The sequence below is a fragment of the Hordeum vulgare genome, chromosome 4H (genome assembly GCF_904849725.1).
Source record: "Hordeum vulgare subsp. vulgare chromosome 4H, MorexV3_pseudomolecules_assembly, whole genome shotgun sequence".
Lineage (NCBI taxonomy): Eukaryota > Viridiplantae > Streptophyta > Magnoliopsida > Poales > Poaceae > Hordeum > Hordeum vulgare.
Window position 1 is genome coordinate 550,859,452 of NC_058521.1, and position 144,179 is coordinate 551,003,630.

Consider the following 144,179-nt stretch of genomic DNA (forward strand, 5'->3'; position numbering starts at 1 on the left):
ATATATATCAACGTGAATGAGTAGGGATTGCCATACAAATGATGCACTAGAGCTAAGAGTATGTGAAAGCTCTTAAACAAAGCTAGTGGGTGTGCATCCAAGTTGCTTGCTCACGAAGACCTAAGGCAAATTTGAGGAAGACTATCATTGGAATATACAAGCCAAGTTATATAATGAAAATTTCCCACTAGCTATATGGTGGTGACAAAACTAGAGACTCTCAATCATGAAGATCCTAGTGCTTAATATGCACAAGTCTGGAAAGGTGGTAGCATTGTCCCTTCTCTCTTTTTCTCTCATTTTTTGGTGGGCTCTTTGGCCTCTTATTTTTATTTTTATTTTATTTTGGTGGGCATCTTTGGCATCTTTTATTTCCTCACATGGGACAATGCTCCATCAATGATGATCATCACACTTACAACTCAAAACTTAGAGCAATGATGACTCTATATGGAACGCCTTTGGTAGTGTACAGTGACAATGATCTAGCATGGCATAGACATCAATGGAAACATCATGCTAGCTATCTTATGATCATGCAATGGCAATGTAGGAGTGGTGGCACATGTCATGGTGGTAGTTGTATGGCAATATATCTCGGAATAGCTTTGAAAAAGCCATAGTAGGTAGGTATGGTGGCTGTTTTGAGGGAGGCTATATGGTGGGTTTTGTGCACCGGCGAAAGTTGCACGTCACTAAAGAAGATAGTGATGGTGGAAGGTGAAAGTGCATCTAAACCATGGAATCAACATTAGTCATGAAGAACTCATATACTTGTTGCAAAAGTTTTAGTAGTAATCGAAACAAAGTATTCAACACATACTCCTAGGGGAAGGGTTGGTAGGTATGAACCATCGCGCGACCCCGACCGCCACACAAAGGATGACAATCAATATACTAATCATGCTCAGACTTCATCACATAGCGGTTCACCATACGTGCATGCTACGGGAGTCACTAAATTCAACACAAGTATTTCTATATCCACAACACCTTACTAATACAACTTCAATATTACCATAACCACAACTCAAAACTAATTGAGATGAATCAAACTTCTCTAACTAATCAATGCACAAGAAGGTGGAAGTTTTCATATCCCTTTGGATAACTACCCATTTTGAGACTACTTTCGTAGCATAGATCAACTACCAAGCCACGCACCGCCGTTCTCTAAAAGATATAAGTGAAGCACATAGAGCAAAATCAACTAGCTCAAAAGATATAAGTGAAGCACATGTGAGCTGAATTGTCTAACCAAAGGATATAAGTGAAGCTCGACAAAATCACAGTGAGTGCATGTCTCTCCCTCTAGGTGTGCAGCAAGGATGATTGTGACACAACAAAAAATAAAAGACTCCTACGATACAAGACGCTCCAAGCAAAACACATAACATGTGGTGAATAAAAATATAGCCCCAAGTAATGTTACCGATGGATTGAAGATGAAAGAGGGGATGCCTTCCCAGGGCATCCCCAAGCTTAGGCTTTTACGACATCCTTGAATCAACTTGGGGTGACTTGGGCATCCCCAGGCTTGAGATCTTGCCACCCTTTATCTTTTTGTCCATAAGAACTTCACCAAAAACTTGAAAACTTCACAACACGAAACTTAAACAGAAACTCGTGATAACATTAGTATAAGAAAGCAAACCACCACTTCCTTAGGTACTGTAGCAAACTTAAATTCTACTTATGTTGATGTTGGGTTACTGTATTTTCAACATTACATGGCTAATACCCCCCCCCCCCCCCGATACTATCCATAGTTTCATCAAAATAAGCAACCAACTCAACAAAAACAGAATCTGTTAACAGCACACCAGTCTGTAGCAATCTGTATACTTCGTATACTTCTGGTACTTCACAAATTCTGAAAACTTACGACCGTCTGAAGAATTTGCGTAGAAATCAGCAGCAAAAACACTCAACTCAAAAGCTCTTACAGAAAAAAAAATCTTTTCGTGAGCAGAAAGTTTCTGTCTTTTCCAGCATGACCAAACGATCTTCCCCAAGACTAATCATAACGGTTTTGCTTGGCACAAACGCAAAAAGAAACACAAAAAATGTTGGAAATATGCCCTAGAGGCAATAATAAAATGGTTGTTATCATATTTCCTTGTTCATGATAATTGTCTATTGTCGGGACCCCCATCCTGAGTCATAAGAACCCAGGCTGTAACACATCACATCACTTTGCGGCCTCACGCACGGTAAACTCCACGGCTGCCACCTTACCTTGGCCAGGACCGTTTGTGTCTTTTGGCTCACGTATATGAATATGATGCTAGCATTCAAACGACAAAGAACCCGGTCGACATGACTAGTTATTATCCCAAGCGGTACATCCGTACAGGGACAGGCATACATAACCCAGCAAAGCAGGTGTCGATCAACAGCGTGTGTAGACGAGTCGTAGCAAGCTACAAGGACTCCATTACACCGCGTGACATTTCCCCGAGGGGACAGACACAGCAGCAAAGAAGGATACACGCCGGTCAATCAATGTGTCTAGAGCAGTAGCAAGCTACCAAGGCTCGATAGAAGCACAAAGAGGCATTTCCCTGTAAAGAGTACTACTAAAGGCACACAACTAGGTGTCGAATCCCACACATATAATGCATTTCATAACATACACACAATATGCACGATATGTGTAGATACAACATGGCATCACAACATAACTCTATGACTCAAGATTTTATTAAGGACTCATAATAATCAACAAAGTGTGTTATTACAAACAGGGGTCCCGTGACCCGACACTCAAGTCATACAAACAACAAGCGGAAGCAAATCATGTCTGGGTACAGACATCTACTAAAATTGGTTGGAAGAGCCTGAAAAGCTACTACGACCCTACCAAAGGAGCCAGACCTCTGTCTGGGATTCCCAAGCTATTCCGGTCAACATCGAACACATCGCGTAGCACCTTATAATGAGTCTAAAACTTCTCTGCAAAAACATAAATAAAGCAACAATGAGTACAAAGGTACTCAGCAAGACTTACATCAGAACTATCTACATATGCATCATGTTTCAATAGAAGGATTGTGTGGTTTGATTTCAGCAAGCCAGCTTTGACTCTTGGCTAATCTGTACTATGACTACAAGTTCCTTCTTTGAGGTGGGATAGCGCACACGAGTCCACATATTCACCAATGCAATACACCACTATGGATCCACTCTCGTCTCCCTACGAGAAAGCCTTCCATAGCACTCACACTTATCTTGCATGTTTTAGAGTATCCATTTAAGTTGTCTATGTACCACGTAATGCTTCCAAGTAGTCCATATCCGAGGACCCGGCTATTCGAACAGATTAAATCACCCTGCAGGGGTATACTTCTTCACACACGCTCCCACCACTTATCACCATGTGCACGTCATGCATCTCGACAACCTTCAAGCGGAAGCACTGGCGTGGGTGTCGGCCACGACCGTTAACCACACAAGACCCTAGTCCAGGTTTATCGCCTATTTGAGACTGAACCCGCAAGAAAGTCCAGCCGAGGTTTCCTCTACGACCCCAAATGATGTGCGCAGGGTTCCCAAGCCCACCATCCGGGTGCCACTTGGTACACCGTGCCACTGTGTATCTACCGCAGAGAAGCCTACCCCATCGGGCAGAGCTAAACACGGCCGCCAACACTTTTCCTACAAACACCAGAAACTAATTGCAATTCCTGGAAAGGGATCTAGGCAATTAATAAGCCGAGCGGGGTCATATTTTCAGGGCCCAATGCATGGTAGTATCTTGTCTTGGATAACATACACAGAACTCAGTTCTTAAGGACGGTCCCAATGAGACAACCCACCATGTACTCCTACATGGCCTCTCATCGCTACCTTTACCAAATCGAATTCACAATTTTACTCTCACACTGTAGGACATGAACACAACCATTCTGATTCATCATCCAGATGGATCAGACCCAACACGGCTCTAAGCATAGCAGGCATTGTAAGCACGCATGGATGAGTAAGCACAACAAGGCTCAAGCAGTTCTACTCATGCTCAGTGGTTTCAACTATTTACTGTGACAAAATCAGGTCATGCAGAGGAATGGGTTCAACTACCGATAACATGTAGAGTTGAATCATGTTTGTCCTAATGTAGTAAAAGAGAGCAGGAGGGAGAGAGTGGGTTTATATCAATATGCTCAAGGGGGTTTGCTTGCCTGACACGTCTCAAGATAGCAATGAGTCTTCATCAATGTCATCGATCACATCGTCAGAACCATCGTCTACCAAGAGGGAACAACACTGGCAAACAAGAAAGGAACAATAATTACTTCACGAAAATGCAACACTATGATGCATGATCAAGAAATGGAGATGAAATGTGACAGGGCCTATATAGCTACCATTTCTTAGGTTGAAGGTGGATTTGAATCAGGATTCAAACATCACTTCAACAAGGTATTTTTCCGGATACCCTTTTAATTGATTCGACCTGATGCTCACGTATAACTTGTTTTTAACATGCATGAAGATGGCAATTTGCGGTACTGATTTTGCTTGTTCAATGTTTGATCATAGTAATTGAAGTGGAATTCAAATAGGAATCAAATTCCAACTCCAAACTATTTATTAAATTTACGCTATTCATCATTTTGCCTATTTGATGTTGTTAACTTTCTCAAACCAGCATGAAAATGCCATAATCAGATTGTTTGGATTTTTCTGATCCTTTTTCATATATAAATTATTTCCATCCGAGTTATATTTTAATTTCTATGATTTTTACAAGTTTTAGCAATTTCCTGGATTTAAATTAAATCACAAAAGCTATTACAGCGTCACTGTGATATCATCACTGCGTCAGCAGTCAACTGTGCTTGGTCAGAGTCAAACCTGACGTGTGGGGGCCACACGTCAGTGAGCCAGGGCCAATCCCGAGTTGACCCGCACTAAGTGGGGTTTGACCCACGCGTGGGGCCCTCTGTCAGTGGCTCTAGGGGTTAGTTAAGCTAATTAGGCTGGCCACGTCAGGGGCTACCGGAGCCTGGCCAGCGGCGACCACGGGCGCGGCGGAGGCTCGCCAGAGATAAACTAAACGGCGCTACAGAGGCCCATTTTGCACGCGGTTGACGGCTACAGAGAGCTGGCGAAGCACCCGATCTAGCGGGGACAACGACTCGGGCTAGAGTGGACCGGAGCATCGCCGGTGACGAGCGGAGCGGTCGCCAGAGTTCGGCCACGGTGGGGAATGGCCTACGGGGCACGGAAGAAGCAGTTGAAGACGGCTACGGCTTCCGGCGAGCGCGGAGAGCCCAGGGAGGTGCTCGGCAACGGCCCTAGGTGGCACTGGCCACGGCGGCGACATGGCCGGCGGCAATGATCTTCAGACTCCGGTGGCATGGGGTGCTAGGAGAGGGGAACGGCAACGAGGCAAGGGGGAAACGGATCAGGAGCTCACCGCAAGTCTTATGGCATCGACGGCAAGCTCGGGGCTGCTTCATATGCTGTCAATCGACGGAAGAGGTCCGGCGGCCGGAGGTGGAGAAGATGGCGGCGAGGGGATGACAGGGGGCCTCCGGGCTTGATTCCTTCTTCGAGGAGATGAGGAGGAGCACGGCAGGGCTCTGGGGCACATCAGCTGGGCTAGAGGGGGCTGGTGGCCACGGCTACGACGATTGGCGGCAACAAGCAGGCTCGGCCATGGTGGGAGAGGGCGAGAGAGAGATGGAGGGGAGCCAGAGAGGGGTGGAGAAGGAAGAGGCGTGCACGGGGTACTCATCCCTGCCGTCTGCGTGGCTCAGGCAAGCAGGAAGTGGCCAGGGGACGTGGCCACGCTCGCCGGCACGTCGGCACGCAGCCGCTTCTCCTCCTGGCAGGAGGAAGAAGACAGCCGTGCCCCAGGTAGGCTGGGCTGGACCAGGTAGGTGCGAGGTAGCTCTCTCTCTGTCTTCTTTTCTATTTTCTTTTTCTTTCTTTCTGGCAATTAGATTTAGGTTTTGAAATAAATTGTTTGACCAAAATAAAACCCTAAAATGTTATTATGTGACAGAGATAATAATATCCAATGCCACATAAAAGTTTCAACATTTTTGAAACTTTAAAATAGAAGGAATCAAAATAATTCCATTCCAAATAGCTATTTGGTCAAATCAAAAATCCATTTCAAAATGTTTCTGTGACTTAAAATTTTGGTTTGACAAATTTATTTTATGTCACTATTTTGCCAAGTATTTGGAACATTTTCTTGGTCCCTTTTAAGGTATTAATTTTTATTGCCTTGTTGTCAATTTTTCAAATCATTGGGGTTTTGATCACTTCCTATTTCAACATCAAAGTTTTTATAATGCATGCATGAATGCTCGGCAAACAAATGAAAGCTAGGGCTGTGACAACTCACCCCCACTAAACAAGAATCTCGTCCCGAGATTCAAGCGTAGTCGGGAAGAGGAAGAGGGGACACTACACTATCACAATCTTCACGATCCATTTGCTCCTCTCGAGGATATTGATTCATCGCATCATGTTGATCTTGACATCTTTGTCTTTGAGATCTTCATCTAGCTCGACGACAAAAGAACAGGAAGGCTCTACAAGATTCGATCTCCTCAAGATCGAGCAACTCAAGACCAATTTTTATAATTAGACGTGGAAACGTCCCTTGAGCTGAGACACTATACACATAACAGGGATGAGGGAATGGGACATATTACAGAGGTTCAATTGGTAGGCAACAAATCCATGCTTAAGACAGATGGTGACGAGGTTTCAAAGTAGCAAGGATTAGATTGCCCTTCATACCATAACGGGGCACCTTAGAAGATGACTCATAGAGGTATTTCTTTAAGTGGCAAAAAGAATTACTTTTGATCCAAAGATCATTGAAACTCTTCATACCAGAGTAAGGCAATTCACAAATGATTGTTGAACGAATTTGAAAGAATGGCATACTCAGTTGGAAAGAAACTAGAGTTATAGAACAAGTCGGCGAACGGAAGGCACATTCCAAGTATTACCGAGGATATAACCTAGTGTCTGAGCGTGCTCTCAAGAACTTGAGCATTTCCATATTCATCAAAGTTTTACCAATATCTGTGCCAAGATCTTGGTGACACAACATACTACCATGATAAACAGTGATGGAGGATGCAGATGCAAAGGAAGACAACACTTCCTCGGATTTCACCTTAGCTATACCAAGGAAACGAAATCTGGTTGATCGACCAAGAGACATTTAGCACTCCGCTTCTAATGTTCTCCTTGATGTACCAGCACAACCCAATTATAGGTAATGCTTGATATCTAGCACATCAAGTATAGGTCGGACTTCGGGGCTCAAAGGGAGTCCATGAGGAACAACTTCCCAAATTAGTCATACAAAAACCTCATGGAAGATGACTAAGATTGCTGATGCAAGATATTATAATATCAAGTCTTCCGGCTAGGTGTGTTAGCCATTTCACCACTTTACCGGGTTACATAGAGACCAATATTATAATTCTTGGGAAAGTTCCAACCATTATAACAGCCTGAGATTCAGCTCCGGTTGGTGACATGATGCTTCAGACTCAGCACGTCTGAAAAGAAGGTTTGCAACACAAATCGACGAGATAACGTTGCGACATTCTCGGGAAATGAACTACGAAAGCCAACTCCAAAACATGAGCTGGATTGCAAGACACATGTGAACACACTGCCCAAGACAATGATGACCACATGAAAAGTCTTACAACAAAACGCTACCGATTTCTGGACGGGAACCATCATTGCGGATAACGAAGCCATGTGCATGTCTGTCTGGGCCCTTCGGGAATAACACCTAACTTCTTTTCCTTGAACAAATCAATCAGCGGCTTGGTGTGCTAGGAAATACATATGGAGAGAGAGGTTGCAAAGCTATCAAACCACATCATACTTCGCACATGCATGACTGATTTGGGATGATTCCGAAGATAACAAAACAGCTTATCTCGAATTCACGGCGACAACTTACATCAAATGCACGTGAACTAGAGGAAGTCACTCCTTACACCTAACATATACTTCATGAATAGACATGAAGACAATGTCTTAAAAGTTTCCAACACTAACTTAATGTCCAACATAAGTTATGGAGAAGACAAGGTGTTGCTAATGGGCTCAACAACAGTTCATCAAGATACCCATATAAATGGATTTCCGCAACTATGTGAGGAAGATAATAGCATTGGTGAGATCAAAGAATACAATAGTGTAGGCTCAAGGAAAACCCTGAGTAAGACACCGTTACGAAAATCTTTGGTTCTGAGTTTGATTTGACAATAGCCCATACTCAAATCAAGATTGTACAAGATAATATATGCAACAACTGATCACATGGATCAACCGATGAAAATATCATCTTTTTCAGACTCACACAACAAGAAAGATATCCCTTTAAATTGAACTAAGTTTAGGCGAAGCTTTTATCTTCCAACTCTCCAAGTTGTTGTTTAGCTTAACCAACTAGCTCGGGGTATCCAACACGGATTCTTGGAGAAGATGGCTTATAAAGAAACCAACTTGATCACGAGCTCTATCATAACAGTCAGGAAACAACCTGGTAATACTTCCGAGAAGATATTCGGAAAATCACGAACCACCGATATATTATTAAGCTCGGGAACAATCTCGCTTTTCAGGGCAAGATGATGTGATCAATAGAGCAAGGGATTGGCACAATCCTATCCCATCGATCGAAAAGTGCACCATGAAACATGGACTAGGTAGCACGGTCAATCTTAGGATGACGATTCAATCATCATCACCATAAGAGTGAATTTATTGTCCATTAACTACTAAACAATGGCATTGCTAGGAGTATTGATTTCACACATCATGGTTCACTTGTCGATATTCCGGTTACAACCAACACAAAAACCGAGGAATGAACAATGATAGCGAGAAGTATCACTACATCAAGAGTTCCTAAGAGATGGTGCAATTCTCACAACACTCTTGACAAAAAGAGGGTAATGCTCCAAGATAGAACAGAACAAAAGCTGGGTTGGCATTTTGATCTGCAGAGTATAACTACTTTGACCCAATCCAAGAAATGGATGAGGTACTGAAGTTTACTTCTCCCAGTCAATTGGAAATAGCACAACTTGACAGACCACAGGAATAGAAGACATTGATAACAAGAATGCACAACTACTCTTGACTATCCTCTCATGGATGAAGGTCAGAATACAACTAGATAGGGCCAACTCAAGAGCACATGGTTTCTTGAGTTGTGGATACATGGATTAGAATGTCGAACGGGTTCAACATAATTCTTCCAGATAACCCATGCAGAAGGGTGAAGTAGGCAGAATCACGATATGGAGTAGAGAACTCATCACGAGCACTCTTTTTATGATCATTAGTTCACGGAGAACTTCTGCCAAAGATGATTCATGGTGTTGGAAGAATGATATACCATGAACCTTGGGAGCTAAAACAAGGTTACTAATCATTCTAAAGAAACTAGCAACACTATCAACAGAGATGAGCAGAATGATCCTTGGATTCAAAGACCCAGAAATAGAATACCTAAAAACTAAATAACATCACGAGATGTTTCCAAAAATGATGGCCGGAATTATCGCACTAGAATACATAGCACACATCTAGACTATTGGGTGGTTTTCGAGGTGACATGGTTTCCTAATACTTCAACAATAGGTCGAGGTAATAAAGTACCTCATCACAATGATTAGTGTGCTTTATCTGGCCAAAGACATTGGAAATAAGAGGAAGGAATTTGCAATTGCATCAGATTATTTGGGAACTTTGGAAAACTTGACAGCATAACGGCTGTACGGGCATGAAATATGAGGCAACCTGCGAGAAAACTAACAACATAACAATTGAATTCTTATGGAGACACTGATCCAGGAAGACAACAACTTTTCTATAAGTCTCCAGCATCATAACTCGTCATCCTAATGATTAGATGAAAAATCCTAATTCTTAAACCCCGTGGAATAAAGAAGAGGGTGACTCAGAATAAGAATGACACAAGGAAAGGAGTAAAAAGAGCCTTACGTTCCCTTCCACAAACAATTCCCTTAAATAACTAAAGAGTTGCTAGACTCAACATCGACCAGTTTGGCTTGGTTATCCTACAAGCAGTCAAGGTCTGATACCAAAGCTGTCGGGACCCCGATCCTGAGTCATAAGAACCCAGCCTGTAACACATCACATCACTTTGCGGCCTCACGCACGGTAAACTCCACGGCTGCCACCTTACCTTGGCCGGGACCGTTTGCATCTTTTGGCTCACGTATATGAATATGTTGCTAGCGTTCAAACGACAAAGAACCTGGGTCGACATGACTAGTTATAAACCCAAGCGGTACATCCGTACAGGGATAGGCATACATAACCCTGCAAAGCAGGTGTCGATCAACAGCGTGTGTAGACGAGTCGTAGCAAGCTACAAGGACTCCATTACACCGCGTGACATTTCCCCGAGGGGACAGACACAACAGCAAAGAAGGATACACGCCGGTCAATCAATGTGTCTAGAGCAGTAGCAAGCTACCAAGGCTCGATAGAAGCACAAAAAGGCATTTCCCTATAAAGAGTACTACTAAAGGCACACAACTAGGTGTCGAATCCCACACATATAATGCATTTCATAACATACACACAATATGCACGATATGTGTAGATACAACATGGCATCACAACATAACTCTATGACTCGAGCTTTTATTAAGGACTCATAAGAATCAATATAGTGTGTTATTACAAACAGGGGTCCCGTGACCCGACACTCAAGTCATACAAACAACAAGCGGAAGCAAATCATGTCTGGGTACACACATCTACTAAAAGTGGATGGAAGAGCCTGAAAAGCTACTACGACCCTACCAAAGGAGCCAGACCTCTGTCTGGGATTCCCAAGCTATTCCGGTCAACATCGAACACATCGCGTAGCACCTTATAATGAGTCTAAAACTTCTCTGCAAAAACATAAATAAAGAAACAATGAGTACAAAGGTACTCAGCAAGACTTACATCACAACTATCTACATATGCATCATGTTTCAATGGAAGGATTGTGTGGTTTGATTTCAGCAAGCCAGCTTTGACTCTTGGCTAATGTGTACTACGACTACAAGTTCTTTCTTTGAGGTGGGATAGCGCACACGAGTCCACATATTCACCAATGCAATACACCACTATGGATCCACTCTCGTCTCCCTATGAGAAAGCCTTCCATAGCACTCACACTTATCTTGCATGTTTTAGAGTATCCATTTAAGTTGTCTATGTACCACGTAATGCTTCCAAGTAGTCCATATCTGAGGACCCGGCTATTCAAACAGATTAAATCACTCTGCAGGGGTATACTTCTTCACACACGCTCCCACCACTTATCACCATGTGCACGTCATGCATCTCGTCAACCTTCAAGTGGAAGCACTGGCGTGGGTGTCGGCCACGAGCGTTAACCACACAAGACCCTAGTCCAGGTTTATCGCCTATTTGAGACTGAACCTGCAAGGAAGTCCGGCCGAGGTTTCCTCTACGGCCCCAAATGATGTGCGCAGGGTTCCCAAGCCCACCATCCGGGTGCCACTTGGTACACTGTGCCACTGTGTATCTACCGCAGAGAAGCCTACCCCATCGGGCAGAGCTAAACACGGCCGCCAACACTTTTCCTACAAACACCAGAAACTAATTGCAACTCCTGGACAGGGATCTAGGCAATTAATAAGCCGAGCGGGGTCATATTTCAGGGCCCAATGCACGGTAGTATCTTGTCTTGGATAACATACACAGAACTCAGTTCTTAAGGACGGTCCCAATGAGACAACCCACCATATACTCCTACATGGCCTCTCATTGCTACCTTTACCAAATCGAATTCACAATTTTACTCTCACACTGTAGGACATGAACACAACCATTCCGATTCATCAGCCAGATGGATCAGACCCAACACGACTCTAAACATAGCAGACATTGTGAGCAAGCATGGATGAGTAAGAACAACAAGGTTCAAGCAGTTGCTACTCATGCTCAATGGTTTCAACTATATACTGTGACAAAATCAGGTCATGCAGAGGAATGGGTTCAACTACCGATAACATGTACAGTTGAATCGTGTTTGTCCTATTGCAGTAAAAGAGAGCAGGAGCGAGAGAGTGGGTTTATATCAATATGCTCAAGGGGGTTTGCTTGCCTGACACGTATGAGGATAGCAATGAGTCTTCATCAATGTCCTCGATCACATCGTCGGAACCATCGTCTACCGAGAGGGAACAACACCGGCAAACAAGAAAGGAACAACAATTACTTCACGGAAATGCAACACTATGATGCATGATCAAGAAATGGAGATGAAATGTGACAGGGCCAATATAGCTACCATTTCTTAGGTTGAAGCTGGATTTGAATCAGGATTCAAACATCACTTCAACAAGGTATTTTCCGGATACCCTTTTCATTGATTCGACCTGATGCTCACGTATAACTTGTTTTTAACATGCATGAAGATGGCAATTTGAGGTACTGGTTTTGCTAGTTCAATGTTTGATCATATTAATTGAAGTGGAATTCAAATAGGAATCAAATTCCAACTCCAAACTATTTATTAGATTTACCCTATTCATCATTTTCCTATTTGATGTTGTTATCTTTCTCAAACCAGCATGAAAATGCCATAATCAGATTCTTTGGATTTTTCTGATCCTTTTTCATATATAAATTATTTCCATCCGAGTTATATTTTAATTTCTATGATTTTTACAAGTTTTAGCAATTTCCTGGATTTAAATTAAATCACAAAAGCTATTACTGCATCACTGTGATGTCATCACTGCGTCTGCAGTCAACAGCGCCTGGTCAGAGTCAAACCTGATGTGTGGGGGTCACACGTCAGTGAGCCAGGGCTAATCCCGAGTTGACCCGCACTAAGTGGGGTTTGACCCACGCGTGGGGCCCTCTGTCACTGGCTGTAGGGGGTTAGTTAGGCTAATTAGGCTGGCCACGTCAGGGGCTACCGGAGCCTGGCCGGCGGCGACCACGGGCGCAGTGGAGGCTCGCCGGAGATGAACTAAACGGCGCTACAGAGGCCCATTTTGCACGCGGTTGACGGCTACAGAGAGCTGGTGAAGCACCTGATCTAGCGGGGGCAACGGCTCGGGCTAGAGTGGACCGGAGCATAGCCGGCGACGAGCGGAGCGGTCGCCAGAGTTCAGCCACGGTGGGGAACAGCCTACGGGGCACGGAAGAAGGAGTTGAAGACGGCTACGGCTTCCTGCGGGCGCGGAGAGCACAGGGAGGTGCTCGGCAGCGGCCCAAGGTGGCACTGGCCACGGCCGCGCCATGGCCGGCGGCAACGATCTTCGGACTCCGGTGGCACGGGGTGCTAGGAGAGGGGAACGACAGCGAGGCAAGGGGGAAACGTCTCCGGAGCTCACCGCAAGTCTTATGGCGTCGACGGCAAGCTCGGGGTTGCTTCATATGCTGTGAATCGACGGAAGAGGTCCGGCAATCGGAGGTGGAGAAGATGGCGGCAAGGCGATGATAGGGGGCCTCCAGGCTAGATTCCTTTTTCCAGGAGACGAGGAGGAGCACGGCGGGGCTCTGGGGCACAGCAGCTGGGTTAGAGGGGGCTGGTGGCCACGGCTACGACGATCGACGGCGACAAGCAGGCTCGGCCATGGTGGGAGAGGGCGAGAGAGAGATGGAGGGGAGCTAGAGAGGGGTGGAGAAGGTGTTGGAAATATTCCCCAGAGGCAATAATAAATTAGTTATTATTATATTTCTTAGTTCATGATAATCGTTTATTATCCATGCTATAATTGTATTGATTGGAAACACAATACTTGTGTGGATACATAGACAAAACATTGTCCCTAGTAAGCCTCTAGTTGACTAGCTCGATGATCCAAGATGGTCAAGGTTTCCTGGCCATAGGCAAGTGTTGTCACTTGATAACGGGATCACATCATTAGGAGAATCATGTGATGGACTAGACCCAAACTAATAGACGTAGCATGTTGATCGTGTCATTTTGTTGCTACTGTTTTCTGCGTGTCAAGTATTTGTTCCTATGACCATGAGATCATATAACTCACGGACACCGGAGGAATGCTTTGTGTGTATCAAACGTTGCAACGTAACTGGGTGAATATAAAGATGCTCTACAGGTATCTCCGAAGGTGTTCGTTGAGTTAGTATGGATCGAGACTGGGATTTGTCACTCCGTGTGACGGAGAGGTATCTCGGGGCCCACTCGGTAATACAACATCACACACAAGCCTTGCAAGCAATGTGACTTAGTGTAAGTTGCGGGATCTTGTATTACGGAACGAGTAAAGAGACTTGCCGGTAAACGAGATTGAAATAGGTATGCGGATACTGACGATCGAATCTCGGGCAAGTAACATACCGAAGGACAAAGGGAATGACATACGGGATTATATGAATCCTTGGCACTGAGGTTCAAACGATAAGATCTTCGTAGAATATGTAGGATCCAATATGGTCTTCCAGGTCCCGCTATTGGATATTGACCGAGGAGTCTCTCGGGTCATGTCTACATAGTTCTCGAACCCGCAGGGTCTGCACACTTAAGGTTCGACGTTGTTTTATGCGTATTTGAGTTATATGGTTGGTTACTGAATGTTGTTCGGAGTCCCGGATGAGATCACGGACGTCACGAGGGTTTCCGTAATAGTACGGAAACGAAGATTGATATATAGGATGACCTCATTTGATTACCGGAAGGTTTTCGGAGTTACCGGGAATGTACCGGGAATGACGAATGGGTTCCGGGAGTTCACTGGGGGGGGCAACCCACCCCGGGGAAGCCCATAGGCCTTGAGGGTGGCACACCAGCCCTTAGTGGGCTGGTGGGACAGCCCAAAAGGGCTCTATGCGCCAAGACGAGAAAATCAAGAGAAAAGAAAAAAAAAAGGGAGGAGGTGGGAAGGAAGGGGGACTTCCTCCCACCAAACCAAGTCCAACTCGGTTTGGGGGGGGGGGTCTTCCCCCCTTGGACTCGGCCGACCCCCTTGGGGCTCCTTGAGCCCCAAGGCAAGATCCCCTCCCTCCCACCTATATATACGGAGGTTTTAGGGCTGATTTGAGACGACTTTTCCACGGCAGCCCGACCACATACCTCCACGGTTTTTCCTCTAGATCGCGTTTGTGCGGAGCTCGGGAGGAGCCCTGCTGAGACAAGGTCATCACCAACCTCCGGAGCGCCGTCACGCTGCCGGAGAACTCTTCTACCTCTCCGTCTCTCTTGCTGGATAAAGAAGGCCGAGATCATCATCGAGCTGTACGTGTGCTGAACGCGGAGGTGTCGTCCGTTCGGTACTAGATCGTGGGACTGATCGCGGGATTGTTCGCGGGGCGGATCGAGGGACGTGAGGACGTTCCACTACATCAACCGCGTTCACTAACACTTCTGCTGTATGATCTACAAGGGTACGTAGATCACTCATCCCCTCTCGTAGATGGACATCACCATGATAGGTCTTCGTGCGCGTAGGAAAATTCTTGTTTCCCATGCGACGTTCTCCTACAGTGGCATCATGAGCTAGGTTCATGCGTAGATGTCTTCTCGAGTAGAACACAAAAGTTTTTGTGGGCGGTGATGTGCGTTTTGCTGCCCTCCTTAGTCTTTTTCTTGATTCCGCGGTATTGTTGGATCGAAGCGGCTCGGACCGACATTACTCGAACGCCTACGAGAGACTGGTTTCATCGCTACGAGTAACTCCGTTGCTCAAAGATGACTAGCGGGTGTCAGTTTCTCCAACTTTAGTTGAATCGGAATTGACCGAGGAGGTCCTTGGATGAGGTTAAATAGCAATTCATATATCTCCGTTGTGGTGTTTGCGTAAGTAAGATGCGATCCTACTAGATACCCATGGTCACCACGTAAAACATGCAAACAACAAAATTAGAGGACGTCTAACTTGTTTTTGCAGGGTATGCTTGTGATGTGATATGGCCAACGATGTGATGTGATATATTGGATGTATGAGATGATCATGTTGTAATAGTTAATATCGACTTGCACGTCGATGGTACGGCAACCGGCAGGAGCCATAGGGTTGTCTTTATAACTAACGTTTCTGCTCGCAGATGCGTTTACTATTTTGCTAGGACGTAGCTTAAGTAGTAATAGCATGAGTAGCACGACAACCCCGATGGCGACACGTTGATGGAGGTCATGATGATGGAGATCATGGTGTGACGCCGGTGACAAGAAGATCGTGCCGGTGCTTTGGTGATGGAGATCAAGAAGCACGTGATGATGGCCATATCATGTCACTTATGAATTGCATGTGATGTTAATCCTTTTATGCACCTTATTTTGCTTAGAACGACGGTAGCATTATGAGGTGATCTCTCACTAAAATTTCAAGACGAAATTGTGTTCTCCCCGACTGTGCACCGTTGCTACAGTTCGTCGTTTCGAGACACCACGTGATGATCGGGTGTGATAGACTCAACGTTCACATACAACGGGTGCAAAACAGTTGCGCACGCGGAACACTCGGGTTAAGCTTGACGAGCCTAGCATGTGCAGACATGGCCTCGGAACACATGAGACCGAAAGGTCGAGCATGAATCGTATAGATGATATGATTAGCATAGAGATGCTTACCACTGAAACTATTCTCGACTCACGTGATGATCGGACTTGAGATAGTGGATTTGGATCATGTACCACTCAAATGACTAGAGATATGTACTTTTTGAGTGGGAGTTCTTAAGTAATATGATTAATTGAACTAATTGTCATGAACATAATCTAATGGTCTTTGCGAATTACGATGTAGCTTGCGCTATAGCTCTACTGTTTTTATATGTTCCTAGAGAAAATTTAGTTGAAAATTGATAGTATCAAAACTTTGCAGACTGGGTCTGTAAAACCGAGGATTGTCCTCGTTGCTGAGCAGAAGGATTATGTCCTTAATGCACCACTCGGTGTGCTGCACCTCGAGCGTCGTCTGTGGATGCTATGAACATCCGACATACACATTTCTGATGACTACACGATAGTTCAGTGCAAAATACTTAATGGCTTAGAAGCAAGGCGTCGAAAACGTTGTAAAACGTCACAGAACATAAGTGATGTTCTAAAGAGATGAAATTGTGATTTCATGCTTGTGCCCTTGTTAAGAGGTACGAGACCTCCGACAAGATTCTTTGTCCACAAAGTAAAGGAGAAAGGCTCAATCGTTGAGCGTGTGCTCAGATTGTCTGAGTACGACAATCGCTTGAATCAAGTGGGAGTTAATCTTCCAGATGAGATAGTGATAATTCTCCAAAGTCACTGCCACCAAGGTGAGAGAACTTCATGATGAACTATAACATATCAAGGATACATACAATGATCCTTGAGCGATTCGCGATGTTTGACACTACGAAAGTAGAAATCAAGAAGGAGCATCAATAATTGATGGTTTGTAAAACCACTAAGTTTCAAGAAAGGCAAGGGCTAGAAGGGATACTTCGTGAAACGGCAAAACAGTTGCTGCACTAATGAAGAGACCCAAGATTAAACCCAAACCCGAGACTAAGTGCTTCTGTAATGAGGGGAACAGTCACTGAGGCGGAGCAACTCTAGATACTTGGTAGATAAGAAGGCTGGCAAAAGTCAAGAGAAGTATATTAGATATACATGATGTTGATGTGTACTTTACTAGTACTCCTAGTAGCATGAGTGTATTGGATACCGGTTCGGTTGCTAAGTGATTAGTAACACGAAATGAAAGCTACGGCATAAACGGAGACTAGCTAAAGGCGAGGTGACGATACGTGTTGGAAGTGTTTCCAAGGTTGATATGATCAAACGTCGCATGCTCCCTCTACCATCGGGATTGGTGTTAAACCTAAATAATTGTTATTTGGTGCTTGCGTTAAGCATGAACATGATTGGATCGTGTTTATTGCAATATGATTATTCATTTAAAGAGAATAATGGTTACTCTATTTTCTTGAATAATCACCTTCAATGGTTTATTGAATCTCGATCGTAGTGTTACACATGTTCATAATATTGGTGCCAAAAAGATACGAGTTAATGATGATAGTACCACTTACTTGTGGCACTGCCGCTTGAGTCATGTTAGTATAAATTGCATGAAGAGGCTCCATGCTGATGGATCTTTGTACTCACCTGATTTCGAATCACTAGTGACATGCAAACCATACCACATGAGCAAGGCCTTGTTTTCATTGAGATGAAATAAGATAGCAACTTGTTGGAAGTGATACATTTTGATGTATGCAGTCCAATGGGTACTGAGACACGCAGTGGATATCATTATGTTCTTACTTCACTGACGATTTGAGTAGATACAGGAGTATTTACTTAATGAATCACAAGTCTGAAATGTTGAAAAGTTCAAATCCGTTTCAGAGTGAAGTTCGTCGTAACAAGAGGATAAACTGTCTACGATATGATCATAGAAATGAATATCTGAGTTACGAGTTTTGGTACGCAGTTAAGACAATGTGGAAATTGTTTCGCAGTTCATGCCACCTGGAACATCATAGTGTGATGATGTGTCTGAACGTCATAGCCACGCACTATTTGGTATGGTGCATACTATGATGTCTCTTATCGAATTACCACTATCGTTTATGGGTTATGCATTAGAGACAACCGCACTCACTTTAAATAGGGCACCGCGTATTTCCGTTGAGATGACACGGTATAGACTGAGGTTTAGAGAAATCTAAACTGTCGTTTCTTGAAAGTTTGGGGTTTCGACACTTATGTGAAAAAGTTTCAGTCTGATAAGCTCGAACCCAAAGCGGATAAATGCTTCTTCATAGGGTATCCAAAACAGTTGGGTACATCTCCTATCTCAGATCCGAAAGCAAAGTGTTTGTTTCTAGAAACGGATCCTTTCTCGAGGAAAGGTTTCTCTCGAAAGAAATGAGTGGGAGGGTAGTAGAACTTGATGAGGTTATTGAACCATCACTTCAACCAGTGTGTAGCAGGGCGCGGGAAGTTGTTCCTGTGGCGCCTACACCAATTGAAGTGGAAGCTGATGATGGTGATCATTGAGCTTCGAATCAAGTTACTACAAACCTCGTAGGTCGACAAGGTCGCGTACTGCTGCAGAGTAGTATGGTAACCCTGTCTTGGAGGTCATGTTGTTGAGCAACAGTGAACCTACGAGTTATGGAGAAAGCGATGGTGGGCCTAGATTCCGACAAATGGCTGGAAGCCATGAAATCCGAGAGAGGATCCATGGATGAAAACAAAGTGTAGACTTTGGAATAATTACTTGATGGTCATAGGACTATTGAGTAAAGATGGATCTTTAAAGGAAAACATACGATGATGGTGATAAGTCACTATTAAGAAAAGCTCGACTTGTCGCAAAGATGTTTTCGACAAGATCAAACAGTTGACTATGATGAGATTTTCTCACTCGTAGCGATGCTAAAGGTCTGTTAGAATTATGTTAGTTGTTGATGCATTATTTATGAAATATTGCACGTAGGATGTCAAAACATTGTTTCCTCGACGGTTTCCTTGAGCAAACATTGTATGTGATACAACCAGGAGGTTTTGTCGATCCTAAAGATACTAGCAAGTATGCAAGCTCCAGCGATCCTTCAATGGACTGGTGCAAGCATCTCGGAGTTGGAATATATATACTTTGATGAGATGATCAAAGATTTTGGGTTTGTAAAAGGTTTATGAGAAACTTGTATTTCCAAAGAAGTGAGTGGGAGCACTATAGAATTTCTGATAAGTATATGTGGTTGACATATTGTGGATCAGAAGTAATGTAGAATTTCTGTAAAGCATACAAGGTTGTTTGAAAGGAGTTTTTCAAAGGAATACCTAGATTGCGCTACTTGAACGTTGAGCATCAAAGATCTATGGAGATAGATCGAAAGCGCTTAATAGAAGTTTCAACAAGATGCATGCCTTGACAAGTTTTTGAAGGAGTTCAAAATAGATCAGTGAAGAAGGAGTTCTTGGTTGCGTTGTAAGGTGTGAATTTGAGTAAGACTCAAAACCCGACCACGGCAGAATAAAGAGAATAGACGAAGGTCGTCTTCTATGCCTTAGCCGTAGAATCTAAAGTATGCCATGTTGTGTACCACACCTGATGTGTGCCTTGACTCAAAGTCTGTTCAGAGGTACAGAGAGTGATCCATGATTGAATCACTAGCAGCGGTCAAAATTTATCCTTAGTAACAAATGGACTAAGGAATTTTTCTCGATTATGGAGGTGGTTAAAGAGTTCGTCGTAAAGGGTTACGTCGATGCAAGCTTTGACACTAATCCAAATAACTATGAGTAGTGAAACGGATTCATATAGTAGAGTAGATATTTGGAGCATTTCCGAATAGCACGTAGTAGCAGCATCTATAAGATGACATAAAGATTTGTAAAGAACGCACGGATCTGAAAGTTTCAGAACCGTTGACTAAAACCTCTCTCACGAGCAAGACGTGATCAGACCCCATAACTATATGGGTGTTGGATTCGTTGGAATCACATGGTGATGTGAACTAGATTATTGACTCTAGTGCAAGTGGGAGACTGTTGGAAATATGCCCTAGAGGCAATAATAAATTAGTTATTATTATATTTCTTAGTTCATGATAATCGTTTATTATCCATGCTATAATTGTATTGATTGGAAACACAATACTTGTGTGGATACATAGACAAAACACTGTCCCTAGTAAGCCTCTAGTTGACTAGCTCATTGATCAAAGATGGTCAAGGTTTCCTGGCCATAGGCAAGTGTTGTCACTTGATAACGGGATCACATCATTAGGAGAATCATGTGATGGACTAGACCCAAACTAATAGACGTAGCATGTTGATCATGTCATTTTGTTGCTACTGTTTTCTGCGTGTCAAGTATTTGTTCCTATGACCATGAGATCATATAACTCAGGGACACTGGAGGAATGCTTTGTGTGTATCAAACGTTGCAACGTAACTGGGTGACTATAAAGATGCTCTACAGGTATCTCCGAAGGTGTTCGTTGAGTTAGTATGGATCGAGACTGGGATTTGTCACTCCGTGTGACGGAGAGGTATCTCGGGGCCCACTCGGTAATACAACATCACACACAAGCCTTGCAAGCAATGTGACTTAGTGTAAGTTGCGGGATCTTGTATTACGGAACGAGTAAAGAGACTTGCCGGTAAACAAGATTGAAATAGGTATGCGGATACTGACGATCGAATCTCGGGCAAGTAACATACCGAAGGACAAAGGGAATGACATACGGGATTATATGAATCCTTGGCACTGAGGTTCAAACGATAAGATCTTCGTAGAATATGTAGGATCCAATATGGGCTTCCAGGTCCCGCTATTGGATATTGACCGAGGAGTCTCTCGGGTCATGTCTACATAGTTCTCGAACCCGCAGGGTCTGCACACTTAAGGTTCGACGTTGTTTTATGCGTATTTGAGTTATATGGTTGGTTACCGAATGTTGTTCGGAGTCCCGGATGAGATCACGGACGTCACGAGGGTTTCCGGAATAGTCCGGAAACGAAGATTGATATATAGGATGACCTCATTTGATTACCGGAAGGTTTTCGGAGTTACCGGGAATGTACCGGGAATGACGAATGGGTTCCGGGAGTTCACCGGGGGGGCAACCCACCCCGGGGAAGCCCATAGGCCTTGAGGGTGGCACACCAGCCCTTAGTGGGCTGGTGGGACAGCCCAAAAGGGCTCTATGCGCCAAGAAGAGAAAATCAAGAGAAAAGAAAAAAAAAGGGAGGAGGTGGGAAGGAAGGGGGACTCCCTCCCACCAAACCAAGTCCAACTCGGTTTGGGGGGGGGGGGTCCTCCCCCCTTGGACTCGGCCGACCCCCTTGGGGTTCCTTGAGCCCCAAGGCAAGGTCCCCTCCCTCCCACCTATATATACGGAGGTTTTAGGGCTGATTTGAGACGACTTTTCCACGGCAGCCCGACCACATACCTCCACGGTTTTTCCTCTAGATCGCGTTTCTGCGGAGCTCGGGCGGAGCCCTGCTGAGACAAGGTCATCACCAACCTCCGGAGCGCCGTCACGCTGCCGGAGAACTCTTCTACCTCTCCGTCTCTCTTGCTGGATCAAGAAGGCAGAGATCATCGTCGAGCTGTATGTGTGCTGAACGCGGAGGTGTCGTCCGTTCGGTACTAGATCGTGGGACTGATCGCGGGATTGTTCGCGGGGCGGATCGAGGGACGTGAGGATGTTCCACTACATCAACCACGTTCACTAACGCTTCTTCTGTACGATCTACAAGGGTACGTAGATCACTCTTCCCCTCTCGTAGATGGACATCACCATGATAGGTCTTCGTGCGCGTAGGAAATTTATTTTAAAACAAAGAGGTGGGTCGGGCAAGCAGGAGGTGGCCACGGGACGTGGCCGCGCTCGTCGACGCGTTGGCACGTAGCTGCTTCTTCTCCTGGCAGGAGGAAGAAGACAGCCGTGCCCCTAGTGGGCTGGGCTGGACCAGGTAGGTGCCAGGTAGCTCTCTCTCTCTCTCTCTCTTCTTTTCTAATTTATTTTTATTTCTTTCTGGCAATTAGATTTAGGTTTTAAAATAAATTGTTTGACCAAAATAAAACCCTAAAATGTTATTATGTGACAGAGATAATAATATCCAATGCCACATAAAAGTTTTGACATTTTTGAAACTTTAAAATAGAAGGAATCAAAATAATTCCATTCCAAATAGCTATTTCGTCAAATCAAAAATCCATTTCAAAATGTTTCTCTGACTTACAATTTTGGTTTGACAAATTTATTTTATCACTATTTTGCCAAGTATTTGGAACATTTTCTTGGTCCCTTTTAAGGTATTAATTTGTATTGCCTTGTTGTCAATTTTTCAAATCATTGGGGTTTTGATCACTTCCTATTTCAACATCAAAGTTTTTATAATGCATGCATGAATTCTTGGCAAACAAATGAAAGCTAGGGCTGTGACATTTATTGTTCATGCTATAATTGTATTTACAGGAAACAGTAATACATGTGTGGATAAATAGATCACAATGTGTCCCTAGCAAGCCTCTAGTTGGCTAGCTCGTTAGTCAATAGATGATCATGGTTTCCTGGTCATGGGCATTAGATGTCATTGATAACGGGATCACGTCATTGGGAGAATGACGTGATGGACAAGACCCAATCCTAAGCATAGCACTAGATCGTATTGTTCGTATGCTAAAGCTTTTCTAATGTCAAGTGTCTTTTCCTTTGACCGTGAGATTGTGCAACTCCCGGATACCGTAGGAGTGCTTTGGGTGTATCAAACGTCACAACGTAACTGGGTGACTATAAAGGTGCACTACGGGTACCTCTGAAAGTGTCTGTTGGGTTGGTACGAATCGAGATTGGGATTTGTCACTCCGCGTGACGGAGAGGTATCTCTGAGCCCACTCGGTAGAACATCATCATGAGATCAATGTGACTAAGGAGTTAGTCACACGATGACGTGCTACGGAACGAGTAAAGAGACTTACCGGTAATGAGATTGAACAAGGTATAGGTATACCGACGATCGAATCTCGGGCAAGTTCTATACCGACAGACAAAGGGAATTGTATACGAGATTGATTGAATCCTTGACATCGTGGTTCATCCGATGAGATCATCGTGGAGCAAGTGGGAGCCACCATGGGTATCCAGACCCCGCTAATGGTTATTGGCCGGAGAGGTGTCTCGGTCATGTCTGCCTGTCTCCCGAACTCGTAGGCTCTACACACTTAAGGTTCGATGACGCTAAGGTTATAGGGAATTGTTATACGAGGTTATCGAAAGTTGTTCGGAGTCCTGGATGAGATCCCAGACGTCACGAGGAGCTCCGGAATGGTCCGGAGGTAAAGATTGATATATAGGACTGATGGTTTTGGACACCAGAAGTGTTTCGGGCATCGCCGGTAACGTACCGGGACCACTGGGACCACCGCAAGTGGCCCCGGGGGTCCACCGGAAAGGGGCCACCACCCCGGGAGGCTAGATGGGCCAAGTGAGGGAGGGAACCAGCCCCTAGGTGGGCTGGTGCGCCCCCGACACTCAGCCCATGGCGCAAGAAGAGGGCAGAGGGGGAAACCCTAGCGCAGGTGGGCCTAAGGCCCACCAAAAGGGTGCGCCACCCCTCCTCCCTTCCTGGCCGCCGCACCTCCTCCCATCTAGGGCTGCCGCCCCTCCCAGGAGAGGGAAACCCTCGGGAGGGCGCAGCCCCCCCCCCCAATATATAGTGGGCACTTTAGGCTGTTGGAGAGACCAATCTTCCTATCCCTCGGCGCAGCGCTGCTCTTCCTTCTCCTCCTCTGTGTCGATGCTTGGCGAAGCCCTGCCGGGAGACCTCGTCTCTCCATCGACACCACGCCGTCGTGCTGCCGGAGATCTTCCCCAACCTCTCCCTCCTCCTTGCTGGATCATGGTGCGGGAGACGTCACCGGGCTATACGTGTGTTGAACGCGGAGGTGCCGTGGTTCGGCACTAGATCAGAATCACACAGCGATCTGAATCGCCCCGAGTACGACTCCTCCATCAACCGCATTCTATCAACGCTTCCGCTTGGCGATCTTCAAAGGTATGAAGATGCACTCACCCGTCTCTCGTTGCTGGTCTCTCCATAGGAAGATCTGAATATGCGTAGGAATTTTTTTGAATTTATGCTACGTTACCCAACAGTGGCATCCGAGCCAGGTTTTCTATGCGTAGATTCTATGCACGAGTAGAACACAAAAGGTTGTGGGCGATGATTTGTCAATTGCTTGCTGCTACTAGTATTATTCTTTTCCGGCGGTATTGTGGGATGAAGCGGCCCGGACCGACATTACACGTACTCTTACGTGAGACTGGTTCCACTGACAGACATGCACACTGTGCATAAAGGTGGCTAGCGGGTGTCTGTCTCTCCTACTCTAGTCGGATTGGATTTGATGAAAAGGGTCCTTATGAAGGGTAAATAGCTTTGGCATATCATCTTTGTGGCTTTCACGTAGGTAAGAAAGCGTTCTTGCTAGAAACCCAAATCAGCCACGTAAAACTTGCAACAACAATTAGAGGACGTCTAACTTGTTTTTGCATGGTTTGACATGTGATGTGATATGGCCAAAGTTGTGATGTTGCATGTATGATGTATGAGATGATCATGTTATTGTAATAGGTTTCACGACTTGCATGTCGATGAGTATGAAAATCGGCAGGAGCCATAGGAGTTGTCTTAATTTATTGTATGAGATGCAATGCCATGTGCTTACTACTTTTACTTCAATGCTAACGGTTAGCTATAGTAGTAGTTATAGTAGTAGTTGGCGTGACAACTTCACGGAGACACGATGATGCAAATCATGATTATGGAGATCATGGTGTCACGCCGGTGACAATGATGATCATGCGATGCCTGAAGATGGAGATCGAAAGAGCAAAGATGATAATGGCCATATCATGTCACTATATGATTGCATTGTGATGTTTATCATGTTTTTCATCTTATTGCTTAGAACGAGGTAGCATAATAAGATGATCCCTCTTAAAATTTCGAGAACGTATTCCCCTAAGTGTGCACCGTTGCGAAGGATCGTTGTCTCGAAGCACCACGTGATGATCGGGTGTGATAGATTCTAACGTTCGCATACAACGGGTGTAAGCCAGATTTACACACGCGAAACACCTAGGTTGACTCGACGAGCTTAGCATGTACAGACATGACCTCGAATACAAGATACTGAAAGGTCGAACATGAGTCGTATGGTTCAATACGATCAGCATGAAGTTGCTCACCATGGTGACTAGTCCGTCTCACATGATGATCGGACACGGGTTAGTCAACATGGATCATGTATCACTTAGATGACTAGAGGGATGTCAATTTAAGTGGGAGTTCATACTTAATTTGATTAAATGAACTTAATTGTCATGAACTTAGTCTAAAAGTTGTCTTTATAAATATTGTAGATGGCCAACGTCAACCTCAATTTCAACGCATTCCTAGAGAAAAACAAGCTGAAAGATGATGGTAGCAACTATGTGGACTGGGTTCGCAACTTGAACATCATCCTTGAAACAGCTAAAAAGGCTTATGTCCTTGATGCACCACTAGGTGACCCTCCCGCTCCCGCAGCAGCCGAGGACATTCTGAACGTCTGGCAAACGTGGAGTGATGACTACTCTCTGGTTAGGTGTGGCATGTTATACAGTTTGGAAACGGGGCTCCAAAGGCGTTTTGAGCAATACGGTGCATATGAGATGTTCTAAGAGCTTAAGCTAGTTTTTCAAGCTCATGCTCGTGTCGAGAGATATGAAGTCTCCGACAAGTTCTTTAGCTGTAAGATGGAGGAGAACAGTTCTGTCAGTAAGCACATACTCAAAATGTCTAGGTTACACGGTCGTGTGACTTCACTTGGAGTCGAACTTCTGGATGATGCTATAATTGACAGAATCCTCCAGTCTCTCCCACCAAGCTACAAAGGTTTTGTGCTGAACTACAACATGCAAGGGATGGATAAGACCATTCCCGAGTTGTACTCGATGCTCAAGTCTGTAGAAGTAGAAATCAAGAAAGAGCATCAAGTGTTGATGGTCAACAAGACCACTAGTTTCAAGAAGGGCAAGAGTAAGAAGAACTTCAAGAAAGACGGCAAAGCCGTTGCCGCGCCCGGTAAGCCAGATGTCGGGAAGAAGAAAAAGAATGGACCCAATCCTGAGACTGAGTGCTTCTATTGCAAGGGAAAAGGTCACTGGAAGCGGAACTGCCCCAAATACTTAGCGGACAAGAAGGCCGGCAATGTTAAAGGTATATGTGATATACATGTTATTGATGTGTACCTTACGAGCGCTCGTAGTAGCTCCTGGGTATTTGATACTGGTGTTGTTGCTCACATTTGCAACTCAAAGCAGGAACTGCGGAATAAGCGGAGACTTGCCAAGGACGAGGTGACGATGCGCGTCGGGAATGGCTCCAAGGTCGATGTGATCGTCGTCGGCACGCTACCTCTACATCTACCATCGGGATTAGTTTTAAACCTTAATAATTGTTATTTAGTACCAGCTTTGAGCATGAATACTGTATCAGGGTCTTGCTTAATGTGAGATGCTACTCATTTAAGTCAGAGAATAATTGTTGTTCTATTTATATGAGTGATATGTTTTATGGTCATGCTCCGCTTGTGAATGGTTTATTCTTGATGAATCTCGATCGTGATGTTACACATATTCATAGAGTGAGTACCAAAAGATGTAAAGTTGATAATGATAGTCCCACATACTTGTGGCACTGCCGCCTTGGTCATATCGATGCTAAGCGCATGAAGAAGCTCCATACTGATGGACTATTAGAGTCACTTGACTTTGAATCATTTGACACGTGCGAACCGTGCCTCATGGGCAAGATGACTAAGACTCCATTCTCAGAAATAATGGAGAGAGCAACCGATTTATTGGAAATAATACATACTCATGTGTGTGGTCCAATGAACTTTGAAGCTCGCGGTGGCTATCGTTATGTTCTCACTCTCACCGATGATTTGAGTAGGTATGGGTATATCTACTTGATGAAGCACAAATCTGAGACGTTTGAAAAGTTCAAGGAATTTCAGAGTGAGGTCGAGAATCAACGTGACAGAAAAATTAAGTGTCTACGATCTCATCGTGGAGGAGAATATTTGAGTCACGAGTTCGGCACACACCTAAGGAAGTGTGGAATCGTTTCACAACTGACGCTGCCTGGCACACCGCAATGCAACGGAGTGTCTGAACATCGTCATCGCACTTTATTAGGTATGGTACGATCTATGATGTCTCTTACCGACTTACCGCTATCATTTTGGGGATACGCATTAGAAACTGCAACATTCACTTTAAATAGGGCACCGTCTAAATCCGTTGAGACGACACCGTATGAACTATGGTTTGGTAAGAAGCCTAAGTTGTCGTTTCTTAAAGTTTGGGGCTGCGATGCTTATGTGAAGAAACTTCAACCAGAAAAGCTCGAACCCAAAGCGGAGAAATGCGTATTCATAGGGTACCCTAAGGAAACTATTGGGTATACCTTCTATCTTAGATCCGAAGGTGAAACCTTTTATTGTCAAGAACGGATCCTTTCTAGAGAAAGAGTTTCTCTTGAAAGAAGTAAGTGGGAGGAAGGTAGAACTTGATGAGGTAATTACACCCCCTCTCGAACAGGAAAGTAGCGCGTCGCGGGAAATTGTTCCTGTGGCGCTTGCACCAACAGAAGAGGAAGTTAATGATAATGATCATGAAGCTTCGGATCAAGTTACTACTGAACCGCGAAGGTCCACAAGAGCACGCTCCACACCAGAGTGGTACGGCAATCCTGTGATGGAAATCATGTTGTTAGACAACGGTGAACCTTCAAACTATGAAGAAGCGATGGCGGGCCCGGATTCCAACAAATGGCTTGAAGCTATGAAATCTGAGATAGGATCCATGTATGAGAACAAAGTATGGACTTGCTCGATGATCGGCGAGCCATAGAAAATAAATGGATCTTCAAGAAGAAGACTGATGCAAACGGTAATGTAACCGTTTATAAAGCTCGACTTTTCGCAAAGGGTTTTCGACAAATTCAAGGAATTGACTACGAAGAGACTTTCTCTCCCGTAGCGAAGGTGAAATCAGTCCGAATCATGTTAGCAATTGCCGCCTTTTATGATTATGAAATTTGGCAAATGGACGTCAAAACAGCGTTCCTTAACGGGAACCTTAAGGAAGAGTTGTATATGATGCAACCAGAAGGTTTTGTCGACCCTAAGGGTGCTAACAAAGTGTGCAAGCTCCAGCGCTCCATCTATGGGCTGGTGCAAGCATCTCGGAGTTGGAAAATTCCATTTAATGAGGTGATTAAAGCGTTTGGGTTCGTACAGGTTTATGGAGAAGCCTGTCTGTACAAGAAAGTGAGTGGGAGCTCCGTAGCTTTCCTCATACTGTATGTGGATGACATATTATTGATGGGGAACAATATAGAGATGTTGAAGAGCATAAAGGCAATGAGGTGATTAAAGCGTTTGGGTTCGTACAGGTTTATGGAGAAGCATGTCTGTACAAGAAAGTGAGTGGGAGCTCTGTAGCTTTCCTCATACTGTATGTGGATGACATATTATTGATGGGGAATAATATAGAGATGTTGAAGAGCATAAAGGCCCATTTGAACAAGAGTTTTTCAATGAAGGACCTTGGAGAAGCTGCATACATATTAGGCATCAAGATCTATAGAGATAGATCGAGACACCTCATAGGTCTTTCGCAAAGTACATACCTTGACAAGATATTGAAGAAGTTCAATATGGAAAACTCAAAGAAAGGGTTCTTGCCAGTTTTGCAAGGTATGAGATTGAGTAAGACTTAGTCACCGACCACGGCAGCAGATAGAGAGAAGATGAGTACTGTCCCCTACGCTTCAGCCGTGGGCTCTCTCATGTATGCCATGCTATGTACCAGACCTGATATAAACCTTGCCATAAGTTTGGTAGGGAGGTACCAAAGTGATCCTAGTATGGAACACTGGACAGCGGTCAAGAATATCCTTAAGTACCTAAAGAGGACTAAGGAGATGTTTCTCGTTTATGGAGGTAACGAAGAGCTTGTCGTAAAGGTTTACGTCGACGCTAGCTTCGACACAGATCCGGATGACTCTAAGTCACAGACCGGATACATATATGTTTTGAATGGTGGGGCAGTGAGCTGGTGCAGCAGCAAGCAAGAAGTCGTGGCAGCATCTACATGTGAAGCGGAGTACATAGCTGCTTCAGAAACAACTCATGAAGGAATTTGGATGAAGGAGCTCATCACCGACCATGGAGTGGTTCCAAGCGCGTTGGGTCCAATGACACTCTCCTGTGATAACACTGGGGCCATTGCCATAGCCAAGGAGCCTAGGTTTCACCAGAAGACGAAGCACATCAGACGCCAATACAACTCCATCCAGGACCATGTCCAGAGTGGAGTAATAGAGATTTGTAAAGTACATACGGATCTGAATGTTGCAGACCCGTTGACTAAACCTCTTCCACGAGAAAAACATGATCAACACCATAATGCTATGGGTGTTCGATACATCACAATGTAACTACATTATTGACTCTAGTACAAGTGGGAGACTGTTGGAAATATGCCCTAGAGGCAATAATAAAATGGTTATTATCATATTTCCTTGTTCATGATAATCGTCTATTGTTCATGCTATAATTGTATTAACACGAAAAAGTAATACATGTGAGGATAAATAGATCACAATGTGTCCCTAGCAAGCCTCTAGTTGGCTAGCTCGTTAGTCAATAGATGATCATGGTTTCCTGGTCATGGGCATTAGATGTCATTGATAACGGGATCACGTCATTGGGAGAATGATGTGATGGACAAGGCCCAATCCTAAGCATAGCACTAGATCGTATTGTTCGTATGCTAAAGCTTTTCTAATGTCAAGTGTCTTTTCCTTTCACCATGAGATTGTGCAACTCCCGGATACCGTAAGAGTGCTTTGGGTGTATCAAACGTCACAACGTAACTGGGTGACTATAAAGGTGCACTACGGGTACCTCTGAAAGTGTCTGTTCGGTTGGTACGAATCGAGATCGGGATTTGTCACTCCGCGTGACGGAGAGGTATCTCTGGGCCCACTCAGTAGAACATCATCATGAGCTCAATGTGGCTAAGGAGTTAGTCACACGATGACGTGCTACGGAACGAGTAAAGAGACTTACCGGTAACGAGATTGAACAAGGTATAGGTATACCGATGATCGAATCTCGGGCAAGTTCTATACCGACAGACAAAGGGAATTGTATACGGGATTGATTGAATCCTTGACATCGTGGTTCATCCGATGAGATCATCGTGGAGCAAGTTGGGGCCACCATGGGTATCCAGACCCCGCTGATGGTTATTGGCCGGAGAGGTGTCTCGGTCATGTCTGCCTGTCTCCCAAACCCGTAGGGTCTACACACTTAAGGTTCGATGACGCTAGGGTTATAGGGAATTGTTATACGAGGTTATCAAAAGTTGTTCGGAGTCCCGGATGAGATCCCGGACGTCATGAGGACCTCCGGAATGGTCTGGAGGTAAATATTGATATATAGGACGGATGGTTTTGGACAGCGGAAGTGTTTCGGGCGTCGCCAGTAACGTACCGGGACCACCGGAAGTGGCCCCAGGGTCCACCGGAAAGGGGCCACCACCCCGGGAGGCTAGATGGGCCAAGTGAGGGAGGGAACCAGCCCCTAGGTGGGCTGGTGCGTCCCCCACGCTCAGCCCATGGCGCAAGAAGAGGGGAGAGGGGGAAACCCTAGCGCAGGTGGGCCTAAGGCCCACCAGAAGGGTGCGCCACCCCTCCTCCCCTTCTGGCCGCCGCACCTCCTCCCATCTAGGGCTGCCGCCCCTCCCAGGAGAGGTAAACCCTCAGGAGGGCATAGCCCCTCCCTCCCCCTATATATAGTGGGCATTTTGGGCTATTGGAGAGACCAATCTTCCTCTCCCTCGGTGCAGCCCTGCTCTTCCTTCTCCTCCTCTCTGCCAGTGCTTGGCGAAGCCCTGTCGGGAGACCTCGTCTCTCCATCGACACCACGCCGTCGTGCTGCCAGAGATCTTCCCCAACCTCTCCCTCCTCCTTGCTGGATCAAGGTGCAGGAGATCTCACCGGGCTGCACGTGTGTTGAACGAGGAGGTGCCGTGGTTCGGCACTAGATCGGAATCACACCGCAATCTGAATCGCCGCGAGTACGACACCATCAACCGCGTTCTAGCAACGCTTCCGCTTAGCGATCTTCAAAGATATGAAGATGCACTCACCCCTCTCTCGTTGCTGGTCTCTCCATAGGAAGATCTGAATATGCGTAGGAATTTTTTTTGAATTTATGCTATGTTTCCAACAAAAAACACAATCATAACAGAATTATGAAAGTGTGGAAAACACAAAACAGAAAGAAAAAGGATAGATTCGTTGGGTTGCCTCCCAACAAGCGCTATTGTTTAACGCCCTTAGCTAGGCATAAGGTGATGGAATCACATATAGTCATCTTTGGTGCTCAAACCATAAGTAGCCCTCATCATAGATTCATAAGACAATCTTATTTTCTTTAAAGGAAAATGCTCCATGCCCTTCTTTAGGGGAAATTGAAATCTAATATTCCCTTCCTTCATATCGATGATAGCACCAATAGTCCTTAGGAAAGGTCTACCAAGAATAATGGGACATGAAGGATTGCAATCTATGTCAAGTACAATGAAATCCACGGGTACATAGTTCTTATTTGCAACAATAAGAACATCATCGATCCTTCCCATGGGTTTCTTGACAGTAGAATCCGCAAGATGCAAATTAAGAGAACACTCTTCAATCTCATGAAAACCAAAAATATCACATAAAGACTTTGGAATCGTGGAAACACTAGCACCCAAATCACACAAAGCATTGCATTCATAGTTTTTGATTTTGATTTTGATAGTAGGTTCCCACTCATCATGAAGTTTTCTAGGTATAGAGACTTCTAATTCGAGTTTCTCTTCAAGAGATTTCATCATAGCATCTACGATATGAGCTATAAAGGATTTGCTTTGGCTATAAGCATGTGGAGAGTTTGCAATGGATTGCATCAAGGAAATGCATTCAAACAAGGAGCAACTATCATAATTGAATTCCTTGAAATCGAAAGTGGGAGTTTCATTACTACCCAAAATTTTGATTTCTTCTACTCAACTCTCCACACCTTTATCATCAAGATAGGTGGACTCTGAATCATTGGGGCGTTTTTCAACCAAAGTGGATTCATATCCAGCTCCTTCATCAATAGGTTTGACACGCGAAAACAAAGAGTCAAGAGGAGTCACACCAAGCACTTTAAGATCTTCGTGATTTGCATCACTAGAACGCACCCTTTTAAACCATTCCGGCCTAGCGCGAATTTGGGCGGTTCTTTCTTTGCTCTCATTCATGGAGACACACATAGCTTTCAAAGTTTCATCCAAGTTGACCTTGGGAGGAGCACATCTAACTTTCAAAGCATCAATATCACAAGACATCCTATCAACGCTCTTAGCCAAATCGTCTATTTTGAGTAGTTTTTCCTCTATGGACGCATTGAAAATCTTTTGAGAGTTGATGAACTCTTTGATATTACTATCTAAATCAGAGGGTAATTTTTTATGATTTCCATAAGTGTTGTTGTAGGAATTGCCATAATTGTTAGAGGAGTTACTAGGAAAAGGCCTAGGAACATAGTTTCCTCTAAAAGCATTGTTGTTGCCAAAATTATTCCTACCAACAAAATTTACGTCCAAACTAGCATTGCTACTCTCAATCAAGGAAGATAGTGGCATGTCATTAGGATCTAAAGGAGCATTTCTACTAGCAACCAAATTCATTAACTCGTCCATCTTAGCACTAAGCGAGTTAATTTCTTCTATAGCGTGTACCTTTTTGCTAGCAGGTGACCTTTCAGTGTGACACTGAGAGTAGTTGGTCATGATATTGTCTAGGAGTTTTGTAGAGTCTCCTAACGTGATTTCCATAAACGTTCCACCTGAGGCGGAGTCCAAGATATTGCGAGAAGCGAAATTCAAACCAGCGTAAAAGATTTGTATAATCATCCACAAACTCAAGCCATGAGCGGGACAATTTCTAATCATTAACTTCATCTTCTCCCAAGATTGCGCAACGTGTTCATGATCAAGTTGCTTGAAATTCATGATATCATTGCGTAAGAAGATAATCTTAGCCGGCGGAAAATACTTGGATATGTAAGCATTTTTGCACTCATCCCAAGAATCGATACTATTTTTAGGCAAAGAAGAAAACCAAGTTTTTTTGTGATCTTGCAACGAGAAAGGAAAAAGCTTCAACTTAATCACGTCATTATCCACATATCTTCTCTTTTGCATATCGCAAAGCTCAATGAAGGTATTGAGATTGGATGCAGCATCTTCACTAGGAAGGCCAGAGAATTGCTCTTTCATAACAAGATTCAGCAAAGTTGCGTTGATTTCATACGATTCCGCACTAGTGGCGGGAGCACTCGGAGTACTAATAAAATCATTATTATTGGTACTCGAGAAGTCGCAAAGTTTGGTGTTTTCAGCCATGATGACCTCAACAAACAAACAAGCACACAAGCAAGCAAGAAAACCGGCAAAGGAAAATGGCAAAAGGGCAAAAGAAAACGGCAAAAAGGCAAATGAAAACGGCAAATGTGAAGTGGGGGGAGGAAAACGAGAGGCAACTGGCAAAAAAGGTAAATGCAAGAGATGAGTTTGTGACACCTACTTGGATAGATTTCCTCCTCGCGCCAGAAATCGGCACGTTGACGAGAGACTATTCTTGACTTGATCCTCCCTGGCAACGGCGCCAGAAATCCTTCTGCTACTGCGACAACAGACCGTCCCTGGTACGACGCGAGGAATCATGCTGCTACGGCTACACCTTTAGGGACTTCCTTGGCAAATATGCAAAGGATTTCCCCGCGGCCTTGGAGCCTTGCGTTGGTGTTCCCTTGAAGAGGAAAGGGTGATGTAGCACAGCGGCGGTAAGTATTTCCCTCAGTTTTGAGAACCAAGGTATCGAACCAGTGGAAGATCTCATCAAGTCACAAGTACCTACACAAACACAAAGAGCTTGCACCCAACGCTATGAAGGGGTTTTCAAAACCTTATAGATTGTTTGCAAAGTGAGAACTGAAAGAAACAAAGTAAACAAGCAAAGTAAAAGTGAAAGTGGAAATGATAGTTGTGAATAGACCCGGGAGCCGTAGTGTTCACTAGTGGCTTCTCTCATGAAAGCAAGTAGACGGTGGGTGAACGAATTACTGTCGAGCAATTGATAGAACCGCGCAAAGTCGTGACGTTATCTAAGGCAATGATTATATCTATAGGCACCATGTCCAAAACAAGTAGACCGATACTTTCTACATCTACTACTATTAGTCCACACATCGACCGCTATCCAGCATGCATCTAGTGTATTAAGTCCAAAAGAACAGAGTAACTCCTTTAGCAAGATGACATGATGTAGATGGGCAATCTCATATCTACGATAAAAGCCCATCTTCTTACCCTTGATGGCAACAACATGATGCGTTCCTTGCTGCCCCTTCTGTCACTAGGAAAGGTCACCACACGGTATGAACCCAAAACCAAGCACTTCTCCGATTGCAAGAATCATAGATCTAGTTGGCCAAACAAAACCCAAGACTCGGAGAGACTTACAAGGATATCAAATCATGCATATAAGAAATCAGCAAAGACTCAAATATAATTCATAGATAATCTGATCACAAATCCACAATTCATCGGATCTCGACAAATACACCGCCAAAGAGGATTACATCGGATAGATCTCCCTGAAGATCATGGAGAACTTTGTATTGAAGATCCAAGAGAGAGAAGAAGCCATCTAGCTACTAACTACGGACCCATAGGTCTGAAGTGGACTACTCATGAGTCATTGGAGAGGCGATGATGTTGATGTAGAAGCCTCCAACTCCAAAGTCCCCTCCGGCAGGGCACCGGGAAGGGTCTCTAGATGAGATCTCGCGGAAACGGAAGCTTGCAGCGGCGGAAAAGTGTTTTCATGGATGCCCTGATTTTTTCTGGATTTTTAGGGAATTTATAGGCCAAAGAGCTAGGGTAGGGGAGCGCCAGGGGGGCCACAAGCTTGGTTGCCGCGGCCTCCCCCCTGGCCGCGGCAACACGGATTGTGGGCTCCCTGTGGGCCCACTGCCTTGGCCCTCAAGCCTCCCGATCTTCTTCCGTTCTGGAAAAATTTATTTCTGGGATTTTATTCCGTTTGGACTCCGTTCCAAAATCAGATCTGAAAACAGTCAAAAACACAGAAAAAACAGGAACTGGCACTTGGCACTGAATTAATAAGTTAGTCCCAAAAAAAGATAAAAAAGGTAAACAAAACATCCAAAGATGACAAGATAACAACGTGAAACCATCAAAAATTATAGATACGTTTGACGCGTATCAAGTAGCAACTTGATCTAAAGCTTCATGATGATCATCATTAACTTCCTCTTTTGTTGGCGTAGGCGCCACAGGAACAATTTCCCGTGTTGCGCTATCTCCGGTTCGATAGGGGGTGTAATTACCTCATCAAGTTCTACTGTCCTCCCACTTACTTCTTTCGAGAGAAACTCTTTCTCTAGAAAGGATCCGTTCTTGCAAACAAAGATTTTACCTTCGGATCTAAGATAGAAGGTATACCCAATAGTTTCCTTAGGGTATCCTATGAATACGCATTTCTCCGCTTTGTGTTCGAGCTTTTCTGGTTGAAGTTTCTTCACATAAGCACCGCAGCCCCCAAACTTTTACAAACGACAACTTAGGTTTCTTGCCAAACCATAGATCATACGGTGTCGTCTCAACGGATTTAGACAGTGCTCTATTTAAAGTGAATGCTGCAGTTTCTAATGCGTATCCCCAAAATGATAGGGGTAAGTCGGTAAGAGACATCATAGATCATACCATATCTAATAAAGTGCGATTACAACGTTCAAACACTCTGTTGTGTTGCGGTGTGCCACGCGGCGTCAATTGTGAAACAATTCCACACTTCCTTAGGTGCGTGCCAAACTCGTGACTCAAATATTCTCCTCCACGATCAGATCGTAGACACTTAATTTTCTATCACGTTGATTCTCAACCTCACTCTGAAATTCCTTGAACTTTTCAACCGTCTCAGATTTGTGCTTCATCAAGTAGATATACCCATACCTACTCAAATCATCGGTGAGAGTGAGATCATAACGGTAGCCACCGCGAGCTTCAACGTTCATTGGACCACACACATCAGTATGTATTATTTCCAATAAGTCGGTCGCTCTCTACATTATTCCTTAGAATGGAGTCTTAGTCATCTTGCCCATGAGGCACGGTTCGCATGCGTCAAATGATTCAAAGTCAAGAGACTCTAATATTCCATCAGTATGGAGCTTCTTCATGCGCTTAACACTGATATGATCAAGGTGGCAGTGCCACAAGTATGTGGGACTATCATTATCAACTTTACATCTTTTGGTACTCACACTATGAATATGTGTAACATCACGATCGATATTCATCAAGAATAAACCATTCACCACCGGAGCATGACCATAAAACATATCACTCATATAAATAGAACAACCATTATTCTCTGACTTAAATGAGTAGCCGTCTCGCATTAAGCAAGACCCTGATACAATGTTCATGCTCAAAGCTGGTACTAAATAACAATTATTAAGGTTTAAAACTAATCCCGATGATAGATATAGAGGCAGCGTGCCGACGGCGATCACATCGACCTTGGAGCCATTCCCGACGCGCATCGTCACCTCGTCCTTGGCCAGTCTCCGCTTATTCCGCAGTTCCTGCTTTGAGTTGCAAATGTGAGCAACAACACCAATATCAAATACCCAAGAGCTACTACGAGCGTTGGTAAGGTACACATCAATAACATGTATATCATATATACCTTTAGCGTTGCCGGCCTTCTTGTCCGCTAAGTACTTGAGCCAGTTCCGCTTTTAGTGACCTTTTCCCTTGCAATAGAAGCACTCGGACTCAGGCTTGGGTCCATTCTTTTTCTTCTTCCCGGTATCTGGCTTACCGGGTGCGGCAACGACTTTGCCGTCTTTCTTGAAGTTCTTCTTACCCTTGCCCTTCTTAAAACTGGTGGTCTTATTGACCATCAACACTTGATGATCTTTCTTGATTTCTACTTCTGCAAATTTCAGCATCGAGTACAACTCGGGAATGGTCTTTTCCATCCCTTGCATGTTGTAGTTCAGCATAAAACCCTTGTAGCTTGGTGGGAGAGGCTGGAGGATTCTGTCAATTATAGCGTCATCCGGAAGTTTGACTCCAAGTGAAGTCAGACGACCGTGTAACCTAGACATTTTGAGTATATGCTCACTGACAGAACTGTTCTCCTCCATCTTACAGCTAAAGAACTTGTCGGAGAGTTCATATCTCTCGACACGGGCATGATCCTGAAAAACTAGTTTCAACTCTTGGAACATCTCATATGCACAGTGTTTCTCAAAATGCCTTTGGAGCCCCGTTTCCAAACTGTATAACATGCCACACCTAACCACAGAGTAGTCATCACTCCGCGTTTGCCCGACGTTCAGAATGTCCTGGGCTGCTGCGGGTGCAGGAGGGTCACCTAGCGGCGCATCAAGGACATAAACCTTTTTAGCTCCTTCGAGGATGAGCTTCAAGTTGCGGACCCAGTCCGCATAGTTGCTACCATCATCTTTCAGCTTGTTTTTCTCTAGGAATGCGTTGAAATTGAGGTTGACGTTGGCCATCTACAATATTTATAAAGACAACTTTTGACTAAGTTCATGACAATTAAGTTCATTTAATCAAATTAAGTATGAACTCCCACTTAAATCGACATCCCTCCAGTCATGTAAGTGATACATGATCCATGTCGACTAACCCGTGTCCAATCATCACGTGAGACGGACTAGTCGTCATGGTGAGCAACTTCATGCTGATTGTATTCAACCATACGACTCATGTTCGACCTTTCGGTCTCTTGTATTCGAGGTCATGTATGTACATGCTAATCTCGTCGAGTCAACCTAAGTGTTTCGCATGTGTAAATCTGGCTTACACCCGTTGTATGCGAACGTTAGAATCTATCACACCCGATCATCACGTGGTGCTTCGAGACAACGATCCTTCGCAATGGTGCACACTTAGGGGAATACGTTCTCGATTTTTTTAAGAGGGATCATCTTATTATGCTACCGTCATTCTAAGCAATAAGATGAAAAACATGATAAACATCACATGCAATCATATAGTGACATGATATGGCCATTATCATCTTTGCTCTTTCGATCTCCATCTTCGGGCATCGCATGATCATCATTGTCACCGGCGTGACACCATGATCTCCATCATCGTGTCTCCGTGAAGTCGTCACGCCAACTACTACTGCTGCTGCTATAGCTAACCGTTAGCAGTGAAGTAAAAGTAGTAAACACATGGCGTTGCATCTCATACAATAAATTAAGACAACTCATATGGCTCCTGCCGGTTGTCATACTCATCGACATGCAAGTCGTGAATCCTATTACAATAACATGATCATCTCAGACATCACACATCTAACATCACAACTTAGGCCATATCACATCACATGTCAAATCTTGCAAAAACAAGTTAGACGTCCTCTAATTGTTGTTGCAAGTTTTACGTGGCTGATTTGGGTTTCTAGAAAGAACGCCTTCTTACCTACGTGACAGCCACAACGATGATATGTCAAAGCTATTTACCCTTTGTAAGGACCCTTTTCATCAAATCTAATCCGACTAGAGTGGGAGAGACAGACACCCGCTAGCCACCTTTATGCACGGTGTGCATGTCTACCGGTGGAACCTGTCTCACGTAAGCGTACGTGTAAGGTCGGTCCGGGCCGCTTCATCCCACAATACCGTCGGAAAAGAATAAGACTAGTAGCAGCAAGCAATTGACAAATCAGCGCCCACAACCTTTTTTGTTCTACTCGTGCATAGAATCTACGCATAAAAACCTGGCTCTAATACCACTGTTGGGTAATGTAGCATAAATTCAAAATTTTCCTACGCCATATTCAGATCTTCCTATGGAGAGACCAACAACGAGAGAGGGGAGAGTGCATCTTCATACCTTTGAAGATCGCTAAGCGGAAGCATTGCTAGAACGCGGTTGATGGAGTCGTACTCGCAGCGATTTAGATCGCGGTGTGATTCCGATCTAGTGCCGAACCAGGGCACCTCCGCGTTCAACACACGTGCAGCCCGGTGACGTCTCCTGCACCTTGATCCAGCAAGGAGGAGGGAGAGGTTGGGAAGATCTCCGGCATCACGACGGCGTGGTGACGATGGAGAGACGAGGTCTCCCGGCAGGGCTTCGCCAAGCACCATGGGAGAGGAGGAAGAAGAAGAGGAGGGCTGCGCCGAGAGAGAGATGGAAAACCGTATCTCCAAAGGCCAAAACCCCCACTATATATAGGGGAAAGGAAGGGGTGGCGCCCCCTTTAGGGTTTCCCCCTTGAGGGGGGGGAGGCAGCCCTAGATGGGAGAAGGGGGGCGGTGGCCAGGGAAGAGAGGGGTTGGCGCAACCCTAGGTGGGCCTTAGGCCCACCAGCGCCTAGGGTTTCCCCTCCCTCCCTCTCAGGTGCGCCTGGGCTGAGTGTGGGCACACGCACCAACCCACCTAGGGGCTGGTTCCCTCCCGCACTTGGCCCATGTAGCCTTCCGAGACTTGTGGCCCCTCCCAGTGGGCCTCCGGAACCCTTCCGGTGGTCCCGGCACTTTGCCGGTGGTGCCCGAAACATTTCCGGTATCCAAACCCATCCATCCTATATATCAATCTTTACCTCCGGACCATTCCTGAGCTCCTTGTGATGTCCGGGATCTCATCTGGGATTCCGAACATCCTTCGGTAACCTCGTATAACAATTCCATATAACCCTAGCGTCATCGAACCTTAAGTGTGTATACCCTACGGGTTCGGGAGGCATGCAGACATGACCGAGACACTCTCCGACCAATAACCATCAGCGGGATCTGGATACCCATGGTGACTCCCACGTGGTCCACGATGATCTCATCGGATGAACCACGATGTCAAGGATTCAATCAATCCCGTATACAATTCCCTTTGTCTGCCACTATAGAACTTGCCCGAGATTCGATCGTCGGTATACCTATACCTTGTTCAATCTCGTTACCGGTAAGTCCCTTTACTCGTTCCGTAGCACATCATCCCATGACTAAATCCTTAGTCACACTGAGCTCATTATGATGATGTTCTATCGAGTGGGCCCAGAGATACCTCTCCGTCATACGGAGTGACAAATCCCGATCTCGATTCGTGCCAACCCAACAGACACTTTCACAGATACCTGTAGTGCACCTTTATAGTCACCCAGTTACGTTGTGACGTTTGATACACCCAAAGTACTCCTACGGTATCCGGGAGTTGCACAATCTCACGGTCGAAGGAAAAGACACTTGACATTAGAAAAGCTTTAGCATACGAACATGACGATCTAGTGCTATGTTTAGGATTGGGTCTTGTCCATCACATCATTCTACCAATGATGTGATCCCGTCATCAATGACATCTAATGTCCATGATCAGGAAATCGTGATCATCTATTCATTAACGAGCTAGCCAACTAGAGGCTTGCTAGGGACACATTGTGATCTATTTATTCACACATGTATTACTGTTTCCTGTTAATACAATTATAGCATGAACAATAGACGATTATCATGAACAAGGAAATATGATAATAACCATTTTATTATTTCCTCTAGGGCATATTTCCAATAGTTACTCTCTTGTTCCATGTGGTATGTTTTGCATGGCTCAAGTGATTCAAAATCAAGCAAGTCCAAACGATCCATCTGCATGGAGTTTCTTCATGCGTTAATACCAACAGGTATGGTTTGCATGTCAAAAACGTTTCAAAAATGAGTGACTACAAAGATCCATCAGCATGGAGCTTCTTCATGCATTTTATACCATCATGACTCAAGCGGCAGTGCCACAAGTAAGTGGTATTATCATTATTACTTTGTATCTTTTGGCACCAATATTATGAACATGTGTAACACTACGATCGAGATTCAATAAACCATTGAAGGTAATTATTCAAGCAAATAGAATAACCATTATTCTCTTTAAATGAATAACTATATGGCAATAAACATGATCCAATCATGTTCATGCTCAACGCAAACACCAAATAACAATTATTTAGGTTTAACACCAATCCCGATGGTAGAGGGAGCATGCGATGTTTGATCACATCAACCTTGGAAACATTTCCAACACGTATCGTCACCTTGCCTTTAGCTAGTCTTCGTTTATTCCGTAGCTTTTACTTCGAGTTACTAATCACTTAGCACAGAACCGGTATCTAATACCCTCATGCTACTAGGAGTACTAGTAAAGTACACATCAATATCATGTATATCAAACATATATCTGTCAACTTTGCCAGCCTTCTTATCTACCAAGTATCTAGGGTAGCTCTGCCTTAGTGACCGTTCCCCTCATAACAGAAGCACTTAGTCTCGGGTTTGGGTTTAATCTTGGGTTTCTTCATTAGAGCAGCAATCAGGTTTGCCGTTTCATGAAGTATCCCTTCTAGCCCTTGCCCTTCTTGAAACTAGTGGTTTTTACTAACCATCAACAATTGATGCTCCTTCTTGATTTCTACTTTCGTAGTGTCAGACATTGCGAATCACTCAACGATCATCATATCTATCCTTGATATGTTATAGTTCATCACGAAGCTCTCGCAGCTTAGTGGCAGTGACTTTGGAGAACCATCACTATCTCATCTGGAGGATTAACTCCCACTTGATTCAAGCGATTGTCAGACAATCTGAGAACATGCTCAACGATTTGAGCTTTTCTCCTTTGCTTTGTAGACAAAGAATCTTGTTAGAGGTCTCATACCTCTTAACAAGGGCACGAGCATGAAATCTCAATTTCATCTCTTAGAACATCTCATATGTTCCGCGACGTTTCAAAACGTCTTCGGCGCCTTGCTTCTAAGCTATTAAGTATTATGCATTGAACTATCACGTAGTCATCAAAAACGTGTATGCCAAATGTTCACAACATCCATAGACGACACTCGAGGTGCAGCACACCGAGTAGTGCATTAAGGACATAAGCCTTCTCCGCAGCAATGTGGACAATCCTCAGTTTTACGGACTCAGTCTGCAAAGTTGCTACTATCAACTTTCAACTAAATTTTCTCTAGGAACATATAAAAACAGTAGAGCTATAGCGCAAGCTACATCGTAATTCGCAAAGACCATTAGACTATGTTCATGATAATTAGTTCAATTAATCATATTACCTAAGAACTCCCACTCAAAAAGTACATCTCTCCAGTCATTTGAGTGGTACATGATCCAAATCCACTAACTCAAGTCCAATCATCATGTGAGTTGAGAATAGTTTTAGTGGTAAGCATGTCTATGCTAATCATATCAACTATATGATTCATGCTCGACCTTTCGGTCTCATGTGTTCTGAGCCCATGTCTGCACATGCTAGGCTCATCAAGCTTAACCCGAGTGTTCCGCGTGTGCAACTTTTTTGCACCCGTTGTATGTGAACGTTGAGTCTATCACACCCGATCATCACGTGGTGTATCTAAACGATGAACTGTCGTAATGGTGCACAGTCGGGGAGAACACAATTTTGTCTTGAAATTTTAGTGAGAGATCACCTCATAATTCTACCATCATTCTAAGAAAAATAAGGTGCATAAAAGTATTAACATCGCATGCAATTCATAAGTGACATGATATGGCCATCATCATGTGCTTCTTGATCTCCATCACCAAAGTACTGGCACGATCTTCTTGTCACCGGCGCCACACCATGATCTCCATCATCATGATCTCCATCAACGTGTCGCCATCGGGGTTGTTGTGCTACTTATGCAATTATTACTAAAGCTACGTCCTAGCAATATAGTAAACGCATCTGCAAACTCAAACGTTAGTTTAAAGACAATCCTATGACTCCTTCCGGTTGCCGTACCATCGACGTGCAAGTCGATATTAACTATTACAACATGATCATCTCGTACATCCAATATATCACATCACATCGTTGGACATATCATATCACAAGCATACCCTGCAAAAACAAGTTAGACGTCCTCTAATTTGTTGTTGCATGTTTTACGTGGCTGCCATGGGTATATAGTATGATCGCATCTTACTTACGCCAAAACCACAACGGAGATGTGCAAATTGCTATTTAACCTCTCCAAGGACCGCCTCGGTCAAAACCAATTCAACTAAAGTTGAAGAAACCGACACCCGCCAGTCATCTTTATGTAACGAGGTTGCATGTCAATCGATGAAACCAGTCTTTCGTAAGCGTACGAATAATGTCGGTCCGGGCCGCTTCAATCCAACAATACCGCTGAATCGAGAAAAGACTAAGGAGGGCAGCAAATCGAACATCACTGTACACAAAACCCTTTGTGTTCAACTCGAGATAACATCTACGCATAAACCTAGTTCATGATGCCACTGTTGGGGAACGTTGCATGGGAAACAATAAAATTCCTACGCACACGAAGACCTATCATGGTGATATCCATCTACGAAAGGAGATTTGGATCTACGTATCCTTGTAGATCTCACAGCAGGAAGCGTTAAGAAACGCGGTTGATGTAGTGGAACGTCTTCACGTCCCTCGATCCGCCCCACGAACTGTCCCACGAACCGTCCCGCGATCCGTCCCACGATCCGTTCTGATCTGGTGCCGAACGAACGGCACCTCCGCGTTCAGCACACGTACAGCTCGACGATGATCTCGGCCTTCTTGATCCAGCAAGCAAGGTGGAGAAGTATATGGGTTCTCCGGCAGCGTGACGGTGCTCCGGTCGTGGTGATGATCTACTCCTACAGGGCTCCGCCCGAGCTCCGCAGATATACGATCTAGGGGAAGAACTATGGTGTCTAGATCTGAGTTGCGCGTGGCAAAAGTTGTCTCAAGTTAGCCCTAAATCACCACTATATATAGGAGGGAGGGGGAGGAGGCTTGCCTCGAGGGCCAAGCCCTCAAGGGTGCGCCGGCCAAGGGAGAGGAGGAGTCCTACTCCAATCCTACTCCAATTAGGATTGGAAAGTGGAGTCCTTCTCTTCCTTCCCACCTCTCTTTTTTTCCTTTTCTTTGGTTTTCTTTCCTTGGCACCAAGGCCATGTTGGGCTGTCCCACCAGCCCACTAAGGGCTGGTGCGCCACCCCTAGGGCTATTGGGCTTCCCCGGGTGGGTTGCCCCCTGATACGTCTCCGTCGTATCTACTTTTCCAAACTCTTTTGCCCTTGTTTTGGACTCTAATTTGCATGATTTGAATGGAACTAACGCGTACTAACGCTGTTTTTAGCAGAATTGCCATGGTGTTGTTTTTGCATAGAAATAAAAGTTCTCGGAATGACCTGGAAATTTACGAGGATTTTTTGTGGAATATATAAAAAATATTGGCGCAAGAATCAATCGGAGGAGTGGAGCGTGGAGCCAACAAGCCCACCAGGCGCGGCCCCCTTGGCCGCGCCTAGCAGGCTTGTGGGGCCCACAGAGCTCCACCGCCTCCAATTCCGGCTCTATTTAGTCCCTTCCGTCCGAAAAAATCAAGGAGAAGATTTCATCGCGTTTTATGATACGGAGGCGCCCCCACCTCCTGTTCTTCCTCTGGAGGGCAGACCTGGAGTCCGTTCTGGACTCCGGAGAGGGGAGATCGTCGCCATCGTCATCACCGACCTTCCTTCATCGCCAATTCCATGATGCTCTTGACCGTTCGTGAGTAATCTCATCGTAGGCTTGCTGGACGGTGATGGGTTGGATGAGATCTATCATGTAATCGAGTTAGTTTTGATGGTGATTGATCCCTAGTATCCACTATGTTCCGAGATTGTTGTTGCTACTACTTTGCTATGCTTAATGCTTGTCACTAGGGCCCGAGTGCCATGATTTCAGATCTGAACCTATTATGTTCTCATCAATATATGTGTGTTCTTGATCCTATCTTGCAAGTTGTAGTGACCTACTATGTGTTATGCCCGGCAACCCCGGAGTGACAATAGCCGGAACCACTCCCGGAGATGACCATAGTATGAGGAGTTCATGTATTCACTAAGTGCTAATGCTTTGTTCCCGTTCTCTATTAAAAGGAGAACCTTAATATCTCGTAGTTTCCATTAGGACCCCGCTGCCATGGGAGGTTTGGACAATAGATGACATGCAAGTTCTTTTCCCTAAGCACGTATGACTATATACGGAATACATGCCTACATTACATTGACGAACTGGAGCTAGTTACATATCTCTCCGTGTTATACCTGTTGCATGATGAATATCATCTGGCATAATTATCCATCACCGATCCAATGCCTACGAGTTTTTCCTACTGGTCCTTGCTACGTTACTTTGTCACTACTGCTGTCACTGTTTCTACTATTACTCTGTTGCTACTGATGTTACTGCTGCTACTATTACTCTGTTGCTACTGTTGTCACTATTGCTATTGTTACCGTTGCTACTGTTGCTATCACACTACCTTGCTACTGATACTTTGCTGCAGATACTAAGTCTTTCAGGTGTGGTTGAATTGACAACTCAACTTCTAATACTTGAGAATATTCTTTGGCTTCCCCTTGTGTCGAATCAACAAATTTGGGTTGAATGCCCTCCCCTCGAAAATTGTTGCGATCCCCTATACTTGTGGGTTATCAAGACTATTTTCTGGCGCCGTTGTCGGGGAGGCATAGCTCTATTCTCTGAGTCACTTGGGATTTACGTCTGCTGATCACTATGAGGAATCCAAAAACCAAAGTCTTGTCCTCAACTACGAGGATAGGTAAGGAACTGCCATCCAGCTCTGCACTTGATTCACCTTCAGTTATTAGTAAGTTTGCGACACCACCTCCTGCTAGAAATTTTGATGTGTCGCCTGTGCTTGATGATGCTACTTCTGCTGTCCATGATGATTGTGATGATGCTTTGCTTGATACTGCTTTGCCACTAGGTGCATTCCTTGATGCACAAATTGCTAGAGTTGCTGCTAGATGTGATGATACTTCTGAGATTGCTGAGATTTTTGAAGTAGAACCTGCTATTTCACCTGTTAGAACTAGCTCTCCTAGATATGAATTGCCTGATATGCCTGAGGGTTATGTTATGGAGGGAGAGATAGCTGAGGACTTTCTTGCTTGTAAGGATAGCTATGATGTTGAGAATTTACTGCGCAAGTGGAAAGAAAAATCTTTGAACACTATGATGAAATACGACCCGAAGTGTGCTACTTCGCCTATCTTTGTGACCGATAAGGATTATGAATTCTCTGTCGATCCTGAGTTAATCACTTTGGTCGAATCTGATCCTTTTCATGGTTATGAGTCTGAAACGGTTGTAGCACATCTTACTAAGCTGCACGATATAGCCACCCTATTCACGAGTGAGGAAAAGATTCGCCACTACTATATCCTTAAGCTGTTTCCTTTCTCGCTAAAGGATGATGCTAAGAGTTGGTTCACTTCTCTTGCTCCTAGTTGTGTGCGTAGTCCCCAGGATATGATCTACTACTTCTCTGGAAAATATTTCCCTACCAATAAGAAGCAAGTTGCCTTCTAGGAAATATATAACTTTGCGCAAGTTGAAGAAGAGAGTCTCCCACAAGCTTGGGGGAGGCTCATCCAGCTACCGAATGCTTTGCCCGATCACCCTCTTGAGAAGAATGAAATACTTGATATCTTCTATAATGGACTAACCGATGCTTCTAGAGACCACCTAGGTAGTTGTATTGGTTGTGCTTTTAGGGAACGAACTGTAGAACAAGCTAAGATCCTATTGAATAATATCTTGTGCAATGAGAATGCTTGGACTATTCCCGAACCACCTCCGAAGCCAACTCCAAAGAAAAGAGGTTTTCTATTCCTCAGTCCTGAAGATATGCAAGAAGCTAAGAAGTCTATGAAAGAGAAAGGCATTAAATCTGAAGATGACAAAAATCTACCACCTATCGAAGAGACCTATGGTCTTGATAACCCGACACAGGTAGTAGAGGTAAATTCTCTTCGTAGATTCAATGAGAGTGATATTCCTTTTGATAAACCTGCTAGCTTATGCCTGGATGAATTTGATAATTTGTTGCAAAACAACAAGGTTTCAATGATTATGTTAGCAGACAATTGGAAGAAAATGCTCGTATGCTTAGTCATTTAAGTGCTTGTGTGGACAGAAATGTCAATGACCTTAAGCTTTTGAGTAAACATGCCTCTATGGTCACCACTCACGTAGAACAAGTACTTAAGGCTCAAAATGACTTGCTCAATGAGTTGAATGACAATTCTGTTAGAGTCGTCACTAGAGGCGGTAGAATGACCCAGGAACCTTTGTATCCTGAGGGTCATCCTAAGAGAATTGAACAAGATTCTCAAGGAGTTAGCACTGATGCACCTAGTCATCCTAGGAAGAAAAAGAAAGATGATAGGAACTTGCATGCTAGCAACCATGTTGTTGTTACACCTAAGAATCCAAACGATGTCTCTATTTCTGATGCCGAAACACAATCTGGTGATGAACATGAGCCTAATGATAGTGGTGTTCATGATGATGCTCAACCTAGCAATGATAAGGATGTGGAGATTGAACCTGTTGATCTTGATAACCCACAACCTAAGAATAGGAGATACGATAAGACTGACTTTATTGCTAGGAAGCATGGTAAAGAAAGGGAACCATGGGTTCAGAAACCCATGCCCTTTCCTCCCAAACCATCCAAGAAAAAGGATGATGAGGATTTTGAGCAATTTGTTGAAATGATTAGACCTGTCTTTCTGCAAATGCGTTTGACAGATATGCTCAAAATGTCCCCCTATACCAAGTACATGAAAGATATTGTGACTAATAAGAACAGGGTACCTGAGGTTGAGATTTCCACCATGCTCGCTAACTATACCTTCAAGGGTGGAACTCCTAAGAAACTAGGTGATCCCGGAGTGCCCACTATACCTTGCTCCATTAAAGGCAATTATGTTAGAACCGCTTTATGTGATCTTGGAGCTGGTGTTAGTGTTATGCCTCTCTCTCTTTATCGTAGGCTTGAACTGGATAAGTTGACACCCATTGAAATCTCTCTGCAAATGGCCGACAAATCAACTGCTTTCCCTATCGGCATTTGCGAGGATGTGCCAGTTGTGGTTTCTAACGTTACTATCTTAACAGACTTTGTTATTCTGGATATTCCCGAGGATAATGCCATGGCGGTCATCCTTGGAAGACCCTTTTTAAACACTGCAGGGGCTGTTATTGATTGCAACAAAGGCAATGTCAATGGTAATGAGCATACGGTGCACTTTTCGAAGAAACAATATCGGGTACATTGCATCAATGCTATTGAAAAAACTTCATCGATTCTTATTGGGACCTTTGAATGCCCAGTACCTACTATTAAGTTGAAGTATGATTTGCTTGTTGGGGATATGCACATCCCCATTGAGGTAACCTAGTGACTATTCGAAAATTCTCCGTTCTTTTTTTATGCGATTCGAAAAAGTTTGTCAAGGAGACTTGATCAACCTCATTGACGGATTTCTTTCGATGACCATGGGATGGATGAATCGAGGAGTCACAACCCTTTCTTCCAAGCTTTCACCTTCGGTTTCTTAGAAGAAAAATGATAGATTTAGCTTTAGTTTTTCCTGTTTTCTACTTTTTGCGTCCCCTAGAAAAGTGTCTCGAAAATAAAAGTTCTCCGAATGTCCTGAAAATCAAGTATGATTTTTTCTGGAATTTTTGAAAAATTCTAAGACGGAGAGCTAGTCAGGGGGATTTACCAGTGGGCCACAAGCCCTGGAGGCGCGGGCACCTCCCCTGGCCGTGCCTACCAGGCTTGTGGGGCCCACATGTCCCCCCTCCACTTACTCTAGCTCCCATCTCCTTCTACTACCTCCAAAAAAATCGTTTCGCAGCTCAAACCCGTGTTCTTGCTCTTCTTGCTGCGATTTTCGATCTCCTTGTGCAAAGCCCCATTCATCAAACTGTTTTGGGGAAATTGCTCCTTGGTATGTGACTCCTCCATTGGTCCAATTAGTTTTTGCTCTAGTGCCTTATACGTCGCGTATTTTTGCTGCCCTGGTGACCTTGTTCTTAAGCTTTGCATGCTAATTTTAGCTGGTCCCAAGTAGTTTTGATGCGTGATATGGCCTCTAGGCACTTGTCGGAGTAGTTGCTATGAGTTCCATTGAGCCTTGTTCACTTTTCCTTTGAGTCACTGAAAATTTCCGAAAAGGAAGATGTTCACGAGAAACTATCATGGTGGTTCCTCAAGCAAGAGGGGTCCCCGTCTCGCGATTCGGGAGCCCGATCCTTACAACCGAGGAACGCATAGGTACAACCATATGAATGGCCTTCTGATGAATTCATGATTGATGCAGGTTTTAAAGACGAGTTTGATACACTTGTTCACAATGTTGGACTTGAAGAATTCATCTCCCATAAATGTGAACAGTATACTACTTTCACTGCCTCTTTTGTTCGTAGATTCAAATTTTCACTTGGCCATGACACATCCGTACTGTTCGATCTCTATGACAAATCGTATACCAAGGATTTAGAGGATCTCAATAGAATTTGCAAGATACCTGATTGGGGTAGTCTCAATGATCCTCCTAAATCTTCGGTTAGAGATTTTTTTTTCTCTAGTATAACTTTTGGAGAAACTAGAGATATTACGCAGGCTACCATGGGGAGCATTCATTTTCCTGCCTTGCATTACTTTGCCCTCTTCATAGGTAGATGCACTAACAGCAAGATTGAGCATTGTCACCTCTGTGCACCTGACCTTAGTATTCTTAAGAACGCAGTAACGTGTGATAGAAGTTTCAACATGGGAGCTATAATAGCGAGGATGCTAAATAATAATACTAATGAAGGGGATTTCTTTGGTGGGATCTATGCCACTCGCATAGTGATACGTCTCCAACGTATCTATAATTTTTTATGGTTCCATGCTATTATCTTGTCAAACTTTGGATGTTTTGTATGCCTTTTATATCTTTTTTGGGACTAACTTATTAACTCAGTGCCAAGTGCCAGTTCCTGTTTTTTCCGTGTTTTTGACCCCTTTAAGAGGAGAATTTTAAATGGTGTCCAAACGGAATAAAACTTCCAAAAAGATTTTTTTTCGGAACAGAACATACGCACGGGACGTGAGAACCAAGGCAGAGGCCACCAAGGGAGGCCACAAGCCCCCTAGGCGCGGCCAGGGGGGCGCGCCTAGCAGGCTTGTGGGCCCCCTGTGGCTCGCCTGCCCTACCTCTTCCGCCTATAAATTCCCAAAAAATCCAAAACTACGGGAGAGATCCATGAAAATACTTTTCCGCCGCTGCAAGTTCTGTCTCCGCAAGATCCCATCTGGGCACGTTCTGGTGCCCTGACGGAGGGGGGTTCGGATACGGAGGGCTTCTTCATCAACACCATGGCCTCTCCGATGATGCGTGAGTAGTTCACCATAGACCTTCGGGTCCATAGCTATTATCTAGATGGCTTCTTCTCTCTCTTCGATCTTCAATACAAAGTTCTCCATGATCTTCATGGAGATCTATCTGATTTAATCTTCTTTTGCGGTGTGTTTGTCAAGATCCAATGAATTGTGGATTTATGATCAGATTATCTATGAATCTTATTTGAGTTTCTTCTGATCTCTTATATGCATGATTTCATATCCTTGTAATTCTCTTCGAGTTGTGGGTTTTGTTTGGCCAACTTGATCTATGATTCTTGCAATGGGAGAAGTGCTTGGTTTTGGGTTCATACCGTGCGGTGACCTGATACGTCTCCAACGTATCTATAATTTTTGATGGTTTCATGCTATTATCTAGTCAAACTTTGGATGTTTTTCATGCCTTTATTTATTTTCTAGGACTAACTTATTAACTCACTGCCAAGTGCCAGTTCCTGTTTTTTCCATGTTTTTGACCCCTTTCAAAGGAGATTTTGTAACGGAGTCCAAACGGAAGAAAATCCCCGAAAAGATTTTTTCTGGAACGGAAGAAGATCGGAGAACTTGGGAGCCAAGCCAGAAGAGCCCCAGGGGCCCCACAAGCCCCCACCCCGTGGCTAGGGGGGCGCGCCATCCAGGCTTGTGGGCCCTCTGGAGGTCCCTTGACCTAGATCTTGCGCCTATATATTCCCAAATATTCCCAAAAAAGAAAGAGACGATCGCAATTACTTTTCCGCCGCCGCAAGCTTCTGTCTCCGCAAGATCCCATCTGGGGCACGTCCTGGTGCCCTGCCGGAGGGGGGACTCAGACCCGGAGGGCTTCTTCATCAACACCATAACCTCTCCGATGATGCGTGAGTAGTTCACCATAGACCTACGGGTCCATAGCTAGTAACTAGATGGCTTCTTCTCTCTCCTGGATCTTCAATACAAAGTTCTCGATGATCTTCATGGAGATCTATGCAATGTAATCTTCTTTTGCAGTGTGTTTGTCGAGATCCGATGAATTGTGGATTTATGATCAGATTATCTATGAATCTTATTTGAGTTTCTTCTAATCTCTCTTATGCATGATTTCATATCCTTGTAATTCTCTTCGAGTTGTGGGTTTTGTTTGGCCAACTAGATCTATGATTCTTGCAATGGGAGAAGTGCATGGTTTTGGGTTCATACCGTGCGGTGACCTCACCCAGTGACAGAAGGGGTAGCGAGGCACATATCGTGTTGTTGCCATCAAGGGTAAAAAGATGGGGTTTTCATCATTGGATTGAGATTATCCCTCTACATCATGTCATCTTGCTTAAAGCGTTACTCTTTCGTCATGAACTCAGTACAATAAATGCATGCTGGATAGCGGTCGATGTGTGGAGTAATAGTAGTAGATGCAGAAAGTATTGGTCTACTTGTCTCGGACGTGATGCCTATATGCTAGATCATTGCCTTAGATATCATCATGACTTTGCGCGGTTCTATCAATTGCTCGACAGTAATTTGTTCACCCACCGTGATATTTGCTATTATGAGAGAAGCCTCTAGTGAACACTATGGCCCCCAGGGTCTACTCCACACCATATTTTCAGCCTTACACTTTTTTACTTCGTTGCACTTTCCGCCTTCACATCGCACTTTGCAAACAATCTTGAAGGGATTGACAACCCCTTTGAAGCGTTGGGTGCAAGTTTGTTTGTGTTTGAACGCGTACTTTGGACTTGACGAGGCCCTCCTTTTGGATCGATACCTTGGTTCTCAAGCTGAGGGAAATACTTACTGCTCCTGTGCTGCATCACCCTTTCCTCTTCAAGGGAAAAACTGACACAAACCAGAGAAGTAACAAGAATAATTCCTATGCGGCAAGGAAGGACTTTTGTTGCTGCAACAAAAGAATTTTTGGCGCCGTTGCCAGGGAGGAAGATCAAGTCAAGAACTCATCCAAGTAGGTGTCGCTAACTCATCCCCACTTCACCAATTTGCCTTTTTCGTTCGGCCTTTTTCTCGCCCGCATTTTGTTTGCTCGTGTGCTTGCTTGCTTGCTGAAGTCACCATGAACGAAAACACCAAGCTTTGTGACTTCTCTAATACTAATAATAATGATTTTATTAGTACTCCGATTGCTCCCGCCACTAGTGCGGAGTCATACGAAATCAATGCCATTTTGCTGAATCTTGTTATGAAAGAGCAATTCCCTAGCCTTCCTAGTGAAGATGTCGCATGCCATCTCAATACCTTCATTGAGCTTTGCGATATGCAAAAGAAAAGAGATGTGTATAATGACGTGATTAAATTGAAGCTTTTTCCTTTCTCATTGCGAGATCGCACAAAAACTTGTTTTTCTTCTTTGCCCAAAAATAGTATCGATTCTTGGGATAAGTGCAAAGATGCTTATATATCCAAGTATTTTCCGCCGGCTAAGATCATCTCTCTCTGAAATGATATCATGAATTTCAAGCAACTTGATCATGAACATGTTGCACAAGCTTGGGAGAGAATGAAATTAATGATTAGAAATTGTCCCACCCATGGCTCGAGTCTTTGGATGATTATTCAAATCTTTTACGCTGGCTTGAATTTTGTTTCTAGAAATATCTTGGACTCCGCCTCAGGTGGAACGTTCATGGAAATGACGTTAGGAGAAGCCACAAAGCTCTTAGACAACATCATGACGAACTACTCTCAGTGGCACACTGAAAGGTCACCTACTAGTAAGAAGGTACACGCTATAGAAGAAATTAGCTCGTTGAGTTCTAAGATGGATGAGTTAATGAATTTCGTTGCTAGTAGAAGTGCTCCTTTGGATCCTAATGATATGCCTTTGTCTTCTTTGATTGAGAGTAGCATCGCTAGCTTGGACGTTAATTTTGTTAGTAGGAATAACTTTGGCAACAACAACGCTTTTAGAGGAAACTATGTTCCTAGGCCTTTTCCTAGTAACTCCTCTAATAACTTTGGCAACTCCTACAACAATACCCATGGAAATTACAATAGATTACCCTCTGATCTAGAGAGTAATATAAAAGAGTTCATCAACTCTCAAAAGATTTTCAATGCGTCCTTAGAAGAAAAACTACTCAAAATTGACGATTTGGCTAAGAGCGTTGATAGGATTTCTTGTGATGTTGATGCTTTGAAAGTTAGATGTGCTCCTCCCAAAATCAACATGGATGAAAATTTGAAAGCTATGCGTGTTTCCATGATTGAGAGCCAAGAAAGAACCGCCCAAATTTGTGCTAGACATGAATGGCTTAAAAAGGCGTGTTCTCGTGATGAGAATCACGAAGATCTTAAAGTGCTTGGTGTGACTCCCATTGAATCTTTGTTTTCTTGTGTCAAACCTAATGAATATGGGGCTGGATATGAATCCACTTTGGTTGAAAAGTGCCCCCAAGGATTCGGAGTCCATCTATCTTGATGCTAAAAGAATTAAAAGTGGGGTAGAAGATGTTAAAACTTTGAGTAGTAATGAAATTACTACCGTGGATTTCAAGGAATTCAATTATGATAGTTGCTTCTTGATTGAATGCATTTCTTTGATGCAATCCATGTTGAACTCTCCACACGCTTATAGCCAAAACAAAGCCTTTACCGATCATATCGTCGAAGCTATGATAAAAGCTCTTGAAGAGAAACTTGAATTGGAAGTCTCTATCCCTAGAAAGCTTCATGATGAGTGGGAACCTACCATCAAAATCAAAATCAAAAACTATGAGTGCAATGCTTTGTGTGATTTGGGTGCTAGTGTTTCTGCGATTCCAAAGTCTTTATGTGATATTCTGGGTTTTAATGAGATTGAAGAGTGTTATCTTAATTTGCATCTTGCTGATCCTACTATCAAGAAACCCATGGGAAGGATCAATGATGTTCTTATTATTGCAAATAGGAACTATGTACCCGTGGATTTCATTGTGCTTGACATTGATTGCAATCCTACATGCCCTATTATTCTTGGTAGACCTTTCCTAAGGACTATTGGTGCTATCATCGATATGAAGGAAGGGAATATTAGATTTCAATTTCCTTTAAGGAAGGGCATGGAACACTTTCCTAGAAAGAAAATAAGATTGCCTTATGAATCCATGATGAGGGCTACTTATGGTTTGAGCACCAAAGACGATGATACGTGATTCTATCGCTCCTATGCCTAGCTAAGGGCGTTAAACAATAGCGCTTGTTGGGAGGCAACCCAATGAATTTATCTTTTTCTTTCTGTTTTGTTGCGTCCACACTTTCATAATTCTGCTGTGATCGTGTTTTTTGTGTTTCTTTTTGTGTTTGAGCCAAGCAAAACCTTTATGACTAGTCTTGGTAATGGTTGTTTGATCCCGCTGGAAAAAGACAGAAACTTTTTGCTCACGATATGATTTTTCATTTTTATTCAGATAGAGATTTTGAGTTTATTCTTTTTTCTGCTGATTGATATGCATTTTCCCCAGACCTTCGTAATTGTTCAGATTTTTTTAGGTACCAGAAGTATATGAAGTATACAGATTGCTACAGACTGGTTTGTTTTTGACAGATTCTGTTTTTGTTGAGTTGGTTGCTTGTTTTGATGAAACTATGGTTAGTATCGGGGGGTACTAGCCATGGAAAAGTGAGAATAAAGTAGCCCATCATCAATATAGATGGAATTCAAGTTTTTTACAGTACCAAAAGAAGTGGTAGTTTGTTTTCTTGTACTAATGTTATCACAAGTTTCTGTTTAAGTTTTGTGTTGTGAAGTTTTCAAGTTGTGGGTGACGTTCTCATGGACAAAGAGATAAGGCGTGGAAAGAGCTCAAGCTTGGGGATTCCCAAGGCACCCCAAGCCAAATTCAAAGACACCATAAAAGTCTAAGCTTGGGGATGCCCCGGGAAGGCATCCCCTCTTTCGTCTTCAATCCATCGGTAACATTACTTGGAGCTATATTTTTATTCACCACATGATATGTGTTTTGCTTGGAGCGTCTTGTATCTTAGGAGTCTTCTCTTTTTGTTGTGTCACAATCATCCTTGCTGCACACCTTTTTGAGAGAGAGAGACATGCACTCATCATGATTTTGTTAGAATGCTCATAGTGCTTCACTTATATCTTTTGAGCTAGAAACTTTTGCTCTAGTGCTTCACTTATATCTTTTGAGCTAGATACTTTTTGCTCTTGTGCTTCACTTATATCTTTAGAGCACGGCGGTGCGTGATTTGGTAGTTGGCTTATGCTATGAAAGTAGTCCCAAATGTTCTAGGTACCCAAAGAGGATGCAAAAACCTCCATCTTCATGTGCATTGAATAGAAAGAGAAGTTTTGATTCCTATCAATTAGTTTTGAGACATGGATTCGGTAATATTGAGAGTTATGTTAGTAGGGTGTTGTGAATCTAGAGATACTTGTGTTGGAGTTAGTGATTCCCGTAGCATGCACGTATGGTGAACCGCTATGTTAGGAAGTCGGAGCATAATTAATCTATTGATTGTCATCCTTTGTGTTGAGGTCGGGATTGCGCGATGGTTTACACCTACCAACCCTTCCCCTCGGAGTATGCGTTTAGCACTTTGTTTCGATTACTAATAAAAACTTTCGCAATAAGTATATGAGTTCTTCATGACTAATGTGAGCCCATGGTATAGATGCACTTTCACGTTCCACCATTGCTAACCTCTCTAGTGCCGCGCAATTCTCGCCGGTGCACAAACCCACCAAATTGCTTCCTCAAAACAGCCACCCTACCTACCTACTATGGCATTTTCATAGCTATTCCGAGATATATTGCCATGCAACTCCCATCGTTCCGTCTCATGACTTGTGTCGTCACTCTCATATTGCCATTGCATGATCATACTAGATCGTTGCACATCCCGGTACACTGCCGGAGGCATTTCCTATGGAGTCATCATCATTGTGATCTTTGAGCTTTGAGTAACTAAAAAGTGTGATGATCATCATTATTAGAGCATTGTCCCATGTGAGGAAAAAAAGAGGCCAAAGAGCCCAAAAAACAAAAACAAAAGAGAAAAGAAAAAAGAGGCCTAAAAGCCCAAATAAAAAATGAGAGAAAAAGAAAGAAGGGACAATGATACTATCTTTTTCCACACTTGTGCTTCATGTTAGCACCATGTTCTTTATGATTGAGAGCGTCTTGCTTTGTAACTACCATATGCTAGTGGGAATCTTCATTTTATAACTTGGCTTGTATATTCCAATGATGGGCTTCCTCAAAATTGCCCTAGGTCTTCGTGAGCAAGCAAGTTGGATGTACACCCACTAGTTTTCCTTTTGAGCTTTCACATACTTATAGCTCTAGTGCATCTCTTGTATAGCAATCCCTACTCATTCACATTGATATCTATTAATGGGCATCTTCATAGCCTATTGATACGCCGAGTCAGTGTGACCATCTCCTCCTTTGTGTCTCACAACCACCACCACACTCTATTCCACCTATAGTGTTATATCCATGGCTCGCGCTCATGTATTGCGTGATAGTTATAAAAAGTTTGAGAAAGTAAGAGTGCGAAAACAATTACTTGGCCAATTCCGGGGTTGTGCATGATTTACATTAGTTGTGTGAGGATGATGGAGCATAACCAGACTATATGAGTTTGTAGGGATAACTTTCCTTGGCCTTGTTATTTTGAAAGTTCATGATTACCTTGCTAGTTTGCTTGAATTATTATTGTTTTCATGTCAATAGCAAACTACTGTTTTGAATCTTCTGAATCTGGACATTCATCCCACGTGAAAGAAGTTGCAAAGGACAACTATGCTAGGTAGCATTCCACATCAAAAATTCAGTCTTTATCACTTCCCTGCTCGAGGACGAGCAGGTGTTAAGCTTGGGGATGCTTGATACGTCTCCAACGTATCTATAATTTTTGATTGTTTCATGCTATTATCTTGTCAAACTTTGGATGTTTTGCATGCCTTTTATTTATTTTTTGGGACTAACTTATTAACTCAGTGCCAAGTGTCAGTTCCTGTTTTTTCCATGTTTTTTACCCCTTTCAGAGGAGATTTTGAAACGGAGTCCAAAAGGAAGAAAATCTCCGAAAAGATTTTTTTCTGGAACGGAAGACGATCGGAGAACTTGGGAGCCAAGCCAGCAGATCCCCAGGGGCCCCACAAGCCCCCACCCCGTGGCCAGGGGGTCGTGCCATCCAGGCATGTGGGGCCCCTGGAGGTCCCCTGACCTAGATCTTGCGCCTATATATTCCCAAATATTCCCAAGAAAATAAAGAGACGATCGCAATTACATTTCCGCCGCCGCAAGGTTCTGTCTCCGCAAGATCCCATTTGGGGCATGTCCTGGTGCCCTGCCGGAGGGGGGATTTGGACACGGAGGGCTTCTTCATCAACACCATGACCTCTCCGATGATGCGTGAGTAGTTCACCATAGACCTACGGGTCCATAGCTAGTAACTAGATGTCTTCTTCTCTCTCTTGGATCTTCAATACAAAGTTCTCCATGATCTTCATGGAGATCTATCCGATGTAATCTTCTTTTGCGGTGTGTTTGTCGAGATCCGATGAATTGTGGATTTATGATCAGATTATCTATGAATCTTATTTGAGTTTCTTCTGATCTCTCTTATGCATGATTTCATATCCTTGTAATTCTCTTCGAGTTGTGGGTTTTGTTTGGCCAACTAGATCTATGATACTTGCAATGGGAGAAGTGCTAGGTTTTGGGTTCATACCATGCGGTGACCTCACCCAGTGACAGAAGGGGTAGCAAGGCACGTATCGTGTTGTTGCCATTGATGTCAGGTGTGCTTCCCTTGCAACGGCGCCAAGAATAGTCGTGTCGACGGCACGAGGAATCCTTCAGCCGCGGCTACGCCTTAAGGGACTTCCTAGGCAAGTATGCAAAGGATTTCCCCCGTGGCCTTGGAGCCTTGCGTTGGTGTTCCCTCGAAGCAGAAAGGGTGATGTAGCACAGCGGAGGTAAGTATTTCCCTCAGTTTGAGAGCCAAGGTATCAATCCAGTGGAGGAGTATCACAAGATCCTGCACAAACACAAAAGCTTGCTCCCAACGCTATGAAGGGGTTGTCAATCCCTTATAGATTGTTCACCAAGTGAGAACTGAAAGCAACAAAGTAACAAAGCAAAGTAAAATCGGAGGTGTAAACGATGGATGTGAATAGACCCGGGGGTCGTAGTGTTTACTAGTGGCTTCTCTCATAAAAGCAAGTAGACGGTGGGTGAACAAATTACTGTCGAGCAATTGATAGAACCACACAAAGTCGTGACGATATCTATGGAAATGATTATATCTATAGGCATCACGTCCAAAACAAGTAGACCGATACTTTCTGCATCTACTACTATTACTCCACACGTCGACCGCTATCCAGCATGCATCTAGTGTATTAAGTACAAAACAACAGACTAACGCTTTAAGCAAGATGACATGATGTAGATGGACAATCTCATATCAACGCCAGAGCCCATCTTGTTACCCGTGATGGCAACTACTTAATGTGTGCCTTGCTGCCCCTACTGTCACTGGGAAAGGTCACCACATGGTAGAACCCAAAACCAAGCACTTCTCCCATTGCAAGAATCATAGATCTAGTTGGCTAAACAAAACCCAAGACTCGGAGAGACTTACAAGGATATCAAATCATGCATATAAGAAATCAGCAAAGACTCAAATATATATCATAGATAATCTGATCACAAATCCACAATTCATCGGATCTCGACAAACACACCGCCAAAGAAGATTACATCGGATAGATCTCCATGAAGATCATGGAGAACTTTGTATTGAAGATCCAAGAGAGAGAAGAAGCCATCTAGCTACTAACTACGGACCCGTAGGTCTGAAGTGAACTACTCACGAGTCATTTGAGGGGCGATGATGATGATGAAGAAGCCCTCCAACTCCAAAGTCCCCTCCGGCAGGGCGCCGGGAAGGGTCTCCAGATGAGATCTCGCGGAAACGGAAGCTTACGGCGGCGGAAAAGTATTTACGAGGCTCCCCTAATTTTTTGCTGAATTTTTGGGAATGTATAGGCCAAGGATCAAGGTCAGGGGGCGGCCACGGAGGCCACAAGCCCTGTCACCGCCGCCTCCCCCCTGGTGGCGGAGTGGGAGCTTGTGTGCTCCCTGGAGCCACCTGGCTTGGCCTAGAGGCCCCCTGATCTTCTTCCGTTTGGGAAAAAATCATTTCAGTGTTTTTATTCCGTTTGGACTCCGTTCCAAAATCAGATCTGAAAAGAGCCAAAAACACAGAAAAACAGGAAGTGGCACTTGGCACTGAATTAATAAGTTAGTCCCAAAAAAGATATAAAAGGTACATAAAACATCCAAAGATGACAAGATAACAGCGTGAAACCATCAAAAATTATAGATACGTTTGAGACGTATCATCCATCAAGGGTAAAAAGATGGGGTTTTCATCATTGTTTTGAGATTATCCCTCTACATCATGTCATCTTGCTTAAAGCGTTACTCTGTTCGTCATGAACTCAATACACTAGATGCATGCTGGATAGTGATGTCAACTGTTCTTCCCCTTGCAACGGCACCAGAAGAATGCTGCTAGCACTCTCCGGCAATCGAAACTAGAAGAATGTTGTTGACGGCCCACAAGCGCATGGGATCATAGCAGTTTTCGAGGGTAGAGTATTCGACCCAAATTTGTTGATACGCCTATAGGAGGTCAGAGGATACTCTCAAGTATTAGCAGCTGAATATGTCAGATTCAACCACACCTGAAAGATTAGTATCTGCAAGCAAAGTATCAGTAGCAAAGTAGTATGATAACAACGGTGTCAGAAACGATCTGTTGACGGCAGACTAGTCCTAACGATTGTATCAATGGCGCCAAGTTGCCTTGTTGACGGAAATTGTCAGTTCCCGTCAACGACCAGCGAACCAAAATTGTAGCAGGTAGCAGCAGTATAACGAGCAATAGCAGCGGCAAGGAAAAGCAGTAGTGACAGCAGTAGCAAGTAGCAACAGTAGCAAGCGACAGTAGTAGCAACAGTAGCAGCAGAGCAAGACAAGTAACAGCAGTAGCAACAGTAGTAAGAGCAGTAGTAGGACAAACTCGTAGGCAATGGGTCGGTGATTTGTTTGGATGATATTCATCATGCAACAGTTATAACACGGAGAGATATGTGGCTAGCTCCCGTTCGTCAATGTGATGTAGGCATGCATTCCGTGTGTCGTCATACATGCTTAGGGAAAATAACTTGCATGACATCTATTGTCCATCCCTCCCGTGGCAGCAGGGTCCAAAAGGAAACTACGGGATATTAATGTTCTCCTTTTAATAAAGAACCGGACCAACGCATTAGCACTTGGTGAACACATGGACTCCTCAAACTATGGTCATCACCGGGAGTGGTTCCGGTTATTGTCACTCCGGGGGTGCCGGATCATAACACATAGTAGGTAACTACAACTTGCATGATCGGATCTAAAACACACATATATTGGTGACAACATAACAATTTCAGATGTGAAATCATGGCACTCGGGCCCTAGTGACAAGCATTAAGCATGGCAAAGTAGTAGCAACATCAATCTCAGAACATAGTGGATACTAGGGATCAATCCCCATCAAAACTAACTCGTTTACATGATAGATCTCATCCTACTCATCACCGTCCAGCGAGCCAGCGAATAGATTACTCACGAACGATGAAGAGCTTCATGGAATTGGAGAGGGAAGAAGGTTGATGATGACGATGGTGACGATTTCCCCTCTCCGGAGCCCAAGACGGACTCCAGATCTTCCCTCCAGATGAAGAACAGGTGGTGGCGGTGCCTCCGTATCGTAAACGCGACGAAACCTTCTCTTTTTATTTTTTCTGGGACGAAAGGGAACTTATAGACCTGAGGTTGGGGGCGGCAGAGCCGTGTGGGCCCCACAAGCCTGCCCACCGCCACCAGGGGGTGGTGGCGGAGCCAGGGCTTGTGGCCCACTGGCCCACCCCCTCAGGTGCAACTTGGCGCAGATATTTTTCTTATTTTCCAATACTGCTCCCCATAGATTTTCAGGACGTTTGGAGAACTTTGATTTCTGGACAAAAATAACACCAAGGCAATTCTGCTGAAAACAACGTCAGTCCAGGTTAGTTCCATTCAAATCATGCAAATTGGAGTACAAAACAAGGGCAAAAGAGTTTGGAAAAGTAGATACGATGGAGACGTATCAACTCCCCCAAGCTTAAAACCTTGCTTGTCCTCAAGCAACTCAGTTGACAAACTGAGAGAGAAAGAAAAACTTTGACAAACTCTGTTTGATCTTGTTGTTGCAACTATGTCTAACTCATAACCAGAATTTCAGCAAGATCACAAGTGAACCACATAAGCAAATGACACAAAGGTCTCACGGTCAACTAATATCAATGGCATAATCAGCTAACGAGCAAATAATAATGAGTTTCAAATACCAACACTTCAATCAAAACAAGCATGAAGCAATATGAATAGATGGTATCTCGCTAGCTCTTTCTAGGACCACAAAACATAAATGCAGAGCACTTTCAAAGATCAAGGGCTGACTAAACATTGTAATTCATAGCAACGAAGATCCAGTCATAGTCATACTCAATATCAATCAAAAGCAAAGCATAAAAATGACAGAGGTGCTCTCTAATGGGTGCTTATATAAGAGGAGAATGACTCAACAGGAAAATAAATAGACAGGCCCTTCGCAGAGGGAAGCATTGATTTGCAGAGGTGCCACAGCTCAAGCTTTGAAAACAGAGATAATAATTTTGGGTGGCATGCTTTCATTGTCAACGCAATGACCAAGAGTTCTCAATATCTTCCTAGCTAAGGGCGTTAAACAATAGCGCTTGTTGGGAGGCAACCCAATGAATTTATCTTTTTCTTTCTGTTTTGTTGCGTCCACACCATCATAATTCTGTTATGATTGTGTTTTTTGTGTTTCTTTTTGTGTTTGAGCCAAGCAAAACCTTTATGACTAGTTTGGTGTTGGTTGTTTGATCCTGCTGGAAAAAGACAGAAACTTTTCGCTCACGAAATTATTTTTCATTTTTATCCAGAAAGAGCTTTTGAGTTTATTCTTCTTGCTGCTGGTTGATATGCCTTTTGCCCAGACCGTCGTAATGGTTAAGAAGTTTTGAGGTACCCGAAGTATACAAAGTATACAGATTGCTACAGACTGGTCTATTTTTGACAGATTCTATTTTTGTTGTGTTGGTTGCTTGTTTTGATGAAACTATGGATAGTATCGGGGAGTACTAGCCATGGAAAAGTGAGAATATAGTAATCTAACACCAATATAAATAGAAGTTAAGATTGCTACAGTACCTAAAGTGGTGGTAGTTTGTTTTCTTGTGCTAATGGTATCACGAGTTTCTGTTTAAGTTCTGTGTTGTGAAGTTTTCAAGTTTTGGGTGATGTTCTCATGGACAAAGGGATAAAGAGTGGAAAGATCTCAAGCTTGGGGATGCCCAAGGCATCCCAAGCCAAATTCAAGGACACCAAAAAGCCTAAGCTTGGGGATGCCCCGGGAAGGCATCCCCTCTTTCGTCTTCAATCCATCGGTAACATTACTTGGAGCTATATTTTTATTCACCACATGATATGCTTTTTGCTTGGAGCGTCTTGTATTGTAGGAGTCTTTTCTTTTTGTTGTGTCACAATCATCCTTGCTGCACACCTTTTGAGAGAGACATGCACTCATTGTGAATTTGCTAGAATACTCATTGTGTTTCACTTATATCTTTTGAGCTAGACAATTTTGCTCTGTGTGCTTCATTTAGATCTTTTAGAGCACGGCCGTGCGTAACTTGGTAGTTGGCTTGTGCTATGAAAGTAGTCCCAAAGGTGATAGGTACCCAAAGAGGATACAATAAAACTTCCTTCTTCATGTGCATTGAGTAGAAAGAGAAGTTTGATTCCTCTCAATTAGTTTTGAGACGTGGATTTGGTAATATTAAGAGTTATGTTAGTAGGGTGTCGTGAATCTAGAAATACTTGTGTTGAAGTTAGTGATTCCCGTAACATGCACGTATGGTGAACCGCTATGTTTGGAAGTCGGAGCATAGTTGATCTATTGATTGTCATCCTTTGTGTTGCGGTCGGGATCGCGCGATGGTTAACACCTACCAACCCTTCCCCTAGGAGTATGCTTTTAGCACCTTGTTTCAATTACTAATAAAAACTTTCGCAACAAGTATGTGAGTTCTTCGTGACTAATGTGAGTCCATGGTATAGATGCACTTTCACATTCCACCATTGCTAGCCTCTCTAGTAACGCGCAATTTTCGTCGGTGCACAAACCCACCATATGCCTTCCTCAAAACACCCACCATACCTACCTACTATGGCATTTTGATAGCCATTCCGAGATATATTGCCATGCAACTCTCATAGTTCCGTCTCATGACTTGTGTCGTCAATCTCATATTGCCATTGCATGATCGTAAGATAGCTAGCGAGATGTTTCAATGTCATACGCCAAGCTAGATCGTTGCACATCCCGGTACACTCCCGGAGGCATTTCCTATAGAGTCATCATCGTTCTAAGCTTTGAGTTGTGAGTAAATAAAAGTGTGATAATCATCATTATTAGATCATTTTCCCATGTGAGGAAATAAAAAAAAGAGGCCAAAGTTTCCCACAAAAAAAGAGGCCAAAGAGCCCAAACAAAAAAAAGAGAGAGAAAAAGAGAGAAGGGACAATGCTACTATCTCTTTCCACACTTGTGCTTCATAATATCACCATGTTCTTCATGATTGAGAGCCTCTCGTTTTGTCACCACCATATGCTAGTGGGAATATTTATTATATAACTTGGCTTGTATATTCCAATGATGGGCTTCCTCAAAATTGCCCTAGGTCTTCGTGAGCAAGAAAGTTGGATGCACACCCACTAGTTCTCCTTTTGAGCTTTCACATACTTATAGCTCTAGTGCATCCTTTGTATGGCAATCCCTACTCATTCACATTGATATCTATTAATGGGCATCTCCATAGTCCTTTGATACGTCGAGTCAATGTGACCATCTCCTCCTTTTTGTCTCACAACCTCCACCACACTCTATTCCACCATAGTGTTATATCCATGGCTCACGCTCATGTATTGCGTGAGAGTTGAAAAAGGTTTGATAAAGTAAGAGTGCGAAAACAATTACTTGGCCAATACCGGGGTTGTGCATGATTTAAATTAGTTGTGTGGGGATGATGGACCATAGCCAGACTATATGATTTTGTAGGGATAACTTTCTCTCGCCTTATTATTTCGAAAGTTCATGATTACCTTGCTAGTTTGCTTGAAGTATTATTGTTTTCATGTCAGTAGCAAACTATTGTTTTGAATCTTACGGATCTGAACATTCATGTCACATGAAAGAAGTTACAAAGGACAACTATGCTTGGTAGCATTCCACATAAAAAATTCAGTCTTTATCGCTTCCCTACTCGAGGACGAGGAGGAGTTAAGCTTGGGGATGCTTGATACGTCTCCAACGTATCTATAATTTTTGATGATTCTATGCTATTACCTTGTCAAACTTTGTATGTTTTGTATGCCTTTTATATCTTTTTTGGGACTAACTTATTAACTCAGTGCCAAGTGCCAGTTCCTATTTTTTCCGTGTTTTTGACCCCTTTCAGAGGAGAATTTTAAACGGTGTCCAAACAGAATAAAACTTCCGAAAAGATTTTTTTCCGTAACAGAAGATATGCGGGGGACGTGAGAACCAAGGCACAGGTCACCAGGGGAGGCCACAAGCCCCCTAGGTGCAGCCAGGGGGAGCGCCTAACAGGCTTGTGGGCCCCCTGTGGCTCGTCTGCCCTACCTCTTCCGCCTATAAATTCCCGAAAAATCCAAAACTACGGGAGAGATCCATGAAAATACTTTTCCGCCGCCGCAAGCTTCTATCTCCGCAAGATCCCATCTAGGACACGTTCTCGTGCCCTGTCGGAGGGGGGATTCGGATACGGAGGGCTTCTTCATCAACACCATGGCCTCTTCGATGATGCGTGAGTAGTTCACCATAGACCTTCGGGTCCATAACTATTAGCTAGATGGCTTCTTCTCTCTCTTGGATCTTCAATACAAAGTTCTCCATGATCTTCATGGAGATCTATCCGATGTAATCTTCTTTTGCGGTGTGTTTGTCGAGATCTGATGAATTGTGGATTTATGATCAGATTATCTATGAATCTTATTTGAGTTTCTTCTGATCTCTTATATGCATGATTTCATATCCTTGTAATTCTCTTCGAGTTGTGGGTTTTGTTTGGCCAACTTGATCTATGATTCTTGCAATGGGAGAAGTGCTTGGTTTTGGGTTCATACCGTGCAGTGATCTCACCTAGTGACAGAAGGGGTAGCGAGGCACGCATCGTGTTGTTGCCATCAAGGGTAAAAAGATGGGGTTACATCATTGGTTTGAGTTTATCCCTCTATATCATGTCATCTTGCTTAAGGCGTTACTCTGTTCGTCATGAACTCAATACACTAGATGCATGCTTGATAGCGGTCGATGTGTGGAGTAATAGTAGTAGATGCAGAAAGTATCGGTCTACTTGTTTCGGACGTGATGCCTATATGTATGTTCATTGCCTTAGATATCGTCATGACTTTGCGCGGTTCTATCAATTGGTCGATAGTAATTTGTTCACCCACCGTAATATTTGCTATTTTGAGAGAAGCCTCTATTGAACACTATGGCCCCCGGGTGTACTTCACATCATATTTTCAGCCTTACACTTTTACTTCGTTGCACTTTCCGCCTTCAGATCTCACTTTGCAATCAATATTGAAGGGATTGACAACCCCTTTATAGCGTTGGGTGCAAGCTTGTTTGTGTTTGTGCAGGTACTCTGGACACTTGGCTTGATTCTCCTACTGGATTGATACCTTGGTTCTTAAAACTGAGGGAAATACTTACTGCTACTGTGTTGCATCACCCTTTTCCTCTTCAAGGGAAAACCAACGCAAGCTCAAGAGGTAGCACATAGCAAATTTTCTTGGAGTACCCATCCGCGAAGGAGATCCCCCGCTCCATACAGCTTCCCTTGATCGCGCCACTATGACACACTATGAGTTCCTTGAGAGGGATAATGAATCCCTCCTATACCGGTTAATATTTAACCGACAGCGTGTTTTCCATATTACCCTTCCTGCTCCTGCCTTCTTTGACTTTCAGGAAAAACGGAGATATTACATAACCAGAGGAGAGGCAGAGGAGTATGAGAGGGAGGCAAAGGCTGCTCCCCTCCGTGAGGCAGCTATTCAGGCGGTAGCTGCAACGCTCCCGTACAACCCCCATTATGATTTTGGGTATCGCCCGGACCATTCATGGGAGTAGACCAACTTAGGCCAAAAGCCTAAGCTTGGGGAGTACGTGTTTCTCACCGACTTTATATTCATGCTCACACTTTCACTTTGTTAGTCGGTGTTCACACTTTGCCACTGTATCATCCATGCTAGTTTATTTCTTTTTCTTGTTTTCTTCTCATGTGTTTGTCTAGTTTGAGAAAACCCAAAAAGATTTCTTGTTCGTCTTTTGCTTGTTGGGAGCTTTCCCGTGTAAATAGTTTTCTTTTTCTTTGGGTCAAGGTAGAAGACCATGGTTACAATGTTTAGTGGCTCTCGCATGCATATCTATTTATCTGTCAAAGAGCCATATTACTCTGTCTTCTCCTTTGTGTTTGCTTGCAGATTCCAGCTTAGTCCAATGCACGAGCACTCTTATTATTGTTCACATCATTCGGTCGTGCAAGTGAAAGGCAATAATGACGATATATGATAAAGTGACCGAGCCTGGAAAAGCTGGTATGAACTCGATTTATTTTGTTTTTGTAAATATGACTAGCTCATCGTTCCTGATTACATGTTTGCAATGACAACTTAGAGATCATAGTTTCTAATGCCATGCTTAATTAGCTAGGAGCTTATAATGGTTTGTCTTGGATGCCAACATGAATCTCGAGATGATTATGATGTAGTATGATAGGATGGTATCCTCCTTTGAATGATTCAAGTGGCTTGACTTGGCGCATGTTTACACATGTAGTTGAAACAAAATCAACATAGCCTCTATGATATTCATGTTTATGGTGATTTATGTCCTACTCATGCTTGCACTCAATGTTGGTTAATCTCAATGCATTTCGATAACTGTTGTTGCTCTCTAGTTGGTCGCTTCCCAGTCTTTTGCTAGCCTTCACTTGTACTAAGCGGGAATACTACTTGTGCATCCACTTCCATAAACCCAAAGTTGTTCCATATGAGTCCACCATACCTACCTATATGCGGTATCTATCTGCCGTTCCAAGTAAACTTGCATGTGCCACTCTCTAAACCTTCAAGAAATAATCTGTTTTGCATGCCCGAACCGCTCATGTGGTGACAAGGGGCGATCAGTATCTTTCATGCTAGGCGTGTTATCCTCGATATGTGTTTATTCACTATCACTCACGAGAGAGGGGTCGGTAATTGGAATGCCCAGTTCCATGCTCAAATCGAAAAGATAATTGCAAACAAAACTCCCCTAGATTGTTGTTGGTATGGACGACACCCGAGTATTCGGCTAATCGTGGAGTGTGATTGATCGGTGGTGGGGGAGTCAAAACTTTACTTTTCCGTTTGGGAACCGCCTATAGTATGTGTAGCATGGAAGATGGTGAAAACTCTTGGTCATTGCGTTGACAGTGAAAGCATGCCACCCAAAATTATTTATCTCTGTCTTCAAAGCTTGAGCTCTTGCACCTCTCAAATCAATGCTTCCCTCTGTGAAGGGCCTATCTATTTATGTTTCTGTTGAGTCATCCTCTTCTTATAAAAGCACCAATTAGAGAGCACCTCCGCCATTTCTATGCTTTGCTTTTAATTGATATTGAGTATGACTATGACTGGATCTTCTTTGCCATGAATTACAATGTTCAGTCAGCCCTTGGTCTTTGAAGGTGCTCTGCATTTATGTTTTGTGGTCTCAGAAAGAGCTAGCGAGATACCATCTGTTCATATTGCTTCATGATTGTTTTGATTGAAGTGTTGACATTTGAAACTTATTATTATTGCTCGCTAATTGATTATGCCATTGATATGAGTTTACCATGAGACCTGGATGTCATTGCTTATGTGGTTTGCTTATGATCTTGCTGAAATTCTGAATATGAGTTAGACATAATTGCAACAACAAGATCAAACAGAGTTCATAAAAGTTCTTCTTTTGTCTCTTTCAGTTTTTCAACTGAATTGCTTGAGGACAAGCAAGGCTTTAAGCTTGGGGGAGTTGATACGTCTCCGTCGTATCTACTTTTCCAAACTCCTTTGCCTTGTTTTGGACTCTAATTTGCATGATTTGAATGGAACTAACCCGAACTAACACTATTTTCAGCAGAATTGCCATGGTGTTGTTTATGCGCAGAAATAAAAGTTCATGGAATGACCTGGAAATTTACGAGGATTTTTTGTGGAATATATAAAAAATACTGGCGCAAGAATCAACCAGAGGAGTGGAGCATGGAGCCCACAAGCCCACCAGGCGCGCCTCCCTGGTCGCGCCTAGCAGGCTTGTGGGGCCCACGGAGCTCCACCGCCTCCAATTCCAGCTCTATTTAGTCCCTTCCGTCTGGAAAAAAAAATTCAAGGAGAAGAGTTCATCGCGTTTTACGATACGGAGGCGCCGCCACCTCTCGTTCTTCCTTTGGAGGGCAGATCTGGAGTCCGTCCTGGGCTCCGGAGAGGGGAGATCGTCGCCATCGTCATCACCAACCTTCCTTCATAGCCAATTCCATGATGCTCTTCACCATTCGTGAGTAATCTCATCGTAGGCTTGCTGGACGGTGATGGGTTGGATGAGATATCTATCATGTGATCGAGTTAGTTTTGATGGGGATTGATCCCTAGTATCCACTATGTTCCGAGATTGATGTTGCTACTACTTTGTTATGCTTAATGCTTGTCACTAGGTCCCGAGTGCCATGATTTCAGATCTGAACCTATTATGTTCTCGTCAATATATGTGTGTTATTGATCCTATCTTGCAAGTTGTAGTCACCTACTATGTGTTATGACCCGAAAACCCCGAAGTCACAATAGCCGGAACCACTCCCGGAGATGACCATAGTATGAGGAGTTCATGTATTCACTAAGTGCTAATGCTTTGTTCCGGTTCTCTATTAAAAGGAGAACCTTAATATCCCATAGTTTCCATTAGGACCCCGCTGCCACAGGAGGGATGGACAATAGATGTCATGCAAGTTCTTTTCCCTAAGCACGTATGACTATATACGGAATACATGCCTACATTACTTTGATGAACTGGAGCTAGTTACATATCTCTCCGTGTTATAACTGTTGCATGATGAATATCATCCAGCATAATTATCCATCACTGATCCAATGCCTACGAGTTTTTCCTACTGGTCCTTGCTATGTTACTTTGTCGCTACTGTTGTCACTACTGCTACTGTTACTCTGTCACTACTGCTATTACTGCTGCTACTCTTACTCTGCTGCTACCGCTGTCACTATTGCTACTGTTACTGTTGCTACTGTTGCTATCACACTACCTTGCTACTTATACTTTGCTGTAGATACTAAGTCTTTCAGGTGTGGTTGAATTGACAACTCAACTGCTAATACCTGAGAATATTCTTTGGCTTCCCCTTGTGTCGAATCAACAAATTTGGGTTGAATACTCTACCCTTGAAAACTGTTGCGATCCCCTATACTTGTGGGTTATCACCCCCTCCCGGTGAACTTCCGGAACCCATTCGTCACTCTCGGTACATTCCCGGTAATGCCCGAAAACCTTCCAGTAACCAAATGAAGCCATCCTATATATAAATCTTCGTTTCCGTACCATTCCGGAAACCCTCGTGACATCCGTGATCTCATCCGGGACTCCGAACAACATTCAGTAACCACATATATAACTCAACTATACTAAAACATCATCGAACCTTAAGTGTGCAGACCCTGCGGGTTCGATAACTATGTAGACATGCCCCGAGGCACTCCTCGGTCCATATCCAATAGAGGGACCTGGATGCCCATATTGGATCCTACATATTCTCCGAAGATCTTGTCGGTTGAACCTCAGTGTTAAGGATTCATATAATCACGTATGTCATTCCCTTTGTCCTTCGGTATGTTACTTGCCCGAGATTCGATCGTCGGTATCCGCATACCTATTTCAATCTCGTTACCGGCAAGTCTCTTTACTCGATCTGTAATACAAGATCCCGTGACTTACACTTAGTCACATTGCTTGCGAGGCTTGTGTGTGATGTTGTATTACCGAGTGGTCCCCGAGATACCTCTCCGTCACACGGAGTGATAAATCCCAGTCTTGATCCATACTAACTCAACGGACACCTTCGGAGATACCAGTAGAGCACCTTTATAGTCACCCAGTTACGTTGTGACGTTTGATGCACACAAGGTATTCCTCCGGTGCCAGTGAGTTATATTATCTCATGATCATAGGAACAAATACTTGACACGCAAAAAACAATAGCAATAAAATGACACGATCAATATGCTATGTATATAATTTGGGTCTTGTCCATCACATGATTCTCGTAATGATGTGACCCCGTTATCAAGTGACAACACTTGTCTATGGTTAGGAAACCTTGACCATCTTTGATCAACGAGCTAGTCAACTAGAGGCTTACTAGGGATAGTGTTTTGACTATGTATCCACACGTGTATTTGAGTTTCCAATCAATACAATTCTAGCATGGATAATAAACGATTATTATGAACAAGGAAATATAATAATAACTAATTTATTATTACCTCTAGGGCATATTTCCAACACCAAGATTGTTGAGATTCATTGTTGTCATTCCGTATCACGGGTCTTCCATTACCCCGTCTCCTGTCAGATTGACCCATTTGCACTGAAACAAAGGGACCTTAAAATCACGTCCATAGTCAAGTTCCCATATCTCCTCTACGTAACCATAATATGTGTCCTTTGCCCTATTGGTGTTTGCTGCATCAAAGCGGACACCACTGTTTTGGTTGGTGCTCTTTTTATCTCGGGCGATCATGTTAAATGTATTCTCAATTATCTCATACCCTTGGAAAATCAATACAATCGAAGATGGTGTCCTGGCCAACAAGTACAAGCCATCTCCAAAGGTGTTGTTACCCATGAGATTTGTTTGCAACCAACCGTCGAAATTCCCCATGTGTTCACGTGTGATCTAGTCGTTAGACTGCTCCGGGTGTTTGGAGCATAGAATATTCTTGTGTTCATTGATATACGGGGCCACCAAGGTAGAATTTTGTAGAACTGTGTAGTGTGCTTGCGCCCAAGAATGCACGTCCCTACATGTCGTGATTCATGTCGTGATTCAGGAACACTAATCAGCTTAAGGTCGGGAATAAAGTCAACACAAAACTCAATAACCTCCTCTGTTTCATGCCGTTGGAGATGCTTCCATCTGGCCTAGCACGACTATGAACATAATTCTTTAAGACTCCCATGATCCTCGCAAAGGGGAACATGTTGTGTAGAAATACAAGGCCCAGAATGGCAATCTCTTTGACTAGGTGAACTAGGACGTGTGTCATGATATTGAAGAAGGATGGCGGGAACGCCAACTCAAAACTGACAAGACATTGCACCAAATCATTTTGTAACCTTGGTAGGATTTCTGGATCGATTACCTTCTGAGAAATTGCATCGAGGAATGCACATAGCTTCACAATGGCTAATCAAACATTTTCTAGTAGAAGCCCCCTCAATGCAACTCGAAGCAATTGCGTCATAATCACGTGGCGGACATGATACTTTAGGTTTTGGATTTTTTTCTCTTCCATATTTATTATTCCCTTTGTATTCGATGAGAAGCTAGACGGGACCTTCATGCTGAGAACGCATTCAAAGAAGATTTCCTTCTCTTCTTTGGTAAGAGTGTAGTTGGCAGGACCTTGATACTGCTTTGGATGTATGTCGTCTTTTCTGTGCATACGTTGTTGGTCCTCACGTGCCTCCGGTGTATCTTTTGTCTTCCCATACACGCCCAAGAAGCCTAGCAGTGTCACGCAAATATTCTTCGTCATGTGCATCACGTCGTTTGCACATCGGACCTCTAAGACTTTCCAATAGGGTAGGTCCCGAAGTATAGATTTCTTCTTCCACATGGGTGCGTGTCCGTCCACGTCATTCGAAATAGATTGTCCGCCAGGACCCTTTCCAAAGATTACTTTTAAATCCTTGACCATATCAAGTATATGATCACCAATACGGTGGTTAGGCTTCTTCTGGTGGTCTGCCTCACCTTTGAAATGTTTGCCTTTCTTTCTTAAGAGATGCTTGATCGAAAGAAATCGACGATGTCCGAGGTACACATTCTTCTTACATTTATCCAAATATATACTTGATGACGAGGTGATGTATATGCTTCTCGCCCCTCGTTGGACCCCAAGTGGAAGGTGGAGATGTAGTCAGCAACAAATTTCCCTTACACGAAGACTGTAAGGTTTATCGAACCAGGATGACTCCTAGGCTCAACAAGTAGGTGTCTTCCACCATGGCGCTAGTAGAAGACGTGGACCTGCACACACAACAAATAACTTTGCTCCCAACAAGTACAGAGAGGTTGTCAATCTCTCCAGCCTTGTAGTTTGCAAAGGATCAAAACACAAGCGGGAAGGTAATAGTGATTGCAACGGAAAAGTAAAGAAAACGGTAAATGATGGAGGTGTAAGCAATGATGGTGATATGGACCGGAGTCACATGACGTTCACTAGTGATGTCTCTCTCCCAAAAGATGATAAACAACTATGCTAGGGTAAACAAATCACGGTTGGGCAATTGACAGAATTATGATCGCACCGCAATGCTAATTATGCTCCTTGATAGTTAGAGGTTCAATAATAATGGGCAATACGCCGAGACAAGTAGACCGTTTATTCATCAGCATCTACTTAATAATCATCCACCTTGAGATATATATCCAGAACATCTCTCCGGTATTAAGTTGCGAGCCCCACCCAAAGTCTAAACTCAAAGCAACGGACAATTGCATTAACGAACTATGCGTAAGGTAAACAATCCTTGCAACCGTGGTCACAAGCACCGTTGTTTTCTCCCTGGTGGCAACAAACACATCCCCTAGTCTCATGTTTCTATCACTCAAGCTAGACATCGAGGGACCCGAACCCACAATCATGCATAACGTTCCCTTTTGGAACCTCATGCAAGCGGTCACATCACGCTTGACCGAACCTCATGCAAGTGGTAGCTTGACCGAACCTCATGCAAGCGGTCACATCACGCTCTACGACATAAGAGTTCCATAAGTCCATGAGAGGCGAGAAATATGCGCTGCCCCGTGGGGGAATGAATGACCAAGTGGTGACAAGACCCCCCACACCACTGGAGAAAAGACATTTTTCATGCGAGAGCTCATTTATGTTTATATCCAGTGAGACAGAGCTTACAAACCTTGTCATGAGGCCAACCTCAATGACCAACCACTTTGCAGGCTAGCTTTGATAGAAGAGAGGACCGCACGGATGTTAGACCCGCATCATAGTTGTCCGACTGACAGCTCTATTTTTAACTTATTATACCATCCCCTTCCCCACCAAAGAAAAGAGAAGAAAACGGGGCCCGTCGAACATCAAACAGTTGGTCAATCGACTAGTTTTAAAAAATGAACTCATCCACACATACTTCCTTGGCTTCATAATATAAAATACTATTATAACCAACGTGAAAGTTTGATTCTGCAGAAAAGTACACATATTAGATTTTCTTGCTCCGCTCGCATGATCATTGCTCCCTCACCTTGGCCTTGGATTTGTATTTTTTTTTTACCTTGACCTTGGCCTTGATCCTTCCCTCTTGGTCGGTCGGTGGCTCATTGCCTCACTAGGCCGAGAGCCTTGGAAGATACCGTCGCGGGCTCTCGGCGTCGCCCCCTCTCTCTCTCGTTCTGGCAGAGGGCCGGGCCCTGGGAGCAAAACACAAGACACGCTGCGCGGTTCACGGAACGGACTTGAAGCCACGCGCTGACGGGCGAAAACCCTCCACTTCGCTCCACCGCGCTCAGCCCGCATTCCAAATGGACTGCAAGCCCTAGAGGTAGCTGTACGGAACACACCGCCGTCCCTCCGCCCCCGCTTCCCTTCCTCTTAGCTCGCCGGGGCGACGTCGCCTCCCCGTCTTAATCGCCGATCGCACGCCTCCAGCCCTCACAGCCTCCCCGCGCCATCGTCGGGCACTTCGCGCCGCTCGCCTCGCCTCGCCGTCCCCGACACCTTCTTCCACTTCGGCCCCGTCGCCCCCTTCCTGCTCCTCTTTGCCCCCTTCGACGTCTCCGACACGCACCCCGCTACAATGTAAGTGACGCCCGGTTCCAAGTTTTGGGGTTAGAGGGAGTTTGAACTTCAGTAAAATTTCGGGGAATCGGGCCCGGATCGCTGTCTGTCAGACAGTCAAAGTTCAGGGCCTCGCTCTCCCCGTCGGCCGTCGCCCTTCTCATCCCCGTCAGGTCACCCTCGACACCGATTTGAGGGTTTTTCGGGTCGAGGCCTGGAGGGGTTTTGGAGGGAATTTAGGGGAATCAGACTGGGCCATCACTGTCAAACTTCAGATAGTATGTGGATTCAGTTAAAAGTACTCGTTCAGTTATGCCTGTTATTGTATTTTTCGTCAATCATTAACGAATGCTCTTCATTATTTGTGCTGGAAGCAGTATTATTTAATTTTGCATCAACAAATGAAATTCTGCTCTTTGGTTTGCTAGGAATGCAGTATCGTATAGTCCTTTGCAAGTTGATTGATGCACATGAGGATAGTCGAGGTCCTTTTACAGTATGTATGAAAGTTGACTACAAAAGGAAATTAAGACCAACAGAATTGGCCTGGAGTATTTGGTTTCTCATACATAGAGTTGATGAACTGCAATTGATGAAAAGTAGTATTTGGTGTCTTCATCTTAAGATATGATCTGATAGGTACACCTTTCTTATCTTTTCCTTCGCGGTAGCATAGATGCGTAGAACTGTATGCAAAACAGTATGCTCTTCTTGTAATTATTGATTGCCAGATGGAAGTTTCTATTTTGGATACATTTATTTCTTTGATTGATGTAAAAAGACCAGCTTGTCATAATGCTGAACTTTTATCTGTTTCAGGGGTAGGAGAAAGGTCGAGTTTGAGAAGATTACCCGGTCCATGGAGAAGTCATGGCACACTTCGCTATACAAGGACTGTAACATTGTGCCTGAAGCTGAGGACCAACGCCCTTTCCCTACGTGCGTTTTCTGCAGCTTTACAAAAGGGGGTCAAATGGAGATGCACCGTATATTTGCGGATGAGGGCATTCCATGTGACATCTGCCTATTTCCCAAATCGATGGTGGAAGATTACCTTACAATGAATGGGATCAACATGAGTTCATTCTGTCAGAACAAGGACTTTTTGCACCGGTCCTTGACAGCTAGCCTTATCTTTGAAGCATATGGTGTCGAAGCCACAAGCTATCTCTGGGAAGGCACTACACGACTTGCTATGGAAGCCTGCCCGTATCTAGGCGATTCTATCACGTTTGATCAACTGAAGGAACTGCTTAACAAGGGCAAGCCGGTACTTGCTATGATGATTGTGGGCCCTGATTTTGAGAAGCTCAGAGATAAGGAAATTTACAAATGCCACCCTGTCTTCTTGTCAGGAAAGCTGCAAAAACCATTTGAGTACCACAGAGTAATCCTTATTGGACACGGAGTGACGGAAGTAACGAAGGAAAATTTTGTACCGTTTCTCAACTCCCACAGTGACAAGTTTGGGCATAAGGGTGTTGGCCGGGCTTACTTCAATGACCTAATGTGGTTTTTCACTTTAGAGGGCAAGTATCCACCACTTCTTCAATATCAGCCACCTAAAATTATTCCACTCGACAGACCAAACCTTGACAAACCAAGGCGGCGGCCTGCGTGTGATAACCGACGTAACCTCGATAAACCATGGAGGCGATCTGAGTGTGATATTGGAACAGTGGAACAAACAGAGGCATCTGGAAGAGCTGACGCTGCTTCCTCTTGGCGTCTTGACATGCCCCAGCAGATTGCTAAGGTGAACAATGGTACTGCTTGGAATGGTATGATCTGTTACGACTTACGAGCTTATAGTTTACTGAGTTTTGATTTTTTTTTTTGTGTAAATTAGATACCGGTTCTTTTTTATTTCCTGCTGACATCGCTTCCTTAGGAGTTAGTACTGTTCTTTACTGTGAGCTACAAAATATATGTACCTTGTCTCATTTAAGGGCCTTGGGCTGATCTTTGAACCGTTTCAGGTACGACCTGTCTCCATGTTTTGACAAAGGAAATAGTTGATCAAGGTTGCAAGCTTATGGCATCTGGAATGATTGGAATTGATTTGAGAGATGGTATCTGCATGGCAGTTGATGATGTCGTGAGAAACCTGATGAGCATGGCCCGAAAGATAAACACTTTCGAGGAAATAGCACAGGTACCTCTTAATTTGCAACTAGTCACTTTCTGTACCTTTTCTTTTCTTCTGGAGACACACGACAATTTATCCATTGCCCTCTTTCGAAGGTGGGTACTGTATCAGCTAATGGGGAAAAAGAACTTGGCGATCTTATTGCAGAGGCTATTGCGATGGTTGGTACAGAGGGAGTTATCACCATTGCGGTAAGTCAAAGATTCAAATATTGTGCTTATGGTCATTACACAGTTTCTGCTCTATGTTGGCCTTGTATGTACTCAATTTGGCCCATACTATCAAACTCTTTCAGAGCATCTCTTTATTCATCCCGTGTCTTTCTAAGTAGTTTGTTGAACATTTGATAGGATGGTAGCACTCGATGCACCGAGCTTCAAGTTCTGGAATGCATAAAGCTTAAGAGAGGCTACTTCACTAAACACTTTATTACCAACCACAAGAACAAAACATGTGTAAGTATTATTTTTAGTTTCTTCTTAGTGTTTCTAGTGTTTAAGTTTTAAGTTCTTGGTTCTATATTTATGTTTTTTTGTTACAGGAACTAGATGATCCCTTAATCTTCATACATGATAAGAGGGTATCTAATGTTCAAGCCATCAAAGTGTTGGAATTTGCACTCATGGTATTTTCATGTCATTATGGATTGTCATGGTTTCCTCTAACTCTAATAAAAAAACTAATGTTTTATATTTCTGCTGAAACAGGAGGGAAAGCCTCTGTTTATTCTTGCAGAAGATGTGGATACTGAAGCAATAAATACTATGATCAATGAAAAATATTATAAAGGCATGAAGGTCAGTATTAAATCCACATCACACACCACCTTATCCACGTAATTACCCACTGAAAAACGTGTTAAAGCATTTATATTTCGTAAGCAACACCTTCCTCGCATTTGGACATTTCTTCTGGACATGTCATCTTTCTTTGTATTTATGACATTCTATGTTACTGGTGCGAGAATTGGAAGCATTTGAAGATTCAACCTTGTATGGAGTTGCCTCTTTGGTGATTATCTTGCCAATAGAGAATAACTTTGCACCCCTGTTCCCATCTCCTTCCTGCTGAAAGGAATGCTTCCACTGACTTGATGTATTGATCTGACCAGAGCTAGCTTCTTGAGTTGTTGCTCTGCTCGGACAGCATGATGCACAAGTTCCTGTAGATTTTGACAAGGAACCACGTCTGCCCTTTCTTCTAGATCTTCATGGAGTCCATAACTAAATCTGGTCATGGTGTTAGCGCCTTAGCGGTGCATGCGGCAGCTTAACTTTGAACTTTATTATTTTTCTTTTTTGCACATGGGTGCTGGTTCGACGCTCTGTTCTGTTATCCTTTTTTATAGTGGAACATGGTCCCATTTTGGGAATCATATGGGAAAAATCTGGCCATGGTCGCTTCGTCCGGCTCCTCTACTCCTGTTCTTATCATCAAGATTTCCATCTCTTTATAATATTTGTCAACACTAGGTGTACAAGGTCCTAGCGAAGGCCTGCACGAAGCACCTTCTCATGACGTTCTTTAGTTGCGTCCATGTTTGCGGACGTCCTCCAGCACGGCACAATTGATTCCACCAAATTATAGTATAATAGGTGAACTCAATTGATGCAACTCGCACATTTTTCTCCTCTGTGTAGCGGTGGCTATCAAAGATTTGATCCGCACGCATCTCCCACTCCTTATAGTCATCGCTCAGCTTTTCCATTGAATGACGTTTTTTTTTTTTTTTGAAAAGGAGGAAACGAGCCCCCGGCCTCTGCATCAATCGATGCATGCAGCCATATTATTAAAAATCCAAAGTAACAAAATAGTTCGAGATAAGCCTGAAGGCTGAAAATAAAATGGGTCTGAAACTAAACAAACTCTTAAGAAATAGCCACATCCGGCGTAACTAATAGCAGACTACGATGCCTATACACCTAGTCTATTACTAGCACGCCATCCAAACCGGTTGAAGATAACCCGTGCGGCCATCTCCCACCGGTTGCACCCAGTATCCATAAGCTCCCTGTTGTCCGCAAGACTGAGTGATGACCACGTACGGATCCAGGACGTTGCTCGGAAAATGACCTGCAAAAAATTGTTGAATTTCTTACCATTAAATATTATGTCGTTTCTGGTATTCCATATAGCCCACAAAAGAGCACATATCCCTATTCTAATAAGTCTAGATAGTTTAACGTCCACTCCATTGAGCCACGTTGTAAACATTGAATTGATGCACGTAGGTGGGATCACATTAAAAGCTATATGGATAGTGCGCCAAAGTAGTTTTGCGAGGGGAGAATCCAAAAACAAGTGTCTGATAGTTTCATGTTGATCACAATAACAACAATTGGATCTACCTCTCCAACTACGCTTAATTAAATTATCTTTGGTTAATACCACACCTTTGTGTAAAAACCACATAAATTTTTTAATCTTTAACGGCACTTTAATATCCCAAATATGCAACGATCTAGCTAAGGGTCCGGAATTAACCAGATCTGTGTACATGGATTTAACTGAAAATACCCCATTGACAGTTAAAGTCCATCTAACGCTGTCTGAATGATCAGATAGTTGTACCTGCATAAGTCTTCTTACCAGATGCATCCATGCCTCCCAACGTGCGCCTACTAGAGCTCGCCTGAAGTGCATATTTATAGGTATCGATTGTAAGACTGTGGACACATAGTCCTGCTTACGTTGCGTAATGTTGTAGAGCATGGGATATTGTAAAGCAAGTGGTGAATCCCCAAGCCAAGTATCTTCCCAAAATCTTGTTGAGGTACCATCCCCTACAATAAGTTTCACCCTTTGAAAGAAATTAATCTTTGTCCTCATTAACCCTTTCCAGAAAGGTGAGTCATTGGGTCTAATTGTAGCTTGAGCTAGAGTTCTTGATGTAAGATACTTATTTCTCAAAATTTGAATCCACATACCCTCTGTCTCTGTGGAAATTCTATATAACCATTTGCTAAGCAGACATTTGTTCTTTACTTCTAAATTTTCAATTCCCAAACCCCCCTGGTCTTTGGGTCTACAAATCATATCCCAACGTGCTAGTCTGTATTTTTTCTTATTCTCATCATTTTGCCAAAAGAAACGAGATCTATAAAAATCCAGTCTTTTCCGTACCCCTACAGGTATCTCGAAAAAAGACAAGAGAAACATTGGTAGACTTGTTAAAACAGAATTTATTAAGACCAATCTACCTCCATATGACATAAGCTTGCCCTTCCAGCAACTTAGTTTCTTTTCAAATCTTTCTTCAATACATTTCCATTCTTTAATTGTTAACCGTCTGTGATGAATCGGGATCCCAAGATAGCTAAAAGGTAGAGAACCCATCTCACAACCAAATAGCTGTCGATAAGCGTGTTGCTCTTCTCTTGCCTTCCCAAAGCATAAGAGTTCGCTTTTGTTAAAATTAATTTTCAACCCCGATAGTTGTTCAAAAAGACATAAAATTAATTTCATATTCCTCGCTTTCTCCATATCATGTTCCATGAAAATGATTGTATCATCCGCATATTGTAGAATGGACACACCTCCATCTACCAGATGTGGAATGAGACCACCTATTTGTCCTTTCTCTTTGGCTCTTTCAATAAGTATTGTCAACATGTCTGCTACTATATTAAACAGTATTGGAGACATTGAATCCCCCTGTCTTAACCCCTTATGTGTTTGAAAAAAATTAGCAATGTCATCATTAACTTTAACTCCGACACTCCCTTTCTGAATAAAAGTGTCAACCTGCTGTCTCCACTTTTCATTAAACCCTTTCATACGTAAGGCTTGTTGAAGAAAGGACCACTTAACTTTATCATAAGCCTTTTCAAAATCCACTTTAAAGATAACTCCGTCTAGTTTCTTTGTGTGGATTTCATGAAGCGTTTCGTGCAAAACAACAACACCCTCCAAAATGTGTCGCCCAGGCATGAACGCTGACTGTGTTGGTTGGACAACTGAATCGGCTATCTTTGTTAATCTACTGGTGGCTGTCTTTAGTAAAAATCTTAAAACTGACATTGAGTAAACAGATAGGTCTAAATTGTTGGATGCGCATGGCGTCCACCTTTTTTGGCAACAACGTTATTGTTCCAAAGTTAAGGTGGAACAGCTGTAGCTGACCATTGAATAAGTCATGAAACATAGCCATTAGATCCCCCTTAATAACATGCCAACACTTTTTGTAAAATTCTGCAGGAAACCCATCTGGTCCCGGTGCTTTATTGTGTTTCATTTGTACTATTGCATCATACACCTCTTGCTCTGTGAATCTAGCGGATAGAACCTCATTCTCCTGCTCATTTAGTTGAGGAATATCCTGAACATTGGTTTCATCCAGATAGATCATATTCTCATCTGGTGCACCAAAAAGACTCCTATAATATTCAGAGATATACACCTTTAAGTTTTCATGTCCTATTATAGTTCCCTCATCTTGCTCTAGCTGAGTAATAATCTTCTTTCGATGTTTGCCATTTGCAATCATGTGAAAGAACTTAGTATTATCATCCCCATGAACCACGTTCATCACCTTAGCTCTTAGTGCCCATTTCATCTCCTCTTCTCTCAATAATTTTTGCAATCTAATCTCAGCATCTGTTTTAATATTCCTATCAATAGAATTTAGCTGCGCTGACTCAGCTTTGACGTCAAGTTCATCAATCAGCTTCGTTAGTCTTTCTTTTTCTTTCTTATAAATACCACTTTGATTTTTCGCCCATCCTCTAAGGACTCGGCGCAAATTTCTGATTTTGTTTTGCCAAATTTCCACACTGGTGGATCCACCTAAGTGTGTACCCCATTCCTTTGTAATTAGATCCATGAACCCTTCTCTTTCAAACCAGCTTAGTTCCAATGAGAAGACATTCTTGTTGCCCCTATGATTGGCCTCCCCTGAGTCAACTAGAAGAGGCGTGCGATCTGAGATTGCCCTCTGTAATGCTTGTACCGTGACTAATGGGTATTTTTGCTCCCACTCAACACTAGTAAGAACCCGATCCAACTTCTCATACGTTGGTATCGGTAAAGAATTTGCCCAAGTGTACTGTCTGCCAGAAAGATGAATCTCCCTTAGATTAAGACTCTCAATAACCATATTAAACATCGTTGACCATCGTGTGTCAAAGTTGTCATTATTTTTTTCATTCTGTCTACGAATAATATTAAAATCTCCCCCCACCATAATTGGTAATGTTTCATCTCCACAGATTCTCACTAGATCTGCCAGAAAATCAGGTTTGAACTCCAATTGTGCCGCCCCATATACAGCCACTAGAGCCCACTTAAAACCATCAACTTTCGACCTTACACGAAATTTGACGGCGAACTCACCATAAACCACACTCATCACTTCTAGAGTTTCGCATTTAACCCCAAGTAAGATCCCACCGGATCTTCCCCTTGGTGGTAAACAATGCCAATCAAAATCAACCCCTCCTGATAAACTATTTAAAAATTGGGTTGTGAAATTATCTCTTCCAGTTTCTTGTAATGCCATGAAATCCAGATTATATTGTATCGATGCTTCTCTAAGGAACCTTTTTTTAGCCAAGTCCGCCAGACCTCCGCTATTCCAAAAAATCCCTTTCATAATTCATCATGAATTTTTTTCTTTTGTTTAACTCTCGCACTCCTCCTAACCGCTGATTCAGGATACACCTTCCTTTTCCAAGGTCTCCTAGTTATTTCGTGAATACTTTTAAAGTCATTATGTGTATCTAAAGGTTGTGAATGATTCTCCGCATCTGAAGGGGCCATATACCCCTCCAAACCCATATCATCCACATCGTCTACTTCCCCATCTATATGAAAAATGCTATCACATAATGTTTCAAGTCCAGCACCTCCTAAGTCACTCATATCCGAATCATTCATAGGTTTAACCGCTGCTAGATTTTTGATAAACTCTATGGTTCTGTCAACTTCTAAATCAAGAATATCATTGATGGACTTATGAATGACGTTATGGTAGGTTTGATTTTACTAATACCATTATCTTCATGGTCACGATGAGTACGCCCATGAACTCCTCTCATGGCATAGCATCCATTTGCAGCACCTCTGCGGTCATGATGGGCACCTCTTGACGGTTGCTGGTAGAAGCTCTCGACACCGTTGGATGGCTCTCCCCCATTATCTCCATGGACCTCCTCCAACTAGTGACCCTGCTGTCCAGGGAGTTGTCGATGCCCACCCCTTGCAGCAACTCCATCTTGTGACAATGATGTCGGAGTTGAGTTCTCTACCAAGTTTGGTCTGCAAAGCTGTTATGGGATTCTCCACTTGGTTCAGCACATGCTCCAACCCTTGAACAAAGGTTGCAGACAAGCTTGGATCATAAACAGGCAGTGGCACCTCCTCCTCCTTCAGATGTTCAACAGGAACACCGTTGGACCTCCTGGACCCATGGCAGCTTCCCAGAGAATCAAATCAGCAAAGGGGAGAAATAGTACCGTGGTCAACCTTGAGCACTGATTACCAAATGATGCACAATTATATGGAGATTTTTCATGGTACTAGCAAATATACAAGCATGAATTTAAGAACATCAACAAGTAGTTTAGTAGCTAGTAGCAATATAGTGATATGATAGCTAGTTTGGGTTATAAGGAGACAACGTCACAACCCTACACCATAAGAATTGTGAACCTAAGAGGAACCAAAAGTAAGTGTTATATGTGTATAGCCCATTTTTTGTATATCCCCATTGTATAAGGGGTTTCTTGCACTTTTACCATACATGTACATGTATCAGCCTTTGGCACCTTTGAATAGCAGTTGCTCATTATCCAACATGGTATCAGATGCTAGGTTAGCCTCTCTCCCGCACGATGCAACTCCATGCGTGCTCTAGGATTCACTCGTCGCCGGCCGTTCCCGCCCGGATCTAACACTCCCCGAAGGCATCCTCGTCTCCGCCAGTTGCTGGTCGTCCTTGCCCGGATCTGACGCCCCTGACGGCCTCCTCGTCTTTGCCCGTCGCCGGCTGCTTTTGCCCGACGTCAGCCGCCCCCTCCTCATCTGGCCGTTGTCGCTTGCCCATCCGGCCGCTGCCGCCCTCTCCTCGGCCGCCGCCACCGCCTCCTCGGCCGGCCACTGCCGCCCCCTCCTTGTCCGTCCGCTGTCGCTCCCTCCTCATCCGTCCGCTGTCGCTGCCGCCTGCCTCATTCGGCAGCCGCCAGCCTCGATCGGCCGCCGCCGCCTGCCTCGATTGACCGCCGCCGCCGCCAGTCCGCTCGGCTGCTGCGTTGCCTAGCCCGCTCGGCCACTATGTCCAGGCTGACTCCCGCCCGTGCCTGATCCTGATCGGGCTTCCTGTGAAGGTTGACCAAAAAAAGATAACTCCTCATGTCCTCTTCGGGCTATGTCGTTGTTCCTCAATGCTCGGTGATCTTCGATGGCACCAACTATGCTGAGTTTGTGGGCTTCATGCGCGGTCTTCTCCGGTGGGGTGTTCCCTTTGGCGAGGTTCCCTGTCTGCTCTGGCCTGTTGCTCCCGTGGCTCCTAACCCGTCGGTGCCGCCTGTTCTCGCTACTGATGCTTCCCAGGCTGATCGGGATGCAGCCAAGGCTCTCGATGATGTTGCAGTTGATGCTTATGATCAACAGGTATCAGCTTATCTAGATGCTCTTTCTACTGAGATGATCTGCCTGCTTACACTCAGTGGTGCAATGATGATGCTCGAGCTGCTGCTGTTCTCACTGCGAGTGTCCTCCCTCAGTTTGCTTCGGAGTTCATGGGCCTCGACACCGTTGCAGCGATGTTGTCTTACCTCTGTCAGCACTTTCAGCCCTCTGGTGATGCGCTCTACTTATCTGTGGTGCATCAGGAGCACGCTCTTGAGCAGGGTGATAATTCTGTTGATGAGTTCTACACACAGAGTTCTGCCATCTGGCGCTAGCTTGACTCTCTTCGGACATTTCTTTGTGGAACTTGCCGTTGCTGCTAGACTATCCGGTCCGACTTGGAGTTTCAGCGTGTCCATGAGTTCTTATCTCGCCTCCGTTCCGAGTTTGAGCCTCGACATGCTCACTTGCTTGCTCGTGGTCGTGTTCCTATCTCGGAGGTGCTTGTCGAGCTTCATGCAGTGGAGACCCGCCTTCGTTCTGCTGGGTTGCTTGCGGTTCCTTTTGTGTTGGCTACTCGAGCTCCTGTGTCGTCTTCTCGTCTCACCGCTCCACCGCTTCTGCTCACACCTTCAAGGTGGGTGGGTCGCCCTCCTTATGCTGAGAAGGGCCGGTCACGCCGTGACACTTTCTATGGCTACTGCTCCAGGCCAGGTCACCCAGAGTCTGATTGTCGCCAAAAACAGTGAGACCAGAGGCGCTCTTCTTCCAGTGGGACTCATGCGTCTTTCTCGACTCCGTCACTCACTGACCAGGACATTGTGTGGCTCAAGCGCCTCCTGGCTTTCTCTGGATCTTCATCGACGGGTTCTGCTGTCGCTGTGACTACTTCCACCCCTTCATCACCGCCGACACCTACACAGTCAGGTACATCTTTGCGTGTTCTGGATTCTGGAGCTTCTTTTCATATGTCTCCTGATTCTTCCGTGTTGTTTTCTCTTCGACCTCTTGATTTTCCTATTAATGTTCTCACTGCCAATGACACGCCCCTTCCTGTTGCTAGTCGCGGCACTCTTTCTACTCCGTCTTTTTCTGTTCCTAGTGTTTCTCATGTTCCCCATCTTACCATGAATCTCTTTTCCGCTGCCCAACTTACTGATTCTGGTTATCGTGTAATTCTTGATTCCGACTCTTGCTCTGTTCAGGATCTTCACACCAAGGCTCTGGTTGGTGTTGGCCCTCGGTGCCGTGAGTCAGAGGGCCTTTGGGAGGTTGACTGACTTCGTGTTCCTTCCGCTAACTCCACTTCTGCCAGTTCCCATGATCTTGCTGCCTCCTCTTCTGCGTCCTTCCAGCAGTGGCGACTTGGTCACATCTATGGCTCCCGCTTGTCATCGTTGGTGCGTCAGGGTGTCTTAGGTTCTATCTCTCGAGAAGTTTCTTTACATTGTGATGGTTGTAGACTTGGAAAACAAACCCAGTTACCTTACCCTACTAGTGAGTCTGTATCTCAGCGTCCTTTTGACTTAGTTCATTCCGATGTATGGGGTCTTGCTCCCTTTGATTCGAAAGGTGGTCATCGCTACTATGTTCTGTTTATTGATGATTTCTCTCGCTACACTTGGCTTTACTTTATGAAGTCTCGTAGCGAAGTTCTCTCCATATACAAACGATTTGCTGTTATGGTTCACACCTAGTTTTCCACGTCTATTCGTACTTTTCGTGCTGACTCCGCTGGAGAGTATCTCCCAGATGTTGCGTGGTTTTCTCGCGGAACAGGGTACTCATGCTCAGAATAGTCTTGCGGAACATAAGCATCATCATCTTCTTGAGACGGCTCGTGCGCTGATAATCGCCGCTTCCCTTTCACCCCACTTTTGGCCTGAGGCCGTTTCCGCATCCACCTATCTCATCAACATTCAGCCATCGACTGCCTTGTAGGGTGGTATTCCTATGGAGTGTCTCATTAGTCGTTTTCCTGACTACTGGCTCTTCATATGTTTGGATGTGTGTGCTATGTTCTTACCCCGCGAGAACGCACCAAACTGACTGCTCAGTCGGTAGAGTGTGTTTTTCTTGGCTACAGTAATGAGCACAAGGGCTATCGATGTTGGGATCCTGTTGGTCGTCGGTTGCGCATTTCGCATGACGTGACTTTTGATGAGTCTCGTTCTTACTACCCTCGCTCTTCCTCCTCGAGCTTTTCTATGGACGATATTTCTTTCCTTCTCCTTCCTGATACATCCTGCTCTGTGCCTCATGTCTCTCCCCTTGCTCCGACCCGTCTCACACTTCCCCCACGCCATCGACACCACCTTCCCCTCCATCCTCCTCTTCACCATCCTCTCCGGTCTGTCGGCCTCTCTTTCCTTTTCCTCTCCACTACACTCGCCGCCCTCGTGTTGAGGATGATTCTCCTGACGCGTCTTCCACTTCCGAAGCACCTCCTTCCACGCCTCCACCGGTTCATAATCTTCGTGCTTGACCTCGACCCCTACCTTATCGCTATTGTCCTGACCAGTACGACCTCTCTGTTGTTGCTGAGTCTTCCTATCGGGCTGCCTTGACTCAGCCTGAATGGCAGCTTGCGATGGCCGAGGAGATTGCTGCCCTTGAGCGTTCTGGCATGTGGGATCTAGTTTCCCTTCCTTCCGGTGTTCGCCCCATCACGTGCAAGTGAGTCTATAAGATTACGACTCGCTCTGATGGTTCTCTTGAGCGCTACAAAGCTCGTCTTGTGGCTCGTGGTTTTTAGTAGGAGCAGGGAAGCGATTATGATGAGACATTCGCTCCTGTGGCCCACATGACCAATGTCCGCACACTCCTTGCGGTAGCTTTTGTTTGTCATTGGTCTGTGTCTCAGCTTGACGTTCAGAATGCCTTTCTCAATGGTGAGTTACGTGAGGAGGTTTATATGCAGCCACCACCGGGGTACTCTGTTCCTGATGGTATGGTATGCCGACTTCGACGCTCTCTCTATGGTCTTAAACAGGCCCCTCGTGCCTGGTTCGAGCGGTTCGCCTCTGTCGTGACTGCCGCGGGCTTCTCGCCAAGTGATCATGATCCCGCTTTGTTTATTCACACATCTCCTCGTGGTCCGACTCTTCTCCTTCAATATATTGATGACATGGTCATCACTCGCGACGACTCTAACTACATTGCCTTTGTTAACGCCTGTCTTCGCGACTAGTTTCTGATGTCTGATCTTGGTCCCCTTCGCTATTTTCTTGGGACTGAGGTTCCTTTGGCCTCTGATGGCTTCTCCATCTTCCAGGAAAAATATATTCAGGATCTTCTTGCTAGAGCCGCTCTTGGTGATGAGCGCACTGTTGTGACTCCTATGGAGCTCAATGTTCAACTTCGTGCGTTTGATGGTGATCCTCTTCCTAATCGCACTCGCTATCGCCACCTCGTTGGGAGCTTAGTCTATCTCGCTGTTACTCGTCCTGACATATCCTATCCTATTTACCTTCTCAGCCAGTTCGGTTCAACCTCCACCCCTGTCCACTATAATCACCTCCTCTGTGTTCTACGATATCTTCGTGGCACGATCTCTCATCGCCTTATCTTTCCCTGCTCCAGCTCTCTCCAGTTCCAGGCCTACTCTGATGCTACGTGGGCTAGTGATCCTTCTGGTCGACGCCCACTGTCTGCTTACTATGTCTTTCTTAGCGGCTCTCTCATTTGCCTGGAAGACAACTGCAACTGTGTCTTTCTTGGCGGCTCTCTCATTGCCTGGAAGACAAAGAAACAAACTGCATTTCTCATTCGAGTACAGAGGCCGAGTTGCAAGCGATGACTATGTTGATGGCTGAGGTGATCTCGTTACGATGGTTACTTCAGGACTTTGGTGTCTGCTACTACATTGACTCCCTTATTGTCGGACAGTACAGGCGCTATCAGTATTGCGTGTGACCCAGTGAAGCATGAGCTCACCAAGCACATCGATGTGGATGCATCCTTTGTGCATGCTACTGTGCAGGATGAGATTCTCGCTCTTCACTATGTGCCCTCTGAGTTACAATTGGCGGACTTCTTCACGAAGGCATAGACTCGAGCGCAACATGGGTGCTTTCTCTTCAAACTCAGTGTTGTTGACCCACCATGAGTTTGAGGGGGGGGGGGTTAGATGTGTATAACCCCTTTTCTGTATATCCCCATTGTATAAGGGGTTTCTTGCACTTTTACCACACATGTACACGTATTGGCCTTTGGCCCCTGTGAATAACAGTTGCTCATTATCCAACAGTAAGAACCTCAAGGATTCTAAATGGATTGGAGAACAGGCTCTTCAAGCCACCTACAAAAGCTAATACTTTCCTGATTTAGTGCGCAGCAAAATAACACCTAGTCTTGGGTTTTACAAACAAAACATCGAAACTCAAACTGCCCCTCCCTACGTATGGGGGTGCCCCTCTATTTATAGGACTCAGGAACATGTACCAGAGGCCTACTAAGGTGTGAAAGCTTTTTAAAAAAAAGGAGGTTGTAGCCCCGACCTCTGCATCTAGACGATGCATGCAGCCATTTTATTAATTAATCATAAAGAACTTACAAAGTAATGCATCAATAAGCCTCAAGACATCATCTTGGCAACGCCTATCGCCACTCCTATCCCGTTGATGAAGGGATGCCAAATTTCCCAGCCTAGTACCAAACAGACATCACACCAAAGCCTATCATCTAAAGCCAGATGCCTCATCCAAGCAACTACTTGGACTGGGTCACACACCGGTCCGACGCACTCCCACTGAGCACCACATGCGCACGCTGCAAGGGCCGTCACCTCCATCTTTCATCGCTGCGTCCTCAGAGTAAAACTGATGCATCGACCTTGCTAGGCCTCTCTGCCATCCACGCCACCACGACACCAGACAGTTTCCTCCACCTGCGCGAGTCCATCGCCACACATCTGACGCCGAGTCTCAACTATGCCACGCCGCCGAGATATGCCACCATCAATGTGTAGGATGAAGCACTACTCCACCGAGTCCGACAGAGCTGCTGAAGACCAAGCACCGTGGAAGGAGAATTCCGAGGCGGAGCACATAGGCGACAGGGCGCCAACACACCGCCACCAGACGAACTCCGACCACACCACCAACCGCCCCCAAACAACCAAAGCATCACATCCACCCCAAGCTTACCACGAACGACACCCTCAAGAGGGTGACGACGCCCGGAGCGCCACTGTCGCTCGATCCAGCAAGGATTTGGGCTTTCACCCGGCATACAAGCTGAGGGGACGGACGAGGGGAACGAGGCAACCTGGACGACGCCTACAAGAAGGGTACAACACCCTTGGGCGGCGCCGCCGTCGTGGCCAGCAGTGTCGGCCTCAAATTTCTCCGGAACTACCTCCCACCTCCGGCCTTCAAATTGGTCCAGCTTCGGCGACCGAAGACCGCCCAAGGCAGGACCAGTGGAGGCACCCTGGTTGAAGCAGACGGTGGCCTTGAGATCCAGATCGGGCGCTGCCGCATCACAGCCGCCATCCGCCGCTGCCTCGCCGCCCTCGTGGTCGAGGAAGAGCGGCCAGCACCAACGGGCGCCGGCTGTCGCAAACCCCACGTCGATCTGCCATCCGCGGCCGCCGCCACGGATCCAGACCCCCCGAGGAGGAACGGGGCGGCCAGATCCTCGTCGCCGCCTTCACCGGCGTCCCAGCGGCGAGCCGGCGGCCACCTCCTGTGGCGACGAGGGAGAGGAGAGGGTGGGTGGAGAGGGCCGGCGGCGGGTTAGGGTTACGCCTCCCGAGTCGCCCCTATGGGAGCGACGCGGGGGGCGAAGGGTCTATGGGGGATTGGTCTTAATATTACTTTTCTTGAAACAAGAAGGTGGGTAATTGTGCAATGGTGGCTAGTTCATGAACCTGACTAAAAGCTACTTTTACAGCAGTAAAAAAATTGGAATTGACTTCCTCAAGCTGCAGCCTTTAAGTCGGTTTTATTTGTTAGGCATTTATCTCAGTAAAAATCAGGAGTTACACGCAATGGCACAGGTCTGGTCATATCTAACCGTGTACAAAATTTCTTAATTTCACTGGATATGAAATGTAGGTCTGCGCGGTCAAAGTTCCTGGTCATGGAGAGAACAAGGAACTCAATTTACTTGCTATTTGTCTCCTTACAGGCGGACTAGTATGTCAACACTCAATAGCTTTTTTATTTATTCTATTTCCCAATTATCAGATTATGAAGTACGGAGTACATTTTTATTAAATTCTGCACTTTGCTGGGATCAGATCTTTACTGAAGGAAACGGAATGGACCTTTGGCCTCACATACTTGGAACTTCTAAGAAGGTAAGTCGTTTTTACTGGTGGTGAATTGTATGTTTTGCTTTGGATCTTAGCAATCAAACCATCCAATAGCACAACAAAGAACCTTATTGGATATAAACTTGTGAAATTAAAATTTTCCATCCTACTCCCTCCGTTCCTAAATATAGGTCTTTTTAGAGATTGTATTAGTGGACCGCATACGAAGCAAAATGAGTGAATCTATGTTCTAAAATATGTCTATGTGTAGAAGGATATGATTCGCCTTGACTCTCCAATAGGAGGGCCGAAGGTTATATATATATTGATATGGTGATCGGTTGGGAACTAGAGATATACATGAGAGGGATAGAGATAGAAAGTTAAACATAAAGGTGTTACAACATACAATATCTATCCCTACAATATCTCATGTTAACACCCTCTCTTAATCTAAGCTTCTCAAGTTTAGATTACGCTTAAATTCCTCAAATGGTCGTGTAGCTAGGGCCTTTGTGAAGCCATCTGCAACTTGATCTCTTGAAGGAACAAACCGGATTTCCAATTCCTTGCTTGCAACCCTTTCTCGAACAAAGTGATAGTCAATTTCAATATGTTTGGTCCTTGCATGAAAAACTGGATTTGCAGAAAGATATGTAGCACCAAGATTATCACACCAAAGACATGGAGTTTGTATATGACATATCCCAAGCTCCTTGAGCATTGCCTTTACCCATATAACTTCAGCTGTTGCATTTGCCAATGCCTTGTATTCTGCCTCAGTACTGGATCTAGAGACAGTTGCCTGTTTCTTACCACACCATGATATAAGATTGGGTCCAAAGAAAACTGCAAACCCACCTGTAGATCTTCTATCATCCAAACAACCTGCCCAGTCAGAGTCAGAAAAAGCACTGACAAGTGTGGAAGGAGATTTACTGAAGGTGAGTCCAACATCCAAGGTGTGCTTAACATATCTCAAGATGCGCTTAGCAGCAGTCCAGTGAGCTGATGTAGGTGCATGGAGAAACTGACAAACCTTATTGACTGCAAAGGAAATATCAGGCCTGGTGAGTGTCAAGTACTGAAGTGCTCCTACCAGACTTCTGTATTTTGTACCATCCTCTGAATTCAAAGGAACCCCTTCTGCAAGGGACAATCTCTCTGCACTGGAAAGGGGTGTTGGTGACGGTTTGCATCCTTGTAACCCTGCCTTGTTCAAGAGATCAGATGCATATTTTACCTGAGAGAGATGAAGACCCCCTTCTTTATTTCTCTTGACCTCAATGCCAAGGAAGTAATGAAGATCTCCAAGATCCTTTAGAGCAAATTCTGAATTTAAATCCTTGAGAAGGGCAGTAATAGCTTCATTGGAGGAGCTAGTAACAATAATATCATCCACATAGAAAAGTACAAAGATAGCTATCTGTGACTTATTGTAAATGAACAAGGATGTATCAGACTTGGAGGGAACAAAACCAAGAGTGTGCAGCTTAGAACTCAAACGAGAATACCATGCTCGTGGCGCTTGCTTGAGTCCATAGAGAGATTTATCAAGCCTGCAGATATGAGATGATTTATGTTTGTCCTCAAAACCAGGAGGTTGCTTCATATAAACTTCCTCTTCCAGAACACCGTGAAGAAACGCATTCTGCACATCTAGCTGTCTGAGACTCCATCCTCTGGACACAACAACTGATAAAACAAGGCGAATGGTAGCAGCTTTAACAACAGGACTGAATGTATCCTCATAATCCAGTCCATACCTTTGTTTGAACCCCTTGGCAACAAGTCTGGCTTTATAGCGATCAATAGTACCATCAGATCTGCGTTTGATGCGGAACACCCATTTGCAATCAATAACATTTTTACCTTGTCTAGGGGGAACTAGATGCCACGTGTGATTTTTCTGGAGAGCATGAAACTCCTCTTCCATAGCCATGCGCCACTTGGGATCAGCCAATGCTTCATCAACTGTGCGGGGTTCATCTGTTAGAACAGAGGCAACTAGACCATACCTAGTTTTGTAGTTTGTCCGGGGAATAGTGCCATCCTGTAGTCGTGTACGAGGTGTTGCAGGAGTGGTCACAGCCACAGAAGATCCAGCCGCTTGGAACTGCTGCTGGTCAACTGGATCAGTGATGGCGGCGCAAACCGACGCGGAGGCAGGTGAGGCCGCAGGGGCGCCTGGCGATGGCGCAGAAGATCCAGGCGAGGAGACCAGATCAACATCGGATCCAGTGGCGCCACCAGAGCCAGCGACGTGTCGATCTGGCCCGCCTGGCGCAGAGGACACAGGAACTGGCGGCGTGGAAACCGACAGGGGCCGACGGTTGTACACCCGCGGGACCGGCGCGTACCGCGCGGTCGGTTGGCGGGCAACAGCCAGCGCGGGGGAAGGGCGACACGTGGCGTCGGACGGGTGGCTCGGGGCAGAGGATGGTGGAGGCTCCCTGGCATCCCGACACGGCAGCGATCCCGAAGTAGATTCGGTCGGTGTTGGCGCATGCATGCAGGGCGCGTCCTGACGCGACGGCAATCCCGAGGAGGATGCGGTCGGGGCTGACACGGGCAGGCGTGGCGATCCCAGGGGGGTTGCAGCAGATCGTCATGGGCGCTGTTTCCTGCAGTCATGTACTCAGGTGTAGATAGATTAGTCATATTTTGGTTAGTACAAATATCAGCACCCGCACACGAGACATTGGAAAGGTTAGGTGGTAGAAGAAGAATTTCTTTTCGAAGGAGTGCACCAGCATTGGGGTGAAGATGTGAGAATGGAAACTGAGTTTCGTCAAAGACTACGTCACGTGAGATGTACACACGACCAGTAGATACTTGAAGGCACTTGACACCTTTGTGTTGGGCACTATAGCCAAGGAAAACACATTGTGTGGAGCGATACATAAGTTTGCGAGTATTGTATGGACGTAGGTTGGGCCAACATGCACAACCAAAAACGCGAAGAGCGGAGTAATCAGGTGTGACATGAAGAAGACGTTCTGTAGGAGTTTCATGAGAAATAGTCCGACTGGGCCACATGTTAATAAGGTAAACAGCTGTAAGGAAGGCCTCATCCCAGAACTTTAAGGGCATAGAGGCAGAAGCTAGCAGTGCTAGGCCTACTTCAACAATGTGGCGATGTTTTCTCTCAGCAGAGCCATTCTGCTGATGAGCATGTGGGCATGAGACATGGTGAGATATGCCAATCTTTTGAAAAAAAGAGTTTAGCTTCTCATACTCACCACCCCAGTCAGACTGTACTGCAAGTATTTTACTATCAAATTGGCGTTCTACAAGAGCTTGAAAATTATGAAACACTTGGAAAATATCAGAACGTTTCTTCAGAAGATATATCCATGTGTATTTGCTAAAATCATCAATGAAATTCACATAGTATTGATGCCTTCCAACAGAAGTGGGTGTTGGACCCCATACATCAGAAAAAATAAGTTGCAAAGGTTTAGTAGAGATGCTAAGAGACACAGGATATGGTAATTGGTGACTTTTAGCTCGTTGACATGAGTCACAAATGGTTTCTGGATTTCTCTCACCAACAACTGGGAGATTATTTGTACTAAGAATGCGATGAACAGTAGCAAAAGAAGGATGACCTAAACGACTGTGCCACCTTTCAGCAGAAAGCTTGATGGCACCATAGACTTGTTTATTGGCTTAGCAGTATTGGGGAAGCAAAGCATAGAGGCCTTGGACACAAACACCTCTATGAAGAATTTTCTTCGTGACCTGATCCTTGATAAAAAAAAAGAATGGGTGAAATTCTAGAAACACATTGTTATCAAGGGCGATACGATGAACAGATAATAGGGTTTTGGAAGCATTGGGAACATGAAGGATTTCATTAAGGGCAAGGTTTTTGTGTGGGTTTTTGATAGATGAATGACCAATATGACTTATCTTCATACCTGTACCATTGGCAGCAGTGTAGACTTGATCATGGCCACGGTATTTCTCCGGCATGGACAGCTTTTCTAACTCACCAGTGATATGATTTGTGGCGCCCGTGTCCATATACCAATTGGTATCAACACCATAGGACACATCTGCTGCGGCTGCAATCTTCTTGCTTTGGGAGTTAGGGTCATCGGTATAGCGCCAATCGCAGTCCTTGGCAATGTGATTGGATTTCTTGCAGATTTGGCAGCAGCCCTCATAGCCGTCATACCCTTGGAAGGGGCGCCCCCTGTTGTTGTTGTTGGGAGGGCGCCGAGTGTTGTTGCCGCCGGTCGAGGAGTTCTGGTGGTAGTGGCCACCGCCACTGCCACCATAGCCTCCGCCTCCATTGTTCTGACGGTAAGGACCACCAGAACCGCCACCCTGGTGATAGCCGCCGCCGCCACCGTTGTGATGAGCACCACAAGAGCCGTAGTTGCTGCCACCAGAGGCGCCATAGCCGCCGCCGTTGCCACGAGGGCCACTGCCACCACTGCCTTTCTGGTTGCGGTAGCCACCTCTGCCGGCGTTTGCGCGACCCCGGGAGGCCGCATTGGCAGATGACTTAAAGCCACCGGCGCCACCACCGTGGAACATCTCGATCCGCTGATCGAAGTTCGCCACGAGGGAGAAGAGTGCGTCGATGGTGACAGGCTCGGTGCGGACGTCGAGGGCGGAGATGATAGGCTGGTAGTCCATGTCCAGACCCGCGACGATGAAGGAGATGAGCTCCCCCTCCCCGAGTGGTTTGCCCGCCGCCGCGAGCTCATCGGAGAGGGAGCGCATGTGCCCAAAGTATGCCGAGGCCGATTGAGTGCCTTTCTGGGCATTCGTGAGTGCAGATCGAATATTGTTGACGCGGGACAGAGAGACGGCGGCGAACATAGCTGCGAGGGCAGCCCATATCGCATGTGAAGATTCGAGGGAAGCAACCTGGACAAGTACCTCTTTGGACAGATTGCGAAGGAGGTAGGCAACGATCTGTTGATCCTGGATCAGCCAGGGGGCATAGGCAGGGTTTGGAACGACCTGATTCTTGCCGTCTTTGTCTTTGATGGAGATGGTTTTGGAAGGCTCTTCTAGGGTTTGATCTATATAGCCAAACAAGCCGGCGCCCATTATCTGGGATCGGGCTTGAGCTCTCCAAAGAACATAGTTCGTCCTGGAGAGGGGCTCGGAGGTGTTGTAGTTGAGAGCGGCGGTGATGGGGGCGATGGAGGATGACATGGTGGACGGGACGTGGTGGGATGGCGATGGAGTTTAGCTAGATGTGGTGGAAGGGCCTGCTCTGTATACCATGTAGAAGGATATGATGTGCCTTGACTCTCCAATAGGAGGGCCGAAGGTTATATATATATTGATATGGTGATCGGTTGGGAACTAGAGATATACATGAGAGGGATAGAGATAGAAAGTTAAACATAAAGGTGTTACAACATACAATATCTATCCCTACAATATCTCATGTCTAACACTATGTACATCCGCATGTAGTGCTCTAATGAAATCTCCAAAACTACTTATATTTAGGAACGGAGGGAGTAGTATCTTGTGAAGAAGGTCTAATTTTGTTGGCACTGAATATTATACTTTTGTAGATTTGTAGGTACAGTGCCATTCAAATTACATGAGGACGTTCTTTGTACACATATAAGGGACAGTTAATTTGATTCTTGTATATGAGATTGTGTATCTGCATTATGTTCAAGGTTGATAAGAGCTGTTTATATGGTTAAATCAAAGTGATGAAATGTGTGTCTGTAGGTTATAGTATCTGCGGATGATTGCACAATCTTTGGTGGAGCCGCTGATGATAATACCATCGGGAACAGAACTAAGCAGGTTCAATCTTGTTTTTTGAATTTGAAGTTTTGATTAATATTTTTTGTTACATAATTGTGACTGTGAAATTCATTTTTGACAGCTGAGATCTGCAACTGAGAAAAGCACGGGATTGGCAGAAATGTATTGTTGTGCTACTATTATGAAGGTAGAACTTATTATCTAACTATATATTGAATACGTAAACGTGATCAGTATTTTGATAGGATATCTCATTTAGATTGGTGGAATGGATAAAATGGAGATTATTGAGAAGAAAGACAGAGCGGCACATGCGCTGAATGCAACGAAAGCTGCAGTTGAGGAGGGAATTGTACCAGGTACCATACTGAAACTCTGCCGTCGAGTGTTTGTGTTATTAAATATCAGGAAATCATGGCCGAAAGTGTGTCCTGTATGTACATAGGTGGTGGTGTTGCTCTGGTTTATGCGGCAAAAGACCTGGATAAGCTGGAGACTGCAAATGTTGGCCAAAAGAGTGGTGTTCAGATTATTCAAAATGTCTTGAAGGTATGGATTTCTTTACTTTTCAATTAATTCCTCACATTCTTGCATCGTAACATCGATAGAGTATTCTGCAGATACCATTTCACACCAATGCTTCAAGTGCTTGTCGTGATGGGGAGGACATTGTTAGCATGATCTTGGAGCAGAATAATACTGGCCTGGTATATGATGCTGCCAAAGGTAGGGCCCCAAGTTTATTCCTTGTCTGATTTGTTGTGAGTTAGAAACGTGGAAGTCATATCTAAGCTAATCTCCCTACCAGGTGAATATGCCGATATGCTGGAGGCCGGTTCCGTTGAGCCACTTAAAGTGATCATAACAGCCCTGATGGATGTCCAAAGGTAATCTAAAATAGTTTTGTTTAACACTGTCAATGGCTAACAGGTGATATAGTCACACATCCACATGACAAACACTAGTGAAACTAGTTAGGTGAAACTAAGAACTGATTATCTGTTGGCGCCGCAGTTGTCTGGAGGTCAATACTCCTATTAGATGGATATATGCAGCGATACCTTTTTCTTCTTTGTGTGAGCTATGACACTTTTTTTTTAATTGCAGGGAGTCGTGTCAAATGTTAACTGACACAGGCGGCCACTTGAGCCCGAAGGAAAGAAACAAGCAATTTGCGGTGCCATGAGCAGGACGTTTTTAACCTGCTTTTACTCTGATTACTAAGTTTACATTTAGGTTTGAACATCTTATGATTTGGAAGGGGAGGGGATACTTATTTGCACTATCCGTGTCACTCTGCTTCATGCCTCAAATATTTGTTTGAGGATATTCTTGCTGTTAGAGCCTAAGTTTACTGTTATTACCTGCTTCATGCCTTGAATATTCTTTAACCTGCTTTTACTCTGTTTACTAAGTTTACTGTTTGTTATAGCCTACCGGGAGTCCGGGACTGTGTTGCCTTTACGTGCAAGAATGCTCTACTCTGCTTCATGCCTCATTTGTGGAGCTGGTTTACTTATTTGCAACCTTGATGTAGAGCCAGATGACGACGCCCACTGACGGTGGCGTACACTGCCACCAGTGTAGCCACCTTGCAGACTCACACCACGGTTGAGTCTTACAGATCACATCCTCGTGTGATGAGAAATTCAGAAAAGCTTAGGGCGCGTTTGGTTACATTGGCAATTGAGCCTGGCCCCGCTAGCCTGGCTTTAGTAAGTCGGTTTAAGGGGATTCAGGTAAAAAGACTCCAGATGCACATAGTTTGGTTGACTGCATGTATCTTAGTTGCATGAGATAATCATTTTTGACCCGGCGTTTGGTTGCCCGCATTGCATTAGGTGCACATATGACATGATGTTTGGTTGTAACCTGCATAAGTTGTTGACACCACTTTTAATTAGTGGTGAGCTTACCACACACAATCTGAACATGTAGTGCCAGCTAGTTAAACAAATGACAGTTCATCCTAACTACTATCAAATGGCATAACAAATAGGGGGTAGTTCATCTGTGTTGCTGCTACCAGATCTTCCTCTTCACCTCCTTCTACTTTTGTTGTTGCTTCTTCTTCTTCTTCTTCTTTAAATCATGCACTCACCTCTATTAAGCCACATTGCCTCTGCCCACTCTAACCTTTTGTTCTTCCAAGCGTCATTATCAAATGCCTTCTCATCATGGCCGGAGCTAACAACATGGTCATGCTCGACCTCTTCCTCATCAGGCACGTGTTCATCAAAGCCCCATTGGAGGATCCAATTATGCAGAATGCAACAAGCTTAACCTGAGTGGGGTATGGGTGGAATGGCTTCTGATCCAGGATCTTAAACCTATTCTTCAGAGCTCCAAATGCCCTGTTAATAGTTACTCTAAGGCTGGAGCGTCTGAGATTAAACAACTCTTGTGCAGTCCTAGGATAATTCCTACCATTGAACTCATTAAAATGGTACCTGGTTTTCCTCAAGGGTGGAAGAACACCCGACTAACATGCATAGCCAGCATCTCCAAGGTAGAACTTGCCGTTGGGGATGTTGATCCCATCAGGTCGAGTCATGCTATCACTGAGAATGTTAGCATCGTGCGCTGACCCCTTCCAGCCAGCCATCACATATGTGAACTTCAGATCAAAGTCAACAGCAGCAAACACATTATGGCTTGTGTAGTGACCTAGGAACTCTCGAAGTGACATGAGTACCATCTATTGCCCCAATGCAATCCTGAAAATGGCATCACAAGCCTGTGTTAGTGCTCAACTTGATCAATACAAGCATATCCAGCCATGAAAAGTGTATATTGTCAATGCTCACCTTGAAGTATGGATACCATCTTGGGCTCCTCGAATCTTGGGTGGAGTCTGACCAGATGGTCTCCTGATCATCTCTCCTCTAAGCTCCCCAACAGCAAAAAAACACCTGCTTGAAGTACCTAGAGATGGTCTCCATTGATCTCTTGAACGCGTTGTGAATGACCCTGAACCTTTGGTTATGGCCAACAACATGGAGGAACATTGATCTCTTGTAGCAGCCCCTGGTCCTGAAGGTCTCGACAAGCCTGGCAAATGGTGCTCTTTTCATTCGAAGCATCCACAGAGCCTCGACGTCATTGCAGTTGTATATGTAGTTTAGATTTTGGATCCTCTCCTAATCCTGGATAAACATTGGACCATAGCGGATCAAAGGTCTCCTAACACGACGAACAACTCTCTCATGCATGAACATGATCCATGCCTGAATCACACTTACCAGTGTCGTTGCCTGAAATATCAGACTCATCTGTGCGTCCATAACCTAGTCGACATCGACGGTTCGTTCAGTGGGAAATCGATCCTACACCTTGCCTAACGGCCTAACCACCGACCTAACAAAGGGGGGAGGGGGTGCTGCTTACCGGCATCCGAGACGAGGACGGCGTAGGGGGAGCCATGGCCAACATCAAGGGGAGCACCAGATCTGCCGCAAACGCCGCCGCCTCTTCCGCTGCCGTCGTCGCCCCCGCCGCCTCTAGCGCAGATCTGAAATCGCAGCCGCCGCTGGTGGTGAGGCAATAGGGAAGAAAGTGGCTATGGGTGAGCGAGTAAAAAGGGGGTGAGGCTAATTTGGCGTCGGGACGACATGCCAAATTTCCCATCTCCCGCCATCCCCCCTCGCCCTTGCGTTGCACCCGCCCGTGCGACTTCACGCTGCACTCAGCCTGGCTCGCGAGAACCACCGATCCGAACGTTTCCAACGAGCCAGGCTTTGGGTTGCTTTGAGAAGTGTGCGATACAGATCCAACAGTGGAACCAGGTAACCAAACAGGTCTCTTCCTTCCTACGCGGGCCTGGTTGGACTCGATGCGGGGAACCAAACGCGCCCTTACCAGCTGAGCTGAGCTACGACGAGCAGAGCCCCCCCTCGGCCGATCGAGGAAGGAGAGGCACCGGCTGCGGGTCACGCATATCAGGTCCTAGCTGGTGCTGCTCACCTGCAGGTACACCGAGTTGGAGAGATTATGTTCACCCTTGATTGATTATGTGACAAGAGTACACTTATATACAAGAGGTCCACTAACCCCTACATGATAGGCACGCAGGCCATGATCCTATAATTGTGCATCTATACATCTATGTGACATACATGGGTACAAGTATTCTAACACCCCCCTCAGCCGGAACGCCATGTGCGAGGACGTTGAGGCTGGATCGAAAGTCATGAAATATCTGTGACGGTAGACCCTTCGTGAAGATGTCCGCATATTGGGAGGATGATGGAACATGTAGAACCCGAACTTCTCCAAGTGCCACGCGATCTCTGACGAAGTGGAGATCAATCTCGACGTGCTTGGTGCGCTAATGCTGCACAGGGTTGCTGGCGAGGTACGATGCACTAATGTTGTCGCAAATATACAAGTGTGGCACGACGGGGAGGACGGCGTAGCTCGTGAAGTAGTTGTCGCAGCCAACAGGTTTCGGTAACGCAGTTTGCAACACCGCGATATTTAGCTTCCGCACTTGATCTGGAGATGGTTGGCTGTCGCTTTGAAGACCAGGAGACGATGTTCGAGCCGAGGAAGACACAAAACCCGGACGTGAAACGACGAGTGTCCGGGCAGCCGGCCCAATCAGCGTCGGTATATGCCACAAGATCGGGTGAGGAGGGTTTGTAGAGGTGAATGCCGAAGTGAGAAGTGCCTTGGAGGTAGCATAAGATGCGTTTGACGAATTGCATGTGGACGTCACGCGGTGCATGCAAAAGAGGCATACTTGCTGAACCGCGTAGGAGATGTCGGGCCTGGTGAGGGTGAGGTATTGCAGGGCGGCGGCTAAGCTCCTGTATTTGGTGGGTTCGGATAGAATGGCGCCGGAGGAGGAAGACAACTTGGAGCTAGTGTCAATGGGTGTAGAGACGGGCTTGCAGTTGAGCATTTTGGCTCTTACAAGGATCTCTAGGGTGTATTGATGTTGGCATAGGAAGAGACCCGAAGAGTTAGGCGTGACATTTATCCCAAGGAAGTGGTGGAGATCGCCCAAGTCAGACATGGAGAACTCTGCCTTGAGGGACCGAATGCAGAGTGTAGTGTTTGTGGTGAGCTGGCGGTGAGGATAATGTCGTCGACATACACGAGTAGGTATGCAGTGGTGGAGTCGCGATGGAGGATAAATAATGAGGAGTCATTGTGTGATGCCTGAAACCCTAGGGAAAGCAAAAAAATGTTTGAAGCGGAGAAACCATGTGCGTGGTGCTTGTTTGAGCCCATAGAGAGACTTACGGAGGAGGCATACATGATCAGGCTGAGAGGGATCGACGAAGCCAGCTGGCTGGGAGCAGTAGACCGTCTCGTGGAGATCACCGTGGAGAAATGCGTTCTTGACATCCAGTTGATGGATGTGCCAAGAGTTGGTTGTGGCGAGACTGAGAACAACCCGAATCGTAGCAGGCTTGACCACCGGACTAAATGTTTCGTCATAGTCCACACCTTCTCGTTGAGTGAAACCACGAACCACCCAACGAGCCTTGTATCGAGAGAGAGAGAGCCGTCCACGTTGAACTTGTGCCTGAAGATCCACTTCCCCCGTGCAGGCTTAGGCACCAAAGACCACGTAGAGTTGTTCATTAGAGCATTATATTCGTCTAACATCGCTTGGCGCCAATGGGAATCTTTGAGGGAAGATTTGTATGTGGGTGGTATGGGTGAAATGGAAGAGGAAGTGGTGTTGGCGAGGAACAGCCGTTTGGGCATGCAAAAGCCTGCCTTTGAGCGTGTGTGCATGGGGTGATTATTTTTAGTTGGGGTGATGGGAACGTCTTGGCGGGGGCGACGTGGAACAGGCGGAGTGGGCGGCTCAGAGCCCGAGGAGGATTGCATGGGACCCGGGACAGGGGAGGCAGGTGTGTCAGGTGCGGAGGACGAGGAGGATCCGGTGGGTGCGGTGTGCGGCTCAGTCTGCGAGGAGGAGGCGGGAGAGGCGGCAGGTGCGGGAGAGGGGGTACGTGGTGTGCATGCGTTGGTTGGTGGCGATTTTGGCGTCGCTCGAGCCGTGGAGTAGTTGGTGGGCGGGTGATCCAAGCGGATTGCATGGGGCCGGCGAGGAGATGGCGCGGCAGGGGCTGGTGCGGGATCCGACGCGGCCGAGGTAGGTGGGATCCATGCAGCGGGATTGTCTGTGGACGTAACAGAATGCGGCGGGGGTGTGGGTGGCTCATATGGAAAGACTGTCTCGTCAAAAATAACATGCCGAGAGACGATGACACGACGATTTTGGAGGTCATAGCAACGGTAGCCTTTGTGCTCGAGAGGGTAACCTAAGAAAATGCAGCGGATGGCGCGTGGGGGGGGGGGGGTTGTGGGCTGTCGTTGCGGAGATGTTGGGATAGCAGAGGCATCCGAAGACCGGAAGATGATCGTATGCCAGTGGTGAGCCGTAGAGGAGGTAATGTGGCGTGTTGTTGGCGATAGCTCGAGATGGTCGGCGGTTTAGGAGGTAGGTGGCAGTGTGAAGGGCTTCCACCCAAAATGGTGGTGTGAGACGTGCGTGAAACAGGAGGGTGCGCAGGACGTCATTAGTGGTGCGGATGAGCCGTTCGGCCTTGCCATTTTGGGGAGAGGTGTGAGGGCAAGAGAAGCGGTAGATTATACCGTTGGTGGAGAAGAAGGAGCGGAGGGTGTTGTTGATGAATTCGCCACCGTTGTCGCATTGCATGCTTTCGATGATCGTGTGAAATTGTGTGTGAACGTATGTGAAGAACCGAAGCAAAACAGTGGATGTTTCGGATTTGTTGCGCAATGGGAAGGACCACGAGTAGTGGGTGTAATCAACGAGTATAACCAGGTAATATTGAAAGCCAGAAAAACTTATAACTGGTGATGTCCAGAAATCACAGTGAATTAAATCAAATGGTGCTGATGAGCTGCTAAGAGAAGAAGAAAAGGGGAGCCGTGGTTGTCGCCCAAGTTGGCAAGCATTACAAGGAACATGTGGTGGCTTATGACATGAGCTAAGAAAGTCCCGAGAGATGGTGGAGAACGACGGGGCGCCTGGGTGGCTGAGACGCTGGTGCAAAATGTCCGACATGGAGGTGGTGGCGGCCATCACAGTAGGCCGGTCGGTGCGGGAGCCGAAGAGTGGGTATAGGCCATCGAAGCTAGTGGAGATCAGGAGCACCTTCCGCGTGCGAAGATCCTTCACAATGAAACCATAAGGGTAAAATTCAATAGAGCACAAATTGTCGTGAGTAAATTGCCGAACGGAAATGAGATTTGTGACTATGTTGGGAGAGACTAGAACGTTGCAGAGTGTGAAGGGGGTTGGAGATAGAGTGGTGGAGCCGGTGGCGGTGATGGGGAGGCGATGCCCATTGCCAACAAGAACGGTAGACGGAACAGAATGCTTTAACGAAGAACTAGACGAGGAGAGGATACCTGGGTTGCCGGTGATGTGTGAGGTCGCACCACTGTCGAGGAACCAGTCCGGTGGTGGGGTGGCCGAAGGAGCACCGTGGTTGTGGGAGGCATTCAGCATGGCGACGTGATCCCATGACGGTGGTGGCGGTGGGTAGTAGAGCGCCTGGGGGTAGTGCATGGCGGACGGCTAGGGCACGTCGTGCTGGCTCGGGTAGGCATGGGCGTGAGATCCCGGGCGAGGCCCGAGAACACCAGCAGCGTTGGGAGGTACCCAACCAGGGCGCGGAGCAGGGAGAGCCCTGCCGTACCGAGCGAAGTAGCCGGTGAAGGGAGCCGTAGGCGGGGCGGGAGCGGGAGTGCGGCCACGCCCTCGGCCACGACCGCGGCCGCGGCCACGACCACGATCACCACCATCACCGTTGCGGTCGCCAGGACCCGCCGGGGAAGGAGCATGTGGTGCGGTCTGGGAGCGGTCAAAGCCACGATCGTTGGACCGATCGCCCTGACCGCGGCTGCCGCCGCTAGAGTTGGTGGAGGCGGAGGCGGAGGAGCCACCGCCGTGGATGGCGAACGCCGAGGCGCCTTCCTTGGCGGCACGCTGGGTCATGGACTCCTAAGCGAGAGTGACCCGAGAGAGGACGACGTCGAAGGGGAGTGCTTGGTCGCCCAACACGACACGGATGGTGTCGAGACGCTTGTCGATGCCATGGAGGAACTGCGTGGTGAGGTCGATCTCAGAGACGGGGTGATCAATGTCGGCGAGGCCATCCGTGAGGAGTTTCATGCGGCGGGCATACTCCGGAACGGGGAGGTCACCCTGTTTGAGATTGCGATACTGGCGGTTGAGGATCATGAAACGCGCGGCGCGATTGGAGAGGAAGTAGTCCTGGATCTTCTTCCAGATGGCAAAGGAGGTGGTGGCACCGACGACATGATCTACCATGGAGTCGGCGAGGGTGGCGTAGAGCCATAAGGCGACGTGGGCGTCGAGCTCAAGGTACCGAGCGTCGGTGTTGGGTGGAGGAGGGTGATCAAGGAGATAGGTGACGCCGTAGCGGACGAGAACCATGAGGAAGAAGGACTTCCATTTGTGATAGTTGTGATCTGCAGGATTGAGGAGAAACTTGATGTGGTTGGTGATATGGTCATTGAAAATAGGATGCCGCGGTGGTGGAGGTGGCGCCGGAGGTGTGGAGGAGAAGAGGGGCGCGAAGGTGGACCGAGGGGCGACGGAGCCAGATGCCGGCGAGGAGGCGCTCGTCTGGAAGACAAAGGGGTGGGAGGCGGCGGCGACGGTCGTCGCGGAGGAGGCCGCAGAGGCGGCCGAGGTGATGGGGGCGGCCGGGGTGGTGAAGAGCAGAGGGGCCGTAGAAGAACCGTCGTGGGTGGCGGCGCCGATCGCAGGGGAGGAGGCGGGCGCGTCCATGAGAGGTGCCTGGTGTCTGATACCAAGTTGAAGAGATTATGTTCACCCTTGATTGATTATGTGACAAGAGTACACTTATATACAAGAGGTTCACTAACCCCTACATGATAGGCCATGATCTTACAATTGTGGATCTATACATCTACGTGACATACATGTGTACAAGTATTTAACACACCGCCGACGGCACCTCCTCGGCGTCTTCCTTCACCCTTCAGAGACCGGACCTTGAAGTGAAACTGCAGTTTTAGAAACATGAGCGCGATGGATCGAAAGAGACGTTGATCACTTGTGTCTTGGATGTGCGGCTGGTGAGGACGGCGCAGACGATGACGCCGAGGCCGGGCTGCGTGAGCACGATGTCCGTCGCGTCCGACACCGCGGTACCGATGTCGGCCTTCTTCAGCGCCGGCGCGTCGTTCACGCCGTCGCCCGTCACCCCGCCCGATCTCGTGCTTGTGCTCCGGGAACACGACACGGCGAGCTCCTCCACCGGCACCGTCACCGTCGCCGTCGACGGGTGCATGTTCGTCCCCATCCCGAGGTGCCCTGCCGGCCGGTCTCCTTGGCGATCGCCAGGTGAGATCACCTTCAGGCACACGCCGAGATCCAGGGCCTTGCGGATGGTGTCAGCGCTATCGTGAACGGAGGCCCCTCTCGGCGAAGTTGACGACCCGCTGCGCCTTCTCGCCGATATTGTCCTTGTTCTAGCACAGCACAGGAGGATCTACAAGACGACCAGCATCAGATCAGATGTTCTGAGTTAGTATGACTTGACACTGTAAATTATTAAGTCCCATGTTGTTAGATTACACTACAGTCGGCAGCACTGATGAACTTTTTCAGTGAAGGAGAGGGAGAACCTGCTCGGGAGCACTTTGCTGATCCGGAACCAATTGCCGCCAGAATCAATGTATGTTAGGGCCATCGTCTCGACTTTACGGGAGAAAGTGAACTTGGGTGATGTTTGCGCGTGCCTGAGAAAAAACAGGGAGTAACATTAGTGATTTGTGATCCATTATTAATGTGCAGGCTCAGCCGGCGGGGAGGGGATCCGCGTCCGCGTCGAGATGCGCGGGATTCCAATCCGGACCACGCTTGGTGTCCTTCTTCCGCGCTCACCCTGCTCGCGCCGTTCTGTCTCATTGAGGAGATTGCGTCCGAGACGCGCTCCAGGCACGACGTGTCGGCGTTCCGGCTCACTGCCTAGACTGCAAAACCGTTCGCGACAGTGTGCCGGCTGATGCTGATCCTGACCGATGACCGTGTCTCCCGTTTCGCGCATCCGTTGATCCGCTTCCCGGTGGCCATCTCTCGACCGAGGACTACCGCGTGTGAGTAAAACCTATTTTAAACCTTGATTTCATACGCCCTGTTGAAATCGAACCCGAACCTTTTCAGTGACGGAGGTAGATGGCGGTCAGGATGGGCTATGGTCCATCCTAAGATTTGAAAATTACATCTATATTATTATAAAGCTAAAAAATGCATGTACTATATCATTGCTGGCCCACCTGACCTAATGAGCTAGGTACGTCATTGACGAACCTTTTAAGGGCATGTACAATGATTGATAAGATAGTTTTATTTTTAAATTTTGCATTATAATTTAGAGATGACAAAAAAGAAAGTCTATAATGAATCATCTCTTAACCTTATCTTCTATAATTAATTATTTCTAAAAATATGATGAGACATATTGTGCTAAGAGAGCACCTCTTGTCTTCTCTTAAATAAGAAAAGGCAAGTTCTCTCTTCTCCACCTCATCATTTATCCTATATGACATTTTTAAGATAACATCATTGTACATGCCCTAATGCCTGAAATCGATACCTTATACTTATCTATCCCTGCTAATGTCAACCCTGAACCCGTTCAAATCAGTTTGGCATGATAGAAAAGCAAAAATGCTAGAGTTACGGAAGATTTCTACAGAGTTTAACGGGCTAATCTTTCTCCCTTCACTAATCACACCCCCCTGATTTTCAGGGCGGGCCCGCTTCATCCTAGACCAATCAACACAACCCATCTCTGCTTAGTCCGTAAACATCGTGGTACACTGTCCGTAGTTGTAGCATTACTCATAGAAAATGAACGAGATCACGAGTGTGAAGTTTGTGTGACCGAGCACCTCGGTGCTCTATATCTGCTACGTTGAGCCATGCGTGTGGATCATGAACTGTCGCGTCGGTGTCCCCTGGCAGGTCGGGCTAGCATTAGGAGCTAGATTGTGTAGGCGTAGCTACTTGGTACAAGTGTTTGACACATTGGTCCATTTGCATGAAGTGTTTCAGAGCATGACGTGATCTTTTGGAACATGACTTGTGACCGTGTATGTACCCAGCAGACGGAGCGCTTACCTAATCGTTAACCTAAGGGGATCCCATTTGCTCTGCCCACTAGCTCTTCTTCGTCAACCTGGGGCGCAGCTCCGTCCGCTCCCCCAATGGACCAGTCGATGGGAGAGATGTGTCATGGAGCGCCCAGGTAACAAATCCTTCAAGTATTTCTCTAGCATTTGTCGCCGGATCCGCTGCGTCGTGCTTTCCCCCAAGGGGGAAATGTCTGCGGCTAATAAAAAATCTCAGATCTCATGCGTTTTTCCCTGGATCTGCAGCCTTGATCCCATTGCTTCCGGTCCAGTATGTTCTGCTCATCCGGGTGAGTCTCAGGCTTCTATGAGCATAGCTGTTGGAGAAGAAATACATGGGAAGGACTTCCTGGACGACGGAGCAAGTGTCGGATTCAGTGCCAGATGCACGGAAGCAACCAGCGGCTGGACTAGGAGGTATTGTCCTCGAAGGCGCTCATTTTTCATTTGTTTCCAAAAAGATCCATTTCTTACTTGCTTCGAACTGAAATGCTGTGAGCAATTTGATTGTGTCTCAGTTTTTGTGTGCTGGTGGCATATTCTAAGTACTTTCCATATATGCTTTGTCGCACTGGAGTTGTAGTCAATATTTAAAAATATACAATGGTTATGAATATACAAACTAAGAGCTTTCTAATTTTTGATTCGGAGTATGGATTTAGTTTGACGTCAAATTAATTTTGAGCCTGCAAGGCTGTAAGTAACTAATTCCGATGTGGTTGTGACTTCATGAATGGCCTGGTCTTGTAAGCATTTTATGGAAAACACATCAATAGTCGAGGGGGTTGAATTCGTAGTTTTAGTTTGATGCATGGTACTCGATGGATTCCATATGACGTGTGTGTTTTGTTTGATGGCTCTGCCGTTCTGCTTTTTGATCTAATAGAATGCTCTTGTAAATTAAAATTTGATTGGATAGCTTTTCCTATTTGAACTTGTAAATGTAATTTAGCCGTAAATAGATGATATCAAATGAGAAGGTAGTTGCAATTTTTTCAAACTATGTGACTTTGTTGAATGCTGCGTGATAGCCTGTGTTTTTGTTGTTTTGTGTTTGGATGTAGAATTTTTGTGTTGGGTTGGTCTTAATAACAATAAATCGGCTAATGTTTTCTTTGTTTGTTTTATCTGCCTGACATTTTTCTTTAATTGTATATACAAGGGTTAGGATTGGCAAGGCACCCGTCGAAAGGGAAATGAGTGCAGCGAGGAATAGTGCTTTGGAATTATCAGTGAGAGCATACATAACCAAGCGCGATGTGAATGTTGCCAACCCTGTTATTGGAACCTCGTTCGACTCCATAGACGAGGCTTACAATTTCTATAATTTATATTCATGGGAGGTTGGTTTTGGTATTAGGCTATCAAAAAGCCGGCTGAATGTTAACCGGTCAAGGTGCATGCAAGAGATTGTGTGCGGCTGTGCGGTTGGTCTTTGTTTCGCTGTCTTGCTAGTTATTCCGTTACATTGGATACCACGGAATTTATTGGTTTGTATAATTTTCTATTTTTTCACGGGAAGCCGGTGAAAGATAACACTAGATCATCCAGGTGTGGGTTCAATGCTATGATCAGGCTATTAAGGTCGGAAGACAATGGGTGGTACATATGTGAGCATTGCTCATCACACAACCACCCTCTCTCGATGACGTGTGGCGAAAAAATGCACTGGCAATCTCACAGACACATTGACCGTTACACTAAAGATTTGGTTACACAGCTCTAAGGCAAAACAATGTTAGTCTTGGAAAGGTCTTCAGTATAGTTGGAAGTTTTTTTGGGTGTATCGAAAATGTTCCATTCACCAAGAGGGCGTTAAAGACACTGTGTGGCAAGATTAATAAGGAGCAGAGTGATTCTGATTCCAGGAAAACAATGGACATACTGTCTGAGATGAAGGCAAATGACCCGACGTTCAATTATATTGTTCAGGTTGACGAGGAGAGCAGGATAAAGACACTTATGTGGGTGAATGGTAATAGCATCGACCAATTCATGTGTTTTGGAGATGCTATAACGTTCAACACAACATATCTGACAAACTTATACGATATGCCATTTGGATTATTTGTTGGTGTGAACAACCATTTCCAGAGTATAATTTTTGGTGGAGGGATGCTTAGGGATGAGAAAGAGGATACATTCAGATGGGTATTTCGTGAGTTCATTAGAATGGTTGGTGGGAAGCATCCACAGACGATACTTACTGGTATGTCTTATGTTGGATTGTCTTTCTTAACACAAGCTCGTCATTTAATGTCTCTTTTGTGAATGCTTACATCTCGCATCTTACCAATGGATGTTATTTCAGATCAGGCTCGTTCGATGGAATTGGCGATTGAGGCAGAGCTGCCAAATACAGTGCACAGGTGGTGTAAGTGGCACGTGTTGAAAAAGCGAAAGAATCAATGGGCGCATTGTGGGGGAAGAATAGTGATTTCAAGACCGAGTTTCACAAGTTGGTCCATCACATGGTGACCGGAGAAGAGTTTGAAGGTGGGTGGGTTGCAATGCTGGAGAAGTACTCGCTCAAGAAACATCCAATTCTGACACAAATTTACGAGGTGCGTCACAAATGGGCGAAGCCGTATTTTAGGGGAGTGTTCTGTGCAAAAATGACAAGCACGCAACGGAGTGAGAGTGCAAATCACATGCTGAAGGGGTATGTTCCGCCTGGCTGCCCTATGCATCTATTCCTACGCCAATATGAAAAACTACAATTTGACAGAGATTCTGAAGAAAGCTACCAGGAGAAGCGCACCTCACTGGTTAGTTAGCGTTACCGCGTAGTGTGGTCGGTCATCTGGTAGCAACTTTAGTTTTCCCTTGGTAAAAGAGATCTAACAAAATATATTACATGTATGCAGAGTGGAGTGTCATTAAGATTTAACCTGCCAATTGAGAGACATGCAAGCAAAATTTACACGAGGGCTATGTTTGAGCAGTTTGGGGAAGCTCTCTACAAGGCTGGTGCATACGTAGTTGATGTAGTCCAGCCTATGGCAATTTATAAGCTAACCCATGTTGATGCAGCAACACGTGCGAGATGGAGCAAAGTTGAGTTCATAGTTAAAGTGAACGATGACAAATCATTTTTTATCTGTGAATGCGGGTCATTTGAGCACTCTGGCATGGTCTGTTGCCATTCGTTAATAGTAAGTTTCATGACATACGTGGAACAAGATAAATTTACGGTTTATATGAAAAGACATGATTGTGCTCGGAACTAATATCGTTTTGAACTGTGACAAGTCATGATTGAGTTGCGGCTTAGCAGAATACCAACAAAGCATATATTGAAGCGATGGACGAGGGATGCACGGGATATCTTGCCTGAGCGACTTGTCCGGTACCAAAGAGACAGTGGGCCTCCTGCTAGCAATACATACATGCATCATACTATGTACATTCAAGCTTTGGATTGCGTGCGGCTCGGTGACATAAATGTGAAATGTTTTGAAGTTTTCACGGCAATGATGAAGGAAGTTTATAAAACCCTACTGCCTCTAAGTCAGGATAAGGATGGTATGGGACTTGAAGATCGCGAGACAGCTGTTGATGGCAACAATATGGTTGATCGTGTGCCGGAACTATCAAACTGTTCAGGAATTGCTCCCGCAAAGTCGAAACGGTCAGCGGGGAGGCCGTCTTCAAGCAGAGAGAAGGCTCCATATGAAGAGAAGCTGAAGAGGTCTAGATTTTGCACCATATGTCGGGGTGAGGGTCACAAAAGTACAACTTGCCCTGATCGAAGTGATATACCCAAAGCCTCAAGGAGGTTGCCGAAGTGTGGAAAATGTGGAGTGATTGGTCACTGAAAGACTGCTTGCGGCAAAATTGTTGATCCTTTCGAGCCGGATTTCCTTTAGGCACGTCGCATTTTCTAAAAAAAAGTTATGGCAGGTGCGCACAAACAATTTATGTTGGTTTCGTATTAAGGTAGTGTGCCAGAATATTTGATGGCAACGTAACGTTGCTATGATTTATGTAATTGCGAATTTTGTACTTATATTGGTTCTGAGAATTTTTATGCTTCTATTGTGACATGAGTCCTCGATAAATCCTATAACGTTGAATGCGTGTACTTATATCGGAAAAATAGGAAGTTCATATTTTATGGAAACTGCTATATGTACATGTTTCATGCTATGTTTTATCGTTGTTGAAAAAACGCATGCATTGTTGACCTAGAATTGAAGCATACACCAATCCTGTTTGGCATCGATTTCAAAACAAAACATTGCCTGATGTGTGCTTGTAGGGGTAACATTTTTCGGACAAGGTTTGTGGGAGAAAAAATATACAGACGCTTGTGTGAGGCAGGGTGCCGATTAGTGGACAACATGCATTCTGGGAAGGGGTCACTTGGTAGATGGATCGGATGGTTGGAGGCTTGCGCTACAAGATAGACATGGGTCCGGTTGATGGCGATAATGGTGAGTGGACTGGTCATACCTGTGCCATGCACTGCAGCCCATGCGCTTGGCACTGTTGGCACGCTGTGCGATGTGATACTTGGTACACTGGTGAAAATATCTCCTATTAATGCACCAGATCGACCCCTGTGCGTGCGCGACAGGCAAGCGTGCTTGAGTTCTACCGAGGCCGGGTCGGGAATCTGTACCGAGGGATTGATTGGAAAGCAAAGATTATGACAGAGCACAGATAGAGAGGAGAACACGCGGGCGTGGTCTGCGCCGCTGCCGCAACCCCTTCTCATTGGACTTTTTCCCCGCTTGATTAATTACAACTACGACGTGTACAGAAAGCAGAGGAGAACACATGGGCGGGTTGGCGTGTACATGCAATGGCTATGCATTTATTGCATCTGTACTGTGATGTGGTGTGCATGCGGCACGCCGGCGTACTGTGTATAGGTACAGATTGTGAATAAAAAATACCTTCTCTAGTTGTTGTTACCGAGGATTTAAGCTTTCACCTGTGAGAGCGTTTGGGATTTGAAATTCAAAACTATAGAATTGGAGGGAAACTAAGAAATTTTCTGTTTCTATTTAAGGAGGTGGCGGGGTTGGCCGAAAACCTCAGCCAAAACGAATTTGGTGGCGCCCAGCAGCAACACCAACATGCCGTCTGGCTTGACGATTTTATCAGCTTCGACCTGGGTGGCAAGCTCGCTCGTAGTGAGTTATAGGACAGTTTTCCTAGTTAGTAAAGAGTGCAGACAAAATATACCACGTGTATCTTAATAGACTTAATTTTTTTGGCTTGCAGCTTGATGGTGGTGGTAATGTACTGCCGGTCCCACATGAAGCTTCCCATTCTTCTTCGCTAGCTACCGCCATTGATGAGGTTTTTAAACTACATCCTTGAAAGAAAAGTTTCTGCTTATTTTCTGGGTTTAACTAAAAAAAGCTGCTATTATCTAAAGGCTAGTGTGCTCAGACAAGGTCCGATAGCAAGGTGTGCGGTGGATGATAGCCGAGATGGTACACAGGTTAACTATAAGCTTCTGTACTAAAACTTATATGCGGTTCAAAAAAATATACAGGCTCATCATTTTCGTATTGCTAACCATGCTGTTGTGGGGCCAGATTGCAAATCGTGAAGAGCATGTGTACATTTAGGAGGGCACAGGGGACTTCGATCCGATGGTTGCAGGGGTGTGCTGTGCGGAAGAGTTGGTTTTGGATGATGGCGATAATGCGTCAGGGGTTGGAGCTGTGGATGACAAGGCAGATGAAGACGACGCAGACAGCCGTCCAACGAAGCGTGCCAAGCTCTAGTTTGCGCAAATTAAATATGGTGATGGAATCTACGCAGTTCACGTCTGTGTGATCAAAAATGATGTAACTTGTAGTGCATCTGAACTTAACGGGAAGAGGATTAACTGTTAAGATGAACCTCTTGAAATTGGTTTGGCATCGTCGTAATTACTTCTTTTAGGCGAGAAATGGTTTTGCATGCATGCATGGGTAGGTGCTTTCTATTGAGGGGTGGGTAAGCATTGAGTAATCATATAGTGAAGAAGTAAAAAAAATGAATGACTAGGATAACTGGTCTCACCTACCCATGTGCCATCAGCCTGCTTGGCCACCAGTTCTATTTAAAGCATGCCCTGGACCGGCCCATGCTTATCCCCACAAGAACAACAGATATCCACAGGTTAAGGTGGGGGGTCTGCACCAAGAACAGCAACAAGAAAGAGAAGGTTGGTGATCTTAATCTCCTCGTATTAACTGCATCTCATTGACACTGGCTTGCCATCTAATAGTGTTTCTTGTTTCGATGCTCTTGTTCCAGATAACAGCGTTCCATTCGGAGACGAGCATGGCGCGTGGTCGTCCAAAGGGGAGCTCGCCGGCGGCATTGAGGCAAGGAGTAACCGTCGCATCGGCGACGGCTAGCAGTGTTCGGACTGTGCAAACTAGCTTCACCTCCATGGCCTTGCAATCTATCGCAGGTGAATGGAACCCTCTGGTCCGAGAAGTATTCGCCGAAGTAGGAATGTCAGAGCTTTGCAAGATTAGAGTCTTAGGAAACACAAATAGGATCTTCTCCATGTCTTTGATTTCTAGGATAGATCCGGATACCATGATGATGGACATGGGGGATGGTGTTTTTCTAGAGTTGAATGCTAGAGAGGTTGCCAAAGCGACTGGCCTACCTCCGGGTGGTAGGAAAGTAGACATCCGAGCTGGGCAGTGCCTTGCTGACCATGAGGTTTTGCTAGCAAAGGTTCATGCCATCCTTGGCACTGACATGCCTCGTTCGAACAACATCCCAGTTTATAAGGTGAAAAAAATAGTACAATCTGCTAGCAAAGATGCTATACAGGGTGATGAGCGGACTGCGATGAAGGCGGCTGTAACACTTTTAGCTAGTTCGACCTTTCTTGTTCCGAGAGGTGCGACAGCCAAGATAGCAAATGAGCTACTGCCGGTTGTAGCTGAGCCCGATAACATCGCAGAGTTCAATTTCTGTGACTATGTTGTTGAGGGGTTGAGGCAGGCGGCAAGAAAACTTAGAGAGGACCTATCAATGGATGCTGCAAATGTAAAACTGGAGGGATGCCTTATAGTGCCACAGGTTAGTTTTGTCATGCTTGTATATTTTTTGTTGTGGTGTAAACTTCTCTCACTAGCATCGCTTCTGGCAGATCATGTGGCTGGACTATCATGAACATGGCCTGCATGGGAGAGAGACTCTTCAGTTGCCAAGAATTGGGCATTACTCGGACACAAAACTGAAGGACCTCATCAGAAAGCATGCCACTTCGCAAGGGATTGAATGTGGCCTGGAGGTAGAATTATTCATACATTGCATTTAATTCAATGTTCTTTCTCTTTCACCATTTCTTCTGGTTCATTCCTTTTTGCTGCTCAAGGTTTGTTTGCGTTTTCTCTGGTTCTTGTTTTGTGGTCCATGCATTTCATTTGTTACTCTCTGTTGTTCATTTTTCAGTTAGGGGATGTTCCGCGGTCACCAACGATTAGTGTACCTGGGTCATGCACACAGGCGGCGCGTGCACAAGCAGTTGCCGTGCAGATGGTGGGGCATGCTAGTGGGTCACGCAGCGCAGCTGGCCCGGTTGATATGGATAACTTACCACTGCTGCCAACAAAGGTTTGGCGATGGATTAATTTTCATGAAAAAACGTTTCTCTTTGAAAGGCGTATTTGGTAAAATGCATACTAAAAGAAGTTTGGTTGTCTTTTTTTAGGTTGTTGAAGCTTTCAAAGCTACCATGGAGTTCCATTACAAGAGATGTGAGGTGGAGATGATGAAGGTGGTGGACAACATGAGGGACAAAATCGCAGTAGAAATTAGAGCCGCGTCGTCAGCAAAAAGGCAACGGGGTGCTGAGGAAGTTTTGGATTTCTTTATTGGGCAAGTGAAGAAGCAAGCTTCTCTGGCTCTGGCTTCCCAAGTTCATGTTCCTCATCAAGCTTCTGAGTCCGCGGCTCCACAAGTTCATGTTACTCATGGGGCAAGTGCTTCTACATCTGCAGGTTGGCATAGCATCCCTTGCTAGTTTCGTGTACACGCATGCTACCGTTTGCTACATTTGCATGCTAGTTTTTGTGGTGTTGGTCGTCTGCAATTATGCACCTAATTAAGTATAGCTCTTGGTGCAGTTGCTCGTGATTTTGCGGCAATTTCAAGAGAAGTAGCAAAGTCGATGATGGAACTAGACGTTTGTGCTCAACATTCTGCCGGTGCAGGTAATACGCCTAATGCTCATGAGTTACATCGTAATAAAAACTGTCTCCTCGTTGATTACCATCAATTTTGTTGTGAGCCAGGTGCTAGTTGTAGTCATGGATTAATAGATGCTTCTACTAAAGGGCAACCAGGTATTGTGGAAGGGAGTTATTCGGCTGCACATCATCAGCCTGGAGGTACGCAAAAAAACATTGCTGAGTAGTTTCACTGTTGCCATGCATGGGAGAGTAAGGACAAATTTTTAATGACCTCCAACATTTCCTATAGGAGAGCTACTCGGCATGGCCAATCTGGGTAGCGAACCGCATGACAAATGCATGGTTGTGGATCTGAAGTGCAAAGGAATAGCTACAGGTTTGCTCAATCAGTATAATCCTGCTGTTGTTTTACTTTGGTACTGATTGCTCCACTCGATGCATGTGTGTCAGGTGCGCCAAGGCCCACCCGTCAGCAAACCATGCATGAACTTCTCCCACCCGCGCCTAACGTAGAGGCCGCCGCTCCAAATGCATACCATGAGCCTATGATCAACACTTCATTTCTGTATCTCATGACTGAGGGTATGAATTATTAAGTCTCACTATTTTGCAATATATGTGCCATACATCCATGGAAAAAAATTGCGGCACCGTACCTAAAAAATCTATTATTTTCTTAGACATGTTACCGCATCAAATTGTTGGGCAGAGCTCTTCGGGGTTGGTTAGTCCAACTACTAGTTCGATTGCAACTAGCACGCCGATAAGTAACAAGAGGATATGTATTGCAGCCGTTGACACAACTTCGTCGCTTGGTACTAAAGTTTATTCAATCTCAACACTTCCAAATGATGTTTAGGGTTGCATCCTGGTATTCATGTGCATGTGATCGTGCAACTGTTATCCCTGCTGAGGAGTACTTTGCACAAGAAGAGGAATACGGTTTCTCATCGTTTGAACTTGAGTTGTCTCACGCCGACCTGTACCCCGATCATGTCTGCCAAAACATTTACGAGGACTTCATTTACCTTTCTTGCACGAAGAGTCTAAGCAGGTCAGCTCTATGAGCCACCAAAATGTGTTGATCTTTTATGTCGGTGTATCTCTTGTGCTAATGATTTACATTGTTTTATGGGCAGCACCTGGTACAAGAGTTCTTCCCCAACACTTTTGGTGATGGATGGGCATAAGCTGAAGTATCAGTTCAGCCTGGGTGGTGCGATGTTCCACAACAGCATGGAAGATTGGGTGCGTGGGTTCAACAAGAGGGAGAAGAAGATGTTTGATAGGGTTGGATTGGCAGTTTCCACGGGTCTCCTCTCACAAGATGTACCTGTAAGTTAAACAATGGCAACTGTGCATGATTAATTTGCATGGCTGTTATGGTTTGATGCGCTTGTGAACATTTGTTTGTGTTTTTATTGTATTTCAGCTGCATATGGAGAACACGTGGAACAGAGAGGCTCCATCCATGTTGAGGAGCTTGATGTCAACAAGTAGCCTTGGTTATGCACTCAGGCTTTGCAGGATGGTATGTACCATGCACATGTTAGTTCACTGGATAAACGTGATGTCTAATTTCTTTCTGTTATATTTGCAGATCATGGTTCCAATAGCATTTGATAGGGATTGGTGTTTGTATGTGTTTGACAAGCTTCTCAAGCGCTTGAGTGTGCTTGACCCCATCTTTATAGAGATGGCAAAAGAGGATTACAGAGTTAAGCATGGCGTAACTATTGACTACATGCTTAAAGGTATGAAGTACGTGGGGGAAATGCTAGATGACGGGTGGTCCATGCATATACCAGATTGGGGTGTGAAGTACAACATCAACATGCATCTTGCGTGTGCCAGGTACAGAAACCCGCCTGTACAAACTTGATTTAAGATTGAGTTCTTTCAAGATTTTGAACATGTGGTTCGTTTCTCTTTTCCAGCGGTGAATCTCCTGGTTACATTGCTTACTACGCTGACAACTTCAATGGGGCTAGACTAGAGGAGGACATACCTCGGGTAATTTGCAAAACATGGTTATGAGTATTCCTATCAAAATATTTTACATTGGTGCGATCTTTTGCTAACCCTCAAATGTGTTGTGTTTGGTTCTGCAGGCTGGATTGGCATCTAGGAGGAAGAGGATGTTGTACGAAACTTTGGCGGCCCGGTGCAACACTGCTCCTCGCGCTGGCTTCATGGTCCAGGTGGCATAAGAAATTTAGGTTAACATGCGGATGAAGGAGTTCCATCCTGTGTCGGTCAAGCGCATGTGCGTTGGCTTGGTTAAGTAGCGTAAAATTTAAGCTTGCTGTGTTGGCTATCCTTTTGTGAACCTATCAGTGACTATGGTGCTTTTGTGAACCATGTATTATTCTGCTGTAATATTACTTATTGCCGAGACATCCTAATCACTACACCAGCTTGTGTGCTAGCCATTGGTATGTGCCTAGCCGTTTTCAATCTGCTTGCATGGTGCCTTCGCGTAACGTCTCTCCGTGTTTTGAATTGGCAAGTAGCCATTGGTATTAGGATTGGACATGGGGGGTCTATAAAAACGACCCAACTTTCCTTGGCCAGCCTCATCCCACAACTTAGAATACACACAAATGGCGTCTTCTGGCTCTTCGTCCTCAGCATCTCGGTCTTCTTCGCGTAGAGGGTTTGGGGCCCCCATGAGGTCTCTCGTGAGGTACCGCCATGGGCCTCTAGACTACGAGCCAGCTGATGTGTGTGACTGCAAAGAGAAAGTAGCCATGTGGATATCGTGGAGCGACGATAATCCAGGGAGGAGGTACTTTAATTGTATGCGTTTCAAGGTGAGCAAATGCAGAAACTTGCTCTTCGTTATTCTGTCGAATCTTTTCTGGTTTTTATATTTCAGACCAAACACATTGCTCTTCCCCCTTTGATCAGCGAGGCGGGTGCGATTATTTTTCATGGCGCGATGACCCTATCAAGGACACGTTCCTAAAGAAACTAATAGTTGATCTAAGGGACAGGGTGTGGATGCTTGAGAGGATGAACGAACATCTACACAGTGCTGCAAGGACCGGTGAGGAGGAAATCGCCAATGAGACTCGTCAGCTCAGAGACAGAATTGAAGCAATGAATGAAGGTGCCCTGGCTGCTGAACGAGCTGCGAGAGCTGTCAATGGTACAAATCAAATGAGGATTTCTTTGCTCATTCTGGTGTTGGCTGTGATTTTGTACCTGACGGCGACACGTTAGGTTTTTAGTATGCTTCCAATCCACTTAGCTACTTTTATATGTGTTCCACTATGGAGTTTCATTTCAGTTTGTCCCCCATCTACTAGCTTAGTTAGTTGGTGGCAAGTTGTATCCAGCTAGTTTATGATTTGGTTGGTAGTCATTTGTATCAAGATAATTGCTGAGTATGTTGGTTGTTTGCAAAAAAAAGTAAGTGTCAAACCACTGAACAAAATGGAGGAAATACCATCCTGATTCCATTCGATTATGTGATGTGCAGTAATGTAATACAGGAAGAAGGAACGCATGAAAACATTCATAGATCCACCGCCATCTTGGTCTATTTGAGAAAAATATAAAAAACACAAATATTTGGTGTTCGTTAAAGGAATTGAGACATGGTGATCTTCATAGAGCTAGGAATGATCCCTTGATGGCTTCAATGGCGCCCGACGGGATCATTGACTCGTTACCATCCGTGCGCATCACCTCATAAAGCACCCAGTTCTTGTGTCTCTCCAGATTGTCCTAGTTTCAAAATCAAGTGTATCGAGTGTTAATACACAAACACATACAAAAACAGGAGCTCGCTTCCATGTTAAAAATGATAGATACTAACTTTCATCACTGGGATTTGGAACTTCTCCCCGTCGAAATTCCATGCAAGGAATGTAGTCCCTGCACCATAATTATATCTGTGGCAAAATACGATGAAGCAGGTTTGTAATTCAACTTCAATCTATATTAAAACAAATAATCTTTAGGGTGTTAAGGTTATAGAAACATACTTTTCCATATTCTCAATCATCGGGACTGGAAAAGACCTAGTCCATTCTCCGTAGCTGCAATGTCAGTTCTCAAACATAATTTGCAAACATCTAAAAAGTGCACTATGAAGTTTGTCTGAGACGTATGTGTGCATGTTCACTTGGCGATTGCTGAAGCCAAATGGTCCTACTGCAGGGTCTAGTACTACGATCCTTCTTTTCAGCATGTCAAATGATTAAAGTGCCCAACCATCAGGTAGAATTGCTGGGATATGCCACTGCGAGAAATATTATTCAATTTAAGCAAAATATGATCTTATTCCATTGTTGAGATTTATCAAAAAATAAAAAACTTACAAGCATGCTTGATGCTGGGTTCAAATCAGCCTCTCCGTCCGTGAAGCTTGTCCGGATAGATTGGATGGTCAATGGGTCAGCGTTAGAGAATACCGCGGTCTGTTGCAATGATAGTAGTGTTTAACATTTACAATGAAAAAAATAGTATTTGTCGCTGGATATGAGTTGACAACGTATGCAATGATCTTACAGCGAAATCAGGCTCCAGGAATTTCCTCCATATCATTGTTGCTGCGTCCTTGTTGTAGAACTTGTCCATTTGGCCGAATCGCCTGAAGATGATAGCGCCCACCTCGTGGCTGAGTTGGTCAATACCGGCTAGTTGTTGATGCAGTTCAATGCCATCTATACATATGAGCCTTGGCTTTGGGTGGGCAATCCATTGATTACGCATTGGTAATAAATAGTTAGCATGGATGTCGCGAACTAGCAAAATATGAGATTTCGGTAGAAAGGTGAGTTGATCACGAAAACGTTTGTTTCGAGAATTACCATACAAGAAAAGAATATGGTTTACCTTTCTAGTATTAATCGTGAAGCTGTTTAGGAACCAATCCTTGATAGTTCTCAGAACAGTTTGGCTTGAGGGGAGTGGTACTGATCAAACTGACCATGGATCACGTGCCAATTTACATTTTGGTAATCGTATCTTACTCGGCACAACATCGTTTGTAGTTCCGAAAGTGACGTAATTAGATGATGGTCTTAGCTCGGCGTAGTAGCTGACAATAGATGCGGTTAGATCATCAAAAAATGAATATACAACGTCGGCAACTTGATTGCGTGCACCGTCCTTTGCAGATATAGATGAGTTGTTCAGAATATCGATGCCAGATGGTGTTCGAACTTGGATTGGTTCATTTGGTGAAACACATATCTTCTTTTGTGACTCGGTTGCATTACTGCTGCCCATCACACAATTCCTTTTACGGGCATTTGAACTATTCCCAGAATAACTACCTGCCGCATAACAATTAAAGTTAGAACAAAAAAATAGACTGTGTGTGTATGAAATAGCAATGCATGACAATTTGGAAAACAAACGATTAAGCGTTAACAAAACCGACCTTCATTAGCAAAAATGCCTTTTAGTCTCGTGTTTATCTTATTGGATATCGGGGTCAAAAAAACAGTTGCTTCATTGTTAGGAGCTGGTGCATTTTCCGCATCGATGTCATCTTCGTTTTTTAGCCTGCATTCTTTCCTACCAAACGCCTTGCAGCAGGTGCAATTGTCAGCAATGCATGATACTAACTTGTCTACAAAGTTGAACATTGTTGACTCGAACGACTGTCTCATTTCTGAAATATGAGCCAATCCCCGTGCATTGTGTTCGTTGAGAATCATACCAAGCTTTTCTCCCGACTGTATGAAATGGTAAATTCATTAAAAAAATATGAGAGATGTTTTAGGCGTCTAAACAGTGTTACGGTTGGGCATCAAAGGGCCATGGACTTACTATTGTCGGGTATTTTGCGTATATGATTAGCAAATTCTAGTGGACCAGTCTTGGTGTAGCTTGCTCGTTTGACGGGAGCAGATGTAAACTGTGCCCGTTTCGGTGTCGGTGTAGGCCGAGGAAAATTGTTTGCAGGATCGTCGACACACACAATTCCTTGCTGACATTTTGTTTCCTACGAACCTGGTGCGTTGAACAAAAGAGTTTGGAGCGTCAGATAAAAATAGTGTGATTGGATATTATAGAGAATGTGATTCTGCGACTAACCGAGGAACGGTGGTAAGATATTTCTCCTCCTCCCATGTTTACAGATATGCCGTCAACCATCTTTTTCATGGAATCATAATCAAAAAGTGCAATTCTTGGGTAGACGCCATGCGGTTTGCTGTTGACGTCGAGATCTAGGCTATCTAGAACAAGAACCTGCACATGTGTTTGGTGGGGTTAACAACATAAATTACTTGTGCATGTGCATGCTGTGAAAAAAATGTTTGGTTTCGTGTACCTGCAGGAAAAGATGGCACCCAACAATGTGTAAGGTTGGGGGTCGCCTCACTACATCTGACTTGAACTTCCTCACAGCTTGGAATAGGTGAGATAGCAGGTAACGACACCAATTCCATTCTTTGATTTTGGTAACATCGTTTAAGGCTGACCAGAAATCAATTTTGATGTAGTCGTATTTGGCAGATGGCGCAAGGGCATGCCCAACTACAAAGATTACAAAAGCAATTTTGAAACAGTCCTTATCTATCTTCCTGGAGTCAACTGTGATGTCGCGGTTAAGGTACTTCTCTGATGCCTTCAGACTATGAGTACCTTTGTCGCTAATGCCTGCTGCAACCCGTGTAAATTCAACGCAAGCATCTGATGGCTCCACACCTTCAGAAACAATTGTGTTCTCGTCAATTGGGATGCCAAACACATAATGTACTTGGTTGTCTGTGAGCTCGAGCATCCCCTGGCTTTCTAGATTGATAATACTGTTCTTCATATCAACTCTATCCATCAAGTAAGCACTGTACTTTAGATTTATTTTCTGCCAAGACTTGATATGCAGCAATCCATCAAACCCAGTTTCTCGGACCAACTCCTTCTTGAAATCTGAGAACTTTGAAATCACGACGCCTATTTTCAGCAATGACAACCTAGCTGTTATTGCTGGGGTTCCAGGAGGGCCGGGAGATCCTCCTGAACCGTCGCCGTCACTGTCAAAACAGTCTGGTGATGCTTCGTTCATTGTTTCTTGATTTACAACTACTGGTGCTTCTTCCATGCTAAAAAGATTATCCAACGCTCGTTTTTCCCTAATATTTACATACATAAGTTTCTCTATCAATCTCATGGATGCGATTAAAAACCTATTTTAGATCTACGCAGGTGATGCATGGAACGGGGGCGAAGTGTTGGGGGAACTGATAACATACCTTTCAGGGAGACCCTCGGCTAGCCTCTGAGTAGTTCCAGACGAACTGAGCAGCTCTCCCGCACGCGCATCCTTGTCCGTGTTCTTCGCGGGCGTGGAGGAGCTCGTAGGAGGAACGAAGCAGGCGATATGTATTAGGCGGGGGTGGACGAAGATGTGGTAAATGCCCTCCCTGCCGCCAGGGCTAAGAAACAATAAAGAAATACTTCTGATTTGACATGAGCATGCTGCTGAATTGATCACAACGTTCCTACTTTTCACATGCATGTACAGTGCTTGGCCCCTGTATTTGCAGTCCTGTCATGTACCAACACTGTTTATTTGACCTTCTGTTTCGGACTGCATGCGCGTGCTGGCCTCGCCCCGACTTGTGTTAGTGTTAACTGTGACCTTGGTTTAAGGGGATTAAGTTCAATTAGATAGTACTGGTCCTAGAGAACGTTGTATCACCAAGAAAAATTAACGAGAAAAAGCTCACAAAAAAAAGTGAGCTCATGGCCCTCCCTGTCCAAATTAACAACTTCATATTAAAATCCGAACACCACATGGATTATAATCTTATCCTACTAATCGCTGATTAATTTCAAATGATTATATAATTAACGACAGGCAGCTTACGTTGGAATCTAACCCTGACACAACGTGGAACATCACGCGCCGTGTACTGCTGGTCCACTACAAGTCGATGGTACAAGTTAATGTGCCATGGTACTGCTGGTGACTTGCGGTAGATCCTGGACCTAATTCCCTCAACTACCTTCCGCAATACACGACGTGCTGCTATCGATACGGGGGACAACTTCCATTATACGATGAGGCGCGTGGATCCCTAGCGAGTGTGGATGGACGGGATGTAGAGCACCGAGGTGCTCGGCCTCATATGCGAATTTTCGCGAGATCACCCTCTATTCTCACTGATCTACATGGGTCCACCTATCATGTTCATTTTCTTTCTCATGTCCATCTTCTATCCATCCCTCTCTGACTCTCTTTTCCCAAAAACGTGTGGGCTGCCGCCCGCGAGCACCATGCCAGCAGCACCGCAACGACTACCGACGCGTGTCTCATCGAGAGGCATGACCGCATGGGCGCCGGTCTGGTCCCCGTCCACGCAGCGCGCGTTCTGCATGGCGGTAGAGCCGCTTTCTAGTTCGAGCGAGCAACGTGGGAAGAAATGGAGGGAGAAGGAGTGATTAGAGCCCATCCAGGGACGCAGTTAGCCACAGGGGCGGTCCGAGAGAGCTCGGAGGCGAAGTGAGCTGCAGAGGAGTGCATGCGCACCAACTGTTTGACATAATGGTAGCGGCTACGGCATGGCGCGCGTACGACGACAGCACGGTTGCATTGCACCTCACTACCGTAGAGTGTCGGCAGACGGCACACGACCACATCGAGGTGCATGATGCTGGTCTGACTCATGGCGCCAAAGAGGCAGCTCGCGTTTGGCTGTCAGCACATCAGCGACAGCGCCGTGGCGGCATTTTGCATGAAAAACTACGGGTGCGCACCGTTCCGAAGTACAGTAGAGTAGATGACCAACATGTGCACGGTGTCACACCCAGCGTCCGCGCCACGTACTACATCGGTGCTGTTGGCAGGTGACCGCCGGCATCGTGGCCGGACTACATCGGTGTCATGGTCACCCACGCGTCATGCCTAGACAAGTCGGAGGCCCTAGAGCCATCGGGTAACTCGATGCTACTTAGAGCTAGTTGATGCTGTCCATTCCTTGCAGCATCGCATTCATGGTCGTCGAGACTCAAGAAGGACTCATGCATGTAGTTGGATCCTCCATAGAGATATGTGCGACTTGGTCTCTCCTCGCGACGAGCTCATATGTAGCACAAAAAGGCAGACAAGCGTAAAAGTGAGCTATCTCATGAGAAACAACTCAAAAATGTGATCAAACCATAGGAAAAACACATCCACGTGGGCTCTCTCGATGTAGCACTTGCCCTGAGGCACACGAACTGCGCAAAGAGGGTATCCTGGATCTTCCAAGACGAGAAGGCTTTTCTTAGTCGACAACACATGGTCATGCAGTTTCCTGAGATCCCCTGATATGCCCTCTAGCAGTTTCTCTAGTAGGATCGGCTGGCTCACGACAGGGATTAACGCCACACCTTTGAACGATACACAATCTTCAAAATCAGTCGACAAAGCCGACTTTCTACTAGAAGCTTTGACAGCTGCTTTGGCGGCAATAGAGCCTCTCTTCGGAGGTCTCTTCCTCTCCTTTTTCTTGGATTCACCTTCCGGACCCTTACCCCCGCCAACAGTGTTGTTGGGCTAAGCACTGTACGACCCTCGGCTAGTAGACACTGCTTTGAGGCGGCATCTCGAGGTGTGTCCTATGAGAACCGCATGAAGAGGGACTACTTGCAATCAACCTTAGGGCGTTCCTGCTCGGGCACATCATCCATCTCATCATCCGCATGCTCATAGCCTGAGTTATATTGTTGACTCATCATGTTTCCGTCGTCATAGGCGGTATTGAGGAACCGAAGAGGGTCCTCTGGATCCTCCTCCATCTCATCATCCATTTGTTATTCCACGGGGGCGACTACATCATGCATTATTGGACCCCCCTTCCTCGCGTTGTCCCCCGCTCTCACCCGGCACGAGATTAAGCGATGGTAATTCCGTAGGCGGGGTGGTGTTCATACCTTGCCGATGTGATGTTGTCATTGGTGTGCTCTCGGCCGCCTCCACACGAAGAAGCTTCTTCGGCCATATCAACATCCAACCCTTGCATTGTCCAAGCAACATCAGGGTCTTGTCTCCCTCTCCCCCAAGTTGTAATGGAGGAGGCAAACCCTCGTGGCTTGCGTTGACACTCGCCAAGGAAACCCTAAAGGTGCCACTGGGATTAGCCGACTGTGGAACCCGCATTCCTTGGGCGTCAGTATCGTCGCGATTCCAACATCCACCTTCTGGTCATTGATCATGTAAATTATGGTGCAGGGGGTTTCGTTGACCTGCAAAGACATGTCTGTATCATCAGACATCATAAAGGCAATGGAAGCAGAAGATTATAGATATTTTGGTTCTACACATAATTACCATGAGGGCGTCGAGCTCAGCCAAAGTCGAAGCCCCACCTCGCATGCCAGAGACGGAGGATGGGCTGCTATGATCACGTGCGGGACCTTGTGCAGTAGCGGTAGCAGGTGGTGCTGATGCAATGTTCACCAAGTTGCTCCTGACGAAGCTCGGCATGGGAAAGTCCTCTAGCCATGCGTTTTGGTGATTCCTTGAAAACTCAAAACAGTCGAAACCAAGGCACCAACCAAAGATACCAATTCCACTTGGCATGCAACTATTGCTGCCTCAACTGTTGCCTAGACTGTCGCTTTGACGACCTCAGATTTCATGACTTCTTGGGTCTCAACGGATCTTTTCCCGACCGCAAGTGCCACCCTCTCATCGATGTTCACCTGACTGAACTTCCTTCTTTGCCTTCTGTCCTCCGTGTCCTCATGGTAGTGGTACTTCCATGAGGCGTTGTCTCCAACGACATGCACATGTCCATACGAAGGCCGCTTTCCCAGATCGAGCCCCTTCAGTATGTTCTAGAACCGATTGAGAGGGGTGTCCCACATGGGCCTTGCCGATGACTGAGACAAGTAGGCGCTTTTGGCCGCAAGATTTTGTTGCTCTTTATGCAAAAGGAATGTTGACCGTTTGCAAATGTTACTACATGTGTGTAATCAAATTGATTAGCAGCTAATATAATAAGGTGGTAACTACCAGTATTCTCATAAATTTCCTCGTGTGCTTGTCCGTGTGGGAAAAACAATTGTTTGTACCACTTGTACCAAGCCTTGATGAAGTCATGCTCCAGCTGGTCGGTGTACTGTGCCAAGGGGTCTGGGATCTCATGGGCTTCACGTTCTGCGTCCTCCTTATCCCATATGGGTTTCTTGCGAAGGTAATCACGGCTTCCGAGGCGGTGGTTTCTGATACGTCCATTTTGAATCATGAATCTTTATTGATATTTGTCTTACTATGTTCCACCATTCCCTGTTATTATGTAATTCTTATGCCTCTTCTCTCTGAATATGCAAGGTACATCAAGAAGGGGAAGTATCTGGAAACTGGAATTCTGGACCGAGAAACCGAGAAAACTCAAGTTGCTCCAAATGACCTAAAACTTCACGGAGAATTGTTCTAGAATATATATAATAATTATTGGGCCAAAAATATACCGAAGAGGGGCAGCCAGCTGGGCACAAGCCAATAGGGCGCCCCCTAGGCCGCGCTCTGTTGGCTTGTGGGTTCCGTGCTGGCCCTCCGACGCTCCTCTTCGCCTATATGGTGTGTTTTACCCTAGAAAAAAATCAAGATATAAATTTTGGGACAAAGTGCCACCGTCTCGAGGCGGAAACTTGGGCAGAGGCCCTTTTGCTCCCCGGCAGGGCGATTCTGGTAGAGAAATTCCTCTCTCGAAGGGGGAAATCGAAGCCATAGTCATCACCAATGCTTCCTCCTTCGTGGGAGGACTAATCTTCATCAACATCTTCACCAGCACCATCTCATCTCCAACACTAGTTCATCTCGTGTATTCAATCTTTGTCTCAAAACCTCAGACTCGTACTTGTGTGATGCTATTGTGTTAATTACATATTGTAGTTGACGCTAGTTGGATTACTTGCTGGAAGACATTATGTTCAGATCCTTAATTATTATTAGTATACATCTGATGTTGAACATGTTGATGGGGTGTGAGTAGTTACTATTCTTCCCGAGGACATGGGAGATGTCTAGTTATAAGTAATCATATAAAGTTGGTATTCGTGCTATATTTTGATGATATGTATGTTGTTACTTCCTTTAGTGGTGTCATGTGAACATCGAGTACATGATACTTCACCATGTTATGGGCCTAAGGGAAGTCATTGTGGAGTAACAAGTAGATGATGGGTTGCGAGAGTGACAGAAGCTTGAACCCCAGTTTATGTGTTGCTTCATAAGGGGCTGATTTGGATCCTCATGTTTCATGCTATGGTTAATTTATCTTAATTCTACTTTCATAGTTGCGGATGCTTGCGAGAGGGGTCGATCATAAGTAGGTTTTTAGTTCAAGTAATATCAACACCTTAGCACCAGTCCACCCTCACATCAAGTTATCAAAGTAGCGAACATGAATCAACTCAATATGATGAACATCACTAGACAGATATTCTCATGTGTCCTCGGTAGCACTTTCTTTATATAAGAGTACTTTTAGGCCTGTCCTTTGCTATAAAAAGGATTGTGCTACCTTGCTGCACCTTTTATAATATTGTTACTCGTCACTTGTTATAAATTATCTTACTACAAAACTATCTATCACTGTTACTTACAGCACTTGCAGAGAATTCCTTGCTAAAAACTATGTATCATTTCCTCCTGCTCCTTGTTGGGTTCGACACCCTTACTTATTGAAAGGACTACAAATTGATCTCTGATGACCCACAAGTGTAGGGGATCTATCGTAGTCCTTTCGATAAGTAAGAGTGTCGAACCCAACGAGGAGCAGAAGGATCTGACAAGTGGTTTTCAGCAAGGTATTCTCTGCAAGCATTGAAATTATCGGTAACAGATAGTTGTGTGATAAGATGATTCGTAGCAAGTAGCAAGTAACAATAGTAACAACGGTGCAGAAAAGTGGCCCAATCCCTTTTGTAGCAAGGGACAAGCCTGGACAAACTCTTATAGGAGGTAAAGCGCTCCCGAGGACACATGGGAAATTCTGTCAAGCTATTGTTCATCATGTTCTTATGATTCGCGTTCGCTACTTTGATAGTTTGATATGTGGGTGGATCGGTGCTTGGGTGCTGCCCTTACTTGGAAAAACCTCCCACTTATGATTAACCCCTCTCGCAAGCATCGGCAACTACGAAAGAAGAATTAAGACAAAGTCTAACCATAGCATTAAACTAGTGGATCCAAATCAGCCCCTTACGAAGCAACGCATAAACTAGGGTTTAAGCTTCTGTCACTCTAGCAACTCATCATCTACTTACTACCTCCCAATGCCTTCCTCTAGGCCCAAATAATGGTGAAGTGTTATGTAGTCGACGTTCACATAACACCACTAGAGGAAAAACAACATACAACACATCAAAATATCGAGCGAATACCAAATTCACATGACTACTTATAGCATGACTTATCCCATGTCCTCAGGAACAAAAGTAACTACTCACAAAGCATAATAATATTCATGACCAGAGAGGTATTGAATAGCATCAAGGATCTGAACATATAATCTTCCACCAAGTAATCCAACTAGCATCAACTACAAAGAGTAATTAACACTACTAGCAACCTTACAGGTACCAATCGGAGTCGTGAGAGGGAGATTGGTTACAAGAGATGAACTAAGGTTTGGAGATGAGATTGTGCTGATGAAGATGTTGATGGTGATGAGTCCCCTCCGATGAGAGGAGTGTTGGTGATGACGATGGCGACGATTTCCCACTCCAGGAGGGAAGTTTCCCCGGCAGGACGACCCTGCCGGAGCTCTAGATTGGTTCTGCTCAAGTTTCGTCTCGTGGCAGCGGCGATTCCTCCCAAAAGCCTCCTCTTGATTTTTTCTGGAACGAAACCCTACTTATAGAAAAAGAGAGGGGCCAGAGGGCCAAGAGGGGGACCACAAGCCCCCTAGGCGCGGCTAGGGGGTAGGCCGCGCCTAGCAGGCTTGTGGCCTCCTGTTGGCTCCCCTCTGGTACTTCTTCGGCCCAGTATTTTTTATAAATTCCAAAATAAATCCTCGTTGATTTTCACGGCTTTTGGAGTTGCGCAGAACAGGTATCTCAAACTTGATCCTTTTTCAGGCCAGAATTCCAGCTGCCGGCATTCTCCCTCTTCATGTAAACCTTGCAAATAAGAGAGAAAAGGCATAACTATTGTACCGTGAAGTGTAATAACAGCCCATAAAGCGCTAAATGTCAACATGAAAGCATGATGCAAAATGGGCGCATCAACTCCCCCAAGCTTAGACTTCGCTTGTCCTCAAGCGGAAACCGAGATCAATAAATCTGCCCACACGTTTAGAGAGAGAGGTGTCGACAAAACAGGATACGGACATGCATGCATTATGATCATAATTAGAACAACAATATCATCATATAATCTCTTATGATAAAGTGATAATTCCTTCACAAAGTAAAGTATGGATCAAGAAGCTTAATGAGAATTAACAACCAATAGCCTTTAGTCGTTGAAGCAATTGCAATTTATCATAACATCAGAAAGAGTCAAATAAGAACTTGTAAATCAAATCCACATACTCAATCATCCTTTCATCTTCTACAATTGCTACAACTCACATGGTACTCATGAGAGCAAAGTTTCAGTCGAACACAGAGAAAGATAGGGGCTTATAGTTTCGCCTCCCAACTATTTACCTCAAGGGTAATGTCAACAATAATAATTCATGAATACTTACCTCCAAGTTGACATATGAATATAGATCTTTCCCTAGCATATGATGTTAGCCAAGATAAAGGCAAAATAAGGGATTGGTGTAGATCACCATGACTCTTTCGAGGGAAAAAAGTAAAGGTACAAGATAGACCCTTCGCAGAGGGAATCAGAGGTTGTCATGCGCTTTTGAGGTTTGGATGTGTGACCTCTTAGTGTGAAGGAACGTCACTTCATATTGCCTCATGTGATAAAGAACTTTATTATGCAGTCCGTCGCTTTTATGTCTTCCTCATCACAGGTTCGTACAAAGCTTATTTTACAAACACTAATAGATCATACATATTTAGGGAGCAATTTTTATTGCTTGCACCGATGACAACTTACTCGAGGGATCTTATTCAATCCATAGGTAGATATGGTGGACTCTCATGTCAACACTGGGGTTGAAGATTTGTGGATGCACAAGTAGTATCTCTACTTAGTGCAGAAGTTTTGGCTGATATGAGGTGGAAGCAATCGTCACATGCTAAGGGATCTCTAGTCATATAATCATTATTCGGAACCAAGCGAGCATAATTCATTATGTTGTCTTCCTTGTTCAACATCTACTTCTAAGTATGCAATAGTTTAGTGAGTGTTCACAATCATAGATGGTGTCAAAGATGATATATTTATATGTGAACCGCTCTTTATTTATTACTTACTATTAATTGCAACAATGACCAAGGTTTATGTTTGTCCACCCTCAACAAGTTTCAATCATCATTCTTTTTATCTGTGAATTCATCACTTCCCATAAGATCATTACATGATCTTTCATGCTTTTGTTCTTTTATCATTCTCTTCTTTCATATCATGGCATGAAGCAAGGCCCTTAACTAAGACACTCTTTATTATATGGCTCACGAGCTCGAATACATCGGGGGTGACAAAAAGCAAAACTCAAGCCTAAAACACTAAGAACTTTAATCTATAAGAGAAAGATAAAACCAAAAAGGATCGAACTAAGAAAAGGTAAAGGCAAAAGATGTGATGGTGATACGATACCGGGGCAACTCCCCCAAGCTTGGCATAAGCCAAGGGGATTGCCCATACCCGTGCTTAGTTGTCTTCCTTTGGACGTGATGGTGGTGGAGTTGTTGCAACCTGGGTTCGATCCTCCGTCTTCCAAGGCATAGGTGCTCCATCATGGAAAGATGACCGAGTCTCCGGAATCCTCAAATCTGCCGCCAACCGTATTGATTTAAATCTATACTCATACTCACAGTTTTGGTTCTGCAGGTCATAGATCTGGGCTTGGTTGATCAATTCTGTCATAGAGCCTGGAGAGGTGCTTCCCGATGTCATTGGCATCGATCTTGTGCTTGTTGGTGAACTCCGTGATCATCATGTGGTTGGAGTTGAGTCCATGCTCCACCATCCCTTGGCACTTGAAGACTTGCTGCTCCATTGCCTCGAGCCTTGCCTCCATGCTTCCGGTCTTCTTGGCCCCCTCAACATCACGGATGTGCAGCATCCCCTCACGCATCTTGATAGATTGAGGGTGTTGCAGCACTCCCGCGAGGTAGGGATTGATGACCTTCTCGAAGATCTTGTCCTTCAGAGCTTTTGGGGACGTCATAGCGATCTAGATCTGCACCAGAAACAAGGTCGAAATGAAAACAGAGGAAATTTGCGTGATACGAGGGTCACACCTTTCGGGAGAATATATAATGATTTTTTCCGACCAGAAGGAGTACTCCGCAAGAAAACAGAGTCCGGGAGGCACACGAGGTGGCCACAAGCCCCCCAGGCGTGGCCAGGGGGTGGCCCGCGCCTGGCAGGCTTGTCGCCTCCTCGTGCGCTTTCCAGACTACTTTAAATTTTTTCTATTTTTCTAAAAATTCCAAAACGGAGAAGAAATCCTACTGGAAAAGTTTGGAGTCTGTTTACTTACCGAATCACATACCTCTTCGTTTTCGGAGTCTGAAACAGGCTGATAAATATCCCTTAGGTATTCTTCCGGAGTTATGGTATTGATAATATTTCTTTCAACATTAATGGGAGTACGTCAGATATAATGCTTGATTCTTTGCCCATTTACCACTATCGGAAAATTACCTTCCGTGTTGTTGATCTTGATGGCACCGGAACGATATACTTCCTCAACAATGTAAGGACCTTCCCATTTAGAGAGAAGCTTGCCTGCAAAAAATCTTAAACGAGAATTATATAGCAAGACATAATCACCTACATTGAACTCACGTTTCTGTATCCTTTTGTCATGCGACCTCTTAACCTTTTCTTTGAACAACTTGGCATTTTCATATGCATGAGCTCTCCATTCATCAAGTGAGCTAATATCAAATAACCTCTTCTCACCAGCAAGTTTGAAATCAAAGTTGAGCTCTTTGATTGCCCAATAAGCCTTATGCTCTAGCTCAAGAGGTAAATGACATGCTTTGCCATAAACCATTTTGTACGGAGACATGCCCATGGGATTCTTATAAGCAGTTCTATAGGCCCACAGTGCATCATCCAGCTTCTTAGACCAATTCTTTCTAGACCTATTGACAGTCTTTTGCAGAATTTGTTTAATATCTCTATTGCTTAGCTCTACTTGACCACTGGACTCAGGATGATAGGGAGATGCAACTCTATGGTTGACATCATACTTAGCAAGCATTTTACGGAAAGCACCATGAATAAAATGTGAACCAGCATCAGTCATTAGATATCTAGGGACTCCAAATCTGGGGGAAATAACTTCTTTAAGCATCCTGATAGAGGTGTTGTGATCATCAGTACTAGTTGGGATAGCTTCTACCCACTTAGTAACATAATCAACAACAACTAGGATATGAGTATACCCGTTGAATTTTGGAAAAGGTCCCATATAATCAAAGCCCCAAACATCAAATGGTTCAATGACAAGTGAATAGTTCATAGGCATTTCCTGACGTTTACTGATATTACCTATTCTTTGACATTCGTCACAAGACAAGACAAACTTACGGGCATCCTTGAAGAGAGTGGGCCAATAGAAACCTGATTGCAATATCTTGTGTGCAGTTCTATCTCCCGCATGGTGTCCTCCGTAAGCCTCGGAGTGACACTTCTGTAGGATTTGTCCTTGTTAATGTTCAGGTACACAACGTCTAATAACACCATCTACTCCTTCCTTATAAAGGTGAGGATCATCCCGAAAGTAATGTCTCAAATCAAAGAAGAATTTCTTCTTTTGCTGGTATGTGAAACTAGGTGGTATATATTTGGCAACGATATAATTTGCATAATCAGCATACCACGGTGTACTACGTGAAGTATTGATGACATTCAATTGCTCATCAGGAAAGCTATCATCAATAGGTTGTGGGTCATCAAGAACATTCTCCAACCTAGACAAATTATCAGCTACTGGTTCTCAGCACCCTTCCTATCGACAACATGCAAATCAAATTCTTGTAGCAAGAGAACCCATCTGTTAAGTCTAGGTTTTGCGTCTTTCTTTTCCATGAGGTACTTAATAGTAGCTTGATCAGTGTGAACAGTGACTTTGGAATCAACTATGTAAGATCTGAACTTTTCACATGCAAACACGACTGCTAAAAATTCCTTTTCACTAGTAGCATAGTTCCTTTGGGCACTGTCTAGAGTTTTACTAGCATAGTGAATAACATTCAACTTCTTATCAACTCTTTGTCCTAGAACAACACCAACAACATAATCACTAGCATCACACATGATTTCAAAAGGTAAGTTCCAATCAGGTGGTTGAACAATAGGTGCAGTTATCAAGGCCTTCTTAAGTATTTCGAAGGCTTCCTCACAATCATCATAAAAAACAAAAGGAATATCCTTTTGCAAGAGATTGGTAAGAGGCCTAGAAATCTTAGAAAAGTCCTTAATGAACCTTCTATAGAAACCAACATGACCAAGGAAACTTCTTATACCTTTGATTTCTGTAGGGCATGGCATTTTCTCGATTGCATCAACCTTAGCCTTATCGACTTCAATACCTCTTTCAGAAATTTATGTCCTAAGACGATGCCTTCATTAACCATAAAGTGTCACTTCTCCAAATTCAAGACAAGGTTGGTATCTTTATATCTCTGCAAGACTCGATCAAGATTGCTGAGGCAATCATCAAAAGAAGACCCGTAAACGGAGAAGTCATCCATGAAAACCTCAACAATCTTTTCACAAAAGTTAAAGAATATAGCCATCATACATCTTTGAAAGGTGGCAGGTGCATTACATAAGCCAAAAGGCATACGTCTATAAGCAAAGGTACCGAAAGGGCAGGTGAAAGTGGTTTTCTCCTGATCGAATTGTGCAACTGGTATTTGGGAGAAACCAGAATAACCATCTAGAAAGCAAAAGTGTGTGTGTTTAGACAGTCTTTCTAGCATTTGGTCAATAAAAGGCAAAGGGTAATGATCTTTCCTAGTGGCTTTATTCAATTTCCTAAAATCGATCACCATCCTATAGCCAGTAATAATCCTCTGTGGGATCAATTCATCCGTATCATTAGGGACAACGGTAATACCTCCCTTCTTAGGGACGCAATGCACCGGACTTACCCAATCACTATGAGCAAGAGGATAGATAATACCTGCTTCCACGAGCTTTAGTATTTCTTTTCTTACTACCTCTTTTATCTTAGGATTTAATCTCCATTGATGATCGGCAACTGGTTTGGAATCAGGATTGGTTTTAATCTTGTGCTGGCATAGAGTGGGACTAATGTCCTTAAGATCATCAAGAGTATATCCAATAGCAGCACGGTGCTTCCTGAGAGTTTTAGTAACTTCTTTTCTTCATGCTCTGAGAGGCTAGCACTAATTATAACAGGATATATCTCTTTTTCATCGAGATAAGCATACTTAAGAGTATCAGGCAACTGTTTGAGCTCGAACACAGGATCACCCTTTGGTGGGGGTGGATATCCAAGCAGTTCAACAGGCAAATTATTCTTAAGGATAGGATATTGTTCAAAGATAACTCTATCTATCTCATCCCTTTCATCCATATGCATATCATTTTCATGCTCAAGCAAGTATTGCTGTAAAGGATCAGTAGGAGGCACGACAATAGAAGCTAGGGCAATAATTTCATCCTTACTAGGCAACTCTTTTTCATGAGGTTGTCTACCAAACTTGGAGAAATATAACTCATGTGACACACCTTCAAAACCAACAGTGACAGTTTGCTTCTCACAGTCAATATGAGCATTGACAGTATTGAGGAAAGGTCTATCAAATATGATGGGACAAAAGCTATCTTGTGTGGTAGCAAGAACGAGAAAATCAGCAGGATACTTCGTTTTACCACACAAGACTTCAACATATCTAACAATTCCCAAAGGGCATATAGTATCTCTATTGGCAAGCTGAATAGTGACATCAATAGGTTCCATCTCAGCAGGTGCAATATCGTCTTTAATTTCATCATATAAGGATTGAGGTATTGCACCAACACTAGCACCCACGTCACATAAACCATGATAACAATGATCTCCTATCTTAACAGAAACAACATGCGTGCCAACAACAGGCCTACGTTTGTCTCTAGCATGTGGTTGAGCAATTCTAGCAGCATCTTCACAGAAGTGAATATCATGGCCATCAACATTGTCGGACAGGAGATCCTTGGTGATAGCAATGCTAGGTTCAACTCTAATTTGCTCAGGGGGTGTAGGTGTTCTAATGTAGCCCCTACGTATCACAGTTGAAACTTTAGAATGATCCTTTATCCTAACAGGGAAAGGTGGTTTATCAGTGTAAGCACTCGGAACAATAGGATCATTATAAGCAATGAGTTTCTCTTCAACTGGATTGGGTTTAACTACATTGAATTCTAAGGGAGGATGATATTTAAACCACTTATCTTTAGGGAGATCAATATGAGCAGCAAATGATTTACACAATGAAGCTACTATCTCAGAGTCAAGTCCATATTTAGCGCTAAAATCACAAAAAGTATTTGTTTCAACAAAGGATTTAACGCAATCAAACTTGAAATTAATACCTGACTCCTTACCTTCATCAAACTCCCAATCTTCAGAGCTGCGTTTAATTCTTTCCAATAAATTCCATCTGAAGTCAATATCTCTCTTCATAAAAGAACCGGTACAACAAGTGTCAAGCATGGTGTGATCATCATGAGAAAGCCGAGCATAAAGTTCTGAATGATAATTTCTCTCGAGAGCTCATGGTTGGGGCATGAATATAACATTGATTTAAGCCTCCCCCAAGCTTGAGCGATGCTTTCTCTGTCACGAGGCCAAAAATTATAAATATAATTCCGATCATGGTGTACTAGATGCATAGGATAAAACTTTTGATGAAATTCCAATTTCAACCGGTTGTAGTTCCATGATCCAGTATCATCACATAGCCTATACCATGTCAATGCTTTATCCCTCAAAGATAAGGGAAAGACCTTATTCTTGTCCTCGTCCTGGGGAAAACATACAACCTTAAATAAACCACAAACTTCATCTACATAGATTAGATGCAAGTCGGGATGTGATGTTCCATCTCCTGTAAAAGGATTAGCCAGCAGTTTCTCAAGTGTAGCCGAAGAAAATTCATAGCAAATATTTTCAGTAGGTGCAGCAAGTTGAGGAGCAACTACTTGTGCTTTCGTTCGAGGTGAAGATACCCCGAACAAGCTCCTCAAAGGATTAGTTTCCATAGTGACAAGTGACAATAAATTTCAGCACACTATATAAATGTTTCCTTACCAAATTCCACTTACCAAAGGCGCTTCACTCCCCGACAACGGCGCCAGAAAAGAGTCTTGATGACCCACAAGTGTAGGGGATCTATCGTAGGCCTTTTGATAAGTAAGAGTGTCGAACCCAACGAGGAGCAGAAGGATCTGACAAGTGGTTTTCAGCAAGGTATTCTGTGCAAGCACTGAAATTATCGGTAACAGATAGTTGTGTGATAAGATGATTCGTAGCAAGTAGCAAGTAAAAATAGTAACAATAGTGCAGCAAAGTGGCCCAATCCCTTTTGTAGCAAGGGACAAGCCTGGACAAACTCTTATAGGAGGTAAAGCACTCCCGAGGACACATGGGAAATTCTGTCAAGCTATTGTTCATCATGTTCATATGATTCACGTTCGCTACTTTGATAGTTTGATATGTGGGTGGACCGATGCTTGGGTGCTGCCCTTACTTGGATAAACCTCCCACTTATGATTAACCCCTCGCGCAAGCATCCACAACTACAAAAGAAGAATTAAGACAAAGTCTAACCATAGCATTAAACTAGTGGATCCAAATCAGCCCCTTACGAAGAAACGCATAAACTATGGTTTAAGCTTCTGTCACTCTAGCAACCCATCATCTACTTACTACTTCCCAATGCCTTCCTCTAGGCCCAAATAATGGTGAAGTCTTATGTACTCGATGTTCACATAACACCACTAGAGGAAAAACAACATACAACACATCAAAATATCGAACGAATACCAAATTCACATTACTACTTATAACATGACTGATGACCCACAAGTATAAGGGATCACAACAGTTTTCGAGGGTAGAGTATTCAAACCAAATTTATTGATTCGACTCAAGGGGAAGCGAAAGAATATTCTCAAGTATTAGCAGCTGAGTTGTCAATTCAACCGCACCTGAAAGATTAGTATCTACAAGCAAAGTATCAGTAGCAAAGTGGTATGATAGCAACGGTGCCAGAAAAGGGTCTGTTGACGGCAGACTATCCCTGACTTGTTGTATCAATGGTGCGAGAAAAAGGTCTTACAGCAGGTAGCAGCAGAGTAACAAGTAATAGCAGTAGTGACAACAGTAGCAAGGAACAGTAGTAGTGACAGCAGTAGCAAGGAACAACAGTAGTGACAACAGTAGCAAGTAACAGCAGTAGCGGCAAAGTAACGTAGCAAGCACCAGTAGTAAAAGACTCGTTGGCATTGGATCGGTGATGGATGATTATGCCAGATGTGATTCATCATGTAACAACTATAACACGGAGAGATAAGTAACTAGCTCATGTTCGTCAATCTAATGTAGGCATGTATTCCGTATGTAGTCATACGTGCTTAGGGTAAAGAACTTGCATGACATCTATTGTCCATCCCTCCCGTGGCAGCGGGGTCCTAATGGAAACTACGGGATATTAAGGTTCTCCTTTTAATAAAGAACCGGACGAACTCATCAACACATGGTGAATACATGAACTCCTCATACTATGGTCATCTCCGGGAGTGGTTCCGGCTATTGTCACTCTGGGGTTGCCGGGTCATAACACATAGTAGGTGACTACAACTTGCAAGATAGGATCTAAAACACACATATATTGGCGACAACATAATAGGTTCAGATATGAAGTCATGGCACTCGGGCCCAAGTGACAAGCATTAAGGATGGCAAAGTAGTAGCAACATCAATCTCGAAACATAGTGGATACTAGGGATCAATCCCTGATGACCCACAAGTATAGGGGATCAATCGTAGTCGTTTCGATAAGTAAGAGTGTCGAACCCAACAAGGAGCAGAAGGATCCGACAAGTGGTTTTCAGCAAGGTAAAATCTACAAGCACTGAAATTGTCGGTAACAAGTGATTGTGTGGTGAGAAGATTCGTAGCAAGCAACAAGTAACAAAAGTAGCAACGGTGTAGCAAAGTGGCCCAATCCCTTTTGTAGCAAGGGACAAGCCTGGACAAAGTCTTATAGGAGGAAAAATGCTCCCGAGGACACACGGGAATTTCTGTCATGCTAGTTTCATCATGTTCATATGATTCGCGTTCGTTACTTTGATAGTTTGATATGTGGGTGGACCGGTGCTTGGGTACTGCCCTTACTTGGACAAGCATCCCACTTATGATTAACCCCTCTCGCAAGCATCCGCAACTACGAAAGAAGAATTAAGACAAAGTCTAACCATAGCATTAAACTAGTGGATCCAAATCAGCCCCTTACGAAGCAACGCATAAACTAGGGTTTAAGCTTCTGTCACTCTAGCAACCCATCATTTACTAACTACTTCCCAATGCCTTCCTCTAGGCCCAAATAATGGTGAAGTGTTATGTAGTCGACGTTCACATAACACCACTAGAGGAAAAACAACATACAACATATCAAAATACCGAACGAATACCAAATTCACATGACTATTATTCGCATAACTTATCCCATGTCCTCAGGAACAAAAGTAACTACTCACAAAGCTTAATCATAATCATGATTAGAGAGGTAATGAGTAGCATCAAGGATCTGAACATAAACTCTTCCACCAAGTAATCCAACTAGCATCAACTACAAAGAGTAATCAAGACTACTAGCAACCTTAGAAGTACCAATCGGAGTCGCGAGACGGAGATTGGTTACAAGAGATGAACTAGGGTTTGGAGATGAGATGGTGCTGATGAAGATGTTGATGGTGACGAGTCCCCTTCGATGAGAGGAGTGTTGGTGATGACGATGGCGACGATTTCCCCCTCCGGGAGGGAAGTTTCCCCGGTAGTATCGTCCTGCCGGAGCTCTAGATTGGTTCTGCTCAAGTTCCGCCTCGTGGCGGCGGTGAAACCATGGAAAATCTCCTCTATGATTTTTTCCTGGACGAAACCCTCCATATAGCAAAAGAGGGGAGCAAGTGGGCCAGTGGCTGCCCACAAGCCCCCAGGGCGCGGCCTAGGAGGTGGACGCGCCATGCCGGCTTGTGGGCACCCCCTGGTGCCCCTCTGGCACTTCTTCGACCCAGTATTTTTGATAAATTGGGAAAAAAATCCCCGTTGATTTTCACGGTGTTTGGAGTTGCGCAGAATAGGTATCTCAACTTTGCTCCACTTTCATGCCAGAATTCCAGTTGTCGGCATTCTCCCTCTTCATGTAAACCTTGCAAAATAAGAGAGAAAAGGCATAAGAATTGTACCGTGAAGTAAAATAACAACCCAAGAAGCGATAAAGATCAACATGAAAACATGATGCAAAATGGACGTATCAATCCCCGTCAAAACAAACTCGATTACATGATAGATCTCATCCAACTCATCACCGTCCAGCAAGCCTACGATGAGATTACTCACGAACGGTGAAGAGCATCATGTAATTGGCGATGGAGGAAGGTTGATGATGACGATGGCGACGATCTCCCCTCTGCGGAGCCCAGAACGGACTCCAGATCTGCCCTCCAGATGAAGAACATGAGGTGGCGGTGCCTCCGTATCATAAAACGCGATGAATCCTTCTCTCTGATTTTTTTCAGTCGAAACGGAATATATAGAGCTGAGATTGGAGGCGGTGGAGCCTCGTGGGCCCCACAAGCCCACACGGCGCGGCCAGGGGGGTGGCCGCGCCCCCTGGGCTTGTGGCCCACTGGCTCACCCCCTCCGGTGGATCTTTGTGCAGGTATTTTTCATTAATTCTAGAAAAAATCTCCGTAAATTTTTAGTTCATTCGGAGAACTTTTATTTCTGCACAAAAACAACACCATGGCAATTCTGCTCAAAACACCGTTAGTCCGGGTTAGTTCCATTCAAATCATGCAAGTTAGAGTCCAAAACAAGGGCAAAAGAGTTTGGAAAAGTAGATACGACAGAGACGTATCAACTCCCCCAAACTTAAAGCGTTGCTTGTCCTCAAGCAATTCAGTTGACAAACTGAAAGAGACAAAAGAAAAACTTTGACGAACTCTATATGATCTTGTTGTTGCAACTATGTCTAACTCATAACCAGAATTTCAGCAAGATCACAAGCAAACCACATAAGCAAAAGACATCTAGGTCTCACGATAAACTCATATCAATGGCATAATCAGCTAACGAGCAAATAATAATAAGCCTCAAATGTCAACACTTCAATCAAAACAACATTAAGCAGTACGAACAGATGGTATCTTGCTAGATCTTTCTGAGACCGCAAAACATAAATGCAGAGCACCTTCAAAGACCAAGGGCTCACTAAACATTGTAACTCATGACAAAGAAGATCCAGTCACAGTCATACTCAACACAGTTAAAAGCAAAGCATAAAAACGACAGAGGTGCTCTCTAATTGGTGATTTTATAAGAGGAGGATGACTCAACAGGAACATAAATAGACATGCCCTTCGCAGAGGGAAGCATTGATTTGCACAGATGCCAGAGCTCAAGCTTTGAAAACAGAGATAATAATTTTGGGTGGCATTCTTTCATTGTCAACGCAATGACTAAGAGTTCTCAACATCTTCCACGCTACACATGCTATAGGCGGTTCCCAAACAGAAAAATAAAGTATTGACTCCCCCACCACCAATCAATCACACTCCACGGCTAGTCGAATCCTCGGATACCGTCCATACCAACATCAATCATGGGGGAGTTTTGTTTGCAATTATCTTTTCGATTTGAGCATGGAACTGGGAATTCCAATTACCGGCCCCTTTCTCGTGAATGATAGTGAATAAACACATATCGAGGATAACACACCTAGCAAGGAATATAATGATAGCCCCCTGTCACCACATGAGCGGTTCAGGCACGCAAAGCAGATTATTTCTTGAAGGTTTAGAGAGTGGCACATGCAAATTTACTTGGAACGGCAGGTAGATACCGCATATAGGTAGGTATGGTGGACTCACATGGAACAACTTTGGGTTTATAGAGGTGGATGCACAAGCAGTATTCCCGCTTAGTACAAGTGAAGGCTAGCAAAAGACTGGGAAGCGACCAACTAGAGAGCCACAAGAGTCATCAAAATGCATTGAGATTAACTAACATTGAGTGCAAGCATGAGTAGGACATAAATCACCATGAACATGAATATCATAGAGGCTATGTTGATTTTGTTTCAACTACATGCATGAACATGCACCAAGTCAAGCCACTTGAATCATTCAAAGGAGGATACCATCCTATCATACTACAACACAGTCATCTCAACATTCATGTGGGCAACCAAGACAAACCATTATAAGCTCCTAGCTAAGTAAGCATGGCATAAGCAACTATCATCTCTAAGTTGTCATTGCAAACATGTTTCTCTCACAACAAAGCTGAATCAGGCATAATGAGCTAGTCATATTTACAAAAACAAAATAGATCGAGTTCATACCAGCTTTTCCAGGCTTAGTCACTTCATCATATATCGTCATTATTGCCTTTCACTTGCACGACCGAACAATGTGAACAATAATAAGAGTGGTCGTGCATTGGACTAAGCTGGAATCTGCATGCAAACACAAAGGAGAAGACAAAGTAATATGGCTCTTTAACAGATAAACAGATATGCATGCGAGAGCCACTAAACATTGTAACCATGGTGTTCTACCTTGACCGAAAGAAAAAGAAAACTATTTACACGGGAAAGCTCCCAACAAGCAAAAGAAGAAAAAGGTTTTTTTTGTTTTTCTCAAACTAGACAGACACACGAAAAGAAAACTAGAAAAATAAAATAAACTAGCATGGATGATACAGTGGCAAAGTGTGAACACCGGCTAACAAAGTGAAAGCATAAGCAAGAATGTAAAGTCGGTGAGAACACGTACTCCCCCAAGCATAGGATTTTGGCGTAAGTTGGTATACTCCCAAGGATGGTCCTAGCAAAACCCAAAATCATAATGGGGGTTATACGGGAGCGCTGCAGCCACTGCCTGAATAGCTGCCTCACGGAGACGAGCAACCTTTGCCTCCCTCTCATACTCCTCTGCCTCTCCTCTGGTTATGTAATATCTCCGTTTTACGTGAAAGTCAAAGAAGGCAGGAGCAGGAAGGGTAATATGGAAAACACGCTGCCGGTTAAATATCAAACGGTAAAGGAGGTATTCGTCATCCCTCTCAAGGAACTGGTAGCGTGTCAAAGCGACGCGGTCAAGGAAAGCTGTATGGAGCGGGGGATCTCCTTCGTGGATGGGTACTCCAAGAAAATTTGCTATGCGAGTGGCATAGATCCCACCAAAGAAATCCCCTTCATTAGCATTCTTATTCAGCCTCCTTGCTATAATAGCTCCCATGTGAAACTTTTATCACCTGTTACTGCGCTCTTAAGGATACTAAGGTCGGATGAGCAGAGGTGACAATGCTCAGTCTTGCCATTAATGCATCTGCCTATGAAGAGGGCAAAGTAATGCAAGTCAGGAAAATGAATGCTCCCTGTGGTAGCCTGTGTAATATCTCTAGTTTCTCCAACAGTTATACCAGAGAAAAAATCTCTAACCGAAGATTTAGGAGGATCATTGAGACTACCCCAAATAGGTATCTTGCAAATTCTATTGAAATCCTCTAAATCCATGGTATACGATTTGTCATAGAGATCAAAC

At 44.7% G+C, this 144,179-nt stretch overlaps 1 protein-coding gene and 1 pseudogene across 1 annotated transcript; both read left to right on the top strand.

Moving 5' to 3' along the window:
- Nucleotides 1-13,500: 13,500 nt before the first annotated feature.
- On the top strand, nt 13,501-112,012 carry LOC123450738 (annotated as a pseudogene).
- LOC123446944 (chaperonin CPN60-1, mitochondrial-like) lies at nt 76,063-98,396 on the top strand. The gene is made up of 15 exons (XM_045123489.1): nt 76,063-77,018; nt 77,217-77,392; nt 77,482-77,577; nt 77,737-77,841; nt 77,928-78,011; nt 78,094-78,183; nt 91,012-91,092; nt 91,197-91,256; nt 96,927-97,004; nt 97,087-97,152; nt 97,225-97,324; nt 97,411-97,514; nt 97,586-97,691; nt 97,774-97,852; nt 98,073-98,396. The coding sequence occupies exons 1-15, from the start codon at nt 76,097-76,099 to the stop codon at nt 98,149-98,151; spliced, it is 2,226 nt and encodes a 741-aa protein (XP_044979424.1). The 5' UTR covers nt 76,063-76,096; the 3' UTR covers nt 98,152-98,396.
- Nucleotides 112,013-144,179: the final 32,167 nt, after the last annotated feature.

Excerpts from the sequence above, each read along its gene's own strand:
- LOC123446944 (XM_045123489.1), top strand. The coding sequence starts at position 76,097 with ATGGAGAAGTCATGGCACACTTCGCTATACAAGGACTGTAACATTGTG. Across the intron at positions 91,257-96,926 it reads TACTTGGAACTTCTAAGAAG|GTTATAGTATCTGCGGATGA; the intron begins GTAAGTCGTTTT and ends GTGTGTCTGTAG. Across the intron at positions 97,153-97,224 it reads GTTGTGCTACTATTATGAAG|ATTGGTGGAATGGATAAAAT; the intron begins GTAGAACTTATT and ends TATCTCATTTAG.